Below are 137,746 nucleotides of genomic sequence, written 5' to 3' on the forward strand. Positions count from 1 at the left end.
CTGGGGACCCCTCCTCCAGCACCCCCAGGCTGCTGGGGCAGCTGCCAGGGAAGGTGGGAGCGGAGGTGGCAGGATGAGACCCCGCCGCCCCCAGGGCAGCCGGTGCTGCCCCGGTACCCCCGGCTGGAGCCCACCCGCCTGCGCAGGCTGCGCTCCCCCCTCCCCGATTTCAGCTGGGGAGCGAAGCCCCCCCGGGAGCTGCTGGCACCGCAGCTGTGCCAGCCCCGTCCCGCCGCCCCGGCCGGGCAGCTCTGCCTGCTGGGACACGCCGGCACCTCCGCAGGCTGCCTGTCCCCAGGCGCGGACGCGGGGCTGGCCCCGGGATGGCTCCCATGGGAGACCCCCGGCACACGCACCAGGTGACATCAGGGTGGCTCGGGGGACGACCCCGGGGAGGAAGGCGATGGCAGGGATTTGGGTCCCACGTTTCCTTGTGCCGGTTTCTCCCTGGGCTGCCAGTGTGGAGGCACCGGGACGGTGTCATGGGGTGTGCTGTGCTGGGGGTGTACAGCCAGGTCCCTGGGGACACGGCTGCCACCGAGCCAGTCGAGCCGCCTCCCTGGCAGGGCTCGGGGCAGGCGCTGGGGCTGTTTTGGGGCAGATCCGTGGCACCTTGGCCAGGGTAGACGCTGGGGACGTGCTGAACGCCGAAGCACTGCCACCATGCAGGGGTTCTGTGTGGCATCGCACCCTGGGCACTGTCCCCTCACTGGTGTCCGGTGCCAGCCACCAGCCTGGTGGCTGCGGGAAGTGGGTGCCTGCCATCGGGACCGAGGGGCCGGTCCCGCTCTGGTGGGGTGGAGGGGGGCAGAGGAGAGGAGGGGGCCGCGGCCGGCCCCAAGGCTGCGGGCTGCAATCTCAGCAATGCCCGGCATTTCCCCGGCGTGGCCGCACGTGCCTCTCCTCGGCCTCCAGCACGGCAGGAATGCGGCGTGGGACCCCCTCCAGCGGGGACGGGGACAGGCAGGGCAGGGGGACGCTGCCCACCCACAGCCCCTGCCCGGGTCGGGTGCTCGCGGGCGCCAGGCTCACCAAGGTGATGCTCTTTTCCTTATTCCACCCATATTTTGGCCACCGCGGTGGAGAGCGGCTCGGGGGGCACAAAGCAGGGCTGGGGAAGGGTGATTTGTCCCCCTGGAGCAGCGGGAGCCCCCCCGGCACCGGTGACAAGGGCCGTTTGCTGTCCCCGCTTGCGGGCTCAACACTGGGGAGCCAGGATTGAACCGTGGGGGCTGGTGGCTCCGTGCCCGGGGGACAACAGGGACCTGCCATGTGTGTCTGCAGCCCTCGGTGTCCCCCGAAATGGCAGATGGGGCTGGGAGCCAGGGGTGTCTTGGTTCGGCTCCCGGTGGGAAGTGTCTTTGGAGCCACTGTCCTTTGCCACAGGCACTGAGCAGGGGGGTCGGAGGGGCTGCATCGGTCCCTGGGGGGCTGTGTTGGTCCCTGGGGGGTTGTGTTGGTCCCCAAGGGGCTGTGGCGGTCCCCAGGGTGCTGCGCCAGCGGAGCCTGGGGCTGGATGTGTGTCCCCACTGCACGGGCTCTGCTGGGCGCCGGGGACAGGGAGGGGACGAGGGGCATCTCGGAGCCCCCACTGGCTCCCCCTGCCTTGCAGAGCCCCACGGTGGCTCCTCTCCTGCCTGAGCAGGGGTGACATTTGCCACACCCCCAGGCTGTCCCCCTCCCTGTCCCCGGCATCGCCCGGTGCCCTGCGGAGAGCGAGCGGAGGAAGGAAGGAAGGGGCCGGGAGGAGGGAGAGGAGGAAGCGGGGAGGGTGGGATGCTGCCCGGGGTGATGGAGTAAGAAGTGGGTGGATTAAAAAGAAAAAAAGGGGGAAGAAGAAGAAAAAAAAAAAAAAAAAAAAAGAAAAGAGAGAAAGAAAAAAGGGAAAGTCCGGGCGAAGTGACACCGCAGGCGGCGGGGGGCTGGCTCGGCGCGGTGGGCTGGGCACGCTGATCCCTGCCAGCAGCTGGGGCCCCAGTCCACCAGCACAACTGGGGTGTGCGGCCGCCCGCCCTCCGTCCATCCCTCCATCCGTCTGTCCCACCCTCCCTCCATCGCTCCATCCCACCCTCCCTCCATCCCTCCATCCCAGCGTGGCGCGGGTGGCTGGCGGGGGGCCGGCTGCCGCCCCTCGCGCCGGGGCTGTGTCGCTCGCAGGGGGTGTGAGCAAAGCGAGCGTGCGAGAGCATCGCCGGGCCGGGAGCACCGCACATCGCCCCAGCCATGCGAGACGGCGCAGCTGGCCCCGTGGCCCCCCCGGTAGCCGGCCCCCGCCGCCGAGCTGCCCCACTCCAGGGGCAAAACCAGTGAAGGCGACGGTGAGCCCATGGCTGTGCCGGCCGCTGGCTGAGAGCCCGAAGCCAGACCCGAACCATGGTGGAGGAGAGCATGGGTGGAGGGGAGCGGGGGTCCTGGTGGGTGCTGCGGGGTCCCCCCCGGCCCCCCTCGGCCCCCAGCCCAGTGGCGGTGGTGAGGAAGGGGCTGTGGAGCGTGGAGCAAGCCGGTAAGGGCTGGTGCCTGGAGCGCGCCGTCGGGGTGGACTGCAGCTCGCCCGAGCCCCGCTGCATCTGGCTGAGCAGCCTGCGCCGGTACGCCGCAGCCCCCCCGGAGCACCGCTGGCCCCCAGCCCCCCGGCACGGCCGCGCACCCCACCGCACCGAGAAATGCCGCCGGGTGAGAACCGTGTGCCGGAGAAGCCGGGTGTTGCGCCTTGTTTATGGTGGTGGTGGGGGGGATGCTTTGCAGGGGAGGGCAGGGGATGGGGGGGCTCCCCCAGTGCTGGGGGGCTGGTGGGGCTGGGTAAGGGGCGGCCCGGGGCTGTCACAGCTCCTGGGCAGTGGTGTGTCCCCTTTGTCCCCTCCCGTGCTGGAGGGAGGGCTGGGGTCGGGGCTCCGGGGTCCTGCTGGTGGCCGTGAAGGCAGGGCTGGCAGCTCCCCGGTGCTTTGCTCCCGTGCCCGGCCGGGGGGCCAGATCCTGCCCCCAGGGTGCAGGGAAAACTCTCCTGTGTTCCGCAGGAGTGGGACACTGGTGGGAGCCTCCCGTCCCATCGTGTTCCCCGTGGGGGGAGAGAGGCGGCACGGTGACCCGGGGTACAGGTGACACCTGTGCTGGGGGGCAAGGGACCTCGCAGGGCTGTCTGGGTTGGGGGGGGGGGGGTCTATGCCCAGCCCTGGGCAGCCCCCCATCCTCCCGCAGCCCTTGTGGGACGGGGGGGCTTGGGGGAGCCGGGCTAACGGGCAGGATGCGGGCGGTGGGAGCGCAGCGGAAAACAACCGGGCTGAGGTTAAAATAAAGCCAAAAAAGCTGGGAGGTGACTGGCCCCCCGGGGACGGGGGGGACGACACAGGGGACAAATGGCAAATCAGTTGTTGACCCCGCTGCCACGGGGGGAGCGGGAGCATCTTTGGGGCTGCGAGCCAGTGTGTGGGTGGGGGGGACGGACGGACGACGTCCGAGCCCACAGCCGGGGGTTTTGCAGCCCAAAAAGCGCCACCCAAGCACGATGGGCGAAGAAGGGAAACTGAGGCACGGCGGGCCGGGAGGGTTGGCTTTTGCCCACCCCTCCCTCCCCCTTTTGCAGGGTCTCTCTGCGGCGGGTGATTTCCCCTGTCGTGGCGGGGGGGGGGTGTCAGGCCGCTGTGTCCCCCCGCGGGATGGGAGCATTCCCAAGCGATCCCTCCTCCGCCGTGAGTTATGGAAGCTTGGGATGGAGACGGAAAAAAGACCAGGGGACCGTTGATGCTGTACCGGGTACACCGCAGCTGGGGGACGTGTCCCCGTGTCACGGGCGCGCCGGAGCCGTGGCCACGGCTCCGGCGCGCCCGTGACACGGGGACACGTCCCCCATCCCTGCGGCTGGGCGCTGCCATCGGTGTCTCCAAACCTATCCTATCCTTTTCGGAGGGCTTGTCCGTGCCGGTTAAAATCAGCGGGGCACATTCAGCTGTCAGCTTATAAAAATAATCCGGGCGAGCCGGCGGCCCGACACAATGGAGGGCGCAGATGGGGACAGGCGCCCGAGCGCGCGCCCGGGATGCTCCCGGCCTCGGGGCGAAGGGATGGCGGGGAGGGGGGGGGGGGATGTCCCTGGGGGGAGCGTGGGGTGCCCGTTGCCATCTGGTTTTGGGTCACCGGACGGGGTTTGAGTGGTGGAGGGAGGGTTTGGGGGGAGGGGGGTTGAGTTTTGCCCCCTGTGTGGGGCTGTGGTGGGGTTTTCTGGCTCTCCTGTGCCGGCGTCGGGAGCGTGGCCGCTCTCTTTATGTTTTGGGATATCTGCGGTGTCCGCCGGCACCCGAAACCCTTGGACTGCCCCCACCCCATCTCCCATCTCCCGTCCCCCCCCCCAGGTTTGCTCCGGGGGTGATGGAGCGGGTCCGCGGGTGCTGTGCCAGGGCGATGCTTCGTGGGCTGCAGTGCCGGAGCCGTGCCCTCACCAATGGGGACCATATCCCGAGGGGGACGGGACCCCCCCCAGCCCCCCCCCCAGCCCCACCTGCAGCCGGACCCCATGCGGGACGTGCCGGTAAAGGGGGTGCAGCCCAGCCCCCCCCCTCCCTTCCCCCCCCAACACGAGCTGCCGTCAGATTTTCCCCACCGGCGGCGAAAAGGCCCACTCAGCACAGGCGCAGACAAAGGCTTTTTGTGCCTCGTCCCTTTGTGCGTCCCTCTGCCTCCCCGCTCCCCAGCCATCGCTTCCACCGAGACGGCGCCTGAATTTTAACACCCTCGCCCCGGGACGGGCTGACTCCGGCTGGGGAAGGAGACGGCGCTCGGGCTAGGATCCCGATGGATCCCCTCCTGCCCGGCTGCCTGTCCCTGCCCGCTCCCAGGCTGCCGATTCCTCCGGTTTTAGCGGAGCTCGGTGCTGCCAGGGCGTCGGGCAGGACCCTCTGCCCGCTTTGGCCACGGGGATGCTCCGGCCTCGGCATGGTGGATGCGCAGCCAGATGTGCAGCCAGATGTGCAGCCACGGCGACCGGCAACATCCCTCGCCGGCGCTGCGCTAAACCCTCCCGACCTCAGCCGAGGTGTCGGGACTCCTGCTGTCTCTCCAAGCTCCCTGCCCGGGTGCCAGGCGAGACGCCCGCGGCTACTCCGGGCTCTGCCATGGTCCTGTTTTCCTCCCCCCCAACATCGGCACCATCGGCTGCGGGATGGAGCCACGTCCCTCTTGGCCCCGGTTGCTGCTCCAGGCAGCGTCCCAAGCCAGAGCCCAACGCGGTGCCAGGTCCCTGCCCCATCTCGGGAAGCATCACTCATCCAGCCGCCTCCCGGCTGGCTCTTTCCGGCTTGCCCGAGGTTGTTACCGCGGCGTCATCGGAAGGGGACCTTTTGTCCCCGACTCCCCCATCCGCCCCCATCTCTCCTCCTCCCGCGCTGCCTCCTGGGTCCCATCCAGACCCCCAGGCGCAGCTGATTTCCCCCCTCCTTTTTTTTTTTTTTTTTTTATTAAATTTCCTCTCCGTGCGTCTTTTCCCAACAGGTCCCGCACGAGGAGGCTCAGGGGATGCTGGTGGGGTGGTTTTGGGGGGCTGGAATTTGCTGCTGGGCGTAGGGAGGGGGTTCTGAGGGGCGGAGTGACTTTTCCAGCAGATTTCCACACCCCCCACCCCCAGCACAGGGCTTTGAGGGGGCTGGTGGGGGGGGCTGACCGCCTGCCTGCATCCCCCCTCCTCCCCAGAAGTGACATCTTCCTCCTCGTCCCCTGCAGCCAACGCCGGGCCGGAGAGATGGGGCGTCCCCGAATGCCAACGCGCCCCCGGAGGGGCCCTTCCCCTGGGTGGGCCCGAAGACGGTGGTGCTGCGGAAGAGCTCGCAGGGGGGGTTCGGCTTCACCCTCCGCCACTTCATCGTCTACCCCCCGGAGTCGGCGGTGCATTCCACCACCAAGGTAGGGCTGGGACCTGGAGGCGGGCGGGCGGCGGGGGCACAGGGACCCCCAGAGCTGCTGGAGCGGGGCTCGGAGGTGCCGAGGTTGGATGCGGGATGCTTGTATGTGGGCTGGGGGGGCGGTTCTGGGGAGCCATGGAGTGGACCATCCATGGCCAGCCTTTTTGGGGTGGACGGCCCCGGGATGGAGGAGCCTGTGGAGCTGCGGGGAGACGTGCTCTGAGCGAGGAGCGAGTCGGTCGTGTCCCTGGAGATGTCCCAGAGCCTTTCTGGCGGGGGACGCAGATGTCTGTGGGAACGGAGAGAATCCCTCAGCTCCGAACGGCGGCGCCAGCGTTCCCGGGAACAGCAGGAAAAGGCACTTCAGAGCCCCCGAGGCCAGGGGGAGGCTCGGCACGGCGGGACGTCGCTGGAGCCGAAGTGCCACGCGTGGGCACCATGAAGCCAAGCCTGGGAGCAGGTGCTTTGGAGGATGCTGTTCGATCCCGTCATCACATCCCTCCTCCTCCTCCTCCTCCTCCTCTGACCAGCATCGGCTCGTCCCCTCCAGCACCGGGAAGTGCCAGCAGGTCGTCACCCGGCGAGGGACACGTCCCCGGCCCCACCGGTGCCCGCTGCCTCTAGTGCAGTGGATTTTTGCTCCCAGTTTCCTGGCTGTCAGCGGGAGGCTTCAGGCTGGATCTGCTCTGGGACCTGGTGGCAACAACCGTGTCTTGGCTCAGCTGCAGCCGGACCCTTCCCAGGTGCTGCTTTTTGGGGAGGAACCAACCCCTGGCTTGGCCATCGCCTCCTGCGCCCTCTGAGCCGTCGAGAAGTCCCAATCCCGGCAGCACCTTTTCCCTCTGGGATGGAGGGACCCTGCGAAACCACCAGCAGCTTCCAGCGTGGACCGTGCCCTCTGCTTTCCTGCCGTGCCGGCTCCGGGCCCCCATGGTCTGAAACCCCCCTCTCGCCCCGGTTTCTGCAGCGGCAGCTTCGTGCAGATGAAGGGAGAAGTCTCTGGGAGCCGCGTGGTCCGTCGCAGCCCTTTCCCCGCTCCGGCGTGGGCAGACCTGGATGCTCCCATCGCCTCCAGAGCTTTGCAGCTTCCCACGGCTCCGGCTGCCCCACGGCACCGCTGCCCCAGGGGCCGGCGTCGGCTGCCTCCTCCCCGCAGGCGGGGAACTCGGTGGGAAGTGAGTCACAGGGTGGGGAGAGGCGACTCGCCGGAGTCCCCGCGCGACGTCCTCCGTCACCGCGCTTTTCCCAGGCTCCCGATTCTGCTTCCCCCAATCCTTCCTGCCCACACTTTCCTGCCTGCACCGGGAACACGGACCTGAACCGTCGCCGGCAGCGTGGCTCTGCAAAGGAGCTTCCATAGAATCGTTTATATGGAAAAGACCTTTAAGATCATCAAGTCCAGCCATTACCCAGCGCTGCCAAGGCCACCTCCGACCCATGTCTACAGGGCTCTTAAATCCCTCCAGGGATGGCGATTCCACCACTGCCCTGGGCAGCCTCTTCCAATGCTTGACGACCATTTTCATGAAGAAATCTTTTCCTAATATCCGATCTAAGTCTCTCCTGATGTGACTTGAGGCTGTTTCTTCTTGTCCTACCCAGTACTGGGGGACAATCACTTCCATAGCCCTGCTGGCCACACTATTGCTGACATAGTCCGCCTTGGCCACCTGGGCACACTGCAGGCTCATACGCAGCTGGTTGTCGACCAACACCCCCAGGTCCTTTTCTGCTGGAAAGCTGCTTTCCAGCGACTCTTCCCCCGCCCTGTGGCGTCCATGGGGTTGTTGTGACCCAAGTGCTGGGCCTGGCACTTGGCCTTGTTGAACCTCACACCATTGGCCTCATCCCGTGGATCCAGCCTGTCCAGATCCCTCTGTAGATCCTTCAAGCAGATCAACACTCCCACTCCAAACCATCTGCAGACTTACTGAGGGTGCACTTGATCCCCTCACCCAGATCATCGATAAGATATTAAGCAGAGCTGGCGCCAGCACCGAGCCCTGGGGAGCACCACTGGTGGCCAGCTGCCAACTGGGTTGAACTCCGTTCACCACGTTTCATCCTGGGGATGGCCCGAACCGGCTCCGAACCATCCCGCTCGCTTCCACCTCTCCACCGCCCTCCTGAGACATCCTCCAAGAGCCGGGGACTGGTCCTGCCCCGTGGCGCTGGGCACTGGGGCTGAGCCCCGCCAGGGCGGGCGCACACGGGGCCGCGTGGGAAGGAGCCGGATCAGCGCCGGGAGGCGGAGATGCTCTTGCAAAGGGGCTGGGAATAGCTCCCGGCACCGCGGGGCTGAGCCCGAGCCGGCGCTGCCCGGGCCGGCGGGGCAGGGTGCGGTGCGGCTGTCTCAGCACCCGTGGGTGCCGGCGGGCGGCCAGGTCCGGGGGCTGAGTTTCGGTGGGGTTGACTCAGCGGGGAGGGTGACGGCGGAGCTGCCTTCGCCGCGCCAGGCTTTGGCACCGCCGCGCCCAGCCCTGGCACCGCCGGGCTGCCCCGGGGGCTGGGAAGGGCTCCGGGGTGCCGCAGGGCGAGGAGGGGCAGGGAGAGGGGCGAGTCCGTGCCTCCAGGGGCCCTCGCTGGCCCCACGCTCCTGCCGTGGCACCGCGGCAGCCACTCGGTGCACGGGCAATGGTGCCGGCCGTGCGCCGAGGCCGTGGGACGTGGCTTTTCCTTCCCATCGTGGAGCGATGCCTCCAGCCCCTTCCTCCTCCTCCTCATGGGGAATGTCACTCCGTCATGACAGAGCGTGGTCCCTTCCCAGCACCCCGGAGGGACCTGCCCGCCCTGGGGACATCGGGGCTGTGTCCCGCCCCAGCTCGGGCACCCCCCGGGCAGCGTGGCTCTGCCGGGGGCGTCCCCACGGGAGGATGTGGGGGACGAGGGCAGGAGCCCATGGACACAGTGGGAACGGAGCCGTGTGGCTCCCAGTGCTGTCCCCTGCCCGTGGCCGGGGAGGGGGTGCCAGGACCCCTCCGCCACCCCCCCTGCAGTGCCCGCCGCAGCCCTGGCAGCCTGCCCCATGCTGAATAATTGCAGGGCTAAATATAGCTGCGCTGGTGGCCGGTGCCCCTCCGAGGACGCCTGCGCAAAACCGTCCCCTTCCTGGGGGTCCCTGCCACCGGGACCCGCTGCCCGGGCGCTGCGGTGGCATGGGTGACAGCGGGCACCTCCGTCCCTCCCCTGGGACCCCACTGCGGGGGCTCGGGCTCTCCGCAGCCAGGCTCAGTGGCCCAGGAGAAGGGTGAGGTGCCACCACGGGGCTGGCTGTGCCCCTTCCCGCTCCCCTGCCCCAAAACCGGCCCCTTCCCCGGCATCTGGGCACGGGGGGCTGCGGAGGGACCCCCTCCCTGCCCGCCAGCGGGGCTGCGCGGGCGGCACGGACGGATCCAGTGTCGGAGGGTAATTTTAGCCAGGGGCGGCAGAGGGCAGAGGGACGCGCAGGTCCCGCGAGGGGCTTCGTGGGGCTGGCACCTCTCCGGTCCCCCGCCAGTCCCCCCGCCCCGGCTGCCCTGGCCCGGCCACCAGATAAATGATTTTCTCTTCTTTTGGCAGGAGGAGGAGAACGGGAACCGAGCAGGTGAGCACTGGCGCTGCGCCGCCTTGGGGACCCGTGGGGACTCCCCGCTCAGGGCGATGTCACCACCCGAATTGGTGGGCACAGGGGACACGCGGCTGTCACAGGTCGCAGTGGGTGTTGTGCCTGGGGGACGCTGTCCCCCATCTCCACTGGCTGGCAACGTGGCCCTAAATATCAGCTGGCGGTGAAGCGGCGCGGTCTTCGGTGGCACTTGGTGCAGCAGACGGGCTCGGTGTCCCCAAAGCCCTTGGGAGGTTCACTGGACCTCGCGCCCAGGGGGGGGTCTGTCCCAAAGCTGGAGGGGCTGTGGCATGGCCGGCACCGGCCCCTGCGGCTCGGCTGAGCGTGGGGTGTTTGGGGACAGGGACACGGCCCCGCTCTCCTCCCGGAGGCTGACGGTGACGTGAGCGAATGTGAAGGCGTCAGAACGGATCGGCACGCCGGCAGCGTGACGAGGCGCCGGGGCTGCGGTCCCCGGGGGCTGGGCTGGATGCGGGCGGCAGCGGCCAGACCTGGCACCCGGAGCCCGTTGGCACTGGTGGGGCGGGGGGGGACACTGGCCTCGCTCCAGGAGGTCCCCGGGGGATTCAGCATCCCTTGTTGGCATCATCCCTCTGCCATCCTTCCACCGCCCCCCCCGGCCCACCCGCCCTCCGGTTTCTTGCAGCCCCCGATGGCTTTTGCTCTTGCACAGAGCCACAGACCCCTGGGGAGCAGCCATGGCTGGGGGAGGTGGGTGCCGGGGGGCTCCGCAGGTCCCGCTGTGGGCAGGGCTGGCGCACGTGGGCTTGGGGAGGCGAGGAGGGTGCCACCAGGGACCTTCTTGCCGTGGGATGGGCCAGCCATGCCGACGGCTCCCTGACGCTCTGTCCCTGGGGAGCAGGTCCCCCCCGGAGCCGCCTGGAGCCCATGGACACCATCTTCGTGAAGAACGTGCGGGAGGACGGGCCGGCACACCAGGCTGGGCTGCACACCGGTGAGCGGGGGGGCGCGGGGGGCGGCCGGGCTGGCGGCGTCTCAGAGCCGGAGATGGCTCCGGGCTCCTCACGGGATGCACGTGATGCCCTGACTCCTCTGCCGGGGCCTTTCTTGCTTGTTTTGCTCTTTTTCTTGCGTTCCCTCTTCCCCCCGCGCCCCCCCCCCCCCCAGCACTGCGGGGTCTCTGCTCTCTTGTCCCTGGCCTGGGATGGATGCTCAGAGCAGCATTGGGGTCCCCATGGGTTACCTGGCTTTGGGGTCCCCACGGCTCCCCTTGCCACACAGGATGGGGCTCTACCCATGGCAGAAGCCCTGGCCTTGTTCAAACCCTGCCGTGAGCGACCGTGGGGACAGCCAGGTGCCACCACCCCCCAACTGAGCTGCGGTGACACTGTCTTCTCCCCACGCTCTGCAGGGGACCGTCTGGTCAAGGTGAACGGGGAGAGCATCATCGGGAAAACCTACTCACAGGTCATCGCGCTGATCCAGAACAGGTGAGTCCCCTTCCCGGGGCTGGGAGGAGCGCGGGGACGGGCAGAGCCGGCGAGGTGACATGGAGGGGACACGTCGCAGCAGGCGCTGTCCCCCTGGGTGTCACCAGGGCCGGCAGGAGCGGTGGTGAGTCACTTGGGCGCCCGAAGGCAGCGGTGCTGCAGGGGACCAGGGACAGGCAGTGACGTGCTGTGACCGTCACACGGGGATGGGGACGTTCATCCCCTCATGGGGATGGGATTGGTCTCCCTGGGGGCAGGCGGGGACTGACCCCGGCCACCCTGACCCCTCTGTCCCCTCTCCCCGCAGTGATGATGTGCTGGAGCTCTCCATCATGCCCAAGGACGAGGACATCCTCCAGCTGGTGAGTTTGCCGGGCAGGTGCTGGGGACCGGGATTGGGTTCCCTGGCATGCCTTTCCCGGGATGTGCCGGCATTCCTGCCCCACCAAACCTGAGGGGCTGGTGTGTCCCTGCCCACGCTCCTCCGGTGGGGGTGACCAAGTGGCCCTATCTTGCTGTGGACACATGGGGACGGTTGGGGACAGGGTCCCACCAGCATCCCTGGAGCAGCAGTGGGTGTGGGAGCGGAGGTACCAAGGGATGCAGAGCAGGAAGGATGGGGACGTGACCCCTGTTTTTGGGGGGGGGCATCCTCGGGCATAGCTGGAGGGCGAGTTCCTCTGGGTCTCAGGGTCTGGCGTATCCTTGGAGCACCCCAAGTGGCTCTGCTGTCGGTGAGCTGGGGTCTGGGGACAGCAGTGGCCCAAGCCGATGGGTGTGCGTGGGGCTTTGCCTGGGGCTCCTCCGGTCCCGGCTGCCCCCCGGGCTCTCCCGGCAGCGCTGCCACCAAAGCTGCCATCCCCCACCGCCGGCGTGGCTATTAGATGGCACCGCTGTGTGGCCCCAGCCTGGGGACCTGCTCCCATTGGGATGCGGGGGGGAGTCTTACAGCGCTGGCAAGGGGGGGGATCTCGCGCCTGTGCCTGCCCCGGCCGCTGAGGATCCCCCGGGTGCGGAATCAGAGGCGTCTGTGAAAAGTGAGACGGGAGAGCGGGGCCCGGCCAGCCGTGCCGGGGTATTTTAGGAAGGAGAGGAGGGGAAGGGGGGGCGGTGGGGGGAGCGGAAGGGCTGATGTTGGCGGCAGCATTGCTCAGTGCCCGGGGGGGCCCCGTGGGAAAGCGGGACCGGGGGGGTTGCAGCCAGCATTGCCCAGCTCGCCCCGATGGGGACGTTTGCTCGCAGGTTGTGGGGGGGAGCAGAGACCGTCCCTGCGGTGGGAATGGGGGGGTTGCAGCCCCCCCACCCTGACCCCCCCCCCGTCCCCCCACAGGCGTATTCGCAGGATGCCTACCTGAAGGGCAACGAGCCGTACTCCGGCGGGGCGCAGAGCATCCCCGAGCCCCCTCCCATCTGCTACCCGCGGAAGACCTACCCCTTCCAGTCACGGGGCGCCGAGCCCCCCCCGGGCCAGATGCCGGACACCCGGGCCCCCCGCCCCGCCGCCGCGGGCCCCTCGTCCCCGCTCGGCACGGCCACGCTCGCCAGCACCCGCGGCGAGGCGGGTGGCAGCCCCGCGCACCGCCCCGACGAGCCGCAACCTGGGGGTCCCCCCCCGCGCCCCACCGCACCCCACGGGCACCCCGGCTCCTTCTCCCGCACCGGCTGCCCCAGCAACGTCGCATCCTCTCTGCCCGACCGCTACGGGGTGTCCCCCGCCACCTCCTCCTGCTACGGGGTCCCCAAGCATCTCCCGGAGCACCGGACTCACTGCGGCTTCAAGGAGGGCGTCGGGGGGCTGTCGGGGGCCGCGCGGCCCCCCCGGGAGGCGTCGGGCAGCCAGCGGGCGCCCGGCCGGCAGGAGTGCCAGCAGGCTCTTTCCCGCTGGTTTTGCAGCCAGGAGCCGCGGCGCAGCGCCTCAGAGGAGCGGCGGCACGCCATGCCCCCCCGCTACCGCAGCGTGTCCCAGGACCGGCTGGGAGGGGGCTCGTCGGCGGCCCCCCGGGGCTGGCCGCACAGCGCCTCGCACGACACCCTGGTGCAGCCCCCCCGCGAGAGCTGGGCCCCCCGCGCCCGCTCCGACCACTACCTGGGCAGGTACGGGCGCTCCATGGAGGCACTGGAGCCCAGCGCCCTGCTCTCCCCGCGCCTCGACCGCTCCGCCTGGCCACCCGAGAGGCTCTGCCGGGCCACCGTCACCGCCGCCGGGCAGCCCGTCCCACACAGCTCCTTCGCACCTTCCTCCTCCTCCTCCTCCTCTTCCTCGCGGGAGCCGGCGCCGGTGCAGAAGCACCCGTCGCAGCCCAACCTGCAGAGCGCGGACGATTCAGGTTACATCGGCTACCGGAGCTACAGCCCGTCCTTCCAGCGTCGCACGGGGCTGCTGCATGCCCTCTCCTTCCGTGACCCCGCTTTCGGTGGCCTGCCCACCTTCAGCATCTCACAGCGGCCGGCCGGCCCGCTCCCGGAGAGGGTGGTCACCGCCATCCCACCACCCACCGGTCCCCAGCCGGTCCCTGCCGCACCCCGGGAGCAGCGGCCGGAGAGCAGCCGGGTGCCTGAGCAGCCGGAGGAGCGGAGGGAAGAGGTGGTTTTGCGGCAGAAGCCGCCCACGGGACGCAAGATGCCACCCCCCATGCGGCAGATGAACTTTGTCTTCCCCGAGGGGGTGAAGGAGACGGACATTTGTGACCCCCCGCCGGCCAGCGGCAAAGGGGAGAGGCCGGTGGCCGAGCGGCAAGGCCGGCGCATGGCTCCCTTGGCGGCCCCCGAGGACTCACTGGCGTCCATCCCCTTCATCGGTGAGCTGGGGCAGCGTGTTGGCAGGGGGGTGGCTGCGTCTGGGAGGGGAGGTCTAGGAAGTCCCATGCTGGGGAGGGCACGTTTTGGGGGGACGGGTCATGTGGCACAATGTCAGAGCATCTGAGGGTTCAGAGGAGGCCCGGAGGAGGCCGTGAAGACCATCAGAGGGTTAGAACCTCTGCTGGGAGGACAGGCTGAGAGCTGGGGGGGTTCAGCCTGGGGAAGAGAAGGCTCCGGGGAGACCTTGGAGCCCCTTCCAGTCCCTAAAGGGGCTCCAGGAAAGCTGGGGAGGGACTTTTTACAAAGGCATGTAGTCATAGGATGAGGGGCCGTGGCTTCAAAGTGGAAGAGCGGTGATTTGGTGAGGTATCAGGAAGGAATTTTTCGTTCTGAGGGGGGTGAGCCCCTGGCCCAGGTTGCCCAGAGAAGCTGTGGCTGCCCCATCCCTGGAGGGGTTCAAGGCCAGGTTGGACGGGGCTTGGAGCAACCTGGGCTGGTGGGAGGTGTCCCTGCCCAGGGCAGGGGGTGGCACTGGGTGGCCTTTAAGGTCCCTTCCCACCCAAACCAGTCTGTGATCTGTCCCTGGCCAGCATGGGGGACGGGAAGGGGCTGACCCCACCGTGTCCCACATCCCTCTGGGCGCGCAGTCCCCGAGCAGGGCTGTGGGCGCTGGCGATGGGGTCTGGGCTCCTGCAGCCTCATCCCTCCCTCTCTTGTCCCGCAACCCCCCCGCCCAGCCCCCGGTACATCTTACTGGGCACGGCAGGGCTCACGACTGGAGCCCTGCCCGAACTGGGGACAGGGACGTGTTTGGGATGACCCACTCCCCATCCGGCTCGGGACCTCCCTGCCCGGCCACCTCTGCCCGGGGGGACCCAAATGGGTCTGGGGGGGCTGCCAGCTCAGTCCCGTCCTGTACCACAGAGGGACCCGGGGGCCGGACGGGGAGGGAGGGGATGGGGTGGGCTTGGGGGGCCGTGGCGTTGCTCTGCAGGAGGGTCCGGGTGCACCGGTGGCTCCTGGCTTTGCTGGGGGTGGGAGCGTGTCCCTGGGACGGTGCCCATGGTGAGAGCGGGCACCTGCAAACCCACCACCTACCAGAAGCGCTGCGCGGGGGCGGGGGGGGGGGGCGGGGGGAGTCCCAGCAGGGACTTTCCCACTCCAGTCCTGCCCCGACCCCTCCTGCAACGCTGCCCACCCCTCCCGCAGACGAACCCACCAGCCCCAGCATCGACCTGAAGGCCAAGCACGTCCCCGCCTCCTCCGTGGTCTCCAGCGCCATGAACTCGGCGCCCGCCGTCGCCACCAGCCCCTCCTCGCCCACCTTCGCCTTCGCCCTCAGCCGGCACTACTCCCAAGACTGCAGTAAGTGCTGGGGGGGCTCTGGCTGGGGCCTGGGGGGGGATGAGGGGGAGCCCCCAGCCCTGGAGCTCTGCCCCGTGCCCGCTGGGCTGAGCAGCCCGTGCTTCCTCCCCCTCGCAGGCAGCATCAAGGCCGGCCGCCGCTCGTCCTACCTCCTGGCCATCACCACCGAGCGCTCCAAGTCCTGCGATGATGGTCTGAACGCGTTTCGGGATGAGGGGAAGATCCTAAGGTAGGACTGGACACCAATCCCGCCCGCCCCCCGCACTCCCAGTCCCACCACCGCACGGCTCCCGTCCCCCCCCTGCCATCCCACTCACGGGGGCTGCTCTCCCCCCAGGAGGATGCCCAGCCGGGTCCCCAGCCTCCGCATGCTGAGGAGCTTCTTCACCGACGGGGTGAGTGTTGGGTGACGGCGAGGGCTGGGGGTTCTGGGGGTGCCCCCCGCCTGGGGGTTAGCCCGGGGTTGCTCTGCCTGGCTGGGGCAGCGGTGGAGCAGGGGTTGCATCGCCCCCAACGGTTGCCCTCCGGTCCCCCCGCGCAGTCTCTGGACAGCCTCGGCACGTCCGAAGACGCCCGCTCCAAAAGGCACTCAACCTCCGACCTCTCGGACGTCCCGTTCAGCGCCGTGAGGAAGGAGGGCTGGCTCCACTGCAAGCAGATCCTCACCAAAAAGGGGAAGGTAGGCGGGTGCCCCCCCGAGCCCGGCCGGCCATGCTGGGAGGACGCTCCCCGCCGCGAGCATCCCTGAGGTCCGTGCCCCATCCCTTCTCCCCGCAGAAGGTCGGTGGAGGCATCCGGCAGTGGAAGCGCGTCTTCGCCGTGCTGCGCACCCACTCGCTGTACCTGTGCAAGGACAGGCGGGAGGCGGTGACCTGCGCCCCGGCCCCAGGTGAGGAGGAGCCGCCGATCAGCATCCGAGCGTGCCTGGTGGACATCTCCTACAGCGAGACCAAGAGGAAGCACGTCTTCCGGCTGACGACCGCTGACTTCTGTGAATATCTCTTTCAGGCAGAGGATCGGGAAGACATGCTGGCCTGGATCAAAGTCATCAGGGAGAACAGCAAGGCCGAGGGCGAGGTGAGAGCCACATGGGGCTCCCGGCTGCCTCTGGCTCTCCCGGCACTAACCGCCTCGGCTCTCTCCGGCTCTTTGCCTTGTGCTGCTTCCCCAGGCCACGGCCGGCCCCTGCGTGGCCGGCCGGTGTGGGACTCGCCGGTCCCGTGCCGTGCTCCCAGGAGTGCACGGGGGCTCGCGGGCACCGCGGCGTCCAAGAAGAGCGTGGCAGGGTGCGCGGGTCGCTCGGCGGCATGGCTCTCCGTGCGCTGCCGGGCAGGGTTGGCGCCGGATCCGCCGGATCGGCATTTGGTCGTGCGGCAGGAGAGGAGCGTGCGTGGCTCTGCCGTGGTGTGTTGTGTCTCCTTCGGCGGAGAGAGAGACCTGGCAGGGAGCTGCTGGGCACGGTGCCCGCGCGGCGATGCCGGGGCTGGTGCCGGGTCGGGGCTGAGCCCTGGTCTGTGCGATGGGTCGCTCGGGTCGGAAATGGGGAGAGCTGCTCCCCGGGTGCCGCGGGCTCCGGCGGCGGATCTGCAGGGCTGGATGTGCCGGCGCTGGGCTGGCTGCGTGCCGTCTCCCCGCGGTGCCTCAGTTGGTCGCAGCGATGCTGCCAGGCTTGTGGCGGGCTCCGGCCCTAGAGGGTGTGTTGGGCTCGGAGCGGTCTCTGGTTCTCTGTGGCACAGCCCTGCTCCGCAGGGCGCAGGGGGCTCGGCGGGGCTGGTGGCACTGGCACAGGGAAGGTGCTGCTGGGTCGGAGCGCGCGGAGCCGTCTGGGCACCATCCGGGGCTGCGGTGCCGCCGGGCATGCAGCATCCTGCAGGGATGGGTGCGTGTCTTTGGATGCTGCGTGGTGCAGCGGGTGCGCCTGGCGCGGGCAGACGGAGGTGTGCGTCCTGCCAAGGGACATTGCTGTCCCCGAGCCTCTGCGGCCGGTTCGGACCCCGCGTGCCGCCCCGTGCTGCGGCAAGGAGCGCCGGAGACCGCAGCGGGGCGGCGAGCGCCGGCTGTTTCGGGGCTGCGGGGGCCCGGTCCTGCCATCGCCTGCTCCTGCCTGGCCCCGCGCGGTGCCCGGCAGAGCGTGGACTTGCCTGGGGCCTCCGGCGGACGCGCTGCTCAAGCTCTCCCTTCCCCTCTTCTCTCTGCCTCCCCAGGACCCCGGTTTTGCCAGCCAAGCGCTTATCAACAAGAAGTTAAACGACTACCGGAAAGTGAGGTACGGACCTGGGGGTGATGGGCGCCGAGGCCCCCGAGCGCTTCATTCACTTCAATTTTAAAGTCATGGAGAAAAGTCCAGTGCCGGAGGTGCCGGCTGCCCCCGGCTTCTCTCGGGATGCCGGCAGCGTCCGGTTCAGCCAAACTGGCACCGAGGAAAGGGTGAAAGCGGCTCAGTGCTCCCCAAGGGTCCCCGTTACCGGCTGTGGGGTGCAGCCCCATGGGCAGGGGGTGGGATGCCGGGCAGCCGGGGAGAGATGCCGGCGTTTGCCGGGAGGTTTTGCGCCAGGCCGGTGCCCCTGGCTGTGCCCCCCCTGAGCGCCCCCCCCCACTCTCCCCGCAGCCCCGCGGGCGCCAAGCCCGATTCCTCGCCCAAGGGCTCTCGCAGGCTGGGGATCCGAGCCGAGTTCCTGAAGCAGACGGGAACCAGCGCGCCCCGGTCCCCCAGGCAGGATGCGGCTGTCACGAAAGGTAGGTCCCATCCCTGCGGCGTGGGGCACGGCGAACTGGGGGACTTGGCAAGGAGGGGGGTTCCTTGCCCCAGGAATGCCATCACGCTTGTCCCCATAGGGCAGCAGGGATGCTCTTCCCATGTATCCCAGCTCATTAGCAAGCGATCCTGTGGGTTTTCCTCCGCAGATGAGAGCAGCTCCCAAAAAGCCCCGTGGGGCATCAACCTCATGAAGAAGAACAAGAAATCTGTCCCCCGCGCCTTCGGCGTGAGGCTGGAGGACTGCCAGCCTGCCCCGGACAACAAGGTACGGCCACGCCGGCAGTGCCAGCCCTCAGGGACCCTCCCCGCAGCCCTGTCCCCTCCATCACCCCCTCCCTGTCCCCGCAGAACGTCCCCCTGATCGTCGAAGCTTGCTGCAAGGTGGTGGAGGACCGAGGGCTGGAGTACATGGGCATCTACCGCGTGCCCGGGAACAACGCGGTGGTGTCCAGCCTGCAGGAGCAGCTCAACAAGGGAGCCACCGAGATCAACCTGCAGGATGAGGTGAGGGCTGCATGTCCCTGTCCCCATCCCTGTCCCCATCCTTAGCCCCATCCCTGTCCCCATGCCTCTGGGATGCTCCTGGGGCTCTTGTCCTGGTCCATGTCTCCATCACCATCCCCGTCTCCGTCATCATCCCCGTCTCCGTCATCATCCCCGTCTCTGTCATCATCCCCGTCTCCATCATCATCCCTGTCTCCTTCATCATCCCTGTCTCCATGATCCCCGTCTCCATGGCCGTGACCTTCCCTGGAGTGGCAGGGCCTCCTAGTGGTCGGTGGCAGCAGTGTCGGTGGCAGCTTGGGGACACATTTGTCCCCTTGCATCTCACCACGTCGCTGCAGAGCTTTCCCTGCCAGATGCAGGGTGGGGACAGCCATCCTGCTCTCCTTACGGCCACGGTGGTCCTGGCTGGTGTCGCCCCCGATGTTGGTGGCCTGGGACTCCCTCAGCTTGGGGACTTTCTCGCGCTGGCACCTGGCTTTGCCCGCCGTGGTCCCTCTGAGCAGCCTCTTCTCTCCCCCGCAGCGGTGGCAGGATCTGAACGTCATTAGCAGCCTCTTGAAATCCTTCTTCCGAAAGCTGCCCGAGCCCCTCTTCACTGACGGTGAGTTGCTGCGCCCCGGCCATGCCCTTCCCCCGGGGCCATCAGGGCCCCCATAGTGGCTGCAGATGACCCAGTGCCGATGGCCACATGTCGATGGCTGATACCGTCCTCACCAGGAGCCCCAGAGCCCATCCCACCCGTCCCTGTGTTGGGGACAGGTCCCCAGACCCTGCAACAGACCCCAGGGCGGGGGGCTCTGCAGACCCCCTCCTCGCTGAGTCCCCTGGGCCAGCCCTTGTCCTTGTCCCTCCTTGCCCTTCTGTGCTCCATCCCAGTGGGACCCCACCAGCCCCCAGCCCCCTCCCCAGCATCTCTGGCCGGTGCATCGGGGGGTCCCTGGCCCCGGGGGGGTGCTCTCTCCCCTCCACCTGGCTCTGACCCCCGCCATGTCCCGCTTTCAGATAAGTACAATGACTTTATCGAGGCCAACCGGATAGAGGACGCCAGCGAGAGGATGAGGACGCTGCGGAAGCTGGTAGGGAGATGGGGCAAGGGCTGGGGTGGGGGGCACAGCCCTGGAACCCCCCCACCTCGGGTACTGGTGTGGATGGGAAAGGCCGGGGGTTGAGCAGAGAGGTGACCAGGTGTCTCCTCGCAGATCCGGGACCTGCCAGGTCACTACTATGAGACACTCAAGTTCCTGGTGGGTCACCTGAAGACCATCGCTGACCACTCGGAGAAGAACAAGGTACGTCCACCCACCCCAGGCCGGCTCTCCCGGACCCCCTGCCCCACCTCCAGCCCCCCCAGCTTGGGCTGAACCGCAGCCGGCGGTGGGGTGGGAAGGGGGACGGTGCCTGATGGAGCGGGGAGCGCTGAGGGGTGGCCGTGGGCACTAACCCCAGCTCCGGTTGCAGATGGAGCCCCGAAACCTGGCCCTGGTGTTCGGCCCCACGCTGGTGCGAACGTCTGAGGACAACATGACCGACATGGTGACGCACATGCCCGACCGCTACAAAATCGTGGAGACCCTCATCCAGCACGTAAGTGGCATCGGCGGGCGGGTGGGCATCGGCGTGGTCGGGGCAGGGGGCTGATCCGCACCCCGGGGGACGGTGCTGCCCGGCCGTGCCGAGCTCCCACTGCTTCCCACCCGTCCCTGACCCCTTTCCCATCTCCCCCCGCAGTCGGACTGGTTCTTCAGCGACAAGGAGGACAAGGGCGAGAAGGTGAGTCCCGTCCCCCCGCCAGGGGGGTCTCGCAGTGGGGCAGGGGGGATACAGAGCCCAGGTCGGGAGCCGGGGTGCCATCGGCAGCCGCCTGACCGCCACGTCCGCTCCCCTTGCAGACCCCCGTGGATGAGAAGGAAGCTCAGTCTGTGCCCAACATCGAGTACCTGCTGCCCAACATCGGCAGGACCGCGGCGCCCGGCGATGCCGCAGGTGAGCAGCAGCGCCCACGGCACCCACCCCTCGGTCCTGGCACCGGCGCACCCCTGGGTGCCTCTCCAGCCGCTCCATCCCCCCCTGGCTCACACCACTGCCGACAGCCGGCCCCCCCTTGCCGTGGCCGTGGCAGACCCCTGCGTGTCGCAGCAGGACGTCCTGGCACCCTCCTCACCGGAAAGCGGGGACAACCCCCCTGGGAGTGCCAGCACAGCCCCCTCCCCACCCTCTCCCGTCACCCTCCTCTCTGGTGGCTACTCCTTGTCCCTCTGCAATCCCAGCTGGCCCCGGCAGCCCGCGGGAGCCCTGCCCATGCCCGCTCCCCCACGCCAGCCCACGCTGCCAATCCGGAGACTGGGAGACTTTGATGTTCGACTGATTTCTTACGTTCTTTCCTTGAACTTTTCTGTGCTGTCCTCTTCCTCCTCCTCCTCCTCTTCCTCCTCCAGCGGACCTCCTCGAGAGCTAGAGCGGGTACAGTCTTGCTCCTGGGTGCATTGCTCACGCACTAACTCCTCCGGGTGACCACGAGAGAGCGGGAGCAGGGGGGGGGACAGCGGGAGGGGAGGGGATCCCCAGGGTCCCCTGCGTCAGGAGGGGCTGCCGAGCCCTTGGAGAGCCCCGGATCCTTTAACCCTGGTTTTCCCACGTGGTCGGCTGGTGCCCGCGGTGGCGCTGAGGCTGCCGTCGGTGTCCCCTGGCAGGGATGGGTGCTGGGTGGCCTGGGACCGGCACACCCAGACGCTGGGGTTTAGAAGCACAGAATCAAAAAATCATAAAATCACAAAATCACAGAATGGTTGGGGTTGGAAGGGACCTTATGGGGGGCTGTATGGGGGTCCTGATGCCCCGGGGAGGGTCAGCACCCCCTTTCTGCCTCCCCCTCTCTCGTCGTCAGCAGCTGCTAACCCCCTCCCGGGGCGTGCGGGGTGGGAGAGGGTGGCTGTCGTCTTGTCCTTGTCCCTCACGGCAGCAGGGCCAGGGCTGCCTGTCACCCCTGTGTCCCCACCTGCCCCCTAACCCCCTCCCGGGAGCCGGGGCAGCCCCATGGCCCGTCCCAGACCCCACTCTGAGGCTGGATGTGGTATCGAGCCGGCTCCCCGTGCCCCATCCTGGTGATGTGGCGGTGGCAGCACCGTGCCCAGCCCCGGTCCCCTCTGTGCCCCGTGGCCGTGGGAGGGTTGGGGTCCTGCCGCCGGGGTCCTGGCTGTGTTTCCCGGCTGTGTGTGCCTGTGTGTCCCCCCCTCATCCCCACTCCTCACCTCGGGGCTCTGCAGTGAGTTAGCAGTGCTGGGGACCCTTGTACGCCACTGCAGCCCCCCCCAGCCTCCCCCCACCTCCTGCAGCTGCTGGCACACGAACCCGCTCAGCGCTGGTGGCCCTGCTGGGGGACACCTGGTCCCGTGGCCCTGGCATGTCCCCATCCCGATTTGGGGGAACGGAGCAGCATCCCCCATCTCTCCCCACCGAACCCCCTCCCCAGGATGTGCCCACCCCCCCCCCCGAGGCCTGTCTAACCCCCCCTCTCTGCTCTGGTTTACAGGCTCAACCCGCAGCGGCTCTGCCAAACCCAAGGTAGGAGGGTCCCGGGCTGGGGGCTGGTTGGGGGGGGACATGGCGGTTGGGGCAGGGGGCCTGTCCCCGACCGCGGCACCGCCATCCCTGACCTTGGTGTCACCGTCTCCCCAGGGCACGTGGCCGTCGCGGAAGGCGCCGCCGCACCGGGAGCTCCTCGCCATCCCCTTCGTCTCGGCCGCCGCCCGCAAGAGGAAGAAGAAGAGAGAGGCCGAGGGCGTCGGGAGCAGCACCGACGACGACGCGGAGCGCAGGGACACCCCGGGCCGGGAGCAGGAGGACGAGGGGACCGCGGCCACCCTGCCAGCACCCGGCAAAGCCCCCCGCGGCACCGGCGGCGAGCCGGCGGTCCCCAGCCCAGCCGGGATGGAGCGGGAGAGCTCCCTGGAGCCCGGGGGTGCCGGGTCTGATCCGGCGCCGGATGCCCGCTCCATCGTGTCGGGCTATTCCACCCTGTCCACCATGGACCGCAGCCTGTGCTCCGAGGTGCAGTCAGTGGCCGGGAGCCGCGGGGAGGAGGCAGATGACGAGCGGAGCGAGCTCAGCCACATGGAGACGGACACGGAGAGCCGGGAGGGAGCCCGGCCCCGGATGGGACAGGTGGCCGGAGGGACCGGGGACGAGGACAAGGGGCTGCCCGGCCGTCCCTCCTTCAACTCCCACCGGCTGATCCAGTGCGACACGTTGGCCCGCAGGAAGCTGGGGCGGCCGCGGCCGGCGGGCGAGACCCCGGCGCCTGGCGGGGAGGAGCAGGGCTGGGTGCCCCCCGGGCGCCCCTCGCTGCGGGAGCAGCTCCGGCAGCGCCTGCGAGTCTCTGCCGACGACATGGGGGTCCGCCTGCGCCGAGCCCACTCCCCCGAGACCCGCCGCAAGAAGAGCAGCTGGCGCCGGCACACCGTGGTGGTGCCCGGTGGCCTCAAGGACCTCAACTTCAACGAGTGGAAGGAGCCGCGGGGACTGGAGGTGGCCCCGGGACCCTGCCGTGACAAGGACTCGGGGCTCAGCAGCCTGGAGTCCACCAAAGCCCGGCCAGCGGCCACCGCCGCGGCACAGCCCGGCACTGCCGGAGAGCGGCCAGCCACCAAGAGCCCCCCCAGCAGCCCTGGCCCCCCGGCCCCCCTGCGCTTCCCCCAGTGTCTCTGACCTCCCGAGACGTCCCCCCGCCCCGACTCCAGCCAGTGTTTAATTTAAGGACTCGCCTTCGTTCTTGTATTTAATTGTGCTCTGGACAAGCTGCTGTTATTTAACGAGTCTCCGCGCTGGGACAAAGCCACCTTGTCCCCCCGCCCTGTGCTTTGGGGACCGGCAGGGTCCCGTGTCACAGCCCACCCCCATCCCCAGGTCCCCCGGCCCCCGGGCAGTGCCGGGAGGGTTGGAGGGGACTCCTGGGGACAGTCCCCACCCCGGGCGGTGGTGGCCCTGCTGTCCCCGGCCGCGGCGCTGCGAAGTGCAGGCGCTTCCCTGGGTGCTGCGGCTGCCCTTGACGGACGCCCCCCCACCCTCCCCTACCCCCCGGCGGGGACCCTGGGGACCCTTGGGGACCTTGGTGCCATCGCGCTGACCTGGGTGTGCCGCGGGGTCTGGGCTCTGCGCCGGGGCGGCCTTTGGCGCGAGGGGATGGGACCCCCCCTCCCCGGGATGGGTGTTTGCACGGGAGCGGGTGTGACGAGGCGGGGGGGACACTGCTGTCCCCTGCACTGCCACCAGCCGTGGCCACCATCGGCTCCCGGCACGGCACGGCACGGCATGGCATGGCCCCCTCCCCAGCCCCGCTCCCCTCCGTACCCCCCCGGCCAGAAGCACTTTAGGAAGGGGGTGCGGGGGCTGTCGGGGTGGGGGGACACACGGCTGGGGTGGGGGGGGGCACAGGGACTCCCAGCCTTGGGGCGCTGGCACACATGGGCCATGGGCTCTGGTGGCCACTGCCGGGGCCACGCTGTGGCGGGGGGGATGCGTGTGTGTGTGTGTGTGTGTGTGTGTGTGTGTGTGTGTGTGTGTCAAGTCCCGTCACTGTTTCGCCGTGTCGTTCTCATCCGTTATGCAAATATTCGCTGTAAAGTTGGGTTTGGTTTTTTTTCTTTTCTCCCTCTTTTTTTTTCTTTTTTTGTTTTTTTTGTAAATATTGTCTCTGACTGTGTAACATATTACAAAGGATTTATAAGGATTTTTTTAAGAAGTTTTGCTCGGCGGGAAGGCCGGCCCCCACCCAGGGGACGCGCTGGACCAGTGATGACTTTTTAAACCCTCCTGCATGTGGCCCTCCCCGCCCCCCACCTTCCCCCCCCCCCCCCCCCCGCCCCCCTGGCGTGTTGTACGAGTGGGCCGCCGAGTTGGTATATGCAAAACTGCAAAAAAAAAAACAAAAAACAAAAAACAAAAACCAACCCAACCGGACCCCAAAAAAACCCACCCCGCTTCGGACACTGCCCCCCCCCCCGGCCCCCTCCCCTTCCAGTCCCGGTCTATATATTGGAAATAAACTGGTTATTCGAGGAGGTGGTTTCCTGCTGTTATTGCTTCCCCTGCTTGGAGGGGGGAGAGTGTGTCGTCAATATATGGCCCCCCCCACCCCCCCCAATTCCCTGTGGGCAGGGTCTGGAGCACCATCAGCATCCAGGGAAGGATTATCCCATTTTTCTATGAATCCAGGGGGAAGGAGTTGGGCACCCCCCCGCCCCAGCACCCCCTGCCCCATCCCCAGGGGGATGTGGGACCGGGGATGTCCCACCCCCATCGCAGCAACACGGCAAGAGACCAAACCTGGGGAGGGAAAAAAAGGTGCCAGAGAGGAGGGAAAAAAAAAAAAAAAAAAAAAAAAAAAGTACTTTTATTAAAGCCAGACACTCTGATAGAAAAGAAAAGTAGTAAAGGGAAAAGAAAAATAAAAAGCAACCCTTTCGTCATCGGAGTTTGCGAGTTACAATGGTCACGTTGCGCACAGAACTACCCATGGCATCCACGGCGACACAGGGACAGCGAGGGGCACAGGGCGGCGGCGGCGAGGGGCCAGCCCCCCCCCCCCCCCCCCCAAAACCCCCCCCCGGCCCCCGCCTCCGCCCTGTGCAAGGCCTTTTTTTATTTTTTTTTGTTTTGTTTTTTTCAGTTCTTTTTTTTTTTTTTTTTAATCTTTTAAAACAGTTCACAAGAAAGTTCATGCTGAGAGACACACGACGTTGTAGAAACCCCAAAACAGCCTCTAAAGAGTAATTAGGAATTACTTTTTTTTTTTTTTTACTTTTTTTTTTTTTTTTTGTCCTCTGAAAAGTCGTAGCCTTTTTTAAACAACATCCAGACGAGTAAAGCGGGGTGCGCATGCAGCGGGCGCCTCCGACACATGCACGATGCAGGCAGCGCATTTTTTTTTTTTTATTTTTTTTTTTGGTGATCATTTTTGCAACATTTTTCCTTTTTTTTTTTTTTTTTTTTTCCTTTTTATGCTTTTCCGGTTTAAACCAGACTCTAGTTTTTGTTTTTGTTTTTTTTTTTAATTTTTTTTTTTTTTTTTTTTTTGTCCTCTTGCTTCAGCGAAGGCACCGGGGCTGGTGCTCCCGGAGGGTTTGCATGATGCCATGAAGGGACAGACGCACACGCGCAGACACACGCTCATGGAGGAACCAGCCCGATGGGCAGCACGGGGATGGGGAGGGGGGGCCGGGGGGGGGGAAGAAATGGGTGCAAACCAGCACCGTGCACCCCCTCATCCAGCACCGTGCGCCCCCTTTCCCAGCACCGTGCACCCCATCATCATCCATCACCGTGCACCCCATCACCCTGCTCTGGAGGTGGGGTGTGGGGGGGGGCCCCCACGGCGGCGACACCTGGGAGGGTGCTCCCGGCACCCCCCCGGCAAAGCTGGGGTGCAGCAAAGGGAATGGGGAGCTCTGCCCCCCCCCCAAAAAAAAAAGAGCTTGCTCCCAGTGGGATGGGTGTCATGGAACACCCATGGGTGCTATGGGGATGGGGCTGCACTAACTACAGGCCCCCCCCAACCCCTTTGCACCCACATCTGTGTCCATGGGGGGGGGGGAAGCTGGTGGCACTTGTCCCCCTCACACCCCCCAGGACAGAGAGGTGGCAGCGGGGGCTGCCTGCGGGTCCCCTCCATGGAGGGTGGCACGTCCAGCCCCGGGGGGGTTGTGGAGTGGTCGGGGGGGGGAGCTGGGGGGAGAGGGGGAACAACACCCCCCACCCCCCCCCATCCCGGCCATAAGAAGCTGCGGCTTTGCTACAGTGTTTTCACTTTGGTACCAAGAAAAAAAGAATTTAAAAAAAACCCAATTAAATAAAAAGCATCAAGTGAGTGCTATTGCTGCTGGGGGGGTGGGGGGGGCTGTCACCCGTTGCCGGGGGGGGACCCAGCCCCTTCCACCCCCTGCTTCAGCGAGGGATGGGGCAAGGGAGGTGCTGGACGGGGGCCACCAAGCCGCTGGGGACCGACCATCTCCAAATCACGAGGAGCTCTAGACTAAGCAGGGAAGAAAATCCACCCCCTAATATACCAGACGTGAAGAGATTTATTTCTTTTCTTTTCTTTTCTTTTTTCTTTTAAATATTTATATATATATATTTATATTACGTATATTATATATATATAATATGTAAATATATTTTTTAAAACAATATAAAATGTTAAGACACTTCACTTAAATGTAAAGAGTTGCTTTTTGCAATCCAAAGAAATTGCATCATGATTATTATTTTTTTTTGAAGTTTTTTCTTTTTTTTTTCTTTCTCTTTGTTATTCAAAAAAGGCTCGTTCTTCTGTACAAAAATGATCGATATACAAAAAAAAGACGGGGGGGGGGCGGGGAGGAAAAGAAGAAAAATAATTTAAAAAAAAAAAAACAAAACCCAAACAAACCAAACCAAACCCAAAACCAAACAACCCAAAACCGAAAAAAACCAACCCAAGGACGAACTAGCCAACGAAAGGAGTGATTCGATCGCGCGTTGCGCTGCGCTGGCGGCAGCGGCGGGGACCGGCACACGCGTGTGCGCGCACTCTCACACGCACACGCACACGCACACGCGTGCACCCCCGGCTGCGTGACGGGGGGTGGCCGCGGGCAAGCACCGCCCGGCCACGCACCCCGGGGACCCCCCGGGTCCCCCCCGGCTGGGCAGGGCCGGGGCTGCTCCCCCCGGGGAAGGACCGCGGGGGACACCGCTGCAGCGTGGGGTCCCCAACGGCACCTCCCTGGGAGCGGGGGGCTCCGGGGACCCGCCCCCCCCCTTGCTTGTCCCCAAGGGCGTTTGGCGCTGGGGGAGGGGACAGAGGTCCGGCAGGGTGTCCCTGTGCGGCCGGAGACCCCCGCCCCCCCGAGCATCACAGCATCCCTCTGCCCCGGCCACCACGTAAAGTGCTAGGTTCCGACGCGGGGGCGGCGGGCAGCCCCCCCCGCCGACCCTTTTCCACCTCCCCCTATTTTACATCCTCGGCCTTCGGCCCCCCCGGCCCCCCCTCGGCGCCGCCCCCGGCTCCCTCCTCCCCAGCCCTCGCATCGGTCCCCGACCTCGGAGGGAGCCGGGGCTGGCGGCCGGCGGGGGGCCGGCGGCAGTGACACCCCCTGGGGATGTCCCCGACCCCTGGGCCGGCGAAGGACGCAGCCCGGCCGCCGTGCCAGCCGCCGCCCGCCGCCGGGACCCGGCCCTTGCGCCGAGCGTCCGCTCCTCGGGGGTGGTCGGCGGCACCGGGATGCTCGGCGGCGGGGGGCGAGCGGGAGGGTCGGGGGGCGTCGGGGGCGTCTTCGGCAGCCGCTGTTTCCCACCTTTCCGCGGTGGGACGGGCGCTGCCCATCCAGGCAGCCGCGGGGTCGGGCGCTGCCCGGTGTCCTCCCGGCTCGAAGCTGGTGAAACTGGTGGAGTGAAGCTCTGAGAGCTCTTAAATAAACAGAAAACGGCGGGGGGGTGAGGGGAGAGGGGAGAGGGAGCGGGGAGAAAAACCAAACCAACAGCAACCCAAAGGAACCGAAACGGAAAGGAAAAAGGAAAGGGAAAAGAGAGGGGGAAAAGAGAGATAAAAGAGAGAGAGAGAGAAACAGAAAGTGGCTGGTTGGCCATTGCGGAGCGAGATGGGAGACAGAAGTCGGGCCGTGGCGGAGCAGAGGCGAGACACGAGTCGGGCCGCGGCGGAGCAGAGGCGAGACACGAGGTCGGCCACATTGGAGCAAGACATTGAAAAAATAAATAAGGAAATAAATAAATAATAATAAAAAAAAATACAGGAAGAGAGGGACGGGTGGCGATCCCTCCAGGTGCCTCAAGAAGACAAGTCCCAGGGAGGAGGAGCCCAAGGAAGAGAGAAGCCCGGCCCCGGGAGCAGGAGAGCGGTTGGGCGGAGCTGGCAAGGATGCTCAGAATGAGATGGAGGAGTTCCTTGCCCCAAAGGAAGTCAATACGGGGATGGATGTTCTGCCAGATGCGGGTTTTTCTGAGACCGCGGGGGAAGTCTCACTAGCCTCTTTAGATGGTCTAGCGGCCTAGAAAGAAAAGCAAGATTCAAGGAGGAGGAGGAGGAGGAGAAAGGGGAGGAAAGTCAAACAGTTTCTTTAAAAGAAGACGGAAAGAACGGGAAACGGAAGCGGGGAGAAAAAGAAAATAGGAAAGGAGAAAAAAAAACAACAAAACAACCACAACCAAGAACCAAACGGGAGTTTGTTCAGAAGCAGCATTGAGTTAGGCCTGAGGTCAAGCAGCTGGAAAAGGTCCACCACAAACAGAGCACGAGATGAGCTGGTCCCACGCGTTACTGGACGGGAGGGGGCCGTCCCCGAGAGGAGGAGGAGAGAGACGAGAGAGAGACGGACGGACGGACGGACGGGTACGTGGACGGACAGGCACAGACAGAGGCGGGCGGGCGGAGGGGAGAGGGGAGAAAGGCGGGAGGGGGACAAGAAGGGCAGCGTTAGAGCGGGCGCCTACCGCCGAGAGGTGACAGTGCCCCCCCGCCCCAGGTCCCCGGCGCCCACCGCCCTGCCGTGGTCACCACTGGTGGTGCCATGACCCAACCCTACCGCAGCGAAGGGAGCCGGGGAGGAAGGATGCTCACAAACCCTCCCGGACTGGGGAGAGGGCTCCTCCAGCCCCCGCTCGCCCCCCACCGCAGGGGGGTGGGATGCTGGGTAGGGGGGTGGGCAGGGAGACACGGCCAAATCCTGCACAGGGAGGGCAGCGAGGACAAAAGCGTCATGGAAAACTCCTGGTCTGGCCACTCCAGCGTGGGCACCGGTGGGCGCAAGGCGCTGGGTGACCGACGCTGCCATGGGATGCTCTGAGGGGGGGCGAGGAAGAGCATGGTGACACGGGACAGCCGGGGCTGTCCTGGGGGGTCACCTCCGGGGAAGGGGACTTGGTGGCCTCCCTGGGGTGCCTGGGGCCAGGAGATGCTTCCCGGCCCTGCGGGGCTCCCGGCTCAGCCCCTTTGGCTGGCATTTCTCTGCCCTGGAGAGAGGGGAGAACGAACCCCGCCGGCTCTCCCCGATGCCGCGGGGGGGGTGAAAAGCCACGTGCCGCCACGTATGCTGGGGGGGGGGGGGGGGGGGCTGGCAGGGAGACCCCCATCTCAAGGACAGACCCTTCTCGGGCACCATCAGCACCTGCACGGCTCCAACTCAGCGCTGGAGCAGCCGAGGGGGGCGGGGGGGCGCTGAGCCCTTTTGCCAGAGCCTGGGGGGGGGGACGGGACGAGATGCCCATTTTGCTCATGCGACATTCCTCCAAATTGCACGAAATCCCCCCCCTCAGCGCTGGGTAGCTGGGAAAAACCTTCGGTGCTTTATCCGCCAGGGTTTACGGATCCAACAGAATGAGGAAAATCGGGTTTATTGGGTGGTTTGTTAACGCCGGGCCCAGGGAAAGGGACGGAGACACAGAGCGGGGAGGGGAGGATGGGGGGGGACCCGCTCCTGGTGCTGCTGCCCACCGCGGGGCTGGGGGGTGGGAGGGGAGGGCTGGGAGGAGGGGGAGGAGAGGCAAGGGGGAGGTGGGGGGCAGCGAACTGGCTGTGGCTACCTCGCCTGTGGCCACCTCGCCTGTGGCCACCTCGCCTGTGGCCTCGGGAAGCCAGAGAGCCACCGCCAGCACCGGGGCGTCAGCGAGGACAGAGGGGAGCGAGCCCCGGGAAGGAGCGGTCCCCAGGGATGGGAGAGGGCTGGGTGGTGGGCTGGAGGGGGGGGGACACACACCATCCCATCCCAAAGCGCTCCTCTTCCAGCTGCTGTGGCCCCCCCAACCTCTCCCCACGCTGCCGGGTCCCCCGGTACCATCACGCCCCCCCCCACCCGTGACACCCCCCTCCCGGGATGAGCTGCTTCTGCGGACGCGGTGTCGCGGTGCATGGAGGGTCCAAAAACCTCCCGGGAGGGGCCGGGCAGCCCCAGCCCCGGGGGGAAATGGAGCCCCGCGGAGCCCCCGCGCCAAGCCCGCGGCTCTGCAGGGCCCAGCTCCCTGCCCAAAACGTTCTGCAAGGAGATCTCGGGGTCCCTCAGGGTCCCTCGGGGCCAGGGGACCAAGGCTGGGGCTCAGCCCTGTCCCTCAGGGCAGCGGCGGCACACGGGGCTGGGGGACAAATGACTCCGGCTTCACACCGCGCTCGTAATGAGTTTGCCGCTCTCAGCGCAAAGTCATGTCCCCGTCCCCAGCAGACGGCTATAGAAACAGCCACGGATGGGGGCGAGAGCCCCTCCCGCACCCCACCAGCCGGGTGCCCAGCCCCACCGGGCTCAGCCAAGGCGAAGGGAGACCTCAAGAGAGCCCAGTCCCCGAAAGCAGCACCCACAGGGTCTCCCCTGCCCAGCACCCGCACCCTGGCCCGCTACGAGCCAGCGAGGGGGATGCTGCGGCCAGGACCAGCCTGCGGCTTGGCCCTGGTGCCAGGAGAGCCGGCGGGGCCAGTGCTAGAGATAGAGTACCTGCTGCTGGCCCTGGATCCGCATGTACTCCATCCGCTGCTTTATGTGCTTGCTTTTGTCCGGGCTGCCCTGCTGGCTCTGCTTCAGCCGGGATGCCGGGTTCACCACCTTCATGGCTGGGATGGAAACGCCACCGCTCTGTCGGGACAGAGAATTTGGGGAAAGGGTGTTAAAACCGGCAGGCGAAAGCCCACACCGGCACCGTCGGCAGCTGGGCATCGCCAGCGCTGGGCGTCGGGTGCCTGGAGCTGTGCCGAGCCCCCGTGGCACCACCGTGCCATCCCTGCCCGGACAGCCCACGGTGGCAAACCCAGGCAAGGACGAGGCCACTGGCTCCGTGTGCCAAAGGAGCCCTCACCGGGCAGCGCTTTGGCCAGCTCAGAAACCAGCCAGCACTTACCAACAGCCACCGCTGCAACGCAAACAGGGAGTCGGGGGCAAACACCGGGAGACGGAGGGCAGGGGGGAGCATCCGCGCCGGGACAGGGTGGCACGGCCAAGAGAGAGGAAAAGAGGCGACGGCAGGCAGAAGCAGATTCCAGGTGGAAACGGCGGCAGTGGGAATACAGAGCTTTTTATTAACTAGCTGTGCGCAGATGGAGATACAAAGACTCGCCAGAGCAGCGGTGCGTGTCGGGGGGAAGCGGTACCTGTACACACCGCCCCTGGCACTGCAGGTCCCTAAAGCGCCCACAGGGGAGCCCGGGCAGCGCCACACGCCTGGGGCACCCAGACCCCCACCCTGCCATCACCGCTGCCTCCTGCCTGCCCCGGCCCAGCCTGGCCCAGCTGCTGCTGGCAGCACAACCCGTGCAGCCCCAGGGATGCGTCGCTGCCGCCCGTACTGCGCCGCCGGCGGCAGAGGTTACGGCAGCGGGGCCAGGTCGGTACATCGGCGCATGCACAGCCCTCTGCCCTGCCACCCTCCGTGCTCCCGCGCACGGGACACGGGGACTCCTGGACCCCACAGCACAAGGAAATCGGGTTCCTGCCCGCACCGCTCCTTCCCCAGCATCCTGGGCACAAGCACTGCACCCCAGCCTTGGCCACCCGCTCGCGGCGTCCCTGAAAGCTGCCGCAAGACCTGTCTTCTCCCCCTCCGCTTTCGGCACCGACTGAGCCGGTCCCGGCCACGCAGCCTCTCCTGAGCTGAGCTTTGCTTTCTGCATCCCCACACACGTGCCGGCTACAGCCGTAAACCCATCCCGCAGCTCCCCTCCCGCTCTGCCGGGCTCCGGCGGTGCAGCGGGAGCCAACAACGGGAGAAATTGCAGCTACACCCACTTGATGGCCCATTCACCCAGCGCGAGCACCGCAATGGGGCCGCGGCCACGCTGAGAACCGGGGCTGAGATAATTGCTGCAAATGAAAAAGGAGATTTATTCCCCAGCGCTGACTGTTAATAAAGGAGCAGGCTGACGCGGGAGCGGCTGAGGGCCTTTTCCCCCCTCTTTTCCCAGCTATTCAGCTGCCGCAGATTCCAACAGAAACCAATTTGGATGGCTTCGGGGAGCCCGCGCTGTGATTTAATTAGGAGAAACAGCTGCTGCTTTGCAGCCAGGCTCAAACTGCAGTTCGTTAGCACAGCGCTTCTGCCAAACGGCACGGTGAGGAGCGCCGCTCCCTCGCCCAGCGCACCCAGCCCTCGCCGGCCCCAGGGGACGCTCACCGCCGGCCCCGTGGGATGCTCATCACTGGTCCAGCGACCCACCGAGCAGCGTGCTCAGCCCCAAAAACTGCCAGGGCAGACGATGCTAGCTTAGCCAGGGTCTAATTCGGTGCTAGTGCATGGCAAGGGATGGGCACCAGGCGGCACCGGCACCAGCGAGGGGCAGACGGTGGCATCGCCCGCCTTCACGCTGCCGCCTCCGCTGCCTGCACTCCCCAAACCCGTCCGGAGTGATGGGGAGAAAAAGGAGATTGGTTTTCCACCTTGGCTCTGCCTGGAGGTAGAGTCACAGAGAGGGAGCAGGTAGAGGTGGAGGAAGAGAGACATCAGAGTGAGTCCGGGGCAGAGCACAGCAAGAGGGATAACAGAAAATAAACCTGCGGCGTGTCGAGGGGGAGCTGCGGCTTGGGTAGCAGAGGTGGCTTGGTCTTGCTCGGAGATGGACTCGCGGAAGCGTCGTCTTTGGCCTGACTGAGGTCCAGGGTGGTCCCATCGTCACAGCGACTGTCTCTGAGATCCCCCACGCCTTCCCTGGTCTTCTCGCCGGCATCCTTGGATCCCGCCTGTCCTAGCAGTTCTTTCGGGAATACAAATTCAGCCGAGGGATGGCTGCTGATCTCGCTGATGGTTATTTCCAGCTCGCGGATAGTTTCTTCCAGGCTATCCAGTCTCTGGTACGTGCCTTCGTAAATCTCCTTGCTGCGCAGAGTCATGGAGCGGCACGGGGACAACTGCCCTTCGCTGAGCCCCTCCATCGCCTTCCCCCTGGCCCTGGCGTCCTCGGCACCGCCTTCGCCCCCAGCGGCCGCAGCCACGTCACCCCGGCTCGGCGATGCCACACCATGGCTTGGCTTTGAGAAAGCAGCGACCTGCTCCTGGGGATGCTCGGCCGGGGACTGTCCCCTTCCCCGCGGGGCTGGGTCCCTGCCCGGGAGAGACCTGGGACTCGGTGCTGGGCAGGCTGGGGCTGGCGAGCTGCCCTCCTGCCGCGCTTGTTTGCAAGCCCCGGCGGAGTCTCCAGGAGGGAGCGATGCCTCTTGCACGCTCTGCCTGGCTCCTCCACGGGGGTCCCCGTCACCGCAGAGCCGGGGGACGGCACCGGAGGAGGGGAGCATCGCCTCGCCAGCTCCGGGACCTGCTGGTTCCCCCCGGGGACGAGGAGGCTGTGCAGCCAAGGGACCTCGGTGAGATGTCTTGCCGCTGCCTTCTTGCCTGTCGGCAGCGTTTGGCACAGCGTCCCCTGCTTCTCCCCCCATGGGGCAGCTCCCTTTATGCTTTGAGAAAGACGGGACCTCGCTGGCTGCCGGAGGGAACCTCCAAGTCTCTCCTGCCGCACGGGCACGGCCCCGAGACGGGCTGCTCGGGGGCTGCGGGGCTGAGCCTGGAGGGCACCCAGCTGCGGACGGAGGCTTTTTGGAGCTGCCAGGAGACAGGCGGCCTTTCCTTCCCCCCTCGGGTGTGAGCTCCCCTCCTGCTCCTCCGCAGCCGGCCGGGTGCCCGTGCTCTGAGCAGCCCCTTTCCACCCACGCCTCCGGTTCGGCTTCGGGGGACGGCGGTTCGGACACCCACTCGGTGAGCACAATCTGCGGGAGGGAGAAAGCCCTGCTCCCCGGGGCGGCCAGGGCCAGCGGCTCCTAGGTAGAGAATTCAGACAGATTAAGAGCCGGGGCAGAGCGGTGGGAGGACGCGGGGAGCTGCCGGGGGGCACTACGTGTCCGCACACCCCATTCCTGGTGCCTCCGGGCATCGCAGTGCTGCAGGGAAGTGTTTGGCTGGGAAGGGAGATGCTCGGCTCCCTCCTGCCCAGCCCTGACATCCCGTGGGGACCCACAGCACGGACAGGGATTGCTTTTCTACTGTGCTTACGGCCACCTGGCTCTGGGAGATTTTGGCAATAACTTGCCTGGAGTCTTTAGCAAAAATGAGGGGGTGTTGCTGCACCTCCCGAATGCCTTTGGAAACCCCACTGCCACAGTCCGGCTGGGATTTCTCCCATGCTGGTATCAACTGGCAGGGCACTGGTGCAAGAGCACCCTCAGGGGCTGCTCGGCCCTGCCGGACGCCGCTGCGATGGGGACGAGCCATTGCAAAGCAGCTGCCAAGGGGCACCAGACCTTTAAAAGCCTGAGCAGCAAGAAGTCACCTGGAAAACGCTGCCCTTCCTCCCCCAGCCCTCTGCTCCTGTCCTGGGGGAGCCGTGCAGTGCCCGGGGGGAGCAGAGCCAGCCGTGCCCTCCGCGGATGGGAGGGAAGGTGAGCTGGAGGGATCCCCGGAGCTGCAGCCATGTCTGCCCCGTGCCCAAGCCCTGCCCTGGCGGGGGCTCTGCGTGCAGCCCTCACCGTGGCCTCACGGCAGAGCGGGGCGATGGTGGCTACGCCACGCCGCTGGGTGGCACAGGACGGGCAGCGGGGATGCGTGCCCTGGCTTGGCGTGTCTCACTCGTGCCCCAGCCCTGGGGTTGGGGGTCTCAGTAGCACCGGGGCAGAGAGGGGGGAAACAGGAGTGCTGGGATGGCTACGGAGCTCCGGGTCCGGAGCTGGACCCGTCCGAGCCCTGGGAGAGGGCTCCTTGCCCGCAGGGACAGGAGATGCTGCTCTGGGGCAGCCAGGCTGGATTCAGCCCTGGTGCTGGGTCTCCAGGAGAGGGGAGGGACCCAGCGGGACCCCAGCAAAATACCCAGACCCCCATCAGCGGCTGAGCTGCCCTGGACGAGGCAGAGCTCCCCTCACTCGGTGCTTTCTGCCGAGGGGCTCGGCGGCACCCTCTGTCCTGCTCCTGCCCCTTTGCCCCCCCGCCCCAGGCACCCCCTGCTCCCTCCCATCCCCTCTCCGGGCACCTTCCTTTCCTCCTGCTCCCTCCATCCCAGAGCCCAGGGCAGGAAGGGCCGGGAAAGAGCTGGGCTGTGCCCGCTCAGCAGCCGGGAGGGCTGATGGGGCCAAGCCCGAGCGGGTCCCAGTAGCCACCAACCTCCTGTCCGGCCCTTCGCCCTCCTCCCGCATCATGCACGTGGAGGGGGTGTCCCTGCACAGGGCACATGCATCACCCGCCACGGTCCCCTTCCAGTGACGCCCTCCCCGGCCACCCAGTGAGAGCGGCGAGCCCTCCCCGTGCCCTGCCCGGTGCGGTGCTGGGGGGGCCCCTTCCTTCCTCCCATCCGCCTGCCTGCGGGATCCGGCCCTCCCCGCAGCCGCCGCAGCCCCCCGGGCGGCTGTCGCATGGGTTAGTGCTCAGTCCGGTGCCGTGTCAGTGCCGTACACGCAGCGGCGGTGAGCGAGGCAGTGGAGAGAAGCCATTAGTTTGTTAAATCAGAGAAAGAAGCAGAAGTGAGTTGAAAAGAAGTGGGAAAAGGAGGTGGTTACAGTGCAGCCCGTCAGCAGGAGAAGGGATCGTCGCTCGGAGCGAGCTGTTACCTTCCATCCTTCGGCTGCAACGGAGGCTCCGTTGGGCCACAAGTCTGCGTGCCCAGGGGAGACGGCAGCCGCGAGCGGATCGTAACGGAGCTTGGGAAGGAAAGGGGAGGCAGAGCTTCTCTGAAACACCTGGGGAGTCAAACACGGGGGAGGGGGTTGGAGGAGGGAGGCTTGGGGGTAACGACAACGCAGCCCGTGACCACAGGGATGCTTGCCAGGGCCAGCCAGGACCAGGATTCGGCAACCATCGGCAGAGAGGAAAACATCGGCTGTTCTCATTAGCCATGAGGCATCTCCGTCCCTTTGCTGCCGGCAGCATCGCCGGTGCCCTGCCTGCAGCATCGCCGGTGCCCCTGCCTCCTGGGGGAAAACCAGTGGGAAAAACCATCTACAACCCCCTTGGGCACCTTGACCACAGCAAACGGGGGAGGGCACGGGGGACACACAGCTTGGGGGGGTTCAGAGCCTCAGGACGGCGTCTCGGGTGGGATCTCTGCGGGGTGCCCTGTGCACAAAACCCAACCAACCTCCAGCTGAAGCTGCGCAGCGTTAAAAAACAAATGGGTTTGGCTTAAAGCCCAAGACGGGGTGGAAGCGAGGAAGAGACGGTGAACCAGGCAGGCAGCACCTGGACCCGGCGAGGGGTCCAGCAGGGTACAACTGCTCCACGGTGCCCGTCCCCACGGCATCGCGCTCCTGCTGGGAGACAGGTGAGGAGGGGGAAGCGCAATGCTGTGCCGGTGCTTGGGATGTCATTCCCCAGACCCGGTCCCAAGGCGGTCCCCAGGAGCAGCCACGCGTGAGCGGACAGGGCAGGGTGGGCATCGCCCCCGGTGCGGGTAAGCTGGGGCATCCCGCAGCCCCTCCCGCGCTCACCTCCAGCTCCGCAATGATGCGGTCCTCGTCGTCGTCGTCTTTGATGGCAGAGGCGATGATGGGAGGGGTGGACGCTGGCCTGACCACCTCCGACACCGTCCGTCTCAGCTTCACCTGGGGCTTCTGGGTCTCCAGCTCCTCCGACTCGGCCTTCTGCAAGGGGGGAGTGGGGTGGTGAGGGGTGGGGGGCACTGGGAGCTGGTTTTGCCGATGGTGACCCGCTCAGTGCAGCCCAGCAGCCTCCCCGTGGCCCCTACCTTCATAAAACCGGGCTCCTTCTTGCTGGTGACGATGACTTCGCCGCTGCGGGTTGTGGTCAGCCCGTGGGACGAGGGGAAGCTCCGGCGCGGAGGGGGAGGTGGCGGCGATTTGGAGGGTTTCTCGGTCCGGTACCGCGGCACCGTCAATTCGTCTGGACACAAACGATGCTGTGAGGGCACGAGACTTTCCCTGCCCCTCTACTCCAACACCCGAGGCTCCCCCGCTGCCTCCCCAGGCACAAACCTTCCCCCGGGGGCACCATTGCTCAGCCCAGGGAGACCCACTGGTGACACGCAGGATCAGGCCCCCACCATGCCCGGGATCCGGAGGTGGACCCCTGCCCTCCCCACGCCATACCTGAGCCCCGGCGGCCGTTGGGGTCCCCTTTGCCCCCCGACTTGGGTGCGTGCTGCGGCTTGGAGGGCTTGTGCTCGGGCGTGGAGGCGGCGCTGCCGCTGCCCGTGCCTTGCTTGTGCTTGGCAGCGAACTCCAGGTCGGGGATGGCCTTCATCAGCTCGGCCTGTGTCTCCTCCAGGAGGCGGTTGATGTCCTTGGCACTGTACTGGGTCAGCGCCGCCCGCTTCTCCTCCCAGTCCCGCTCGGCAGCCTGCGGAGGGACGGCAGAGCCCCCTGCAGCCCCCGTCCACGCGGCAGCTTCTCCTGCCCTTGCAGGCAGGACGGGACCCACCGCTGCCCCCCAACCTGCCGCCGAGCCCCGGAGGGGCGGGGGGACCAGCACTGCCCCTTCCCCACGCTGCACCCCCCCCTCGACGTGCTCCCGAGGCTGCCAGCGTCACCCGGAGCTCCCCACCCTCCACACACCCCATCGGCTACAAACCCAGCACGGAGGAGGATAGACCCAGCTCCTGTGCCCGGTTTCAGCTGGGGGACACAGGGATGGACCCTCTAGATGAGCCCCCCCCAGCTGAGGAACCCACCCCCAGGCTCTCACCTCCACGGATACGGCTTTGTCCACGCTCTTCTTGCTGGGGGTCTCCGGGGCCGTCTGGGTCTTGGCAGGGACCATCTCCGGAGCTCGGGAAGGGTTATTGCTCTTGGAGGGGTGGGTCTGGGTTTGGGGGGGGCTGTGCCCAAAGCCCGGCATGCCCAGGGTCTCGGTGACAGCCGGCAGGTGGTGGAGGCTCACTGGGGGGCTGGTGGGCATCTCCAAATCCAGCCCTTTGCTGAAGTCCGTCTCGGGGGCCACCTTCTTGGGGGACTGGCTGAGGTTGCTGGGGGAGGTCCACACGCCCTCGTCCACTTGCCTGCCAGGGACAGAGCGAAGGCGCTGGGTGGCTGCACGGCACAGGGGGGGGTGACTGCGCCCTCCCCACGCCACGCCACAAAAAACCTGCCTTCCTGCAGCTCTGCATTATATGGCTGAAGGTTTACGTTCTCTGATGCACCTTTCCTGAGAGGACAGGCTGAGAGAGCTGGGGGGGTTCAGCCTGGGGAAGAGAAGACTCCGGGGAGACCTTGGAGCCCCTTCCAGGCCCTAAAGGGGCTCCAGGAAAGCTGGGGAGGGACTCTGGAGCAGGGAGGGGAGCCATGGGACGAGGGGCAATGGTTTTAAGCTGAAAGAGGGGAGATTTAGCTGAGATCTCAGGCAGAAATTGTTTGCTGTGAGGGGGGTGAGCCCCTGGCCCAGGTTGCCCAGAGAAGCTGTGGCTGCCCCATCCCTGGAGGGGTTCAAGGCCAGGTTGGACGGGGCTTGGAGCAACCTGGGCTGGTGGGAGGTGTCCCTGCCCAGGGCAGGGGGTGGGACGGGGTGGCCTTTAAGGTCCCTTCCCACCCAAACCATCCTAGGATGTGTAGGAAGGGGTTGGAGTTGATGCCGCAGCCTCCCTTGGAGGAGCACACGAACGAGCTCCTCTACCTGGCTGTCCATTTTCATGAATCTTGGAGGAAACTGGATCCCTCCGAATCCTGCCCCTCTGTCAGATCTGCCTGAAATTGCCCTTTGGATTCAGGAGTCATTAGGGCCGGGGAATGACAGGTAGGCAGATTCAGACACCGCGTGATCACACAAGCTCATTTCCGTAGAAAATCAGGCTAGCAATGAGCCCGAGGCGAGCCCGGAGCCGGAGCAGCGTGGCCGAGCCGTAATCCATCCCCAAAGGACTCGTAATGGGAAGAGGCAGGTGGGCTCAGCCGCGGTGCACGGCCCCGCCTGCCACTACCCTTAGATCTGGAAGATGATTTTTCTCCAGCAGAACGTTTTTTCTGCTCCTCGGGAAAGGGATTTCCGCTCGCGCCGAGGGTTGTCTTTCTATTGGGGTACACGGCCATGCTTTTTTTCAACGATAAGGAAAAGTTAGTTTAGAAAGAGGGGTTCCCACAGGCACACTGAACACTGAGGACATTTTTTAGTTCCTCAGCAGAAAAATGAGGCTTTTTTTCAACAGCCCTTGGGATTTGCATCCGTACAGCGGAGAGGACACCGGCACGCATGCGGAGGGCACCGGGACAACTGAACGGACCATCAGTGTCCTCCAGGGTTCTCACGAGGGGCAGAAGATGTGATTATTTGGGGGAAAACAGGGCGAGCGCTGGAGGGCTGCGGGGCCGGGGCGGCGGCGGGGGGGGGGCTCACCTGCGGATCTGGGCGAGGGTGTCCGTCACCGTCTTGCAGCGCTTGAGCAGACCGTCCAGGCGGTTCGGCTCCTCCTTGAGGAACTTGACGGCTTCCACCTCCACCCGCAGCACCACCCGCATCTTGCTCTGCAGGCTGGGGAACTGGGCTGGGGTGGGTGGGAGAGCGGGGGGGTGGTCACCGGGGGCCCCGCCGTGCCAGGGGACACCATGCCCCCCAAAACCACCACACCCGCGGCAAGGGCACCCCGCCAGACGGAGCGGGGTGAATCCTGGGGAGCTCCTGCTCCCCGTGCCCATCATCCCTCCTCTGTCCACCCGCAGGCACCGGTTGTAGTCCCTCAAGGTGCCCCCCCCTCCACATCCGTGGGCACCAAACACTGCTCTGGAGGTGGGGGCTCGGTACCCAGGACCCTGGGGGCTCGGTGGCAGGGGGTGACGCAGAGCAGGTTGCTCCTGGCTCCCTGGCCAGTGCTCTGCTCGCCATCACGGCTTCTCGGCATCAGCCCGACCCTACGGAAAGGCTGCGGGAAAGCGGAGCTGCTCCCACCTCTGCCCTGTGCCCCCCCCGGCCCTCCCCACGGCTCCCCCCGGCCCCTCTTCTTGCAACCTCAGCGAGTGCTGCCAAATCATCGTTCAGGGAGCCCTGCCACTTCCAATCAGCGTCTCCTCGGGAAAGGCAGGATGGGGGCAGGAGGCTGCAGGAGCAGCAAAATGAAGGGCAGCGTCCACGGGGGTGGGCGAGGGCCATGTCCCCCGGGACAAGGGCTGGCAGCAGCCCCGAGCTGTGGGGGGGGGACTGGGAGGGACTTCGCAGGGCTGTCCTGGGCAGGCAGCAGAGCAAACAGGGGCAGCAGCAGGGGCGGGGGGGTGCAGCCTTCACCCCCGCGGCAGCCCAAAGCCCACGGGACACACGCAGGGCACGAGGGAACCTCCCCTGGGGACGCAGCGGGACACCCCGGCAGCTGCAAACACCCAAAGCCAGAGGCAACGGGCAACCTGGAGCATCCCGCGGGCGCGGATGGAGCAGGGAGGTGCCACCCAGCCCCGGACCCAGCCACCTCCTCACCCTTGAGGTCTGTCAGCGTCTCCCCCAGCTGCTTGAGCACCACCGCCTTCTCCTCCAGCTCCTGCACCGGGATGAGCCGGTGGTTGTGGGCCAAATCCTTCTGGATCTTCTCCACCGACTTCTCCAGGTCACTGTGAGCACAGGGCAGGGGTGTCACTGCTGCTCGGGGATGCCGGTGAGCCCCAGGGGTGGCCAGCCCAAGAGGTCCCCAGGCGGCAGAGGGGAGCTGGGCTGGGGACACCTCCATGCTGGGCGTGCGGTCAAGGATGTGACCCGGCACCGTGCGGAGCTGCCGATTTACACCCATGAGGGACATGGCCCATCGAGGTCAGCGTGCAAGGACCCCCTCCCTCCCCGCTGCCATGCCCGGCCCCGGCTCACTTGAGCTGCTGGGTGATGAGCTCCTCCTCGTTGAGGTACCGCAGCCGCTCCTCCTCCACCAAGCTGCGCTGGCGCTGCAGCGGGTCCTCGTGCTTGCGCATGGTGTCCGTCACCCGCACGCTGATCTCCGTCTCCGTCCGTCGCAGCATCGTCTTCACCGTCTCTTGGTTCTGCAGCTGCGGGGGCGAGGAGGTGGGGGGGGGGGCTTCAGGCTGGGCAAGATTCTCCCCCTCAATGGGGACTGGCGTGGGGACAGCTCTGAACTCCCACACCCAGCCCCACGCAAGGTCACCAGGAGCGGTGACCTAGGGGCACAGCCTAGCTGGAGGTCAGTGACGAGTGGTGGTCCCCAGGGGTCAGTACTGGGCCCAGTCCTGTTCAATATACTCATCGATGACCTGGATGAGGGGATGGAGTGCACCCTCAGCACGTTTGCCGATGACACAAAGCTGGGGGGGGTGGCTGACACAGCAGAAGGTTGTGCCGCCATCCAGAGAGACCTGGCCAGGCTGGAGAGTTGGGTGGGGAGAAACCTTGTGTAATTCAACACAGGCAAGGGCAGGGTGCTGCCACAGGGACGAATAACCCCCCCGCACCAGGCCAGGCTGGGGGTGACCTGCTGGAGAGCAGCTCTGTGGAAAGAGACCTGGGAGTCCTGGGGGACAACGGGATGACCATGAGCCAGCAATGGGCACTTTTGGCCAAGAAGGCCAATGGCATCCTGGGGGGCACCAAGAAGAGCGTGGCCAGCAGGTGGAGGGAGGTCATCCTCCCCCTCTGCTCTGCTCTGGGGAGGCCCCAGCTGGAGCACTGGGGCCAGTGCTGGGCTCCCCGGTTCCAGAGGGACGGGGAACTGCTGGAGAGGGGACAGCAAAGGGCCACCGAGATGCTGAGGGGACTGGAACACCTCTCTGATGGAGAAAGGCTGAGGGATTTGGGTCTTTTCAGGCTGGAAAAAAGACGGCTGAGGGGGGATCTTATCAACGCTTATAAATACTTCAAGGGGGGTGTCAGGAGGATGGGGCCAGGCTCTTCTCAGTGGTGCCCGGGGACAGGACAAGGGGTAACGGGCACAAACTTGCCCCTGGGAAGTTCCATCTCAACAGGAGGAGGAACTTCTTTGCTGTGAGGGTGGCAGAGCCCTGGCACAGGCTGCCCAGAGAGGTGGGGGCGTCTCCGTCTCTGGAGACATTCCGACCCCGCCTGGACGCGTTCCTGTGCCACCTGCTCTGGGTGACGCAGCTCTGGCCAGGGGTTGGAGGGGATGATCTCCAGAGATCCCTGCCAACCCTACGATTCTGTGATTCTGTAAAGGGGGATTTTTCCTGTTCCAGTGCTGGAGCCACCCCAGTAAGAGCTGGGATGGGATGGGGTTTACCCCCCACCCCACCTCTCACCGGGTACCCACCTGCAGCTTCTTGAGCTGCTGCAGCTGGTTGCGGAGGTCGCTGGCGTTCTGCTGCAGGTCGTGGAGGTGCAGCTGCATGTGCAGGCGGGTGATGGCCGTGGGCTGCCCCGCCGGCGTGCTGGTGGCGGAGGGCGGTGGGGGCGCGGGCACTGGTGTCCCCATGCCGCTGCGGCTGGTCGCTGCAGGGTGGGGGGCAAGCAGAGGCTGCTGAGGGCACATCCCCCACGCCGGGGGAGGCTCCAGACCCAGCTCCTCCTCTGCTTTCCCGGGAAAACCTTCTGTTCCCCGCCCTCTGTTCCGTTCTGGGTGGGCTACCCACTACCCCACGTTGGCTCCGAGGAGAGGCCACCCCAAAGCTGTCCCTTAGCAAGGCCAGGGGTCCTGCTGGTTGCCAGCATCTTGGGGGGGCTACAGACCCCCCAGTCCTGCACCCAGCCCCAATCCTGGGACTCCCAGCAGCCGCGGGCGGAGGGGGGGGGTGCTGTGGGGCAAGGGGCTGGCTCTCCAGTCACTTACACGCTGATGGGGGGGTCCCACCGTTGGTGGCTTCAGTCTTCTCGCTGCAATGGAAGAGAGAAATGGAGCGAGCGTGCACCGGGCACCTCCGTCCCCACCGGCTGAGGGGGCCGCAGGGGCACGGCAGGGGCTGGCGTCCCCTGGGGGGGCGGGGGACAGGACTCCTTACCTGGGGGTCTCGGCCTCGGAGCCGCGGAGCAGCGCGCTCTGCACCAGCCCCGTCAGGCTGGCGATCTGCTTCTCCATCGCCTCCATCCGCTCCCTGCCCGGGGGGGTGGAGAGAGGGGCCGGGTGAGGGGCTGGCTCCGGCACCACGGGCACCCTCAGGCTTGTCCTGGCCCCCCCCGAACCCACCCCCCGGGTCCCTGCAAGCCCCAGGAGGGACGCTGGGGAGGCAGCAGCACTGTTGTCACCAGCTATATCCCCTCCCCCGCCATCATTCCCTCTCTCTTCTTGCCTCCAGCTGCCCCCAGTCGCTCCCCTCAGCCCTGCACAATTTGGTGCTTCATCCCGGGCATCTCTGCCGTGGTGATGCTGGGGCAAAGCCGTCCTCCACTCTTCCTCTACCTCCCCAGCTGCACCGAGGGACGACCCCCCGAGCAGCAAAGCTCGTACCTGTGTGTGGGGGGGTTCCCTTCTCACCTTGTTTCCGCGTCCTTGGCCGGTCCAGGGGAACCGAACCCCGAGAGCGGGCGATCGCCGGGGCCGGGAAACAGCTCGGGGGGGCCGGAGGAGCTGGGGTTGCGTGGCTTGTTGACGGGGCTCTCCATGAAGACGGAGGAGCAGGAATCCTTGCGGAAGGACTGACGGACGGGCGAGGAGCGGCTGGGGGGGCCCGAGTAGGGGCTGTGCGGGCTCTGCCCCGGCTGCACGTCCACCATCTTCTGCGGGGAGGAGGGGGGCATGCGGAATCCCAAGCCGGGTCCGTACGTGTCGCTGTAGATGGGCGCGTTGGGCTTGTACAGGCTGTCCTCCAGCTCCGTCTGCAGGGCGGCCGCCGAGTAGGTGCTGAGTGAGCGAACGGACCCCCGCTTGTACAGCCCCCCCGAGTAGCCGAAAGGGTCTCCCATGCCAGCCAGGGACTGGGTGGAGGTGATGCTGAGCCGGCCCTCGTGCACCATGCCGTAGGGATCGGCGTACAGCCCTTCGTTCTTCACCAACACCACGTTCTTCCCGGCCAGGTCTTCGTCCGGCTTCACGTCCCGGCGCTCCAGGATGGCGCTGGGGCTGGGGGAGACGCCCTGGGCGGGCGGCAGGCTGGAGAGGCGCTCGGCGTGATGGACGGGGCTGCCGGCGTAGGAGGGCGGGCGGCCCCCGCTGTAGGACATGCGGGAGCGGGACGGGGAGGAGGACTGGAGCACCGGCGGCGGGGAGCCGGAGGCGAGGTGGGACGCCGGGGACATGTTGTTCAGCCGGCGGGTGGGAGATGACTCCCTGGAGGTGTACACCATCTCCCGCTGCGGAAAGGGGCAAGGCGGGGGGGGGGGTCAGCACGGCGTCCCTGCGGGCTGGCCCCCTGCCCTTGCTGTCCCTGGCTGGGACCCTGCCCCGCTGCCCCCCTCCAAGGACCAAGGTCTGCAGCTCCTGCGTCTTCACCTGGCCTCGGCAAACGGCAGCTCCCGCACCCCCATCCAGGAGCGGGATGATTTATTCTGATGAATCCCCTAATTATCATGTTTATTACCCTGCTGTCAGGCTCCAAACATCCATTCTCTTAAAGAAACACTTAACAGCGCTGGAACCGGGCAAGACGAATCGCGGTCATTACTCCTTCCATAAACACACGCAATTACCAGTCCCTGTCTCCGTCCCTTTCTCTCTTTACTGGTCCCAGCCCCAGGGTGCGCCCACACCGCAGGCTCTCCCCGTGACTCCCCGTCCCCCCTTACCCGCAGGTCGCCGTTGGTGATGTGCGAGGCTGGGAACGAAGCATAAAGCGGCTCTTTCCGGTAGATTTTAATGATGCTTCTGTCCTGGATGTCGCTGAAAGAAGAGGAAGAGCCGTGAGCAGCCCAGACAGGCAGCCGCCGAGCCCCCAGCAATTCCCAGCCACGGGACTGCCCCCGCACCCACCCTTCTGCTTTCATCCCACTAATTTCCTCGCTCGTGATGCTCGTAAAGAAAGGAAAAATCAAGTTGCGGTGGATTCCCGAGCCCCCCAGCCTCACCGGACATCCTCCAGCTCGTAGAAGACGTTGCGCGACTCGTCCTTGATGAGGATGGCGGTGTTGGGAGACTTCAGCATCCCCATGGTGAGCTTCTGGGGGAACATGTGGACAATGAGGGCGTGCAGGGTGTCCATGCTGCTGATCTCGTGGGTGATGTGGACGCGCCTCGTCTCATCCCCGAACTGCAGGAAAAGGACCCCTGGAAGCAGAGGGAGCGGAAAGCGGTGAGGTGCGCCCATACCTCTTCTCCACTCGACGCTGAAGATGTGACGCAGGTTTGCCCCCCTCCTTGGAGGTCCCTGTGTGCGCCCTCAGGGACCTCTGGCCACCCAACCTCACCCTGGAGCAGCGAGGCCGAAGGCAGCACAGCATTCAGTGTCCCCCGCTCCTCCTGGGGTTATTTGGGCAGATACAAACCAACCCCCCCGCACCCGGCACACGCCGGCATCTGCCGGCCGCCGCGGGCCGCGGTGTCTGTTGGTGGCCAGGCAGGTACGTGGCACCCGTCCCGCGGGATGCCGAGCCCCGGGGCTACCTGGCGATCGCAGCTTTGTCTGGCTGGTGGAGCGGGACAAGGGCAAGCTCTGCCGGAACCGATTCATCCTGTTGAACCCCAGGGGCAGCTCCGCTTCCGACATGGTTTCCAGGGATTCGGCTGAGGCGAAGGAGAGTTTGGCTTGATCGGCCAAGCCGGGCTGGGAGCCCTGGGAGTGCCGGGAGCTCCTCGTCTGGAAGGGGAGAGGGGAGAGGTGAGAGGGGAGCTGCGCTGGGTACCCCGGCCCCGTCTGCTCCCCGGGACGCCGGTGTGCTGCTCCCGCTGCTCCTCCAGAGCCTGGGATGGAGCGGTTTGGGTGATGCTTAGCCGCATCCGGGGATGCTCCATCCTGGATCCCCGGCGGGGTGAGCACACCGACGTGGTCCAGACGTGGTGCCATCTCCTCCTCTAAGCACGTACCACCACTTACAGCCCCCTTTGCCTCCTGCAATCCCTCGCTGGCGTTTTCTGCTCCCGGGGCTCGCGGCACTCTGCATTTCCAAGCCTCCCGGTGCCATTCCAGGCACCTTTGAGATCCCTCAGCAGCAACCCGCTCGAAATAAAACCAGCGCGAGCTAGCTGGCGACAGAGCCGGGGCTCGCATGCAGGCGCTGGAATAACCTTAGCAATTACAGGAGGTTACACATCCATTACGCCAATGAACCAGCTCCCGGGAAACATAAATGCCCGGCTTATTCTGGAAGCAAAGCAGCGGCAAGGTTTATGGCTGCCTGAGCCGGGGGAACGTAATGGGTTTGGGTTTATAGCGGTAAAAATTTAATATGCCAGGAGTCCAATTTCACATGGCCGCGCGTGTGTATCCACCGCATGAACGTTCCGGCTACAGACACGGGTTTTCTGCGCAAACATCTCCCAACGCGCCGCGGGGGCCCCGTGCCACAGGTACGCCCCCCCCCCGGCACCCCCCGCCCCGGCAGCGGCGCCAGCGCTGCCTGCCCAGACCCCGAAATACGAGGCTTGATTTTCCAGACACCCGTTCGACGTCGGCAAATCAAACCGGGAGAACAAACGGCTCCTGGGATGCGGAAAAGGCAGCGTGGAAGGGACGACAGCTCTATTTTAACACCAAAAAGAAAAATCAATATGAAATGATAACAGCCATCACCGTCATTTAAATTAGACATTAATTGGAAGATTTAATTAATCCTGCGGGGCGGGGTTTTCTAGGACTTGAAACGTTCTCGCTGTAGCTAATTGCTGGAAAATTGAGTGCTTAGTTGTGGTGCTGTTGTTTTAGCACAAAGCACGCTGGCAGATGCTTGAAGTCTTACATCAAGAGAGGGAAGCGGGGCTGGAGCGAACCTGGGCCGGGGCATCCACCAGCCCCATCCACGGGGGGCCTGGGGGGCCGTGGGAGACCATGGGGGGCTTTCCAGCGGGTAAGGAAGCTGCGGTGAGCGGGAGGCGATGGAGAGGCCTGGTCTCCTCTCCCCCATGTTCACAGCGTGCAGGTCTTTGGGGTGTAGAAGGTGTTTTTTTGGAGCTCCCAGCCCTTGTACAGCCCCAGGAAACCTGGAGGGCTCGTGGTCCCCTGGCTCCCGTCCCAGGAGGGGTTCTTGGGCAAGGGAAAGTGCAGGGAGCCCATGGCCAGGATGCGACCCACGCTGCCAGGGCTGCCCTTGAGCCTGGCTCTGCTCCCCCGGCAGCCCTTTCCCCTCTGCTCCTTCCCCTGCCCTGTCTCCATCCATCCCTCCACCCCTCCATCCCTCCATCCTTCTCTCCATCCATCCCTCCTTCTCTCCATCCATCCCTCCATCCATCCCTCCATCCCTCCTTCTCTCCATCCATCCCTCCATCCCTCTCTCCATCCATCCCTCTCTCCATCTATCCCTCCATCCCTCCATCCATCCCTCTCTCCATCCCTCCCTCCCTCCCTCCCTCCGTCCCTCCCCGCTCCCCTCCCAACTTGCCCCCAACCAGAGCTCACATCTGGGCTGGACATGAAAATCTGTGGAGCTCTCACAGGAGGTGACGAAAGGCCGTTGGCACGCACACACACACACACAAACACACCCCCACACACCCGCCTCCCCAGGATGTGTTTTGTCGGGAGAAGATAATCATAAGAACAAATTGATTGAGCTGAGGCGGGGGGGGAGATCGCTGCCTCCCCCTCCCCGTGGCACGACAGGACGGCGCAGCCCGCGTTGCCATGTAGCATCCTTGTTGCTAAGGGCTGCTGCCGTCTGCGTGCCTCGGCACAACACCCCAGCCACCGTGGTCCCTATAGCCCCACAGCACGACACCCTGATGCACCGCGCTCCCTATAGCACGACACCCCAACACACCATGGGCCCTAGAGTGCAACACCCCAACCACTGCCGTCCCTACAGCCCCCACAGCACAACACCCCAACCACTGTGGTCCCTACAGCCCCCATAGCACAACACCCTGATGCACCGCGCTCCCTATAGCACGACACCCCAACACACCATGGGCCCTAGAGCGCAACACCCTGATGCACTGCAGTCTCTACAGCCCCTAGAGCACAACACCCCAACCACTGCAGTCCCTACAGCCCCTAGAGTGCATCACCCCGATGCACCGCGGTCCCTACAGCCCCATAGCACAACACCCTGATGCACTGCACTCCCTAAAGCACAACACCCCCACACACCATGGGCCCTAGAGCGCAACACCCCAAGCACTGCAGTCCCTACAGCCCCCACAGCACAACACCCCAACCACTGCAGTCCCTACAGCCCCCACAGCACAACACCCCAAGCACTGCAGTCCCTACAGCCCCTAGAGCACAACACCCCAACCACTGCAGTCCCTACAGCCCCTAGAATGCATCACCCCGATGCACCGCGGTCCCCACAGCCCCCACAGCACAACACCCGACACACCGCGTTCCGGTGGGATGGCTGCGGGAGGGGGTGCCCAGGAGAGCTGCCCTGCTCCAGGTGAGCCCGACCCCTCCTGCCTCTGCCCGGGGGTTGCAGCTGACCTCAAGTAATTAAGCTCATCTGCTGGAGCTAATTATGGCATCAGTCAAACAAAAAAAAAAAAAAAAAGAAAAAAAAAAAAAAGGAAAAAATGGTCAAGATGGAAATTAATGGCTTTTTAGCCCGGAAGGGAGTGTTCTGGCCTGCTGCTCAGTGGGATGTGCTCTCCCGGCCCGAGCAGGGACCCAGCGGCCCCGCAAAGCCCTCAATGGCACCGTGGCGAGAGCCACACATGTGTCCCCCCCCGGCACCCCTCACCGCAGGGTCCCTCCGGGGATGCGGGAACCCCCGTGATGGGTGCAGGGCACCCACCGACCCCGGGGCCACCGCGGGATGCTGGCGAGCTGGAAAGGACGGAGCCGGTGGAGTGAGGGGGGGCTCCAAGCGCTATTTTGGGGGGGGGGGGGGGTGTTTCTCTGCCATTTCTTGCCTGTGTCCATTTCAGCCACAGCGGCTCTGCCTGGGGGGGTGCAGCTGCAGGATCCGGGTGCCCACGGATCCGGGTGCCCATGGAGTCCCTGCAGGGGGGAGGACAAGATGCCCGGCGAGGGGGGAGCCCAGCGGCTGCTGCGTCCTTGGCCTCCAGCGGCCCATTAATGAGCCGACTCCGAGGGAATTGTTTTTTATTGCTGCGCCTCGCTAATGACTTCTGCTGCTACACGACGATAACTGACAACCCGGCCCCCACACATCCTGACCCCCGCCTGGCCGGCAGCCCCCCGGGGCAGCTCCGCTCCCCCCCAGCCCCATCACAGCACTCACGGAATAGCTGGGGCCGGAGCACTGTCACCGAGGCCGCGGCACACCCCGAGCGCGTCGGGACCTGACACTTCCGTGCGGCTTCATCCATCGCCGCGGGGTCTAAAACGGGTGCCCAGTTCCCTGCTTCGCTGGAGATGCTTCAGGGCGGGGGGGGTGGAAAATCCTGCCCTGCTGGGTGCCACCCTGGGATGAACAGTGCCTGGACCTGTCTGTGTCACTGTCTGCATCCTCAGGATGGATGTCCCCTGCTGTCACGGGGGAAGATGTCACCCTGCCGAGCGCTGCCCATCCGGAGGAGGGGGGACGTGGGGCTGCGGGGGCTGCCCCGGTCTTGGGGAGACGCATGGGTCCCTCTCCCCGTGCCCGTGCTGGGGTTGCGTGGGCTGAGCTTTCCGTCTGATACAGGATGAAAACAAACGTCAAACCCTCGCCGTCGTCTCCGGAAGGGACCGGCTATCCTCCGTCCGGCCCAGACCGTATCACACGCCGCAGCCGAGGAGGAGACAGCAAAGGCTGCAGCAGCCAAATACAATAACAATCCTCATTTCCTCCTGCTTCAGGAGCACCCTCCATCCCAACGGCCTCACCTTCCCGCATCCCGCGGCCGGACCACGGCCGGGATCGCTGCTGGCGCCCAGGCACCCACCCAGGGCACCGCTCCGCGTCCTGCCGGCTGCAGCCATGCAGGATCCCCCCCGTGCGCAGCTCCCTGCTGGGGCGGCTCTGGGGGTGCAGGATAAATCCCAGACGCTGGCCGAAACCCTCCCTGGACCCCCAGCCTGGGAGCAAAGCCTTTTTGCCCCCTGCTTCTCGGTTACGTCCCCCCCCAGGGGCAGTTTTGCCTGAGCCCAGACCCCCACGCAAAGGGCTCCTGCAGCTTCGCAAGAGCCCGATGTCCCCTGTGGGCACCGAGATCTTTCCCTGCGGCACCTGAAACCCACCCGTGGTGGCAGCCGAGGGACAGAGGGGGGGACACGCCAGCTCTCCCGCTCGCTGTCCCTGCGCCGCGGCGATGCCACGCTGGGAGGTGACCCATTTCTTGCTGAGCCAACGTCGCAGCAGAGGGGCAATAACGGCGCCGGGCTGATTTCTGCCACGGCAGCGTGTGCGGGGAGCCGTCGGGGCAGGGCTGGCTCAGTCCCCCCCAGCTCAGGGCCAGCAGCAGCCTCTCCCCCGAGAGGGAGTGTGGGAAGCCGCGGGGTCGGGGCAGAGAGTGAAGGGACGGGGAAGGAGCGAAGGGACGGGGAAAGAGTGAACGGACAGGGAAGGAGTGAAGGGATGGGGAAGGAGCACAGGGACGGGGAAGGAGCGCAGGGATGGGGAAGGAGCGAAGGGATGGGGAAAGAGTGAACGGACAGGGAAGGAGCGCAGGGACGGGGAAGGAGCGAAGGGATGGGGAAGGAGTGAAGGGACGGGGAAGGAGTGAAGGGATGGGGAAGGAGTGAAGGGACGGGGAAGGAGAGAAGGGATGGGGAAGGAGAGAAGGGATGGGGAAGGAGCGAAGGGATGGGGAAGGAGTGAAGGGATGGGGAAGGAGTGAAGGGACGGGGAAGGAGAGAAGGGATGGGGAAGGAGCACAGGGATGGGGAAGGAGAGAAGGGATGGGGAAGGAGCGCAGGGACGGGGAAGGAGCACAGGGATGGGGAAGGAGAGAAGGGATGGGGAAGGAGCGCAGGGACGGGGAAGGAGCGCAGGGACGGGGAAGGAGAGAAGGGATGGGGAAGGAGCGCAGGGACGGGGAAGGAGCGCAGGGACGGGGAAGGAGCGAAGGGATGGGGAAGGAGCACAGGGACGGGGAGGGATGCAGCTGCCCAAAAGCAAAACAAAAGCCGCCCAAGGCCACGGGGAGCTCCGGCCCCAGCTGGCACCGTGGGGGAGGAAAGGTGTCGAGGAGGAGCTTCTGGGACGCGGGGGACGGGGTGATGGGCACCGAGGCGACGGCCACGGCGGCCTGCCCTGGGGAAGGCACTTGCTGTCGGCCAGGCAGCGGTGTAAAGCCCCCCGGGAGCCCCTGCGCGCTCCGTAGAGCAGAGGAAATCTCGCTGGTGCAGAAGCATCAGCAGAGCTCTGCGCCCTGGGAGCGCCCCGTGGCTGCTGTTGTGGTGCTTCTCCCAGGGAAAACCCCCTTGTAAAGTGCCCGGCTCCCCCCAGGCCCCTCCCGGGGACGGCAGCGGGAACAACCCCCCCGCGCCAGGGGGCCAGGAGCACCCCCAGCTCCTCCAAACCTCCCTGGGAGCCTTATATAAAAGAGGCGGGATGGGGAACGCGGGGAGACTTGGGGGCTGTTGTCTTTTATCACCCCAGAGCTAAAAAAAGACACAATTAAGCGATTCTTTTAGCTCCTAAAACTCCCAACAATCCCTTTACCGTCAGCGCTGAAGCAGCTTCATTACATCTGCCTGGGTAGATAAGGATGCTTCGCTCCCCCTTCTCTCCCCTCCCTCCTTCTCATCCCCATCCCTCCTTCCCTTCCTCCACACCCCTTCTCCGGTATTACCCTCCCCGGCTTTGCAGGCTGAACGCTCCGGGATGGAGGGATGGAGCCGAGGTGCCGGCGGTGTCTGGGGGACCTGGGCGAGGAGCGGGGTGTCCCTCTGGACCCGGCGGTGACGGGCACCCCAGTTCTCCCGCTGGAGAAGGGGCAAGCAGGGGAGCCTCTGGGTCTCGATGGAGAGCCGAGGTGGGCGCAGGGAAGAGGGGGAGAGTTTAGGAGGGACGAGGGGCGGAGAGGAGGGTGGCAGGAGGGGTTTGGAGGGAGCGGAGCTGGGAGAGCCTGGGCAGAGGAGCAGCTCTGGACCTCCCGCAGGGCACTTAAAAGAAGATGAGGAGGGGGGGGAAACCCAAGAAAAAATGCGTGGGGCGAGGATTCTGCCCTGGGATGGAGCAGGGCACTCTGCAGCTGTTCCCCTGCAAAACTCAGAGCCACCGGAGCTGGTCACGCTCGTTAATATTTCCTCTCACTTCCTAACGAGAGCGGCGAGGCTGACCCTGCAAAGGGACCCCCGGTGCCGGAGCGGAGGGTTTGTGCCAGCGGAGCCCCCACCAGCACCTCGCTGCTCCCCGCGGTGGCTCCGCGGGCAGAGTCGCGCTTCGCCTGAGCAGAAATCAGCCATTCCGGGCCCGTTTCTGCCCGACCCCTCTGTACATCACACGCAGCCGCGCTCCGCAACCTGCGCTGCTCGGGGCTGTTTCAGCCACGGCAAGAATATTGTTAGCGATGAGGAGACTGGGCAGTAGAAAGGGGGGGTCCCTGAGCCCCCTCTGCAGCCCGTCCTGGTGGAGGCCACCCCCTCTTCCCCCCAAAAACCAGCCAGGACAGCCCGAATACAGCCCACCAGCACCAATACAGACCTGCACTCGCAGCTGGGATGGGTAAACCCTCGCCGTGCTAATGCCACCGGCAGCGCCGTGCCCCCAGCTCAGCCCGTCCCCAGGACCCTGCCGTCACCGTGCGAGGCAGCCCGGGCCGTGCTGAGCAGCTGCTGGCGGGGCTGGCTCCGGCGGCAGCCCCCAGACCCCCTCAGCTCACGCTCCATCCCACCCCATCGGCAGGGACGATGCACTGGGGCGCGCTGGGGCTGGCCGGGCATCGCCCTCGCCGGGGGTGGACGGAGCCCGGTGTTGGTGCCAGGCAGCTGTGCCACCACCTCGCCACCTCCCGTCTGTTTGCATCCCCGCTGCCGCGCCGCATGAGGGGGATAAAGGCGAGGGACCCCTAAAATCCACCCCAGGCCAGCTTGGGAAACAGCTGGCACGGAGCTGGCAAGCCCAGCCCTGGGCAGAGCAACGCAGCCGGTTATTTACCGAGTACATAAAGCCCCGGCTCCAGCCCCTGGTTGGACACTGAGCTGGATTAATTCCTCTTAATCCCCCTCTCATCGTCTAATCCAGCATCTGACTACGGGTCCCATCTGGCGGTGTGCTGAGCTCTCAGGATGGGCGCTGGGTTCAGCAGCCCCGCGGTCCGGGCTGTGCCAGGGTTGAGGAGACCCCACCGGCCTCCAGCCGCAATGCTGGGAGGAGGGAAGGACATTTCGGCATCGCTGAGCTGCGCTGGGAGTCAGCCCGGGCTCTGCCCTGGGACCAGGGTGAGCCCCCGCACCTTTCGGTGCCATCTCCTGGCACAGCATCCCCCAGAGCCGGGGCTGGGAAGAGCCATGGCAGAGGGTAAGAGGGATGCGGGGTCCCACCTGATGCTTCTTGGACCCTTGCTCGCCACCACTCTCCTCCATCCCTGCCTGACTCCCTATCCATAAAAAAAAAAATAGCAAAAAATAAAAATATCTATAAAAAAATAATGAAAACACCTATTTCTCTCAGCCGTTACCTGCATCCCTGCCCCTGCCTGCGTGCACATCCCCAGGGCTGAAGGGGAGCATCTCTGAAAGCCTGGCCCAGCCCACTGCTCCCAGCCCACACCGTTCCCTGGGTAAATGGATCCCGGAAACAAAGGGATGGGGAAAAAACAGTGGGCGCAGTTCCTTTGCCCACCCCACACCTGGAAAAGCATTTCCATGGTCATTGCAGGTGTAACCCCCATCCCCAAACACCCAGGCTCAGCGTGGCGTCACCGGGAGCTGCGGGACAGAGCCTCCTCCATCCATCCTTTAGAGAGAGGCGTCTGTGCCGGGGCAGCTCGATGGGGAAAACCTCCCCCAGGGGCTGGGGGTGCTCCCGGTGCCTGGAAAAGGGCTGGAAAAGTGGCAGTAGCACCAAGGGGGGGCTGGGGACCCCGGCCCCGCTGGGACCCCAGCTGGGCGAGCGGAGAGGGGAAGCGGGGCCGGAGCATTGGCCGCTGGGCTCCGCGCTGCTGGCGAGGGTCAGCAGCGAATGAGGCCGTTAGCAGAGCTGGGAGAAAAACAACATCTGTCCCTCCCGCAGCTCCGCTTCTGTCAACATTTCCAAGGAAAATTTTAATTGAAATTTGAAACTTTTTTTCTTTTTTTTTTTTTTTTTGAAGCAGCTCTGGGAGCCGTTAAAGAAACAGAGGCAGAGGAGGGAGGGATTTCTAGATACTGCAATTTTCCACATTTCCCGCAGCATTCCCCCTCCCCGTTCCTCTGCCTGCCTGGCCCCATCACAACATCACTGGGGGGGGCTGCAGCCAGGCCAAGCTGGTCCCACCTCTTTGCTTGGGGGTCATTCGGCCCCGGCCTCAGCAAGGTGGTACCTGCACTTCCTTCCCTCCGGGATGCTGGGATGAGATCCCAGCACCTCCGTCCCACCCTGGACCACAGTAATAGTTGGAGGGGGTCCTGGGGGAGGGCGGGAGGGCTGTGCCATTAGTGCCCCGGGGTGTGGGACGGTGGTGCCTTGCAAAATGAACTCCAGTCGGTGTCCGGACACCCCCTCGGAGGCTCCCCAGCCTGCCCAGCTCGCACGGGTGGCAGCGGTGACCCGCCGCGGCGCTGACCCCTCTGCAAACCAACCGATGCCAGCGCGTCACAAACCGCTCCATCCCTCCATTCATTCCTTCCTAACGAACTCCGCTCAGCCTTAATTATTGATGCTCCCAGAGAGTGAGTCAGCGAGGAGCTGCCGGCTGTTCGGTAAGAGGAGCAGAACCCAGGTAACGGGACACTTCCCCAGCAGACGACTCCTCACCTCCAGTCTGGCTGAAATCCCCTCCCAGGGAGCATCTCCGACTGGGATGCAGCATCCCCGACTGGGATGGAGCATCTCCGACCAGGACGCAGCATCTCCAACCACAACGCAGCATCCCCAACCAAGATGCAGCATCCCTGGCCAGGACACAGCACTCCTGACCAGAACGCAGCATCCCCAAATGGGACGCAGCATCCCCGACCAGAACGCCGCATCCCTGACCAGGACACAGCATCCCCGACCACGACGCAGCATCCCCGGCACCTGGGCACCCTCTCGCTGGTCCCCCCCCACGCCAGCCCGGCCATCATCTTTCCAGTTTCAAACCAGTTTCAGACAGGGCAGGGCTGCGGTGCCACCACGCTCCTGCACGTCCCAGCTCGGGCGCTTGCTCCCAGCGAGCAGGGACCGAGCGGATGCTGCTGAACCCCCCCCGCACCCTCGCGCAGCGTCTCACCCCAGCTCCACCAGCCAGGAGAGCCGGACTTCAGCAAAGCCTCCCGGCAGGGAGGGACTTCCAGCAGCCCAGCTCCTGCCCCTCGAGACGGAGGAGCCGGGAGGTGCCCAGCTGGGAAGAAAAAGGGGAAAAACCAGAGGTAACTGGGGCTGCAGCAGCGAAGGTGGAAGAAACAAGAGGCCCAGGGTGCTCTGAGCATCCTACCAAGGGATGTTCGATAAGTCCCCCCATCCGAGGGGGTTGTGGCCTCTCCATCCCCCTCTGCCGGCACCCACCCCTCTCACCCCGCCTGGCTCTCGCCGCCAAATTAAAAGCGTACCGCTCACGGCAGCAATAATTCATCCAACGTCTAATGCTCAACATTTTGTCAGGATTATCCCGATTAACCCAGAATTAATCCTGATCTCAATGTTAACAGGATTAGCGTTAAAATCGGATTAGGTTTTTTTTTTTTTTTAAACCGGACCCCTTGACTAAAGGAAGGGTCTTTCCCCACCAGATGTGCACAGCCTGCTACCGGCAGCCAGATGTGCGCAGGAGCCGGGCAGGAGCTCGCTGCCCTGCGACGGGCCCCACGCAGGGGTGGAACGGGGTACCCCTACAGGAGCATCGCCGTGACACCAGCATCCATCGCTCCTGCCCGGCAAAGCACAGGAGCCACCCAGCCCGCTGAAGGTGACGAGCGGGAGCCTGACACCGGGATGTCGTATTTCCAAGCACAAAACACCCTTTTGCCCTCAAACATGGCCCAGCCGGCTCCACGGGGGACACGGGTGGCTGCTTGCCCCCTTCTCTGCATTTTTTTTCCCCTTCCTGCTGGCACCATCAGCCTCCTGCCTTCGCCTGCCTGATGAATATTTAAAAGCCTGGGTCTTCTGCAGCCTCATGAATATTGACGGCTGCTGGTTGCCCGCTGCGGTGATGGTGGTCCCTCTCCATCCCTTGTCCCTCTCCGGGCATCGGGGTCGGTGGCAGCGTCTGCCCGGCGGAGGGGAGCGGGATGCCCGCACGGGAGAAAGCAGCTCCAAGGGCTGTCCCTGATGCACCGCGCCCTCCGGCCACGCTGAGAGCTCTGCGTTCAGCCCCCAAAACGCCCGTTTTCTTCCCAAAAGCAGGGGTGGAGCGGTCTCGCCGCTAGCAGTGGGGCAGCAGAAGGTGCCGGTGGCCAGGGCAGGGCTGGGACAGGGAGGGGACGCGCGGTGCCCACTCATCCCCACCTCCCGGCGCGGGGTGCGACCTTGGCTCCCGCGGGGAAGGTAATCACCAACCTCCCGGCACCGGCAGCCGGGCTTTTGTTCCTGGCGTTCTTTTCCCAGTGCCTCGACCAGGCATGTCCAGGCTGGCATCCGTGGGGAGAGGAGCATCCCCGCCACGAGACCCCACACAAATGGGCAGGGGGTTGTCCAGAAATCACCCTGATGCGGCACCTCCCCGGAGGCTGAGGCGGCCCCAGGGGATGGATTATGGAGGGGTAAGTGGCAGGAGACGCTTTTTGGGGGTGAGGGTGCCAGTCCTGCCTCCATCCCTGCCACCTCGGCCCCAGCCATCCTCTTCCTCGCCGGGGCCGAGCGGCGGCCGCGGCCGATCCCCGCTCTCTCTGGCGACGCTGCTTTGTGTGACAGCATCTTCCAAAAATAAGCAAATTACCGCATGCCCCGCAGGGAGGCCGGCGGGTGGGGAGCAAAGCCCCGCCTGAGAAAGCGGCAGAAAGGGGGAGACGGGGGGAGAAGGGACAGGCCCTCGCCGGGGGTCGCGGGGCTGCAGCCCCTGCCGGAGGGGAGCCGGCGCAGGCTGCAAACCAGCGGGGACACTCGGGTGAGCAGCACTAGTGACGGGGACTCCACAGTGACAGGTGACAAGGCTCAGCTCTTTGGCATTTGAGGCATGATTTGCTCTAACAGCTGTACAGAGGGAGGCCGGGCTCTGGTGAACATGTGCGGGCGCCTCTTGGGAAAAAAGGCTGGGAGGGGCTGGTTTGAAGCGGAAAAAAAAAAAAAAAACCAGCAAAAAAACAACTGTAGCAGCAACAGCTGTAGGTAAACAGCCCCAAATCCGACACGCCGGCCCCGCCGCCGCCGCAGGTCGTGCCGGTACTCCCAGACAAGTCACCTGGTCCCACCGTGCCTCAGTTTCCCCGTTCCTACACTAAGGACGCGACTCTCATCCCCGCTGCCATAATAAATAGCGACGACACCCAGGATCAGCGCATCGCCCAGCACCGCAGAGCAGCGCCCGGGGCCAGAAAACCAGCAAATTCCCCAAAAGCAGAGCGCAAGGAAGAGCTGCTCTTCCTCCCCGGCTGCCCCAGCACATCCCAGTGCCCTCCTGCCGCGAGCGACAGAACACGAGGCAGTCAGTGGCGGTCCCCGAGGAGCGCGGCGGCCACCGAGGCCGGCGGGGGGGTAGGGGAGGAGGGTGTCGCAGGAGCGGCAGGATTACAGGAGCTAAGCCTGCCTGCTATTTGTTCATCTCCTACGAGTAAATACCCGCTGCCCGCTATAATACCGGCTCAGCAAAGGGCCTGCCGGTGAGATGGAAATAGCTCCCTGCTACGGAGACGCGGCATTCCCAGTAAGCCCAGAGCCCCGGCCGTGCCGGAGGAAGCGGAGGCACAACCCCAAGCCCCCATCCATCAGCAGTTACAGCACAACGCGGGTGACACAGCCCCAGACGCTTGGTTTTAAAGGCAAAAGTGTCCTGTCCGTGTTGTCCCCCCCTCCGCCGGCTTTCTCCCTTCCACATCCCAGTCATTTTTTCCCCACGAGTTTTTGCTTCAGTCCCTTTGATGTTCTTTTAAACTCCCGGCACCACCGGAGCTGGGGCGATGCTCTGCCTTCGGTTCTCCCTGTTCCTCCTCCGGCCCATGAGTGACGGCGAGGGGCCAGCCCACCCCCTGCCTTGGCACCGCGGGAGCCCCCAGCCCCCCCAGTATGGCACCGCAGCTCTCCACGGCACAGCCCCCTCCCCACTGCATCCCTGGGGAGGGATCTGCCCCCCCGGACAGAGCCAGGGATGTGTCCCTGGAGTCCCCAAGCCCTGCAAACCACAGCCCCGGAGAGGCTGACACCCAGATGGGTTTGAGTCACCCCAAAACAGCAGGGATGGGGGCTGTGAGCTGGGATGGGGCTCAGGGGATGGAAAGGCGGGTTGGGTACCGGGCTGCCCCCGCCGAAGGATGCAGGCATCTGCCTGGGGACGCGGGGACCGGCAGCAGCGTGACGATGGCCACGGAGCGACTGGATCGATGGCTCCGTGCGAGCACACGGCCCAAGCCAGCGGGTGGGAAGGGACATCCGTGAGCCGAGCGGGGCTGGCTCAATCCAGAAGCGAGCGTGGAAGCCGCAGGGCTGCGCCGGGGCACGGGGCAGGGGGACGGAGCGGGGCAGAGGCTGCGGCAGCACCCGCGGGCGCAGCCAGGACAAACGGCTGGGGCCGGCGCGGTCTCTTGGACCCCCCTCCCCAATGACGGCACCACCACCGACACACAAGAGCATCAGACAGACAAACACAGCAATGCCGGCCCCCCCCTTCCCCCAAATCCCACGCCCGGAGAGCCCCACATGGCAGCCAGCCCCTGACACTGCCTGTCCCCGGGGAGACGGGGGGGTGCCAGGGCAGGAGGGGGCAGGTCCTGCCCCCAGGACCCCTCAGCAGCAGGACGCCACGTCCCTGGGTGTCCCTGGGAATTTGGCACAGCCCTTCCCACCACCCCATCCCCTCCGCCCCCCATCAGCTGGGGGTCTGGCCACAGGCCCCCCCCCTGTCTTTGGCGGGGGGACGGAGAAGGGCTGGCTCTGCATGGGAGGGGGCACAGACAGGGAACCTGGCGGGTTGTGGAAGTTATATTCTGGGGAGCGAGCAGGGAGGGGCGGAGGGGGGGAACAGCTTTCCCAGCTGAAGGCCAAGCTTACGGAAGACCCCAGGGGACGCAGGTGGCTGCGGTGGCCTCGAGGAAGCCCCCGGCACCTGCTTGCCAGGATCAGCCCCCCCGCAGGGCTCTGCCCGTGACAAGCCATCCCCAGCTGCCGCCGGCTCATGCCCCACTTGGTAGCGGGGTCAGGCAGGCGGGGGCCTCCCTGGGCCGGGAACCGGGGGGTGATTTAACCCGTAACGCCCGGGAAGATGCTCCACTTCCAACGCAAAATCCTCCCAGGCTCGGGTGGGGAAATACGTAGTTATAGAAAACGCAGCCTCTGCAGTTGCAAACCACCCAGCCGCCGCCGAGGGGGACCCCTCTGGGGTGGGTGCCCCCCTAAAGCTTATCCCCGTTTCATTTCTTACTGACAAAAAAAATGGAGAAAAAAAAAAAAAAATTGAAAAAAAAAAACCCTGAGGTTTTTGTGCCTTCCCCCCCACACCCCGCCCCGGCCCAGGAATGTCCCCGAGAGCACGTGGCTGAAACCAGCCGGTGAGAACTCAGACAGCTGAATATCGGGGGAGCCGCCGCTCGCACGCCTTTTACCCCGCGAGTACTTCAAGAATGAAAACTCGGAACAAGTGCACGTTATTATGCGTTTTACGACTCCTCCGCTCCCAGCTGCCCAGAGAGGGAAGTGCCTGTTTTTTCCACGGGAAGAGCGAACCCACCGGGGGGACAACACACCAAGGTCACCCGGCAACACGCCTGACCTTGAAGCGTTGCCACCGCGTCCCCGGGGCGAGGAGGAGGGAGGCCGGGGAGCCGCGGGGACATGCGTACTTCACCCTGCCAGACAATAAGGCGACTGTTTGCGAGGTCCCCCGGCGCTGCCAGGAGACTCCCGTCAGGGTCCCCTTTGCGTCGCCGGGAAGAGGTGGGTTTAGGCACAAAGATCCCGGTGCAACACGGCAAACGCTAGTATTCTCCCCCTTCTGCCGCAGCCTCCCCACCAACAGGCTGGTACCGTGACGCCCGAGCGACAGAGCGGAGGATGGAGACAGGGATGCGATGGGCGACGCGGGACGGGACGGGGCGGCCCCTTCCCCTCCCGCCGGGCTCAGCACCACCAGCCCAGCAAAGAACCGGTCTAGGGGTCCCTCAACACGCCAAACCCACACCAAAACCACGGCGTTTGCGTCGGAAAGCCCTTTCCTCCTCCTCCTCCGCCAGTGCCACCTGCCACAGTCCCCGTCCCCACACCTCCGCGTCTCCTGCCCATCAGCGGGGGATCAGGCCGGGGGCTGGGGAGGGGGAGACGAGGAGTGCCGGGGGGGGGATGCGGTGCTGGGCAAAGGGTCCAGCGCAGAGAAGGGACCGCCACGGCGTGCGACGGGCGGCAGGGCAGGTCCCAGCACTCGGCAGGGCCACCGCCGGCGGGGACGGGCTCTGCTCGGCGGCTTGAGGAGGAGGAGGAGGAGGAGGAGGAGGAGGAGGAGGCTGGAAACTGGAGCAACCTTCCTGTCTCTGCCTGGGAGCAGGCACATGGACGCGGCTCCGCAGGTGGATTTTGGAGCCCATTTCTGTCCTTTTCCCGGAATTAAGGTCTCTGCTGCAATGAAATAACCGTGGGGTGACAGCGGGTGACAAGACACAGACTCATCCGGCTCAGAGAACAGGTTTGTATCTGCACAACAACTCGGCCCAAAAGCGTAACATCCTTCTCACGAGCTTAAACCGCTGCTGAGCTGAGAACGAGCTCCTTTGGCACGGGAATCCGCCCCAAAAAACCCCAGCTCCCGCCCCCCTACACAGACACAGAGATGAGGCGAGGGTGGAAAAGGGCATGCATTTCAAACAGAAGCATGAAAAATCAGAAATACTGACCTTAAAGCTCCAGTAGTTGGGTTGCTAACAAAACATAAAACAACAAAACAAAAGAAAACAAAAAACAAAAAAATACCATTAAGATTCTGCTTTGACTTTTCTTTTCCTTTTGAGAACTGTTGACTTTAAGCTGCGACATTAAACCTGCTCTCGCGTCGGCTTAAAGTCCCCTCCCAACGGGATGCTTGAGTTTCATGCTGCTCGGGGAAGCGGGATGGTGCAAGCGGCAGGGACGGCGATGGGGATGGAATGCAGAGCGGGGTGTGAGGGAAGCCAAGCAGAGCAAAGCGGGGAGCGGGACGGCAGCGCTACCGGGGTCACCAGTATGCCCAACACCATCGCGGCACGTGCCGGTCAGGCTGCTGCCCTGGGGGTCGGTGCTGGAAGATGTAATAATTTTCATTTTTAAAGGGATCTTCCAACCCCCCCCCCCCCTTTGCCCCAGCCACCTCCCTCTGCCGCTTCGTCGCAGCGTTGCCGGCGGTGTCAGGCCGATGTGTTGCAGCGAGTGATGGGAGCTGGCATCGCTCGCAGCCCAGCAAGCCCGAGAGCCGGCCAGCTTCCTTCCCCCAAACCACCCGCCGATAGGCACCAGCGGGAGATCAGAGAGTCACAGACTGGTAGGGGTTGGCAGGGCCCTCTGGAGACCACCCAGTCCCACCCCCGGCCAGAGCAGGGTCACCCAGAGCAGGTGGCACAGGAACGCGGCCAGGCGGGGTTGGAATGTCTCCAGAGACGGAGACTCCCCCACCTCTCTGGGCAGCCTGTGCCAGGGCTCTGCCACCCTCACAGCAAAGAAGTTCCTCCTCCTGTTGAGATGGAACTTCCCAGGGGCAAGTTTGTGCCCGTTACCCCTTGTCCTGTCCCCGGGCACCACTGAGAAGAGCCTGGCCCCATCCTCCTGACACCCCCCTTGAAGTATTTATAAGCGTTGATAAGATCCCCCCTCAGCCGTCTTTTTTCCAGACTGAAGAGCCCCAAATCCCTCAGCCTTTCTCCATCAGAGAGGTGTTCCAGTCCCCTCAGCATCTCGGTGGCCCTTTGCTGTCCCCTCTCCAGCAGTTCCCCGTCCTTCTGGAACCCGGGAGCCCAGCACTGGCCCCAGTGCTCCAGCTGGGGCCTCCCCAGGGCAGGGCAGAGCAGAGGGGGAGGATGACCTCCCTCCACCTGCTGGCCACGCTCTTCTTGGTGCCCCCCAGGATGCCATTGGCCTTCTTGGCCAAAAGTGCCCATTGCTGGCTCATGGTCATCCCGTTGTCCCCCAGGACTCCCAGGTCTCTTTCCACAGAGCTGCTCTCCAGCAGGTCACCCCCAGCCTGGCCTGGTGTGGGGGGGTTGTTCCTCCCCGTGGCACCACAAGTCCCGAGGATGCTTGGAGCTGCGGCTCGCTGCCATGCCCACCCTCGGGCAGCGGAGCTGTGTGGAGCTTTGAGACTCAGGTCCCCTCCCAGGGCAGCAGGGGCCCGGCGAGTCCCCAGAGGAGATTTAGGTGAGATCTGGGGAAGAAATCGCTTGCTGTGAGGGGGGTGAGCCCCTGGCCCAGGGTGCCCAGAGAAGCTGTGGCTGCCCCATCCCTGGAGGGGTTCAAGGCCAGGTTGGACGAGGCTTGGAGCAACCTGGGCTGGTGGGAGGTGTCCCTGCCCAGGGCAGGGGGTGGCACTGGGTGGCCTTTAAGGCTCCTTCCAACCCAAACCAGTCTGTGATTATGATTCTATGACCGAGAGCACCCCAGGCCCCAGCACCCCCAGCACACCGCGCCGCCGGACGGGGACGGGGGAGCTCCCCCCCGCTGCGAGCAAAGCAGAGCAGCTCAGAGCAGGGCACGCGCTTGGCACAGCATCACGAGAGCTTCATCCCCCGCCCGGGGCTGGTCCCCAAACGCCCGGGGCAGCAGCTCCGGCTCCAGCGGTGCCGAGACTGGGCTCGGGCAGGCGGTGTACCCGGCTGGAGGCTACATCTGGTGACAAGCAGCACAATCCACCTTGCTGGAAGGGGAAGAAGCATTTCGATGTCACCGAGACGTGCAGCTGACGAGGGGGGTGGGAGAAACGGGCACAGAGCGGCTTTTGTCCCAACGGTCTTTTTATTGGGATCAAAGTTCTCGGCGGCTCTTTCCTCCCCTTTCCCACCCACCCATCGCCTTGCTTTTTTACAGCATTCATTTCCCCCACCAGAATCACCGTGGCTGCAATCCTCGTTTGTTACTCAGAGGATGATTATTTTTTTATTACTATTATTATTTTAAATAGAAAGCAAGCTCCGGTCCCCGTCAGTCCCTGCAAAGCCCAGAGGCTGCCAAGGAGTCCCCCATTGCAGCGCTCTGGGAGCAGAGAAAGACATTGCAACAACCTTAAACCATCAGGGAGTATTTATCCAAGGACTTTAACAATCCACTCACAGAGTTCCTGTATTAACCCTTCTGCTGACAAGGTACATAGAGGTCTATTATACGTGTATAAACACAAATGCACTTGTTAGACCCATCTTGAGCACCAGCAGGACGCTCTTATTCCAATTCAAGACGCAGTTCACCTTCAAGTTCCACAAGACTTCAGTAGACCCAGATCAAGTTCTGCCTCAACCAGACCAAAACTGGTTTAAAAGTGATTTAAGTCAAACAAGGGCAGTGTTTTCATGCAGATGAGCCTCAAGGCACAAAGGTCTTTTCCAAGGGCACACCGTGACTCAGAAACAGAACCAGAAATAGCAGTCCCGAGCCGTGATTACCAGGCACTATTAGATAACAACCAGCAGGATCCAAGCCTACCCTGGCCACATAAAGCTTTTCCAAAACACCGGGAGCTTCAAAGTGAAAAAACGCCTTTCGCTACTAAACGAAGCCATCCATCCTATCCAGCAATTAACATGCCAGCTGCACCAGCAGCGCTCTGCAGCCTCAGCTCCCGGGGCAAGATGCTGGGGAGAAGATGCTGGGGGGGGCGAGATGCTGGGGGGGACGAGATGCTGGGCAAGACGCTGGGGAGAAGATGCTGGGGGGACAAGACGCTGGGGGCAAGATGCTGGGGGGACAAGATGTGGGGGGGATGAGATGCTGGGGGTGGCGAGATGCTGCAGGGGGGGTAAGATGCTGGGCGGACAAGATGCTGGGGGAAAAAGACGCCGGGAGGGTGAGATGCTGAGCAAGATGCCGGGGAGAAGATGCTGGGGGGGGCGAGATGCTGGGGGGACGAGATGCTGGGCAAGATGCTGGCTGGGCAAGATGCTGGGGAGGAGATGCTGGGGGGACAAGACGCAGGGGGGACAAGACGCAGGGGGGACGAGATGCTGGGGAGGGGGTGAGATGCTGCAGGGCGGGTGAGATGCTGGGCAGACAAGATGCTGGGGGTAGAAGACGCTGGAGGGGGCGAGATGCTGAGCAAGATGCTGTCCAGGCAAGATGCTGGGGAGAAAAGATGCTGGGGGGCGCAAGATGCTGGGGGGGCGAGACGCTGAGCAAGATGCTGTCCAGGCAAGATGCTGGGGACAAGATGCTGGGGGGACGAGATGCTGGGGGGGGGGGGGCGAGATGCTGGGGGGGGGCGAGATGCCGGGGGCAAGGCAAGGCTGGCAGCACCGGTACCTGCCCGGCCACGCACAGGGGCAAGGCCCACGTTGCCGCGTTGCCGCGCCAGAGGCCGAAGCAGGGCCGGCAGCGCGCTCCTCCTCGGGCAACGGCCGCCCATCTCGCTGCCGGGGCGAGGGCCGCGGGATTGCATCAGCTCCCGAAGGGTTTGACGTGCCGCGTCTCGACTCGGAAACGTCTCGAGCGAAGCAGCGCAGGGCAGCAGTGTTGTAACCCTGCTTCTCCTCGGCAGCCCCCACCCTACCCCCCCACAGACCGGGATGCCGCCGCCCTCAATAAATCACAGCCCGTTTCAAATGGACAGGAGTAAATCCTTCACCCCCTTCCCTTGCCAGACTCGCGCCCTCCAGCAACTGGTTCTCCCACCTCACCAGAACACCCAGGCAAGGAAGGGGGACCAGAGACCCCCCCCCAAGCCGGGGAGGGCAGCGCCTGGTCCCTGGAGGGATGGATATTCCGCCTTCACCCCGAGGGATGCTCATCCCCCTCCAGGCCCCTTTGTGCTTGGAATGGCCCCAAGGGGCTTCACAATGGTTTGGATATTTCCGCCAAATACTCCAAGCAGTGCTGGGAAGAGTTGTGGCCAAACCAGTCTGTCCCAGTCCCCCAAGGGCCCCCATCCAGTCTGTGGCAGGAGTTGACGCTCCTGACTTTTTCCTTCTCTGACTTCCCCCCCGCCCTTCATGCTCTTTATTTTGCTGTTGAAGAGTCTCAGTAATTTTCCTCAGACCCTGATATTACTGATCCTATCTCGTGCCAGCCCTTGGTATGTATTTTATTTATTATTTTAGGATGACTGGACAGGCTTATCAAAAAGTCCATAAATTACATCCCCACCGCACACAACCGCTCCACATCAAAGCGACGATGAGCTTGTCTGAACCCCAAGTGCCGTGGGAGGGAATCGGGAATCTTCTGGAAGAGATTTGGGCTGGTTAGCGTGACCCAGAGCATGTCCAGGAGGGCACAGCACTGCGCCCACCCTCTCCCGGCTCTCTGGAGGAGCCCACCTGGGTCCAGCCCCACAAAAGCCCCTCGGCTGGCAGCCCCAGGAATGGTGCGGGACCCCCAAACCGAGCTGGGGGGGCTGGATGGGGGTCGGGGACACGCCGCCTGCCCTGCAGGAGAGGCAGGAGCATCCGGGGCCGACAATCTGGAGCTGCCTGCCAGGGCCAAGCGAGCGACGGACACCCCCACGCAGACCTTCGCGAGGGGGCTCCATCTGTCCTCGCAGGCACTGCTGCCGCCCCGGCGCCGTGCCCAGCCCGTCCTGCCCTGTCCTCGTCCCCCGCCCACCCCGAAGCTCCCAAAGCGAAGAGAACGCGTTCCCCCAGGGAAAAAGGTACCCCGCTCCGGGCGCAGGCTGTGCCCAAGGTGGGGGCAGTGACGGGGGACCAGGGCAGCGCGAGCGGCCAGCGGGTCCCCCAGAGGGACGGAGCAGGGCCAGCGAGCGCCGCGGCAGCCGGCCAGGCTGGCAAGGGTGGATTTGTACAGAGAGAAGGGAAGAGGAGAGGGCCAAGGTAGAATTAACATATCGCTGGCTCTTCAAAAGCATCAAAGGGAGATAATGGTCTGCGAGAGGATTTGAAGCGACAGCCTCGCCACCGCCGATAAAACAGGCAGCTCCGCTTGCAGCAGAGCTGTGCAGAAGGTGGGAAGAATTACAAAGGCTGAGATTATAATTACAATGAAAGTCATGTCCACCATGCCGCAAAATGATGGACTAACTAGGCCGGGGGGGCCCCCCCAGAGCACAGGCGTGTGTGGGAGCGCGCGGGGAAGGACGAAAACGGGGGTCGAGATGCTCCCGTGAGCCCCCGGCCGTGAGGGCACCCAAGCGCACGGGAATGCTGAGGGATGCGCCCGTGCACACACACACACACACACACACACACACTGCAGAGGGGAGGAAAACCAGAGCTGGGGGAACGTGGAGAAGAACGTTTTGTAGTTAAGTTTTTTTAAAAAAATAAAAAAATAATAAAAAAAAAAATAGTCTTTGCGGTCGTCCCAGGAGAAGAGCAGGAGGTAAATGAAATCCAAGTGAGTCACTGCCTTGACCGAGGCAGGCTTCCCCTGGTTAGCAATTACAACACAAATCTGTTAGCGATTAACAAGGCAGGACCGAATGCGTCCCTCGAACATGGACAGCAGCAGCATCCCCAGCACGCTGCGCCGACGGGAGGGACGGAGGCAGTTTCATTGGCTTTTTAATTAACTCATTTTCAGGAGTTCCAGTTTCTGATAGAGTCCCCCTCAGGCACAATGGCTTGACAAACAAAAAAAATCTCCTTGAAAAATAACAGTAAAGTGAATTTAATCTGTTTCTCCTTATTAAAGTTTTCTAATGCTTTTCAGCGCAAGAGAAACTGAATTAAGGTGGAAACAGCGAAGTGACAAGATAGAGGGTGGAACGCAAAGAGCGGCCAGACAGAGCGAGGAGCGACACCGACGCCGTGCGCTGCAGATACCGTCAGCCAAGGGCTCGCGATTCTTGCCGAAGGACCTCTCCAACCTCAGCAGCCCGGCACGCAGAACAAGGCGGGATGCGGGAGTGCTGGCTCCCATCAGACCTGGGCTCCTAAGGGACCTCGGGGGGCCACCCAACCCAGACCCCGCCGTGAACAGGGCACCAAAGCGCGCGCTTTGCCCCTTCTCTTCCAGGCACAGGCACCTTTAGGCAGCGGTTTGGGTTTTACTCCACCTCTTTCTCTTCCAAAGAGGCTCTGATGGCCGTCAAGAGATGCCATCAGAGATGCCATCGCAGGTTGTCACAGCCACCCGATGGCTGGCATCACCGACAGGGCCCTGGCCCGGCTGCAGGGCTCAAAGTTTGCCCGCAGGACCGCACCGTCCCTCCGACCGCCCACGCACCAGCTTCCGAGAGATGTTCCTCAGCTCTCCAACACCAGTTACAGCGTCTCCTAGACAGCCTGGGGGATATTAGAGCACAGATGCCCTTGGACATTGCCGGGTTTGTGTCCCCGACCCTTCCTCAAGCCCCCTCCTTGCCCAACGCCAAGACAAAGCCAGCCAGCAACAACATCTCCCTATAGCAACGCAGCCCGGGTAGCGGCGCTTTAAAAATCTCCCTTCTGTGGCTCCACGTCCAAGGTCAGGGTCCCCTCTCCCGCTACAGGTTCCCTGGGCTCTGGGCTTGGTGCTCAGCACGTCCTCAGCCTGCTCATGATGGGGATGGGGGGGTCTCTGCCCCATCAATGCCCGGCCCCCCAGCACAGGGGCCAAGGGCAACCCGCTGGGAATGGGAGCGGGAGCAGGGGAACGGGAGCCGGGCCAAAGGTTTTGGGGTTTTCCTTGGGGAGGGAAAGCAGGAAAACCAGGCAGAAGTTGGGCAGATCAGATTGCCGAGTTGCTATGGCAACGGCACGGCGTAGGTGGACCAACACAATAGGGACGTGCAAGGTAAACCCGGCAGCGAGCTGGCAGCGAGCGGGCAACCGAGCGGGCAAGCATCCATCCATCCATCCATCCATCCATCCATCCATCCGTCCATCCGTCCATCCTTCCTCTGCCTGCTGCACACTGCTGGGGACCAGGGCCTGACCCCCGGCGGTTTTGGGGTGACCTCTACCCTCCATCAGGTGCCTCCGAACCCAGGGATGCGCATCCCTGCAGGCAAATCCCCGGGAAACCCCACGCCAAGGGCGAGAGCAGGGCTGGATCCTCCACAGGGTCCCCGGGGGGCTACAGCAGCCGCGTCCCCCCGCCTTGCGAGCCCTGCCACCCACCGCAGGGTCCCCGGGGGGGGGGGTCCCAGCACTGCGATGGGCGCTGCCCCCACCCTGCCCGGCGGGGGGGCAGGGGCAGAGGCAGAGGGCACCCGTGGATGCAGCCGCTGATGGAGACCAGCCTGCTCTTGTCACCGCTGCCAGCCCCGCCGGGGCTGCACAAGCCGCGGGGACAGAAGAGCTGCCCTTCTCCCCGCTGCAGCTTTTTGGCATTTTCTCTCCCAACCCCGCTCAGCGCCAGCCCAGCGCCGTGACACGGGGGACTTATCACAAGGACCCCCCCAGGCCACCGGCAGAAGGAGCTGAATTTGGGTTAGGAACAGCAGGAAACTTTCGGCGGGGCAGGGATGGATGGACGCCTTCGCCTGGTCGTGTCCCCGTGTGCCGGAGAGGCAGGGACGCGCACGACCCTTCCCGGCTGGTGGCACCGATGGCAGCGCTGGCACCGTCCCCTGCCCCGCGGCGAGGAACGGGGCAGTGCTGGGAGCCCGAGAACAGTGAGGGGGGAGCACGCCGGGCGCATCCCCCCTGCCGCTGGGATGGAGTCGGATCCAATTCCTGACGGGCATCATCCACTGGGCATCCGGATTATACCAAGGGCTCGGTAATGCCGTCCCCAAGGCTGCCATCGCTGTCACCAACGCGGCCGTATTTATCACCCCCTTCTCAGGCACTTCAGGACCTGCCTCCTCCCCGCTCCGTGCACAGAGGAGAAGCGGGGTGACCCACAGACCCCCGTGTGACTCTCGGGGACCTGATTCCTGGACAAACCCTGGGCCGGGTCTCTTTTAATCAGCCAGGAATCGCTCCCAACGGGGGGAAAAATAAAAGAATCGATAGAGACAGCTCTGGCTGCAGCGGTGGGGACAGGGACACGCACGCTGGCTCATGTCACTCCCGCCAGCCAGGCACGCTCTCCGCCACCATTACAGCAGTTCGCCGCGGTTCACAACACGCTCCGGCTCCGGAGACCGGGATCAGACCCCGGGAAGGACAACGACGGCCCCCGCTTCTCCTTCCCGATGGTGCCCCAGCGGGTCCCGGTTCACCTCGGGCAGCCTTCGCAAGCCACCGTCGCCACCGGTTTCACAAAAGCAGAGTGTCCGGGTACCCCCCCACCTGTGCGGGGGCACCCCCAGCCCAGCCGGGCACCCCCTGAGGGCAGGACGACGCCAACCTCACCCCAAAGCCCCCCCACGGGCACCTCTCCGTGTCCCCAGAGCCGCCGCCTCTCGGGGGGCTGCAGCGAGACGCTGCCGAGCCGCCCCTCCCGCCGTGGGGGTCCCGCTCCCCAAACGGGTTGGTGATGCGCCCCTGAGGGGGTTCCTCCCCGCGCCGGCAGGTTCCCCCCCCCCACCCCGGGAAGGATGCTCGGCCAAGCGAGCTGGAGGCAAGACAAGCCCCCTCATGGCGCAGGGATGCTGCATGCCCAGGCCACCATCTGCCCCTCTCCGGCTGCACCCCCCCCCCCGCAGCCCGAGGAGGGGGGGGACAGGGGGGCAGCGTCCCCTGCAGAGGGACGGGGACACGGGGCTGCCCTGGGAATACGGGGAGCTGCACTGTGGAGCTGGCCAGTGGGCACCGGGGGGGGGTGCAAGGTGAGTGTCCCCCCCCGCCCCGCAGCTGCAGCGCCGAAGGGCAACGCGGGGACAACGGCACCCACGAACAGCCACCCCCTCCCCGCCGCGACCCTGGGAGTGGGGGGAGACCCCAGGAAAAGGGAATGTAGGGGCGGAGGGAGGGAAACGGGGGGGGGCTGGGGGGAAAACGGGGGGGCTGGAGGGAAACGGGGGGGCTGGGGGGAAAACGGGGGGGCTGGAGGGAAACGGGGGGGGCCGAGCCCCGCGGCCAGGGGAAGGGCAGGATCGGGACAGCGGCTGGCGGCGGGGGACAGAGGGGGACCGGGATGCCGGGGTGGGGGACGGGGACGTTTGGGGAGGGGGATGCTGGGATGGTATAGGGGGGGGGACACACACGCGCATCAGGATACCTGGGGAAGGGGCGGTGGGGGGACCGCAACAGGGGTAGAGGAGGGCACGGCGACACCGGACCGGCGACCCCCCCGCCGCGGAGGGACGAGCCCCACCGCCCCCCGCCCGCCCCCCCGGCCCCGGTACCTGCGGCAGGTGAGGCCGGCGCGGGGTGCGCAGCGGCGGCGAGCCCCGCTCGGCTTGGCTGGGCTCGGCGGGGCCCGGGGGGGGGCTCGGGGGGGGGGCGGGCGGGGCCGGGGCCGGTGCGCGCGGCGCGGAGCGGAGCCGCCACCTCCCGCCGCTGCGGCCGCCGCCGGCCCCGCGCGCGCGCCCGCCCCCCCCCTCCACCTTCTGCCCGCCCCCCCCCACCCCCCCCCCCCCCGCCACCAACCGGGGCGCGGTCGCCATGGCAACCCGCGACTCCTCCGGCCGCCGCGCCGCGCGGGGGCGCGCGCTCCCGGCGGGGGCGGGGCCGGGGCGGGGGGGGTGTCGGGGGGGGGAACGGGAGGTACAGGGGTGCGATGGGACGGGAGGGGACGGGGGCAAATGGGGGTGCGGTGGGACAGGGACGTGGGGGGGGGCAACTGGGGGTGCGATGGGGCAGAGGGGAACGGGGGGGGCAGGGGTGCGATGGAGCAGGGACGGGGGGGGAACCGGGGGTGCGGTGGGACGGGGACGTGGGGGGCGGAACTGGGGGTGCGATGGGCCGGGGGGGGACAGGGGGAAATGGGGGTGCAATGGCCAGGGACAGGGCGGGGAACTGGGGGTACGATGGGGCAGGGGGGGACAGGGAGAACTGGGGGTGCGATGGGACAGAGGGGGAAACTGGGGGTGCGACGGGGCAAGGACGTGGTGGGGGGAGCGGGGGGTGCGATGGGCCGGGGGGGGGACAGGGGGAAATGGGGGTGCAGTGGGACAGGGACGTGGGGGGCGGAACTGGGGGTGCGATGGGCCGGGGGGGGACAGGGGGAAATGGGGGTGCAATGGCCAGGGACAGGGCGGGGAACTGGGGGTACGATGGGGCAGGGGGGGACAGGGAGAACTGGGGGTGCGATGGGACAGAGGGGGAAACTGGGGGTGCGACGGGGCAAGGACGTGGTGGGGGGAGCGGGGGGTGCGATGGGCCGGGGGGTGGACAGGGGGAAATGGGGGTGCAGTGGGACAGGGACGTGGGGGGGGGAACTGGGGGTGCGATGGGCCTGGGGGGGGACAGGGGGAACTGGGGATGCAATGGCCAGGGACAGGGGGGGGAACTGGGGGTACGATGGGGCAGGGGGGGACAGGGAGAACTGGGGGTGCGATGGGACAGAGGGGGAAACTGGGGGTGCGACGGGGCAAGGACGTGGTGGGGGGAGCGGGGGGTGCGATGGGGCAGGGGGGTGGGGGGGAGCAAAAGATCAATGAGGCGCTGGGATGCAATGGGGCAAGGGGGGTGCGAGCGGTGCAATGGGGGCGGGGGTGGGTGCTGGGGGGGGGGATTGGGGTGCAATGGGGCAGGGGTGGGTGCTGGGGGACAATGGGGACAGGGGGGGTGGGACGGGCAGCCCAGCCCCTCCAGGCCCAGCAGCTTTGCAGTGTTTGCCCCCCGCCCCGGGTGCACCCTGGTGGGGGCAGAGAAGGTGGGGTGGGTGCATGCACACCCCCCCCCCGCCATGCACACACCCCCCACCCCCCCAAATAAGCTGCTGCTGCAGCACAGGGGGCTGCTGGGCCCCCCCAACCAGCGCCATGGGGAAGGGCCGAGCACTATTCAGAAAAAAATCATGTAAAAAATTGCTCCCAGGTGGGAGAGTGGAACCCACCCCCCCCCCCCTCCCGGCCCCGCACTGCCCGCAGAGCCGGCCGCACGCACCCCCAGCCCCCAATTTCAGCCCCCACGGGGCAGCACCCCCCCGCTGCAGAGTGGGGAAGCAGCCAAGACACACGCACACCCCCCCCTTTATTCGGGGAAACTGAGGCACGAAGCCAGCTGCAGCAAACCAGCACCTCCCCAGCCTGCCTGCTCCCTGCCTGCACTCTGCCTGCTCCCAGCCTCCTCCCTGCCTGCAACCTGCCTGCTCCCTGCCTGCACCCCACCTGCTCCCTGCCTGCAACCTGCCTGCTCCCTGCCTGCTTCTTGCCTGCACTATGCCTGCTCCCAGCCTCCTCCCTGCCTACACCCCTGCCTGCAACCTGCCTGCTCCCTGCCTGCACCCCACCTGCTCCCTGCCTGCACCCTGCCTGCTCCCCACCTGCTTCTTGCCTGCACTCTGCCTGCTCCCAGCCTCCTCCCTGCCTACACCCCTGCCTGCACCCCACCTGCTCCCTGCCTGCACCATGCCTGCTCCTTGCCTCCTCCCTGCCCGCTCCCTGCCCGCTCCCCACCCGCTCCCTGCCTGCAGCCTGCCCATACCCCTGCCTGCTCCCTGCCTGCGGGACGGCTCCTGCCCTACACCCCCCGCGTCGATGCTGGGGTCCCCCCCCGGGGAGGCAGGAGCTTGATGGGCGCCTCCACCCGCGCTGGCCGTGCGTTAGTTATTCCAGCGTCGGATTTACTCCGGGCAGCTGCAAATCTGCTGCCGCCACCGACAAGTTAACGCTCAGCTCCAGCCTTTCCTTTTTTTTTATTTTTTTTATTTTTTTTTTAAATTTTTTTTCCCCACACCCGCGGCAGAACTGGACCGGCTTAAATCCCAGCTTTTATATACTTTTATTTCGACCCGAAAGAGGCATGTTCCTGCTCCGGCTCTGCCGCGGTGTTTAACCCCGCGCTGCAGCTCAGGAGCTGCGAGGCGCTGAGTAGACAGGGCTTAATTGCGGCCCAGCTGGCGCGGCCGCCTTTAACTGGTCACGGGCCGGGGAGGGTTCCTAATCCCTTATTTTCTGGGCTTTATCATTTTTCTGCATAAAAAAACGCACGTTCCCGCTCGGTACGCACCCTCCGAGCCCCCCGCAGAAAAGCCCATCCGAAAGTAAAAATTAGGGAGAAACAGGGGCAAGGGGGTCACCCCCTTTGAACCATTATAGTGTTATTTTTCTAAATATTCCTAACTTTCTAAATGCTTGGTACGGGGCACCGGGGGCATGTCCCCAGCCGAACGGTGTCGGTGCACAGAGAGACGAGAACCGCGGCCGTGCCGTCCCCCTCCTGCCGGATTTACCCCCGCCTTGGGGCAGGATTTACCCCAAAAGCAGCCCCGCGGCGCCGTGCGCCGTCTCCTCCCCGCTCCCAGCCCGCTCGTGATTCCTAACGTTCCCGTTTAACGCGTTCTCCCATCTGGGTTTTAAATTAGCTGGCTGCCACCTCGGACTTCTCCGCGGGTTTGCCGGCAGTCTGTTGGGTGTTGGTACAATTATTTCCTTTTTTGGTTTGTGGTTTTTTTGTTGTTTTTTTTTTTCTTTCCCCCCCTTACTCTGTAATATATACACGCGATTAAAATTAATATCGCGCTCGCTTCCCGATTCCTATGCAGGAGTACAACGGGCGTTTTGCTGCAGGCGTCGCCAGGCTGAAAGGGATGTTGACATTTATGAAATGTTTCTATTCACCTCCGATTTTGTAAACTCTCTCGCATGTAATTCTTTTTTTTTTTAAAAAAAAAAAAAGACAAAAACCAACCAAACAAAAAAAAAAAAAACACCAAATCAAAAAAAACCCCCAAGAAAATAGCGCAGCCTGTGATCCGAACTCCCTGCCAGGCTCCCCTAGAACAGCAAAGCCGGTTTCAAACGTTCCGGGCAAGCCGGGAGTGTTGGATCCCAATGTCATTTAAAGGTTGGCACCCAGGGTTTCCAGCGTTTCTCGTTTCAGTTTCTCCCCGTTATTATTGGCCGCCTGCAGGAAAAAATGACGGGGGGGAAAAAAAAAAAAAGGAAAAAAACAAAGAAAGAGGGGGGAAAAAAATAGGATTTGGGTGGGTTTTTTTTACTTTCCCCACCGGTTGCAAATAGGCGATGGCTGGGCTGGTGGCTGGAGCTGGGGGGGAGCGGAGCCCTGCCCCCCTCTGCCACCGAGCCCCAAAAAGCCGGGCTGGGTTTGACCGATGCCAACAGGTGCCCGAGAACCCCCCCAGTCCCAGCGGGCACCCGCGGCCCCGAGCGAGGGCGCTCAGAAATAAAGATGATAATTCCCGAATCTGAGATCATCTCCCTTTCCCCTCAAAACAAAATCCTCCCAAACATATCAGACCCCGAGTCAAGATGAGCCGGGGTTTTTTTTAGAGCTGCTGCTTAAAAAAAAAAAAAAACAAAAGTCTTTAAATCATTACGATGATAATAATCATAAGGGAAAGATTCCTAGTTATTTACCGAGAAATATCACTCTGCGGCTGGAAATGTCACGGCTGCGTCTCGCGGGCGGCGGCGCCGAGGTGGGCCGTGCAGCGGCGGCGATGGCAAACCCCCACCAACAATTACCCCGTGGCCAGAACCGGGCTCAGCTGGTGCCCGTCACCGTCGCCGCGCGGGATGTGGCAGCATCCAGCCGGGATGGAGAGGGGCCGCGGAGCGGGGACCCCCCTGGTGCTCCCCGAGGGAGGGCGCGAGGCGGGCGGCAGCGCCGGGTCCCGCTGGTTTTCCTCCCAAAGCTGGATTTCTTTCCGCCACGCTGGGTCCGGGAGCCGTCGCCTCCGTCCCTCGGGGAGGCGTGTGGCTGGAGATGATACAGGATTTCTTCCCGGCCGCTTCCTCCAGCTGCTCCGCGCTCAAACCCCCCCCGACCCTGCACTTTCGTATAGAAGTGCTGGTTTGGGTGAGGATTTATTGCTGCCCCCATGGCATCGCTGGGGCATCGCTGGGGCATCGCTGGGGCATCGCTGGTACCCAGAGGAGGAGCGGTCTGGGCTCCCCAGCACCCCGGGGTGCTGCCTGGCCTGCGGGACACCCCTGGGATGGACATTGTCCCCGGGGACCCTCCAGCCCGGGGGCTCTGCTGCTTTCAGCAAGGGCGCCCAAACGTGTCACTGTCACTCACCCGTCCTGCTCCGAGGACCGGCTGGTCCCTGCGGGGGGAGGATTTGAGTCCCCGGGGAAGAGGGGACCCAGGGACATCCCCGCGTGGATGTGGGCACCAAACCCTGGTTGCCGCTCGCCCAACGCATCCCATCCCGCACCGCAGCACGTGCCGAGCCGCGGCCCCCCCAGCTCACCAGCATCCCCGGCACCTTGCCGGGGGGCAGATCTCTGCCCCCGGAGCTGCACAGACCCCCCTGGCTCAGAGACGTCCCCGTCCCCACACCGGTGCCACACAGGTCAGGGCTGGCTGCGGTTTTGCACCCATGTCCTCAACTGGGGGGGGGTGTCCGGAACACAGCGGAGAGAGCACGGGGGGTCGGCAGCCGGGCTGGGATTTAAGCCGGTGCCCGCAGCACCCACCTGCCCAAACGATAACGAACGCTAAATCCACACCCCCAGCGCTGCTGCACAGACACCAGGGGACGGGCTGTGCCGGGGCACCTGGGCTGGCACAGGGACGTGAAATTGGGGTGAAACTTTGCCTGGGCAAACTATTTATTTAGCCCTTTTGTACCACATGAGCTAAGGAGCTCCAGGGCCGGGGGGGCTGCAGGGGCGCGGGGGGCCCGGGGGAGGTTTGCGGGGCCGCGCAGTGCCAGGCACACAGCAGGGTTTGCAGACACCAGCCCGCGAAATTGGGGTTTGCAGCCCAGCCAAAACCCACCGAGACCTGGGCTGGGTGTCACCACCCCCGCGGGGCAAATACAGGTGCCAGCTGTCCCCCACGGCCATCACACCCACCCCCGCCGCGCTTCCTCTGCAGGGAGAAACATCCCTCTCCTCCCCGTGGCTGCCGACAGCCAGCGGGATCGAAGCCACACATATGGCAGGGGAAATCTGCCTGGGACCCCCCCCTGCCCCAGTGCCAGGGAGAGAGGGGGGTGCTCCCCCCCAAGGCTGGGGGATGCTCTTCCTCAGACCTGGGGGGTGCTCCCCCATGGGGGTGGAGGATGCTCTTCCTCAGACCTGGGGGGTGCTCCCCCCTGGGGGTGGAGGATGCTCCCCACCAGGGCTGGGGGATGCTCTTTCTCAGACCTAGAGGATGCTCCCCCCCAGGGTTGCAGCAAGCAGACAACCATTTCCCGCACCATCCAAGCCCCCACTGAGCCTCTTCTCCTGCGGAGATCCCCAAAGCCGAGATGGGGTCCCCATGTCCCCCCCTCCCCACCTTTACCCCGAGAAGACGCCCCTTACCTGGTCCCGCATGCGCTCCTGCTGCCCCCGGAGCGCCAGTGCGTGCTGCGGGTACTTGTTCTTCAGGTGGTCCATGAAGGCGTCCCGCTTGCGCTCCATCTCCGACTTCTGGAGGCCGGTGAGGGCCTCCAGGCTCTGGGCGGCGATGACGGTGTGCCGGCGCTCCGAGGTGTGCACCAGCCCTACGTTGGAGAAGCGCCGGGTGCCGTTGCCCAAGGTTCGGTATTCCCGCGGGTACTCGGCATCGTCCGCCGAGATCATGTGGGTGCTCGTCCTCTCGGGATCTGCACGGGGAAGGGGGAGAGCAGAGCGGGGTCAGGGCCGGCCCGGGGGCAGCCCCACTGCTGTGGGGCAGAGGTGGGGTGCTAAGATTCGGGGACAGGGAGAGGGTTTTAAGCTAGGAGTGACATGAGCCTAACGGGGAGCAGGGTCATCCCTTCAAGGGATACAACCGGCAGGTTGGTGGGTGCAGGGCTTGTCCCCCCGCGGTGGCAGCGGTGTCCCCGCTCCTGGGCATGGGGCAGGAGATGGATGGGGCAGGGGGCAGCGGGGGGCACGGAGGGGCTGGGATGCCATTAGCAGGGGGCAGCGGGGGGCACAGAGGGGCTGGGATGCCACCGAGGCCACCATGTTCAGACCGAAACATGAACCAAACAGCGTTGGGTCACTAAAACAGCACAGACAAGACACAGGAGCCGGGCACCGCTCCGGGGCACAGACAGACGGGGGGACATGGACACACGGACAAACCAAAAAGAAAATGAAATGCCAGGCGGGGGGGAGGTTCGTGTCTGCGCTGTGCTGCTGCCCACGGGGGCGGGCAGGACCCGCCCTTGCCCTGCCGGAGACCCCCGCCGCAGGGGACAGCCCCCCACCCGCGGGTCCCCCACCACTCCCAGCCCGCGGGCACCAAATCTGGCACCGCCGCCGGCACTGTGGGGGTGCTCTGCCCCGGCCCAGCCTCTCCCAGCTCACCCCATCCCGGCTGGGCAGGGGGGGCGGGCAGGGGGTCACGCGTGCAGCGAGGCGAAAGGGACACGTCCCTCTGCTAATAATTCATTAGCCGCACGACGCGATTTTAATTTCCAGGGCAGTTGTGCCGAGGGCGCAGGACGCCAGCCGTAATGAATGCCTGGAAGTCCCTGCGCGCTGCCAGCGCCTGGCACCACCGCGGTGGCTGCAGGACGGGGCCACCCCGCGGCCCCCAGCCCCTGCAGAGCAGCCCCGGGGCACTGGCCCCCAACCCAAAAAGCCACTTTTGAGGGTCTCCAGCCGCCTGAGCCCGTGTCACACAGCCCTGGGCTGGTCCCGGCCACCATCACCGTGCCTGCGCTGAGCCCACGAGCCGTCTTTGCCACCACCAACCATTTTGGCAACCTGCATGTGTGTGTTGCAGGGAGTCACCACGTTAAGGCTTTCCTTTTTCGCTCGCTATTTAACCTTGATCCATTATTCATCTCCCTCCTTGTCCTTTTTTCCCCCCCTCCCTTCCTTCCCAAGCTCCTGTTAAGTAAATCATAGAGGGTTTTTCCTTTTCCCTTAATTATTTATCAGCCCAACGTATTAGCTTTATAACAACTGATTGTGTTATTAATGTAAGGCAGGACTCCAGCGGGTGCTACAGACAGAACTCCTCTGCTCAAGGTCATACAAGGGATTTGCTACGAGCCAGGCGGGGACACGACGCTCTCAGCGGATGCCACGGGGCCATCCTCACCCGCCAAAGCTTCATCCCTCCTTTCCTCCTCCAAAAAACAACCGATCCAGCTCCCTCCGCCCACAGCTCCATCCCCAGGCGTGACCTTGGCCGGGGGACCGTCACCCAGAAGACGGTGGCAGGATGCGACAGAGAGCCGGAGCTCCCGGTCCCTCCCCACCTCGCCATCAGCCGGGTCCGTGTGTCCCTGCACAGGGTGCGGAGCATCTGCCACGCGCCGAATACCCCGGGATGCCCCAGGAAAAGCGGCGCAGGGGACATGTTAGAGGGGCCACCTCTGTCCTTCCGCTGGCAGAGGAGAAGGCAGCGTGGCGCGGGGCTGAGGGCATCGTCCCGGGGTCTCCGGGCACCACGGGCTGAGGAGCCTAACACCGACACCGCTGGGCTGATAAACGCAGATGGAGCGGTTTCTCCTGTACCGCCCTGCTGAGCCCCAGGAGCCGCCTTCCCACCCCCCCCGTCACCCAACAGCCCCCCACAACACGCGCCTCTCCCCGAGGGTTTGCTGCTACCGGGCAGAAAACCCCATCCTGCCCTTGGCTCAAGTGTTCGCGCTACGATGGCAAAGCAGCAGAGACGCGCTGGGGGGCCGCATCCAGCACCCGGCACCCAGCCCAGCCCCAGCATGGGGTCCCTGGACGCATCCTTGGGGCTCCCAGCTCCAGGGTGGAGGAGGGGGGAGTGGGACCCCGAGCATCCCTCCGTGTGTCCCGTTCCCACAAAACCAGCCCCTCTGCAGCGCTGGATCCTGAGTGCCGCCGGGACACTCAGTGTCCCATGGGAACAGCAAAGGCTGGAAAAGCTGGGTGACGGGGCAGCCCAAAAGCCCCTGTCCACAGCAGTGACAGGGCTGGGAGGAAGGAGCTGCAGCTCCTCTCCCTCACCGGGGAGAGCGGCAGCGAGGAGGCCTGAGCAGGAGGAAGGTGCTGGGATGGGGGCTCGGGGGGTGCGAGAGGGGCTGGCTCCCTGCAGCCGCCTCCCCGATGCCTCCCCAGCCCCGGGGTTCAGCAGCCCTGGCTCCTTCCCACCCTCCTCCTCCTCCTCTCGCCGAGCTGTGCATCAGCATGCAGCTCCCCGCTCCCTAATTACATGCTCCGGGAGTGGAACGCGCCAGCTCGCTGTCTCTCTGCCGACTACTAAAAAGGATGAGTTGAAAAGCCCTGCACAATCTGCAGAGGGGTCAGAGCAAAGCCGGAGGCTGTCAGGGGCCCTTCCACCCCCACCCGTGCCGCATCCGCTCCCGCGTCCCTCGCCGGGCTCCAGAGCAAACGGGGAGAGGGGGAGGCAGCCCCAGCACCACAAACCCCATGATCCAGGAGCCCCACCAAGGCGAGGGGAGGAAAAGCCACCGCAGACACGCGTGTACCTGTCCCCACGTCACCCACCTTCTCCAGATCCCAGCCCGGAGCGGGCAGAGACCAGCTGATAAGGGAACAGCCAACGACTGGGGTACGGGGGCTCCCTCAGAAAGGGACCTTAAACCACCCAGGGTGGTTCTTCCCTGGCACTATGCACGGAAAGAGGGTGTTAATCCTTCCCTCCCGGCCTCACCCCAAGGGGGTGATTACATCCCGCCACCCGAAATCCCCCCACCGAGTTGTTTCTCTTCCTCCCATGCGGGGATGCCGCACGGATGCTGGGGCAGTGGTACCCGCACCCGCTGCCAGCAGCGGCAGCAGCAGATCCCTGGTCAGAACTTCCCGGGGCCGCTTCCAAGTAGGTCACTGGGGTGGGAAAGCCGGTGGCTGGAGCCGGCCCAGGGTCCCCATCTCGGCACTGCCCCAGCCCAGCCAAGCAGGTGCCCCTCGGGGACGTGTCCCCCGCAGAGGGACCATGCCATCGCTTACCCGCAGGCGCAGGACGGCTTCCACGGCGGCCGGCAAACTGCTTCGGCGGGACGGGGCAGGCAGCCCCCGCGTCCCCCGGGGCTGAAGGCGGCTCCTTGGCCGGGCGCAGGGCTCCCACCGCAGCCAAAATCCCACGGTAAATCCTGGCAAGCCCCTCTCCGAGCGGCGGGGGGTTAAGGGAGCGCGGGTCTCTTTGCCGATTCATCCATCCATCTGCCTTACCTGCCAGGGGTGTCACCCGCGCCGGGGCCGCAGCCCGGGCTCCTAGCAGGATGCGGCCATCGCCTGCTTCCCGGGGGATCGCCAGAGGCACCGGAGCCCGACTGCGCTTCGGGTGATGCTCTTCAGGAGCGGTGCTCTGCAGGCTGAGCAGCAGCTCTCCACCGGCTCCCAGCTCCCTCGCCGGGAGACGGGGGTGGGAGAAGCCCCCAAAAACCTGCCCCGCGAGAGCCACGCCAGGTCAGAGCGGCTGCAGGGTCGTCTGCACCGTCCCCTCCGATCCCCCCGTCAGCAGCTTGTCGGGGGTTTATCATAAAAGAGGATCTTTCAAACACAGTTTATTACTGCAGTTTCATAAATCTTCATGAGGCAGCAAGGCTCAGCCGGGCCGTGAAAGCGACGGCAGTTAGCGGAGCATGAAAAATCACCCGAGAAAGCAATTGTACAAAAAGGGGCCAGGGGAGGGGAAGGAGCGAGTACATCTGGGGAGAAAGGGCGGCGAAAGAATAGAAGCCCCTCGGAGCGATGCGGCTCCCCCGCGGCCGGCCATTAAAGGCAGCGGGAAGAGCGGGATGCGCTCGCCTTCTCCCGAAGGCTGCGGCTGCCGCGCTGCCCGCGCAGCGCCCGGGGAGGCTGCCCAGCGCCCACGGCCCCGCTCCGCACTAACCCCTTCCCTGCCACGCCGCAGCCAGGCCAGCGGGGTGGCGGGAGCGATGGAACGACGGCTGGGAAGGGCAGGGAATCCTTTTGGCCAGATTTGTGCTTATCGGGGAACCGGACCTCACAGATGGCGAGAAGAAGTCAGTGGCATAACCCTTATGGACATTTTTTATAATTTCGCTGAAAAACCCAAACTCTAAATTATTTTGTTTTCTTAGAGGGGGTCAAGAGGGGTAAAAGCAAAATGCTGCCGTTGAGTCCCTGTCCCTGGCGCAGCCACGCTCTGTTTGTGCCCATTTCAGGATGGGGACACGGTGGTCAAGTGCCCTCCGGGACCCGGCTCCCATCTCACCCCGCAACGGGGCCAGGAAACAGCCAAAAAGCAGCGGGAGCTGCACAGCTGCCCGCGTTCTCCTACCCAAGCCGTGCCCAGGAGCGGGGACAAGGCAGCCAACACACCGGGGGGGACACAAACACCCTTCACCCACCCCACTGCCGCGTGCCGAACGGGTCCAGCCATCGCCGGCGCTTTACGCAGCCAGATCTGCTCGTTTAAATCAAACTAGAGAGAAACGTGTCCCTGTTCTGGGCCGAGCCCATGGCCTGCGGATGCTCCTGTCCTGTGGGGATGCCGGGAGCGGGACAGACCCAGGGTCCATCCCAGCACGTGTGAGTTGAGCGTCTGCGCGCCCTCCCCGCGCCTGGCAGAGCACCGGGCGAGCAAGAGAGGAATGAACGCTGACGGGCAGCTGGGCTGAAGCTTCCCTGCCATCCTCCTCCTCCTCCCGGGCTAGTGGAGACCCGGCGCCGAACCGCCTGGGAAACGCCAGGCGATGCCAAGGTCTCCCACGAAGGACCATTAACATCCGTCCTGGGACAAACCTCTCCCCCCGGGAGGTGGGGGATGCAGCTTTCCCACCTCCTGTCCCCATCCTCAAGGGTCCCTCCCCGCAGCACCAGGCTGCGGCTTACCCCGGGCGCAGCAGCGGGCTCCCCGCCGAGCCTTTCACTCCCAAATTCAAGCGGAACCAGGGAAAATAAAACACCACCCGCCGACCGTTTCATCGGGAACTTCCCAGCCGGGTTAGCGCAGACCCCACGGCCCCACTCCATCGGCGCCGCCACCAGGACGCTGCTTGGCTCTTGCAGGGGCACGGTGCCCGCACGCGGTGACAGTCCGGATGCGACCCTGCAGACCTGGCCTTGCCTGTCCCCAGCCGCTACGTGCCCTGGACGTTGCCTGCACCCCACTAGTGCCAGCCCCGCCGGTGCCAGCGGAGCTGCGCGGGGACGAGGAGCCGCTCTGAATCCGCGCAATGTGCTGGTTGCTGCCCGGTCGGAGCTCGGGGCAGCCCAGCTGGCATCTCTCCGCGACACTGCCCTGACAAGCAGCTCCTTTACTTTCGGAAGCAGCGAAACAACCGGCTAAATTCCCATGTCATTGTCAAAACCCAAACTGAAGGAGAAATCCCATCTGGCCATCCCTGCAAAAAGCAGCAGCTACTTCCCACCTCGCCGGGTGTTATCGCACCCACGCGTGCGCATGGAAACGGGAGACGAGTTCACCTCCTGACTCCCCTGGACGGCAGCGGCAAGTGCGGGGCCAGCAGCTCACTTTGTGCTCAGGGTCAGGACCAGCACCCTCCTGCCCAGAGCCGCGTCCCCACATCCCTCCGACGAGCCCAGGGCACAGGAGCCAGGCTGGTCCCCGAGCTCTCACCCGGGGAAGGGGGACCCGACACCCCGAGGAGCTCCCCCAGCCTTGCCCACCTCAGCCGGCAGCTCCCCTGGGGGCTGATTTCGCAGGCAGGGCTCCCGGCCGCCGCGCTGCCTGTCCCCTGCCCGCTCGCAGCACCAGCATCCCACTGGATAAGCCCCCCTCCTTCCTCTTCCTCCCACTGTCTCCTCGGCTCAGCATCTCCCCGGGATCGGCTGGGAGCCATCCCTACCCTCACCCAAACGCTTCCTCGCAGGAGGGCAGGGACGGGAGGGGACAGCACCGAGGCAGCCGTGTCCCCGCTCTTCCTCGTGCGGTGGCTGCGATGCTGAAGAGCAAGAGCCGGGTGGGGTGGGCTCTGCTGACAAGGCAATGGGGGGGTCTGTAAGGGGATAAGCCCTGTGCGACTGGCGACGGGGCAGGTAAGCGGGAATGTCCCCGTCACTCCGCAGGCAGGACAGCATCCGAGTGAGGGTTTATCCCCACCTGTCCCGTTCCCCCCAGACACCCCGGCGGTGGGAAGTGTCGGTCCCCGCTGCGGCGGGAGGCAGAAAGTAGCTGCCCTCACTCAGGCAAGGGAAAACAAGGCTGGTGGAGGGTGAGACAGCGTGGGAAGGATGGCTCACAGCTGGGAGAGCCGGGGCAAATCCTTCCCCTGCCATCAGCTTCCTCCCCGACCTCTGGCAGGAGGCCGAAGCCAGCGGCATCCTCTGTGCACGGAGAGCATCCCGGCCCGGGGCAGGGCCTTCCCCGCCGGGGACCGGAGGAGAAAGGAGCCCCGCGTGCCCTGGCAAGAGGCCGCATCCTCAGCTGGCGGAGATGGCACAGTGACTGGGGAGATGCCAGCAGCTCGGGGACGCCGGATAAAAATAAAAGGAGAGGAGAGGATGGAAGGGACCAGGCTCTTCACGGCATAAACACAAGCCACATTGTGGTCTCCTCTCCCACCCACGCGGCGGCAACTGGGATGGGATTAGGCCAGGCGGCGCCAGCCAGGACCGAGCCTGGGAATCCCCCTTGGCCCAGGATGGGAGAGGGAAACTGAGGCACGGGTCTGGGGGAGGAAAGGCTCCGACATGAGTCGGGCTGCGGATGGGGATGCTGAGACACGAGGGGGTTGAACCCGGTGTCGGAGCAGGGGGAAAACACCAGGCAGAGCCACGTGCTGCCTTCGTGCCCGGCCCGGTGCCCCGGTTGCATCAGTATTTAGCGTCTCCCGAAAGGACCCGGTGTTTTCCCAGCATCTTGGCAGCACCCGCTGACTCCCACCGCCGCCCTGCCACGGGCGAGCGCAGCGTCTGCCTCCCTGCGGGGCACGCATGGACGCGGGGCAGTGACTCACCCGCAGTCGTGCGGCGAAGCAGAGCCAAGTCTCCCTGCCAAGCCTGATCCCCCCGCCTCCGTGCTCCGCCCGGGGTGGGAGAATCCTTCGGGATGAGCCCAGGATCGCGCCAGGACCTGGGCCCCCAGAGCCCCCCATCACCTGCAAAGCTGCCGTCTCCATCTCCCCTTCTCTTGCAGGCAGGTGAATTCAGGCTGCTCTGAGAACCCCCCCTGCCCCGCGGGTCTCGCTTCCCGACGGAGGATCCCCAGCACCGACCAGTGCCGCGGTTCAGAAGAGCCCCAAAGACGCATCCGCCCCCACCGCGCTCCCTCAAAGCCGGGTCCCGAGCACTCCCGCCTCCAGCTGCTCAAGCAAATTGCTCTGGAAATCAATTCCAATCTATCAGGCGTCAGGAAAGCGATAAACTGCCCCCTCAAGACACCAAATCGATGGTTCCTCTTAGCCCAGCGCAGAGGGAGGAGGTGGAGAGAGGGGCTGCGGGGGAGGGCAGGGAGCACGGGGGGGCGACGGGGGGACTGGGGTCCTGCTGCAAGCGAGAGCTGGGTCCAGCTGGGAAGGAAACAGCCCCAAAACCAGCTATTGATCCGGCAAAGGGTAGAGAAGATGTAGTTTACGTGCTGTGCAGAAGTGCTCTGGGTTGGATCAGTGGGAAAAGCTCGGGAGAGCGGCTGCCAGCCCCCGGGAGCGGGGGGTCTCAGGCTCCAGCCTTCACCGCGTTTGCTCGTTTTGGGGCAGGACCTCATCTGAGCCCGGGGTCAGGGTCTGGATTCTTTCCTTATTCTCATCTTTCCGCAAGCGGAGCAGGAGGGCAGAGGCATGGGGAGGTCACAGAGCCGGCCGGGGGCGAGGGGGGGCCGGCAGAGAGGAGGAGGAGGAGGAGGGTGGGCTGGAGGGGACACACACCAAGATCAAAAAATCAATCCCCCACAGGACCATTTCTTCCTGTAGCGAGACACCGAGGGAAGTCGCTAAACAGAGCAAGGCCACCGCGATCGCATCCAGGACAGGAGAGATGCGGAGGAGCGGCCGGTCCGGCACCGGCGGGGGGGGTGTCTGCGTGGGCAGGACCCTCCAGCCCAGCCCGTGGCCACGGGCAACTGCGAGATGGGAGCCAAGAGCCAGGCACGAGGCCCCTGGGGACAGCCACCAGGGATGCACGCCGGCATCACCGCACCATTGGAAACACGGGCAAGCTTTGGCTTCGGAGAGCTCGCCATGAAGGGCAGGGGCGAAAGGCAACAAGTCGACGGAGAGGACGGCTGAAGGATGAAAGAAAAGCTCTGCCGCGCGGGGGGAGAGCGATGGGGCAGAGCGGGCGACGGCCCTGCCCGCACGCAGCGATGCGCCGCGCCGGCACCGCTCTGCTGCTAAATGCATCGGGTGCAATTTTCCAAGCAAGCGGAATGGAATGGCTTCCCCTCCCTCATCTCCTGCCATGCCATTAGCGCAGCCACGCTCGCCGCTCGCTCGCTCGCCGCCGGGAGGCCGGAGCCGCTTGACGAGGAGCTTCGACTACGCGCCGCACCTCATCAAACGCAAATTCATCTGAAAGAGCACGGCGGGGCCGTGGCGGGGGAACCACCTCCCCAGCATCCCTGCCGGGAGCGGGGCTCGCGAGGGAAGAATTCAAGCCAAAGCCATGGCTTTTCCAGCCCTTGCCCTGCAGCCTGGGATTACGGCCGCCGGCGCTGGCGTCAACAAAGAGCTCGGCTCCATGAGAAAGCTCCCGGAAGGGGGATTTTCCCTGGCTTGGCATGGCGGGGGCCGTGGCCGTGGGGATTTTCCCTGGCTTGGCATGGCGGGGGCCCGCGGCGATGCCGGCTGCGGCAGGGAGAGCCGCGCTCAGCCCGGCACAACACTTGGCCCGTCTCCGCCTTGGCACAGGGGGAACCAACTCTTTCGAAGACTTGGCTCCCGCCGCCATCGCAACGTGCTTGGACGCACAGCCCGGAGCTCAGCGGGGCCGGCCACGGCACCGAGCCCCGCTCCCACAGCCCCCCCCGCCCCGGCAGGAGCTGGGGGGGGCATCACCCTTTTGGGTGACTCCTGCCAGGAGATGGGGTGATGCTACACTCCAGCAGCTCCAGGGGAGAGGCTGGAAGAAGGCGGTTCGGTGTTACAGAAGGGCTCGGGAGCCCAGGAACACTCCCAGCGGGGTGCGGAGAACAGACCCTATTTATAAGCACCAGGTAGCACGTAGGTGGTTGGTCACAGCCCGCTGTGCCAGCCTGGTTAGTCACAGCTAGTTAAAAATCAAAAATGATGGGGGAAAAAAAAAAAAATTGCTCAGATCCACGTCCAAATGCTCTTAGACGCAGGGAAGTGCACTCACGATTTGAAAACGTGGGGTAAGATCCAGCCGGGCTTTGCCGTCAGCCCCACCAGGGACCCTGGCGCAGGGATGCTGCTGGGATGTGTCCCCCCAGCCACCTGCAGGGCATGAGGACACCAAGGTCCCCAGCCCACCGCATCCCCCGATACAGCCCACCGCATCCCCCGATACGTGCCACCTCGGTGGTGCCCCGTGTCCTGCTGCGGGTGGCGCCAGAACAAGGCCACCGCACCGTCCCCGCAGGCAGATGCCATCCCTCCCGTCCCTGCCGGCGCTGGGCAAACCCTGCCGCTGCCCATCCCAAGTCCCGGCGGGGCCCATCGGAGGGAGAACCGCGGCCCCTCCAACGCCACAGCCCTTCCACCAGCGCCAGGCGGAAGCTTTCCCGGCAGCGAGGTTTATTCAAGCAAAAGGAGGGCAGCGGCAGCAGCTGCCTGCAGCCCTGCCTGCCTCCTCCCACCAGCGCCGGGCACCCAGCGCACCCCGTGCCATCGCCACCTGATGGGGCCGGCACCATCCCCGAGGGGCCACCATCGCCCGCTGCCTCCGGAACCCGCGTCCCACTCCGTGCGTCCGTCCCGTCCCCCCTCCCCACCAAAGTCCATACCCACGAGCAACGGAGTCAGCCGGTAGCCCCCGGGCTCGGGGGGTCTCTCCTGCTCCCGCAGCCTCGGCATGGCTCGGGGGGAAGCGCCAAAGGGATGCTTTGCCCAGCGAGGAAGCATGGTGGCACCCAGGCAGCCGAGAGGAACCCGGAGACGGCTCGGAGCACGGCTCCAAAAATCTGTGTGACAAACACATGCATCTTATCGCATATGTTTAAGCCAAATGAAATATGGTTTTACTAATCGCTTGGCATTTAAAGCAACACGCCGTCTCTGTCAAGTTAAATCTAAGGAGACGTATCGAGTTGCATTAGCTGTTTATGTTAATTAAATACAGAAGCGGTTCATTATCAAACATGTATGCAGCGGAAGCGAGCAGCGAGGTGGATTGTTACCGACCTTATTGCGCGGCGCCGACCTCGGGCGCAGCACTCGGTGGGCGCTCAGCCGTTGCGGCGACTGCCGCCTTACATCCAGAGCCCGGTCCTGCGCGCGGGGAAGCGGAGCCGAAGCGACGCCGGATGGATGCGGGAGCTCCCGAGCCGCCGGTCTGCCACCACCCGGCTCCCGTCGCCCGTCGGTCCCCGCTCCTGTCCCCGTGCTAGCGAGGGGCGCACGGCCGGCGGGCGGGCGGCGGGGCTGTCTCCATGGCTGACAGTCGCTGCCCCACTTTCGCTGCCAGCGGCCATCGCATCCTCCCGGCTCCAAGCCAGCACTTTTGCTCACATCCTTTCTTTCCCTACCCCGGCAACTTTCCCCCCCCCCGACACACACACCCGCTTTTATTCCTGCGCTCCGTGCGGACGTCTGTCTCTCTTGCTCTCTTTTCTGGCTCAGGCGTTTCAGAGCTCCCCGTGGGTCTCTGGGTATTTTTTTTTTTTTATTTTTTTTTTTTTTTCCCCTTCCTCTTGAAATGTCACTGTGCCCCCTCAAACACATCACATGGGCTGGGAGCCAGGAGCCGGTGCACAGCCGTGCACAGCCGCCAGCAGATTGCCGCGCTGTCCCCTCCCTGCCCTGCCAACGCAGGGTCCCTCCGGCGGTGTGCTGCGGGCTGCCGGCGCCGCTCGCGGAGCCCTTCTCACACTCCCAACCCGGCCCCGGGCTTCAAGGCTGGGGGGTGGACATCCACAGGGGACCAGGGCTGCTCGGCGCTGGGGACGCAAGAGCCTGTTTGCCTCCCCGGTGCCCCCGAGCTGCCCACCGAGCAAAGGTCTTGTCCTCAGGACACGATGCTGGATGCGGCCCTTGGCTGCGCTGAGGCAGGGTGGGGGGGTCTTGTACGGGTCGGAGTGACCCTTCCCAAACTGCCCAGAACCCCCCTGGTCCCATCAGGGGATGAGTTACCCCAAAGCGGGGAGGAAGAGGCAGTGAGGACCTGAGAGACGCCGGAGGCACAAGCCAGCTCCTCTTGGCCCACCCAAGCTAATGAAGACCATCGCTGTGCCTGCATTTCGGGGGGGTGTTTGCCCGCCTCTTCCCCCAAGGTCCTGGAGGAGATGCCAGCCCAGCCGCAGGCACCCCAAAACTCAGCCCTACCCCAACCCAGTGCAGTCCTGCAGGTCCATCACCCCCCAGCACAGCCCTGACCTCCCCTGCCAGGACCCCCGTCAGCCCAGCTGCCACCGAGCAGCACCCAAATGGTGATGAAATGCAATTAAAAGCAAACCCCAGCAGCCCCCCAGGCAGTGGCAGTGTCAGCAGCACCCCAAAACCGCCCCCCCACACACTGTCGGGGACGCTTGCCCCCTGGCATCCAGTCACAATTAGGGGAGAGCCAAGAGCTGCATTTCTACCCGCTAAAATTATTAAACATCCAGCTGAACGCACGGCGGCCCCAGCATCGCTCTGAGAAACCCGATTTGCCCGGATCTAAAAACCCACCAAAGGGCACTTTGCTGATCAGCTGGATGGAAGCCAATTAAACCGCCTCGCTGGGAGGAAAACAGCTCACCTGCTCGGGAGACGGCTCTCTGCTGCCTGCACCGGGACTGTCTCCCGCCGCCCGTGGCAGAGCAAACCCCAGCCAACAGCTCAGGACGGCGCGTGCTCTGCCCGGCTCCGTACAGCCCCACCTGCCTCGCTCCTGCCCACCTTTCCAGGGTCTCTCCCCTCTTTTCTGGCGCTTTGCAAACTCACCCCTTTTCCCTCCGTCCCCCATTCCTGGTGCTTCTCCCCGACTAGCCTGCCCTGCTCGCTGTGGCATCCTAAAGGTTATCTCATGGACTTCCAACCACTCAAGGCTTGGACGGGGCTGTAGAGCCTGGGAAACCTCACACCGAAGACCCGCAGGTAGGCTTTATCCCCATTGTGCAGGTGGGGAAACCGAGGCATAGATGGAGGGGGCGCGTGGGAGCGGTCCCAGCGCAGAGCCCAGCGCTGGCAGGGCAAGAAGGGAGAGACTGGGGAGCGCTGAGCTCCCGGCTGGAGCCCTTCCAGGCTCTCCAACAGCCGCAGCCGTGAGTCACGGCTGGCACAGGCAGGATGCATTGCACACTCTGCCATGACGACCCCCGAGCAAACCCTGCTCCTCTTTGCGGAGCACTTCTGGAGGGCGCCGAGCGAGGAGGCTGGGCTGGCTCCCACACGCACAGGGGGGGCTTCTTCCCCTCCCTCCCTTAGTCTGGGGCCAAGGGCATCTCTCCCCCCGCACCTCTATTGTCTGTGTTATCTGCAGCCCGCGTGTTATTTGTATTGGCACACCGGCCGTGCTCGCTGTGCCGGGCCAGCGCCGCGGGGAGAAGGCAGGACTTGCTCCAAAGAGCTTTGAGTTAATACGGGCCGTGCAGATGGGAGGTGCGAGGCGAGGAGACGTGACCGAGGGCGAACGGGGGGTCCGTGGCAGGGCTGGGAAGCTCGCCCAGCACCCAGAGCGGCGGGGAGGTGCCCCGTGCTCCCCATCGCAGGGACAGCACGGGGCCGCCAGAGCTGAAGCTGGAGGTCTGGGGGCACGAGGAGCATATAGCGACGGGATGGTGCTACGCTGGAAAAGCAAACACGATTACTGCAGGCAGCAAGGATTAATTGTCCTTCCTGCTGATCCCTGAAACCTGGCTCCCTCCCGCCGTCCTGCTGCAGGGAGGGCCAGAGGATGGGGTGACCTTTTAATTCTGATTGCTCTGCCGATGAGAAGTAAATAAGCATTATTGCAGTTCAAAAGCCGCTCAGAAGGGCCTGCCCGCAGATCTGTCACTGTCGCGCATCCATCGCGCCGATGGTCCCCGCGGCCCTGGGCAGCGGAGCAGCGCCATCCCCCATCTCACAGGCGGGGAGCTGAGCGGCCGCAGGACGGGGACAGGAGCTGAGGGTGGCACCCAGTTTATCCCAGGACCTTCCCACCACCTCCCTCACCGCAAGGACCAGGCACCATCCCAGGTCCCACCAGCGTCGCCAGCGCCTGGCACTGCTGCACCAACACCCCGGGGACGGTCCCCAGGAGGGTCCTGCTGTCACCGTGGGAAGGGGCACCGTCGCCTGCACCCTGAAAGCCCAGCTAGACTTGCTCAGTGACGGAGGCAAACGCCTGGTTTTTAAATCCAAAGGTAGATCTTCCCACTTCGGGGCTTTCCAAGGCTGTGGCCTCTCCGCTGCGCCAACGTGAGCTGGCAGGGCGGTGGCAAGAGCCACTCGTGCAGGCAAAAAGCCCGTTGCTTGGCGCCACCTCGCCCTCGCCAGGGCCGGGATCGGCCGCGTGTCAGCGAGGCAGTGCCCAGCGAGAGGCTGGTAAAAGCAGCTGACACGGCGGGGTGAGACGTCTGCATTTACACCTGCAAACGCCAGACACGGGTTTGCTCTCAGCAGCTTCCCGAGGAGCTGTTTCCAGGCAGCACCGGCACCTCAAGTGCCTGCGAGGGAGAAGGATGCCCGATGCCCTGCTCCGTGTCCCCTCTCTGCTTCTGGTGCCAGCTCCGGGCACGCTCCGATTCCTCCGCACCATCTCCCCTCGCTCCTATTTAATCTGTAAGCTCTTCAGGGACACGATTTGCTTCTCACAATGCCCGCGTACAGCCCCCAGCACAACGAAGCCCCCGCTCTGCCCTGGCGCCGCTCGCGGCGGTTGCGATGCGAACAGTAGGACAGTCATCGGGGGGGGAAAACAGCCGCCTTCCCCCCGCGCCGGGGCAGACAGCACGGCTTTGTGTCAGCTCGCGACAGGGCTCGGCACACGCAGTCTATACAGCCATATTCACGCATGCGGTGCCCGAACGCGCCGCGCACAGTAGGGCTATTGTGCACCGGTCCAACGACAAGATACCGGGCACTGACCGAGCGCTGCGCTCCTGGGGCGGGAGAGGATGCTCAGGAGCCGGCAGCGATGCCGAGCTTTAGCGCTGGAGGAGGAGGAGCGGGGACCTTCCACGTCAAGCAGCCGAGGATGCTCGGAGAGGCAGAGAAGAGATAACCGGGAGCGGAGTGACACTGAAGGTCTTGCAAAAGAAAAGGAAAAAAAAACAAAACCAAACAAAAAACCCCAACCGTGCTGCAGGCAGTTTGATCTGCCCCCAGGGTCAGTGCTCAGCGTCCCCTGCGTGCCCTGTGCCGGGCTGAGGGAGCCAGGTCCAGCCCATGTGGAGGGACCTCCGTTCCCAGCGGCTGGGGAGAACGAGGTGCTGGATTTGAGCTTTTCCCACAGCAGCCAGTCTGTCCGTCCTCGAGAGCGCGGACGCAGACGGACAGACAGCCTTCCCCTGCTCACACACAGGTATTTGGGGCACCAGGCGGCCGGAGGAGCCTCCACTAACGGCACTCACCCCAGCGCAACGCTGAGCCGGGTTGGCGGAAATCTGATGGGAAATCAGCGTCTCATGGGGCAAACGCTTTCCCGTGCTCGAATCCCCCTCCCCACACGGCAATGGCCGGTACCGGGCCAGAAACGGCCACGACAGGACACGAGCTCTGCCTCAAACCCTGTGGCGCCGGGGGCTGGGACTACAGATCTGCTTGGATCAGACCTTGTCCCCGTCCTCGGGGTGTCACAAGCAGGAAAACCCCCCCGCCCGGGCACGATGGAGCACCAGCCTCAGGGCAGCCTAGAGCCGGGTGGACAGAAAGGCCTTTTCCATCCGAGAGGCTGGCGTTCGCACCGAACCGGCAGACGTCGCGTATCTGCTGCTATCACAAACAGGGAGGAAGCCAGATAAGGCAAAAAAAAAAAGAAAAAGAAAAAGAAAAAAGAGAGAGAAAAAAAAATCCATTGGAGACTTTTTGACATCACTCGGCTAAACGCATTTCACAGTTGGAGGGTCAGGGAGCGTAATTTCTTATTAAACTCCACCAACGGATGGTTGATAAGTTCGAGAGTAATAAAAAAGAAAAAAAAAAAAAAGCTCCTTAAACCCCAGTAAGAACCCGGAGGTGTCGAGGCAGCTCCGAAGACGGCTCATCCTCCTCGGGGGGAGCGAAGGGAACAGATCCGCGGGAGAGAAACGGGGGCCACGTGGCCGCTTCGCCTGCCCAGGCTGGCGGCAACATCTGCCGAGGCTGGCATCGCTCGGCAGCGCTGGCAGCACCCGCCGCGGATCCCAGCCGGGACCTGCCAAGCGGTGGCAGGTGGAGCCTAGGGGAGGATTTGGCACCGGCGGGGCTCCCACCGCACGCTCCCCTCCCCGTCCCCGCCAGCCTCCCACGGGCACCGGTGCCACCGCGCGTCGGGGCTGGGCTCCGCTCGCAGCCCAAGCTGTTCCCGCGGCCGCCCCGGCACCCGCTGGGCCAGTCGATGGGGCTGGGACTTCGGTCCCCAGCTGGCGAAGAAGCCAAAACCCGCCTGGGGAAGCGGCAAGCGAGAATTTGTTCCCCGAACGGCACAACCCGAGCTGCCGCAGCAACACCTCCCGGGCCAGGCTGGCGCCCGCAGCACCCGGCTCCCACCCGGCGCCGTGGCACCGCACCAAGTCCTTCTGCGCCCGCCGAGCTCCGGCACCCTCCTCCCTTTGCTCGCTTGCGGAGCACAGATGCAGCAAATCCCGCTCCCCGCGACAGGATTCGGAGCTGAGCCTTGTCCCAGCCCAAGCCGAGGGGGGGGTTACGGGAGATGTGCCCGGTTCTGCATTAAAATAGCCGCCACCCTGAAACACGAAAAGGGAAGGAACACACGGCAGGACCAGCTGCGGCAGCAGTTGATGCGGGTCCAGGTCTTGGTCCAGGTCCCTGGAAGGAGCTTTTAATTTTAGCTCTGCAGAGAGAAAGCGATCCCCTGCGCGGTGAAAGCCTCGCCGAGGGCAGCGCTGGGTCTCGGGGGGCCACACGCTGCCTCCTCCCCGGCGCTTCGGGAGGGGGAGGTTGCCCAAGTGCCATGGATGAGGTTCACGACTCCTAAAAACCTTTTGGCACTGACCAGCCGGGCCGCTGCCAAACCATTCGCCTCGTGTGCTTTGGGGTAAACCTGCAGGGTGGGGTAAATCAGGGTGGGGGCACCAACTCCCGGGAGCTGCACCCATCCGGACCACCTGACGATGCTGGTGCTGCTCACCCACCCGGGGACACAGCCCTCTCCGGGACAGCCGTCACCTGGCTTAAACCCAGAGGAAAGATATAGGATTTTTATGTTTTTTTAACAATTACCTTGCAGGGTAGAGAACCGCCCCCCCCCAAAGCGAGCATCCCTGGCACAGGGGCTCGTCGACCCCAGGGCTGCCCGCACATTTTGGCAGCTCCCGTCTTGTCATCCCATGGCAGCGTCACGTCCCCGACACCCCCGCGCCGGGGGTCCCCCATGACCTGGGGACCGCCGCTCCCCGGTCGATCTCCCTTTAAAGCAGGCCCTGGTTTACTCTGATTTAAATCAAAGCGCTGTTAGCTACAGTGCTATTACCACTGCTGAAAACGGTAACTAAATGGCATTTCCCCACCGCTCCATTTATATTTCTGTGCTCTTTACCCGTTTGTAAACTGCAGGAGGGAACAATTTAAGGCATCTGAGTGAAATGCTTAAATTAACAATTTACAAATAGCTTAATTGAGGTCCTGGTCTCTCTCTTCCTGAGCAGAAGCTGCTAAATGATTCTGAATCATTCCCTTTTATTGGTTCTTGTGCTGTGAATTACAGGCCCTGGACTACGATAAAGGCTTTAATACCTTGGCGCAGGCTGGGGGTACCCGTCACACCGCGCACGGCTGGCGACAGGCGGCCAGAGCCACGGACGGGAGCTGAGAAACCAGAAACGGCGGCGAGAAACGGGCGAGCGACGCGGGAGCCGAGGGCGGTCGATAGAGCTGCCTGGAGCCGAGGGATGCTCCGGGGCGCGCAGCCATCCCGGGAGCTTTCCGTGGCTCCGAAGGAGGGGCCGAGGCCCAGGCAGCCTCCAGCGCCCACCACGGTGGGGAATTGGGGGGTTCGTGGGTGAAACAGCCGGTTGAACGCAACAGCCCCTTCCCCAGCAGCGGCCTCAAGCCCTCCCGCCACCGCCGCAGCCCCTGGGCACAGGGCTGCATCCCGCTCCTCGCCCATCCTTCCCATTGGGATCGGAGCGGCCGCAGGATGATGATGGGGGGGGCGGGTGGATCTGCTCTGCCCGCAGCCTCGCACTTGTTAAATCTCTCGCTGGCAGCCAAGGACACTCACGTCTGCATCAAACTACTCAGCTCCCAGTCTAATTCTGGCACATCAGACAGTAATTATAGGTACATCGCGGGCGCTGACAAGTCTGGAGCTCGTCAGCCTGGTACCTGTCAGCGCAGCGCTGCAGACGCCCCGCGGGGAGCCCAGAGGGGCTGCGTCCTCTCACGGCTCTATTTCGGGGATCACTCTGCACTGCCGGGCCCCCCGGCGCCCCCCGTTACACCGGGGCTCATCCTGCCGCCACCAGCCCCGTCCCGCTACAGGTGCTGTTCGGAAAGGGGGGGTCCGTCCCCCGTGGGCTCCAGACCGGGCTCAGGAGGCTGCTCCCGCATCTGCCGGGTTTGACACCGGGATTTCACCGGCACCGGGTGAGGAACAGGCACCTGCCGCCCGCCCCCCGCAGAGGCTGCCCATGGACCACGCACTCATCCTGGCGACGCCACCCGGCCACGGGTGCCAGACCTTCGCCTGGTGTAAATCACAGCAGCTCCGCTTACTGCGGCCGATCAGCCCCGATTTACACCAGGGGAGGGTATCGGCGCATCTAGTTCCATTGCATATTTTTAATAAAGCAGGCAAGAAACCAGAGGGGAGAACGTCCCCGGCTGCTGGCGAGCCCGAGCTGTGGCCACGAGGCAACGATGGGCAAGAGCTGACAAAGCTCCAGCCCAGGAGCAGCCCACGGTTGGGAAGCTCAAACAGCGCCAGCGAGGAAGACGAGGAGGAGGAGGCAGGCTGGCTCTTTGCTGATTTTAAAAGGGAGGGGAGGAAGATGTGCATGGGGGGTGAAGCAATAATGTTAATTAAAAGGTAAGTGACTGCACTGAAAATTGTCTTGAAGCACGGAGATATTAAAAAGCCGTTGACTCTGTGAATTATTCCTCCCCGGGCTGCCTGACAGGGAGAAGTATTTCGGCGGCAGGTTCAGCATCCTGACCTGGGGAGCCCCAGCAAGGGAAGAGGCAGGTGGGAACCGCTGGGAAAAGGATGGGGACTGTCCCTTCCCCTGTCCCACGGGGACACTGTGACATCCAGCACCCCCTGCCCTCCGGTCTGTTGGAGCCAGCACCATCCCTGCCTGTAGCTGCCCCCCCTTCACCTGGGCACGAGCCGAGCATCCCCAGTGCCCGGGATGCACAGACCTTCCCCGGATGGTCCCTCACTTCTCCCCGCTCCATCCCGGGGCTCGGCTCCATCTAACGAGTCCCCGTCGCATCCTGTTGGCTTGCAGCGAGACTCAGGAAACAAAAGCCAACCTCCGCCCTGGTGAGACACCCCGAAAACCTCCCTGGCTGCCTCCAGGGTTATCCCGAGCCACATCGCTGCCAGAACCCGAGGTGGGATGAAAGAGCGGTGCTGATTTCCGTCGGTGAGCCGTGAGGTCTGTCAGCCTAAGCAGGTGCCGGCAACCTTTCCAAAGGGGTCAAAACCACCTTTTTTCCACGGGAGACAAGCTCATTAACCGGCATCGTTACACAGCTGCGGGATGACCTTATAACTGTCTATATGTTCACCTCCGCAAGGATGCGGCTTCTGAGAGCGGGGGCTCTTTAATCTTGTTCAGACAAAGGCAGAACAAGATCTGATAGCTGGAAGCTGAGGCGTCAGAAACGCAGACAAGAGAGAAGGGAAATGAGCTGAACAGGGCCGGGAGAGCCTGCGCCGAGCGGGGTGGCTTCTCCGTCATCTCCCACCTCTGAGACATGAACACCCACTCGGCCAGAAGTTACGGTCTTGATGCAGGAGTTACCGCCGAGACTTTCTTTGGCTTCTGTCCCACAGCTGGGGTCAAACTGGGTGATCAAGAAGGGTCTTTTCTGGTCTTAAGAGACCCCACAAACACAACAAATCCCACAAATCGTAGAATGGTTTGGGTGGGAAGGGGCCTTAAAGCCCACCCAGTGCCACCCCCTGCCCTGGGCAGGGACACCTCCCACCAGCCCAGGTTGCTCCAAGCCCCGTCCAACCTGGCCTTGAACCCCTCCAGGGATGGGGCAGCCACAGCTTCTCTGGGCAACCTGGGCCAGGGGCTCACCACCCTCACAGCAAAGAATTTCTGCCTGAGATCTCAGCTAAATCTCCCCTCTTCCAGTTTAAAGCCATTCCCCCTCGTCCTATCACTACATTCCCTCCTAAAGAGTCCCTCCCCGTCTCCCCTGTAGGCACTGGAAGGCTGCTCTAAGATCTCCCACCCACTCCTTCAGCCCCTGCCCTCAGCCTTCCCTGGGCTGGGTTTAACACCCCCAAGCTCTGCCCGAAGGATTGGGGTTGTCATTGGGATTCAGGAACCTGAATCCCGACGAAGCACCGCCGCCACGCTGTTTCCCCCCCGACACCAGTACGTTGAGGTTCAGCACCAGCAGGACCCGCGGGACCCTCCCCACAAACACCAGTGACGAAGCCACCGGGGCTGGCGGTGCCTCCAGCCCGTGGAGCCAGCTCCCACGAGGAACTGCAGGAGCCACGGCCACCAGCGCAGCACCGAGCCCCCCGTCCCTCACGGCCCCAAGGAAGCAGCCCTGCAATCTGCTCTCCAGCTGAGGGGCAAGCGCACGTGCTGTTTGGAGCCAGGAACTTAATTGCATGTGTAATTCCGGGACGGCAAACGAGCTAGAACAGCGTTCGGCGCCCGGGGCAGGTCCCCATCTGGGTGGATGGCCCGGCCATGGGCTGCTGTCTTCATCCCGCTTCCCCACTCCCATTTCGGGATAACGTGTTCATTACAACTCAACAAGGCGTTCGCAGGAAACGCAATTAAATTACAGCCCGCTGTTCCGGCGCCTTGGTTTTACACCGAGAAGGCTCTCGTGTCGGGAGGCCTGGTACACCCCACGGATTACAAGCTTGATTTCCTCCCCCTCCAGGCTGTCCTCCCCGGCTGGGACTCCAGCTGACAGCCCACCCTTCCGACAGACGTGCCGGTGCAGCTCCCCTTACCTTCAAGGCAGCACCAGCACAGAAAAACCTACCCGCTCCAGGGCAAGTGGCCACCAAAGCCCCAGATAAATAAGCCCAAAGCAGAAGGCAAGGGGATGCTGCGGGCTGGTGTCCCTCCAGGGATGCCGCGTTGATGCCTGCGGCTCTCAGCCCTGGGGAATGGCTACGGGGTGGGCTCTCGGAGAGCTTGGAGGTGGGAGGAAAAGTGCTTTTTTCTGAAGGCAGGTGGTTTCCTGATCGCCCGGACCAGGACTTGGCTGGTGCTGCTGCTGCTGCTGCTGCTGCTCGTGGGGTGATTTCGGCTGGGAGCTGGTGCCCTGACTGACAGGGCGCCGGGGCGCTTCCCAGCCACCCCCAAAAAGAAAGGCTGAAATCTTCGCTGAGATACTGGAACCATCTCTGGCAACGTGAACACCCAGCCCATTAGAGGCCGACAGATGCCACAGAAATAAAATCTATTATTATGACAGACCCAGCAGGGGTTGCTACTGAACAGATTCCACCACATTTCCCCTCTCACAGCTTTTCTCAACCGGCCACGCTTCCACAGCCGGCTCCGAGACAAGGCACCTGCCTCTCCACCTAAACCCGGAGAGGCAGCGAATCCCTCTCACGTCCTTTGAAAGCTTTCCCCTCCCGTTCCCAGCAAGGAAAACCCCAAACCTTACAACCTCCAGCGTCTGGTGGAGAAAGAGCTGGTCCCTCCAGGAGCAACAGCAATGGCTCCAGCTGCAGCCACCATCCCCGGCTTCAAAAACCCTCCCTCCCCTGCAGAGAGGGTGGGAGCTGGTGCCTTAATCATGGGTGCAAAGCAGAAAGCAGGCAGCACCCTCCTATAAGCACCCGGAAAAACGAGCTACAGGTGCTGCCCTCACCCACCACAGCTCCTGCCCCCGGGAGAGGGTCGGGGAAGGAGCGAACATCAAACATGAAACAAGGATGAGGATGGGGAGGAGCACGCTGCTGGCCCCCGGTACTGACCTGGAGACTTTAAACAAAGGGAACAGAGTCCTGGCTTCTTCCCTCTTGCAATTCGATCGAGCCCTGGTTAGGGACAGGAAAGGAGGAGATTCATGAATGAACGCGATCCAGGCGGGAAAGTTCGCCGGGGATGGAGGGGGAATAAACAAATAAATCAGAGCAAGCAAACACATAATCAATCCGAAATGAAAAGAGCAGCAGCAAAAAGCATCTGGGAATGAAACACAGCGTGGAGGGCGACGGGGAGCCAGGCTGTGCCCTGCCACGGGGGCACGAGGGGGGCAGCCCCCTTCGGCCCCACACCCACGGTGCCGGACACGGCATCCCCTGTGCACGGGGGGTTTGCTCCCAGGTGTAAGGAGACAAACATCCACTCATGGGCTGCGAACGGACCCCAAAACCCCCCGCTCTGCCGTGGCTGCGGGGTCTCGCCGAGGGGCCCCTTCCCCGCTCAGCCTCCAGCCCAAGCGCCGGACGCTTGTCGGGAAGAGGAGTGGAAGAGCGAGGGAGAATCGGGATCAATGGGCTTCTTGTGCGTTTTTCTCTGGAAATTACTGGGATTGAACCTTTCTGCCATACGTGAAGCTGCACAACCTCGTCGTGCCCCGAGGGGTGCAGCAGCACAGCCCCTCCTGGGGACCCCCCAGCTCCCCCCCAACACCGGCTCCAAAATCCCAGTGCCGAAAAACACCTTCCCAGCCCCAGCTCTGCAGGGCCCAAACCTGTCTGTGGGTACAGGCTGGGGTCTGAGTGAGCACGATGCCAAGAATTGAGATGGGTGAGTACGGGGAGGGGGGAGGCGCCGGGCAGGGCTCCCCCCACTCTTTGCCCCACGGGTCCGGACCCCCCGAGCATCCTGCCCGCAGGCGGCTGAGCCCGGGCAAAACAGCCCAGAGCTGCTTTGAGCCTTTCTTTTTAGGGACATGGGGTGGTTTTATCCTCCCCCTCGCAAGGCCCTGTGCCCAGAGGAGTGGGGTGACAAGGGCAGGGGCTGGCAGGGGACAGCCGAGCTGGCGCGACCTCGGCGCCCACAAGGACGTCTTTCTTTGCGTGGCGCCGGGAGGCGGCTCATCCATCACGCCCACGGCCGCGGGACATCCATCCCCTCGCCCCAAGCTCAGCTCTGCTCCCCATGTCCCCACACGGGCGTCAATCCTTCCATCGCTGCCCTCTGGGTTCAGCCGCGGGGCGAGACCCGGCAGCTCGGGGGGGGCTGCAGGGTCCCCCTTGCCCAGCGAGGAGGAGGAGGGTGGCAGGGTGACAAATGCCGTTCCTAACCCCTGTGTGGCCGCAAGCCCAATAAACAGCACTGATGGACTCGGCAACCCTGCGAACGCCGCTGGAGCTCTGCTGTGCCGTGCTTGGGGTGCTCCCAGGGGCTCGGCCAAGTCCCGTCCTCCCTGGGTTTTTTGGGGGGGGTTTCGCCCCCAGACCCGAGCCGGGGGATTTTGGTTGCGATGCGCAGCTCCCCCCTCGCCTCCAGGACCACACGCATCCCCGCGGATCAGGGTGCGGATTCAAAGGCCCGTGGTTCGGGAATGGATTTCACGCCCAGAGTGAGTAAATAATCTTAAAGACATAATGGGAGAGAAACAAGAAGCACGAAATAAAAGTGGAAAATCCTTCCTAAATGCGCTTTATTCATTTGTTTTGATAATTGCAGTTCAGGTTTAATTATTTATGCCATGCTTTGTAATATGCCAGGAAACACTCCGGAGCAAATTTCCTGCTGTTGGTGGCTGCGGTACCCGGCAGCCCCCAGCGAGGACAGGGACCCCGGGACCCCCGCCAGCCCCGCCATCCCGCCTGGACACGGGCAGCGCAGCCTGGAGGCAGGAGAGGACCTGCCTAACCTGGCACGAGGGACGATGCTCCCAAAGGTAGATCTTACCTACAAGAACGTCCTTCCTCTCCCCAGCTTGCAACGAGAGCTGGGTGACAAAATACAGCTTTCCTAGTGGAACGCAGAACAAGGAGGGGGAGAAACGTGGCTCCTCTTACGCGTTTTCCAAGCAGAAAGACCGAGCTCTCCAACCTCATCCTCAGGGTTTTCTTGGTGTTGGGGGGAGGAAGGGGCTGGGGGTGTTCCCAGCGGGCAGCGGTGCCCAGCATCCCCAGCCGAGACCCCGGCAGCAGGACCCGGCTCCCGGGTTCGGTCCCTGCTTCACCCTACGCCACCTTGGGCCAAGGACCTGCCCTGGGAGCACCTTGGCTTCCCCACGTGTGGAAGGGAGATAACAGACATGCTGTTACGCGGAGCTGTGACTGACGGCTGAGAAGAGCTAATTATTATCTGTGGAGCACCACAACCTCCCCGCAGTTATTTTGGCGGAGATACCGAGTCGCCGGGCAATCGGCTCAAGGGGACAGAGACCCCCCCTGCGGCGCCCAGACCGAAGCCAACCCACGTGTGCCGGTTCCCCACGGCTCGGGGGACCCTTCTTTGCTTTTGCACCCCCGTGCAAGGCTCGAGGGACCAGCACAGGTCCCTTTCTGAGAGCTCTAGTGGCCGCCTGGCCCTGAGGGACCTCACACACGGAGAAGATGCTGCTTCACACCCGGGCAGCTCATACGGGGGTATCAAACCGGAGGCAGGGATGGAGCCGGGAGCCGCGGCGGAGCAGCCCAGCCAAGCCCTGGCCGTGCCACAGGCTGTCCCCCAGGGCAGGAGCTTTTTTCCATTGCTTTCCGCAGGGGAAGAAGGGGAGGAGGGCAGGGAGAAGGGTGGGGAAGGCGCCATCGCAGTGTCCTTGACTGTCCTTTAGAGGCTTTGCTTTTCACGCAGTGCAGCGGATGAGGAAGGACTGAAAAATCCCAAACTGCTCTCGTCTTTGATTCCCCCCACCACAGAGAGAGTTGAAAGGAAGCAGCGAAGGCGAGAGAAAGGAGGGGGCGTGCGGGAAGGGAGGAGGGAGAAATGGAGCGGGTGTGGGGGGAGAGGAGATGCTGCTGGTCCCCTTCGCCCTGCCGAGCCCTGGAAATCAGGTCCCCTTCCAGGGGACAAGGGCTCCCCGGGAGCCTCCATGTGCCACGGAGGGGAGGCGAGGGCAGAGGATGCTCCGAACAGCCGCGCACCGATGTCTCTTCCCCAAAGCACACCCACACCTCGGCACCACCAAAAAATCCCAAGGGAACACCGTGACGGAGCTGGCTGGCTACCCCCAGTGCTCCCAGAAGCGGCTGGAGGAGGAAGGAAAGGCGGCCGGCCGCCCCGCACGCCCCCAGCCAGGGATGCTCCACACGCGGCAAGCGCAGCCTTCGGCCTCACCATCATCCCCTGCAGCCCAGCGGGCGGAGGGCGATGCCCCGGGCTGGCACAGGGAGGTGGGCTGGCAGGGCTGGAAACACGCAACTACTCTGTGTTTGGTCTGGGCAATGTGTTTTTAATGAGCCATATAATGTTTTTCAAATTATGCTGGAATCATTAATCCTCCCGAAACGAGACAGACTCCGCAGCCCGCAGGCAGCGCCGGGGCCGCCTGTTGCACGGCCGAGCAGGCAGGCGCTGCCGCCGCTCCGCTGCTCGCTGGCGGCAGCGGGGCCATCGAGATGTGACCCCCTGCCATAGCCCTGGCCCCCGCTTCCATGACTGACCCAGCTGGCCGGGCCCCCCCTGCCGCGGGCGCTCGGCTGCAGCACACGCGCGTGGCACGGTGGGCAGGAGGAGGACCACAGCCCTGCATCTCCTCCCCACGCTCCTCGGTGGTGCCCACTCATCCGAGCTGGATCCAGCCAGCACCGGGCTCGTTGTCCTCCTCATCCCCCCACGCACCCACCACCCCTCGCAGACCTGGGCTGATGGGCGCTGGAGGTCCCTCCCTACCGGAGATGCTCCACAGGGGCAAAAGAAGAAATAAGGAAGACATTTTTTACGCTGAGGGTGGTGAGACCCTCCCCCAGGTTGCCCAGGGAGGTGGGAGATGCCCCATCCCTGGAAACATCCCAGGCCGGGTTGGACGGGGCTCTGAGCGACCTGGTCTGGTTGGAGATGTCCCTGCTGATGGCAGGGGGTGGGACTCGATGGCCTTTAAAGGTCCCTTCCTTTAAAGGTCTCTTCCTTTCTAAAAATTACCTGGGAAGCAAAAATGATCAGAAACAGCCCCGCGGCACCTGGGAGGAGGTGGTGCCACCCAAATCCACCCTGCCCTCCTCTCTCCTGAAAGCATCACGGTCTCCCGGTGGTCGGGAGCTGCCAGGATCCGGCGCTGCCCTTCCAGCCCTCCCGAAGGCAGAGCAGCTCGGGACGGTCTCATCCGCGTGATGCGGGAAGAGGAGCAAACACGGGCTCTTTGGGCATCCCCCCGGCTGGGGCCAGCAGGTCACTGCAAAGGGGCTGCTGAAGCCAGAAAAAGGCACATGCTGGCCAAAGCGGGGCAAGAGGTGGCCACAGTGGGCTCGGCCGATGCCTCGGCAGGGGCAGACGCCCACGTCTCCGGCCCTGCCCGCCTCCCCGCGCGCTTTCCCAGCAATCCAACTCTAATTGCGGGAGGGAGGGGCTGTATTTTTCCATGCATGAAGATCCAAAGTGACACTTTTTCCCTTCTCTTTTCGGAGCGCGAGCTGGTTCATTAACATAAAACCACCGAGCCAAATAAAAACCCCGAGTGCCGTGACAGCATCCCTCCCAATAACACGGGCGAGGAGAGTTTATTCATCTCCAGCTCTGCCCTTGCCAAGCGCCATGGCAGCCGCAGGAGGAAAGTCAACCGGCAGGTGGTTGTTTCACACCCTATTCCCGAGCCGTTCAGCTCGGCCCCGCCGCCTCCGAGCCGCTGACAGATGGAGGAGATTTCGAGCCCCGCAGCCGGCAGCGAGCGAGGGGATGCTCGGGGAAGCGCAACGCGACTCAGACCCCTGGGCGAGGCTGCCGGAGGGGTGCCCAAGCCCAGATGTTGGGCAGCTGGAGCAGGGGGGGTCTCCCTAAGGCAGCCTTGTCTCCAGGTACCCCAAAAATATCGGGATCCTGGTGCACCGAGGCGCTCCCAGGCAGAGCAGGAGATGGGCAAGGCAGCGCCGTGAGGCTGACTACAGGCTTGCGAGACGCGTGTGCTTCATGCACACCGGTTCTGGAGGAATTTGGCTTCTGAAACATGCCAGCGCTTTAGAAACACATGTGGCCCGAGGCGCCGTGCCTGGTATCCAGCCGGAGATCCGTGTCAGAGCAAGAGATCGAATCCATGGCACCCTGGCTGCCCCCCGGCCAGGTCCCTGCACAGCCCTTTCCTCCATGCACGGCGCTGGATTCACATCTCCGTTTTCATCCCTTTCCCCTCCCTCCTGCCCCCTGGGGCTTACAAAGGACCAGGGGATCCTGCACTGGGAAATGCATCCCCCCCAAATCCCATCCCAGCTCTTCATCCCTCCCCCCGGCTCCCACAGCGAGCCGCCGGCTCCCTTCCAGCTCAGCCGGGTACAGGATCCGAGTCTCTGTCGTGCCACGCTTGGTCCCATTTCAGCTTAAAATATCCCATTGCAAAGAAAACCACAAAAAAACCCCCAGCCCAGACCAGATGCCACAACCACTTTTCAAAACCATCTCTCTGGGAGTCAAGGTACTGGGCTGGGAGTTACAGCACCCCTTCCCCACCTCGGGTGTCCCTGCCTCCCACCGGTAATTAAGCCAATTAATGAGAGCCACCGCCCATAAGGTTTCGATGCCCGTAATCCTGGGGTGCTCACAAGGAAAACACCAGGTATTTTGGGAAAGGGGAGAGCAGGGGAAATGGGAGCAGGTCAGGAGCCAAACACTTGCCCGTCGTCACGGCTGCAGCGAGGTGGGTAAGGTCTCATGGGGCTGGGGGCTGACCCACGGCGCTCTGTGGGGCTGGGGGCTGACCCACAGCGCTCTGTGGGGCCGCAGCCCCGCAGGGAGAGCTGTAGCTCAGGGAAAGGCAGGAGGATGCCCGGGCTGGCTGCAGGAGGGGAGCCATAAATCCCAGCAGCTCCTAAATCTGGGCAGCTCCTGAAAAACGGAGGCTTTTAACGGGCTGTAATTGAAATATATGAACCTGAGGTGGAGGAGAGCCCCCGCCGGCAGCCGGAGCGGCCGCTGGCAGGAGCGGAGGGCAGGGAAGCGCCAGGGCGAGCGGTGCCAGGAGCCACAGCCCCGGGAGCCCTCGCCTCCGTCCACCGGCCTTTCCCAGATGTCCCTTTCCAAGGTGCGAGCACTGGGACAGGACGGGGTGACCCGAGCAAGGGGCTACGCGGGTGGGACTGGAAGAGAAGCTGCTCTTTGACTCCCCTTTCCCAGTTATGCTGGAATACCGGTTCCCAGTTTGGGGCTGGGGTGCAGATGCTGCATTTCCCAGCCTGGAGCCACGAGCTGCGCTGGGAGCCCAAATGCATCATCTTCCTTCGCTCCCCTCCCTTCGCAATCAGAATATTTCAGCATCAGGGTTGGGGGGGAGAAAAAAAACAAACAAACCATAAGTGTTTGTCATGCCCCCCCCTTCCTCTTCCTCCCGCCCCCACCCAGCCCTCTCCATCAGTCCTTCTGTTGGAGATGAATTTAAAAAAAAAAAAAAAAAAAAAATCTTCATTTGCATTTATTCTGAAAGTGGAAACCACGCAGGGGGAGGGAAAAAAATAAAAACAGCTGACAGCAAAGTTTTATTATCCCCATTGGGCGGCGAGGAGCAAATCAGTAATTTTTTAACAAGCATTTAAGCTCCTTTGCCGAGTGCCTCTCTGAGCCCGGGTGCACCTGCAGCCTGGCACAGCCAGGAGGGGGGCTGATGAGGACCGTTGATGGGGAGCAAGCGCAGCTGACGGGGAACAGCACACGCTCTCCCAGCTCGAGCTGAAGAACCTTGCGGTGATGAGCTGGGACCTCTGTCCCCACGTGCCGCTGCTGGAGAGGGAGCCTGGCCGGTGGGTAAGAACCACCGGCACGGACCCCCGCTGGGCTCCGGCCCTCCCCAAGGGACGCTGACGGGATTGCTCGCTGCTTTTTGGAGCCAGGGATTCCGCAAAGCTTGGCCAGGCCAAGCAGCCTCCGCGCTCCACCCTGGAGTCCTCGCACCAGGCGTCACTCCCCTCACCCACCTACAGGTGTTTTAATAATAAATAATAATAATAATAATAAAGAGTTCCAAATAATAATACTAAAAGTTCCAAAACTTGACCACAGCTGCTGGGAAAGAGCCACCTGAGCTGGTTGGCTGGAAGAACTTCTTTCTGGTGGTGGATCCACTGGCGATGGAAGAACTTCACAGCCCCGGAGCTGGCACAGAAGGGAGTCTCCGTCCTTCTACCTCCCCACCAACTCCCATCCAGCCCCTTCCCCAGCGCAGCCCCCCAAGCTCTGTGGGGGCCGGCCCCCATCACGCTGCGTTGCTGGGGGTCCGGCGCCTCCAAGCCAAGAGCTGCGGGGCTGGAGCAAGGGGCAATTTGTGCTTCACTGGCAGCAAGCTGGGGATGCTACCCCAGCACTGGGGGCAGAGCAAAATGCTGGAAAAGGGACTCCCCCCGCCCTCAATACAGGGGCGGCAGCACAGCACCCTTCCTCCTCCCCACTCGCGCACCGCAGCTCCCCAGTGCCAGGCTCAAACCCCGCTCCGCTGCACCCCCAAACCTCTCCAAAACACCCCTCCAGCCTCCCTCTTCCCCCCCCGACGTGCTTGGAAATAAAATATTAACAGCCAGAGCCTCAAGGGACCCGTCTGTGCACACAGCACCCTGGGGACACCCACACCCCTTCGCCTCCTCTTCCGACCCCGAGAGGGACCGCAGCCACCCTGTCCCCCTCCCCAGCGTGGGGACGCTCCCCGCAGCCCCGGGCTGTGCTCCGCGCCGTGGGACACGGCTCACACGTGTCTGTGCGTGCCCGGCGTGTCCCCGGGGCGCAGAGGCAGCCATCGCGCACCCCGGCTGGGATCGATGCGTGGCAACGAGGAGAATCAATTTCTATAATTAAACCCTGCACCAGCAGGCTGTGTCCCTCCCACCCCGCTCCCCCCGGCAGTGGCGGCCGTGGGGGGTTCCAGCCGTCCGTGGGCACCCACCTGGCTCCCTGCAGCAGCGAAGGGCACCCAGGGCCCCCCTGCTCCCACGGGAAGGCTTCGGCAGGGGGAATTTCTTGGCGGAAAAGGCAGCGGAGGCAGCTCGGGTGGGTGTTTCCCACCAGGCTGGGCCTGATGCTGCCAGCACCAGGGAAGGGCAGGAGGGACAGGGGACGAGGACGATGAGGGGGGGGGCGGACAGAGGTGTTGTCCCCACCAGGAGGTGTCCAGCCAGGATGGAGCAGGTTCATACCCCGGGCTCACCCCCCCAAAACACAGCCTTCATCCACCTTTCCCTAAAGGGAAACACCAGGTTCTGGGGGAGCTGCGCAGCTTTCCTGCGTGGGGAGCCAGGGCTGAGGATGGAGCTCACCCTAACATCCCCCCCCACCACCGCCACCGCCACCAGTGCTAACCCCACCACCTCCCAGGTCAGTGCAATCGCCACACCAGTTCTCAGCATCGTCGCCCCCCTGACCAGAGCCAGGCTGGCCCCCCCCCATTCCAGCCCACCTCCCTGGGACGGGGACGAGCATCTCCTGGACCGTGAGCAGGACGTTCCAGACCAAACAAATGGGGTGAGCATCCCTCCCCCCCCACTGCCCTGCCACGGCCCATCCTGCTGGGAGGGGAGGGATGGCTCCTGACAAAGACTAAAGCCCCCTTTGCACAGACGCCAGCCCTTGGGGAGCCCTGCCAGGGCCTGTGGCCCCCCACTCGCTCCCCCCCACCCTCCTGGCCCCCTCGGGGGGGAATCGCAGCCCACCAGCAGCTCCCTGGGGGGGGACTGGGCGCCTGTCAGAAGGAGCACGGAGCCATTTCCACAGGCGTGTGAGCGCTGGCAGCTTCGGGGGCAGTCTGGTGGGAAATAATTAGCACATCGGAAATGTATTCCTCATTAAAATGAGGGAAGAGCCACCACTGGGGCTGGAGCGACCGTGTAGCTTCAGGCGGATTCTGAAGCTACCGGTGGGGGACACTGCCCTGAACCCCGGGCTGGGTTTGCCGCGGGGAGGGGGGGATCCTGCCCAGCAGCCCCTGTGCGGGCAGCGGTGTGAGAGCCATGGGGCAACCAGATGGACTGAAAAGCATCTGCGCCCCCAGGATCCGGGCGCTGGCAGACCTTGAGCGAGTTTGGGGTCCCTGGGACTGACCCAGCTGTGGGGAAGGGCCGAATTCCCTGCTGACGTCGGGGCAGGGGACACCCACCCCCTGCCTGGTCCAGCTGAGCAGAGGGACCCTTTCCATCTCCATCCTTGAGCGAGAGCTGGCTGGATGCGACCCCCTCCCACCCCCTGAGACACCTGCCAAGGGGCTCGGCTCCCAAGGGCCCCGTGGCCGATGCCGGCTGCATTCCCAGGGCCAAACACAGACAAAACCAACTTCCCGGAGAGTTGGGCGCTGCCCTCGCCCCCCACCCCCACCCCCGGCAGCAGCGGGCGGACGCGGGGGGCCGAAGCGTCGCCACTCCCCAGCCTGTCTCACCACGGCGAAAAAATGGAGAGAACAAAGAGGGGAGAGGCTGCGGGGCGAAGGCTGGGCGCTCCCCGCGGCGCGGGCGGACAAAGGGACACCCACCCAACCCCCCCCCGCCACGGGCAGCACAGGCCTGACACGCGTCCCTGTCACCCAGCGGGGCTGGCACGGGGCAGGGCAGCGTTGGTGGCCACAGCACACCCACACACCCACCCCTGCATGCACACACGGCGGGGGGGAGCAGACCCCATGGTGGTTCTCCTTTACCCCCACCCCGAAGAGAGGGGGGAGCAGCCGGGCAGGGCAGGAGGAGGGCAGGCAGCCTTTGGAGTTATTTTAAGTTTCCCTCCCCACCGCCTCCCCCCCCACGCCCGAGCCCAGCCCGGGATGCGCCAGATTTTTCCTCCTCCTTGCGAGGATGCTGAAAATATCCCAGCAGGGGCGACCCGCAGCCCCGCGGCTCGTCCTGCCCTTTGTGTCTCAGCAGCGGCTGGTGCGGGGTTGGGGGGGGAAGGGGAGAGGTGGGAGAGCAGCCCGCAGCATCCCTCCTCCTCACCCATCGCTCTCCCCGGGCTCGCAGGGAAAGGAAATCCAGAGCCCGGCAGCATCCAGCCCGGCTCGGTCAGCAAAACATCGTGTTTAATGCACAACGCTGCAACAACGGGGCTGAAACAGCCGTCGGCACAATAACGGATTTCTTCGAGCGTCCCCCGTGAGCCCCCGCCCCCAAACACCCCATCGCTCCGGCTCCCCACGCCGGTGTTTCTAGGACAGATGCTCTCCAGCTACTTTATCCCTTTGGAGCGAGGCAGCCCCGACAACAAACAACCCCGAGAAGCAGCATCACCGCCAGCACCCGCTCAGCATCCCCCAGCCCCTCCGTCCCCTGTGCTGGGGCTGGGGGGGGAGGGTGACCGCATCCCAGGTGCGGGCACCCGAGCCCCGCACACACCCCTCCGGAGCATCACAACCCCACGCACACCCCGCCTGGGTGTCAGTTCACAACCAACAAACTCCGGCGCCGGGAGCAGCGATTTTCAACCCCCCTCAAACCCCGTTTCCCCCCAGCCCAGCCCCGGGCATCAGCGACACTGCCCCGGCGATGTGGAGGGAGGAGGCAAAAAAACCACACAAATAAAAAAAATACCTGCTACTTAAGAATGGATGCACATAGTGAGAGTGACATGCCTTGAGAGGGTGTATTCCCCATTTCTGCTCTGCTCCGCTCGCTTTCTTTTCTTTCCTTTCCTTCCTCTGGGCGCGGGGCTCAGGCCCAGCCACGCGTGGGAGACGGAGGCAGGAGTGCGAGCGAGCGGGCGCGCGGGCGCGAGCGCGCGCCGGGGTGTGTGCGCGGGGGAGCGCGCAGCTCGGCGAGGTACAAAGGAACAAATGGGAAAAACACATTAGCTCATGATAGATTAATGTGCGGGGAGACGGCTCCCCCTCTCCGCTTCCCTCTTAAAGGCCCCTCCGTTGCGTTCGGCGATAGGCGGCTAGCCCAAACGCCAGGAGCAATCCGGGTGGCACCCAGTTGCCACACCGTGTGCCATTGCCCGCTGACAGCGGGAGAGGCAGCCGGCACCGTGGGGGAGGCACAGGAGAGGCAGGGCCGGGGGATGCTCAGGGGGAGCGCTCACAAGGCATTATGTACCCGGAAAGGGGACAGCAAAATGGCATTTGCGCATCTCTCGGGAGTGGGGCGGGGTGGGCAGCATCCTGCCACGGTCCTGCACGGGCAGCGCTATGGCTTCTGCTAAAGGCGGGTTGGGGAAAAGGAAGGGAAAAAAAAAAAAAGGGGTGGTGGAAACGCCGCCAGCAGAGCCGCGACCGTACCTGGCCCCGCGGGACCAGCCGCCAACCCAGCCCAGCATCTGGCAGCTGCCAATTCCCCGCACGAGTAACCAGCAGAGCCCCCCCTGCAGCAGAGCACCCATGGCATCGGGGCACCCGCGCCGAGGCTCGGTCCCCGACAGCGGTGCTCACCACGCTGGGGACCCAGCCGCGGGCTCCGAGCCCTCGTGGGCCGGGGTGACGGCAGCCCCCACAGCGCAGAGGGGACACGAGGGTGCCCCGCTAGCACCTCACCCCGTTGGCACCTCCTTGCCAAGAGAAAGGAGCCTAAAGTCCACCAGGGAGAAAGGGGAGGGACAGGGCAGGAAAAAATAAATAAGCGGCCGCTTTGGTTTGCACAAATTCCCGGGACCAGCGCGGAGGGTTCGCAGGTTTTCTCCCCTTCTCTCCGCACCGGTGCTGTTCCCATCCCCATGGGACAGGGCTGCGGAGCCGACCAGCACCTCCCCAGCGAGGGGAAGGGGGGGTGGAGGAGATGGCAGCTGACCCCAGCCCCCCGCAGCGCTGCATTAGCTGGAGAGCCGCTGCCCAGCGGCACGGGGGACCGCAACAACGCCGACTCCATTAGAGAACATCCGTGGGGCGAAAGCCTTTTCCAGCGCCAGCGAAGTGCATCGTGATGGGGCTGACGTGCTCCTGACAGCGGGACGCCCCAGCACGCACAGCCTGGGAGGGGGGGGGCGGTGTCCGGGCATCCCGGGGCCGGCACGGGGACAGGGCCCGCTGCAACACGCCGCCTGTCCCTGCTCGGTGGTGTACCCCAGCGGGCTCGTCCCATGCTCCCAGGCAGCCCCATCGCCCCACGATGCAGCCCCATCGCCCCCTTGCCCCCCTGCAACCGCATCTTGCTGCGGTGGGCGAGGGGGAGAAGGGAGCTCTGGCTGCTGGGGGGTGGGGGACAACACAGGATAGAGGGAGAAAAAAAAAGATTAATGAAAACTGTGACTGGAAAGAGTTGCTGTTAGACCTGGGAGCACTTCAGAGGTGTAATAAGAGGTGAAGTGTTTGTGACACGGAGTGAAATCCTCCGGTCTGTGTCTCGCTGGTGGGCGGATCAGAGGAGCTAAAGTTCCCCCCGGCAATTAAAAGTCTCTCGTTTCATACCAAATCCTAATCTGCCGCGCTCTAAGAGGCGCCACCAGGAGAGTCTGAACCTCCCGGCGCCGGAGGGGAGCGCGGAGGCCCCACGGGGCCACCCCACACCCAGGCACCTCCCGAGCCCAGGGGGATTAACCCACGTGGGACAGATCCTGCCCTCCCCACGGGCTCCAGGGTTTCCCACGGCAGATCCCACATCGCTGCCTGGTGTGAACCCGGGGGGAGATTTAATTTCTATAGAGCATCAGGGGGGAACTCCAAGGAGAGGGGTGTAAACCGCTCCCTCCCCCGGTGGGAGCCAAGGAGCCACCGACAGCAGGTTAGAGACATTTTGGGGTACCTGGGATGGAGGTAATAAACCTGAGCAGCCGGGAAGGGCCAAGACAACCTGACACAGAGCCAGCGATGCTGTGACAGCTCCCCCACGCCACCGGCGAAGCCCCACACGTTCGGCAGTGGCAAAAGCAAAGCCAGCCGTGGCAACGGGGCCGCAGCGCGGGGTGACGGCGGCCGACAGCTCCCCGACTCCGCAGCTTGCGGAGAGGCTGGGGTTTTGATCACGGCAGATCCAAGGGAGGCGGTGAAATGTCTCTAAATGAGCTGAAACGCGGTCTAATCGGCACATCTATTTTCTAACAAGTTACATATTCCCTTCAGAGCTCCAGTCATTTCAAAAACACATTAAGGAGAAATATTTGAAAGCTAAAATGTATTAAACAAGCGCTTCATCCTCATCAGCGGAGAGGTTACAGACCTTTGCTGGTCTCCTTCCAATAACCTTGCATGCAAGATACCACGAGGCGAATCTCCTGTTTTCAGAAACCCATTAAAAGCACGTGCACCAGAGGCTGGCCCTGGGGACAAAGCTGGGGTGACATTCCCGCCCCCCCCCCCGGCACCTTCGCAGGGGCCGGCGGGGCAGGACGGGGTGGCCGTGGCCCCCGGGGGGTCCCCTCCGGCGGCCAACACCGCGGGCAGGGGACACGAGCCAGCCCCCACCCGAAATCACGGGAGCGACCTGAAAACATCCAAGGTTTCTTGGAAGAAAGCCGGCAGGAGCGCCAGGCTATTTATTGCTGTTTTCCAAGGCTTTGCGAAAGGGGAAAGGAGAGGGAAGGTCCCGCGGCCACGAGAGAGAGGAATTTAATTTGAAAAGGAAAGCAGATATCGCGCACAACCACGCGGCGTCGGGCGCTGGCGCTTCCGCAAGAGAGCCAAGGTCTCCCCTCCCTGCGAGAGCCGTGGGGGTGGCATCCCGCGGGGGCCTGGCGCACCCCAAAACACCCCCAACACCAACCCCGCAGCAGAGACCGGCAGCCCTTTTCCTTCCCGATAAGAGGGAAAAGGGGGAAAAGAGGATCCTAAACCTTCTCCCCACCTCATCAGCTGCAGCCTCTCAACAGCCTGGTCACCGTTTCACCCTCCCCACGGCCACCACTTCACCCTCCCACTCCCAACCCTGCAGAAAAGGGGCTCGAGGTCCCTTTGCCGCTGGGCTGGACGGGAGGAACACGAAAGCTGAGCCTGGGCTCTCAATTATTTATCATACGTTTCTTTTTTGGTCTGACATGTCCTAAGAAGTCCTTCGAAGCACCCGCCAAGGGATGAGATTTAGATGTTCCTTGTCTTTAATTAGCCCTCCCCATGAACAAAGCCATCCTCATCCCCTCTCCTCCGCCGGGCAGCCCAGGGCAGCTCCCACCTCTTGCTCCAGCACACGAGAAAGGTTTTGGGGAGCCAAAAGTGCCCCTGACAGAGGGGTGGGGGTCAGCGCCACAGCCTCCCCCTCTCGCAGGCCAGGTCAGAGCACCCCTGAGGGCCCAGTGCCCCAAAAGTTGAATACCATGGTGCCAGAATGGGATGCTCTTATTGAGCCCTACAATGTCCTTCCTCTTGGTCTCACCGAACTCCCCCAGAAACGAGCTCCCAATCTACCCAGCCCCCAAAAAGGGGTTTCCTCTTACCGGTCTGACTCTGCCGCCCTCGTCACCGAGGAGTCACGTCCCCCCGTTAACAGGGCACTTGGCACCAGGCAATGCCAAACCTGCCCCCTGCATGGTCCCAACAAAAAAAAATTTTAAAAAAAAATTTAAAAAAAAAAAAAAAAAAAAAAAAAAAGCCCCAGCTTGTGTCTGTGCCCCATCCTTAAAAACCCCCCAGCCCCACCCAAGGGGAGGAACCGAGCAGGTGAAGAGGCTGTAAATGGGAGCGTGGATACGAGCATCATCTGGGCACCCTCAGCCCTTGCCAGCCCTGGGGAGGGGCTGCTCTGAGGTTTGTCCCCCGTCCCCCCCTGCCACTGACAGTGGCTCTTGCTGCTCTGTGCGTGGCAGCTCAGGCCAAAAACCCCCAGCTGTAAGCGGGAGCGTGTCCAGGCTCTGTACGGACACCTTTGGCCGGTCCATCCCGTGTGCCGCCCCTGCTGACCCATCCCAAAAGCAGGACTGAGATGGATTGGAGAGGGCTCGGGCTCGGCCCTGCCCTCCGGCACCGTCCCCCTCCCCGCCTCGCCTCTGAAGCAAAGCCTGAGCATCTGAAGCACCAGAGCCTGCCTTGCTCATATTTTTAATCTCGCTTCGCACGGAGCCATCCCACACACATCTGTCCCCCTCGGCACAGGCTCGCGCTCACCCGCGTGCCCAGCCCCTCGCCCACGCTGGCCACGCAACCCCACGCTTCCATTTATAACGCACCCAGTCACGCACAAGCCCTCGCGCCTTCATCCCGCCACACGCAGGCTTGGGGACGTGCCTTTTCCGTTCCCCCCCTCCAGACACACTCCATCGTCTTCCCAGATCCGCCTGGAAAGCTTAAGGAAGCCTTTACTTTCCCTTCAAGCACCATTTCCAGCCCCTCTCCTCCTAAAAGAACCCCTCTCCGGAGGTTTCCCACTCCTGGGCAGCCCCGTTATGGGCGGAGAAGAGCAGACCCGCACCTATAATGCTACAGCCTCTAAATAAGGGCCGTATTATTCCTCTCCTGAATGTAAAGCCAGGAAAAACAAGGCAGGGGAAGGGGCTTTGCCAGGTCCCTGCGATGCCGGAGCGAGCCCAAGGTCCCTGCTCTGCCCCAGCTGCCTCAGCCCATGGAAATCTCCCGCCGGGAGTTCAGGGAAGAGGCTGGAGCACTCCAGAAACGGGTTGGACAAGGAAGAAAAGATATCTAGAAGAAGGGAAACACTGCAGAACCTGAATAAATTCTAAATTTCCCGACCTGCCCCACACAGGGATAAAACCGGGAGGAGCTGGCTGCCCGATTCCACAGCGATCGGCGAGGGCTTAGTAACAGCTAAATAATACATGTATTGGCAGATGTTTATCAGCAAAGCCACCGCCAGCAAATAGATGTTATTGTCTCAGAGAGGGACCCTTTGCTGCCCCTGTGTCCCTTCCCATCTGGAGCGTGCGAGGGAGCCGAGAGTCCCTCTCGGAGCCCGTCCGTGCCTGATTTCCACCGGGAACCAGTCTGCAAAGCTCACGTGTGCTCAGAAGCTCTGGAGACCGAGCGATCCTCGTCCCCCAGCCCTCCCGCCGGCGCAGAAACCCAGGTGCGCAGATGGGGACCACCACCCCATCCTCCACGGAGGCGGGTGGTGGAAGGAGGTGACGACCTTCAGCCACAGCGGCTTGAAGGGAACGGTGCTGAAACTGCAGAAATTCAAATATTGGAAGAGAAAAGGCGCCTTGGTCGGGGACTTGGGATCCTCAGCTCGTTTCTAAGGAAAGGGAAAAAATTTTAGCCCTAATGTGGAAACCCAGATGCCAAGGTCTGAGCCAGATCTTCGCCCTCCCACGGTGACGCTGGGGAGGAGGTTCACCCGCAGCGGCGCAGGGCTGTCGTTACACAGCTGTACCTACCCCTGCACATCTGGATTGCGTGTCTGAATCCCCAGGGACTGACCCAGGCACAGCGACCGGGCGCGTATCGCGTCTCTGGGCGGCGGAGGGGATGCTGCTCTCACGTGCCGCGGGATGCCGGCTGGCAGAAGCCACGCCGGCGCGAGGCTCCGGCAGCAGCTCCCTGTTGCTGCCATTATCCGCTGCTTTTCTCTGGGCATCGGGAAGAGGAAAAGTCTCCATGGCAACAGAGGACAGATGTGACCACCACTCCTAATCGCGCTGCGCAGCCGGCACGTTTCGGGGCTGAAGGAGGCACCCATGGACCAGACACGCTGCAAACCATCTGCAAGGAGACCTGCCTTCTGCCACCCGCGCAACGGGGGGGATGACCTATAATTGCCCAAATTTTACAGCAGGGAACCTGGGCAAGGTCACAGGGGGGGAATGGGGGCTGAAGCCCGACTTCTAATCCCCGGCCCCGTCCCTCCAGCTCGGCCAGGGGCACTGGGGCTGCCCCTCTCGGGGTTTGACAGGCTGCGAGGAGGAGGGTGGGATGTGCTGTGAATGACGCCCAATTTTCGCAGGTTGCGGCCAGCTTCCCGGGCTAGCGTGAAGGAGGAGGCGCTGTCTCTCATCAGCCGGTAGCCAGGTTTCTCTCCGCAAGTGCTGTGTGGGCAAGGAATTGTTGATGCATAATGTATGGACATCCGAGCAGGGGAGGGGGGGTGGAGGGAACGGGGAAAGGAAAGGGGAGGAAAAGAGGTTGAGAGAGTCAGGTCTCCCTCCCTCTTCACCCCAGATTTGGCATCTTTCTCTGCTACGCGGGGACCCTTTGCTCCCTAGAGCCTCCCCAGACTCCCTGCCCTCCTCGGCATTGTTCCGTGGGACCCTCGGCCACGCTGTCCCAGGAGTCTAAATGGGGACAGAGCCCCCGCAGTGCTGCTCCTCGGGGGCTCAGCGGTTGTCAGCTGGTGGCACGTCAGCCCCTGGCCACGGGACAGACCTACGGAGGGGACAGGAGCCGTCCGAGCCTCCCCCTTCCCCATAGAGCCACCCCAGCAGCCACCCCTCACTGGGGAAGACAAGCCAGACGCTTTACAAGGTTTGATTTCTTCCTGCAGCTTTAAGAGGATTTTCTCGTTAGAAGGAACAGCTTTGTCGGTTGCGGAGACGACCGATATTTCCAGTAACCAGGCAAGAAATCCTGCAGTGACCCCCAGCCGTGGTGGCCGGGGGGGAGGAGAGGCTGGGGGCTCCCCGCGCTCGGCTGGCTCCATCCATCCTTTCCTTTTCGGCTCAGGGCACCAGCAGCCCTGCCTCTGGCAGAGCCAGCTCAGGGGGCAACAGCGGGCTCGTCCGTCCAACAGAGAGAGAAAAAACCCCAAAGCCCCCGTACCAAGCTGGCCACAGCCTTAAGATGACGCTGGGGATGTTGCAGTAGCCAAGAGGCCGGTGAGGGCTGGAAAACCTGCCCGGGGCACGGTGTGGGACTTCCCCGTGCCTGGGTCCTGCTGGCAGAGCCGCGCACGAGCCTTGTCCTAACGAGGACTGCGAGTCCACATTAGCGTGGGCGATGGAAGTGACTTCAGTTCACCAGTACGTTACCAGTCAGCGGGGTTTAGTGAAGGTTGTGGGAAACGGGAGCCATCAGGGAAGCCCGGAGAAGGCTCCCTCCTGCTGCAGGGGTTTCTCCAAAGCCTTGGGGCAGCTCAGGAGAAAACCAAGGGGTTTGCTGGGGGGTTCAGCGACGGGACAAGAGAGATGAGTTATCACGGGCTGATCACAGGCAGCCGCTGACAGTTAAAAGGGAAGGAGACGTGCTGGGGCAAGCGGGGAGAGGTCGCAGCGAGCCGAAAGCAGCAGCTGATTTATTATTTCTTTTGTGCTGGGAGGAGGAAGGGCGGCAGAGAGGAGCAGAGAGAAGAGCAACGCAGCAAAAGCGTCGGGCCCGAAGAGCCACCTCTGCAGCCGCATCCAGCGTGGGCGGGCGCGGGGCAACGCGGCGTTCGGCAGGGCCGAGGGCAGCCCCGCGCCGCTGGGGAGCCAGGTGGAGGAGATCCCAGTGCCGAGCTTGAGAGGGGGCCGGGAAAAGTGGAGTTTGGGCAATATTCTGTGCCAAAAAAAAAAAAAAAAAAAAAAAAGATAAAAAAATAAATTAAAAAAAAAAAGGGGGGGGCGCCGCTGTGAAGATTTGGACAATGTGGAAGGGGAAAGGCAAGGAGAGAGCTGAGTCACGGCTAACACCTCGCTCGCGGGTAAATGCCACAGCCTGAGCGGAGCAGCGCTGTCTGCGGCAAGCAGAAAAGAAAAGGAGAAGAGCAGGGCAGAGGACTCAGAGGCAGGGATTAAAGATTATTTACCACGGCTGGGCTTGAGCCGATGGCGAGACAGCCACCAGGAGACAGCACGGAGGCAATCCTGAGTCATTAGCGGAGATGGAGCCAGCGCTCCCAGACCCTGGCTGCTCCTCCCAGTGCCCCGAAGTAAAAGCGTGCGATGGAGAAAGGATCGCGTCAGAGGCGGCAACAACTTGGATTTCTCCAGGTCCTCGCTCTCCTGAAGCAGGATTTTCTCTGCTTCAAGCCCGAGGGTCCCCGGGCTGCCCATGACGGCACCAGCTCGGTGGCGAGGAGGTGGCTGCCCGGGGTGGGAGGATGCGGGGAGAGCCTGTGAATCACGCGCTGCGCAGGGCGGCCACGCCGGGAGAGCTCGGAAGGTGGAAATGTCTAAAAAGAGGGAGTTTGGAGGCTATTTCTGTAGCAGGAGGAACCAGGAATCTGGGTCAGGAGGGAGAGGAGACACGTCAGTGGCTTGCTGGATGGGAAAGGCGTGTTTCTCCAAACTTGGGGGACGGGGTCCCCAAAACCAGCAGCTCAGCCGTGCCCCGTGGCAGAGCTCAGGGTCCCAGGGGTGTCCCCAGGCGGGTGTCAGGGACGCGGTGCCATTTCCAGCGTCACCCAGCAACGGCAGAGCACAAACGGAGGCGTCAAGGAGGTTACAGGGATCTGCCTTTTGCATCCGTGGGTTAACGGAGACGGGTCGATTCTGCCCAAAGCCACGCAGCCGGTCGATAGCGAAGCATGCCTGGAGTCCATTTGCCCCCGGCGCCGCGCTGTGCTCGCCCCGGGAGCGCGAGGGGACGGGCAGCGCTCTGGGAGGACGCGCTCCATGGTGATCGATAAGCGACAGGAGCAGCGCATGAGGTTTTCTTCTTGCTTCCCACTGAGTCACCGATCTCCACTTGGCAATTCAAATACTGTTGATTAGCTCTCCTGCCATACAAAAAGAAGGGGGTTTTTTGGCAAAGACTTCTAGAAAACTTGGGTTCGGCCCAGTACAAATGAGGAAAACTTTTGAAAAGTCAAAAATGCACAGGATGGGGTGGGGGGGAAATCTATTCCTGAAAAGCTAGAGCAGGCTGGCTGCATCTCTCCTCTTCCTTGTGAAGGCGGCAGCATCTTCCCATGCTCGGGGTGCTTTCTTCATTTGATTTACACAGTGCAATACCCTCCTTCCCAGCTTCCTTGCCCCGGCCTCTCACCTTTGGTTGGAGAGAAACTCCCTTGAATTCGTAAGAGGACGGAGAGGGGGGCAAAGCCACCTGGATGGTGAACCCAGTTCTAAGAGGAATTTGCAAGGAGCTGGTGAGCCCTGAGGAAACCAGCTCCGATAGAGGTTTTCCTCCCTTGTTTTCCTGAAATGCAGCAGCAGCTGCCAGCAGACTGTACCTTTAAATCAGAGACAGGCTGATCCCCAGGATAGCAGCTGGAAAGGGCATATCCATAGCTCCAACAGGGATAAGAGCCTCTGCAGTCCCTGGGAATTAGCAGACAGGGGCTGACAGAGTGGAGCCTGGAGCCTGCCCGGCTGCAGGTATTGCAGAGGCTGGGAAGGGGATGCTCAGCCCCAGGGGCTGGGGGTGGGAAGCAGAATAGGAGTCAAACGCGTGATGCAGCGGGAGCTGCAGAGGACGGGCGAGCTCAGCTCACCCAGCACCAGGACCGATGTGACAGGGCTCGGCCTTAGCTTGGACCATGACCAGGAGGGCGCAACCTGGGTGGAGGGAAGGGCTCGCTCCTCCCGGAGCTCAGCGCCTTGCGCTGGGAGCGCCGGCTGCAGAGGCACAGAAAAAACCAAAACACACCCCAAAAAAAGCGTGGGAACACCAGAGCAGGAGCGCAGACACTCGCATGCTCCCGACCCTGCCCGCCTCTGAGCCCCAAAGGACTTCGGGAGATGATGCTGTTTAGGATAGAAACGCCAATCGCATTTCCCTTCAGTCTGATCTTATCAGGGCTGGGCTTGCCAGCCGGAGCTCATTAAATCCTTGATGCAGTCACTGCTTAAATGAAAAGTTTGTTTCCTGCAACACTAAAGCCAAGGATGGAGGCAGCCTGTGCTTTCTTGCATCTGGTGAGAACATCTGCCGCGGCCGACTGGCAGCGGCCCTGCCTGCCCCACAGTCCATAGGAGACCCCCCGTCCCGGGGTCTGCCCAGCCTTAGCGGCCCCAAGAGGCAGAAAACCCCCACGAGGGGTCACAGGCAGGAGCCGGCTGCGACCCCCGGGGTGGGGGGTGCTGCCTGTCTTCAGCATTGAGCCCTGCCCGGGGTTACAAGGTGCCCGACGAGCAGCGGGTCCGTGGCAGCAGCTCAGGGCACGGCCTCTTTTGTCGCTATACTCGCGCGGCACGAGGCATTGCAAACAACCTGTCTCGTGGGATGGCAGCCCGGACGCCGCACAAAGTTCCCTTGAAGGCGGTAGGCCGTGCTTGTATGGCCGGGCACTCGCTTCGGAGCGGAAAAGAAACTTTACTTTGACTTCCAGCTCCCAGGGGCCGGCAGAGGGTGGCCAGGAGAGGCGGCTCTCCCCGCTTCGCCTGCCCCTGGCCACTGGGCAAAGCCACCAGTGAGCCGCTGGCGGCTGATCCTTGCCCATCTTTGCCGATGAGCAAAGGAAAACAAGACATAAAAAGAGGAGGTGGGGGGACCAGCAAAGCCCCCAGTGTTCCTGGCACACCGGTCCCGCCTGAAGGCTCGTGGCTCTGCCGAGGAGCCCGCAGTGGCCGCGTGGCGCAGGGAAACCCCTCAGCCACGCTCCCAGGCGGCGCCTGGCCCAGTTTCCATGACCCACAAGCAACGGGAGGGAATCACCCAGGCTGCTGCAACGACTGCTTTATCAGGAGATCTTTACCGCAGGACAGGAATATTAAAGTGCCATTTGCCGTTTGAAATCCAGGGATGCTCTAGTGCAGCAATACACTTTCTCTCCTCTGGTTTCCTCCAGCTAATCCCACCTGCTCCTCGCGTGGCTTCTGCTTTAAGGAGACTTCAAAAGGCATCACAGCTTTAAAATGTTGGGGAAACCTCCCTAATCTACCTTCCACATCACTAAGTCCTCACAGTTCTAAGAAGCCCTCACAGGCATTAACCCAACAGCCAGAGTCTATCCCCGTGGCACGGGCAACAGCGAGATACTTTAAAGCTAAGGAGAGAGGATGATCATGCAGTTAAAGCGCTGACAGCAAACCCGATAGCCGGGGATCTAGTCCCATCTGCCATATGCTTCCTCCGGGACTCTTCATCTCTATTTTTGGGCCATCCATACTTGCCTGCCTCTAAGGGAAGGTGGGTGGCGGGGAGGCTATCACAAGCTGTTGTGCTTTGCGGGACTTTTTTTAGCGTTCTTACGAAAGCCGGGGACCGATTTGCAGAGTAAATTGGATAGTCTCGTCATCCCGAGACGTGTCCATTGAGTACGGTCTGCGAGAGCTCTGGTGGCCACAGCCCGCTCTGCTTGGGAGCAGCAGAAGGTGATGGGGACGAGGGCTGAGGAGCATCGTGGACCTCCAGGGCTGGACACCAAGGGGTTCTGCAAACCGGAGGGGAAGGAAGGAGAAACCAGGACCTGCCGGATCCCCCCACCAGTTGGGCAGGTTTTGTCTGGCTCCAGTCACAGTGCCCGACACCAGGACCTGGGAAGTTGTCCCTAAAAAGCTCGGAGCAAGAAGGAGATGAAAGAAAACAAAAAAAAAAAAAATATGTGCTTACGTGCTCCCACCCCCAATTCTACCTGTCTAGAAACCAGCTCGCCAATAAGCCCGTTCAATACCACTTGAGTTCAGAAGATGTAGCAAATAAATCATATTCCCAGGGTGGGAGAGTCCACAGCCGGAGCCCGGCCGTGCGGTGGATGCGGGGATGCACGGCGGGCACAGGGGAGGCAGCGTGGGCAGCCTGTCCCACCGCAGGAGCTTCGCACAGCCGGGGTCGGGGTTTTGGGCAACGACCTCACCCCCACAGGCACCTCCTCCGTCCCCGTGCAGGGCTGGAGGCTGTCACTAGCCAAGGAGAAGGGAAGGAGCCATCCCCGTCCTTGTTGCCGTGCCCAGGTGCCTTCCCTCTCACAAACATCACCAGGCGGAGAAGAAAGTGGGATGCGAAGAGCTCCCGAGGGAGCGCGGGCAGCTGGAGACGGCAGGAGAGGAGGGAGGAGGCAGGGGGAAGAATCCCGAGATGCCTCGCTACCGAGTTCACGCTGAGTGGAATCGCTGGCAATTTTGCAAGAGAAAAAAACAATTTGTGTGAATCTTGGGAGGGGGGAAAAAAAAAAACAAACAAACAAACAAAAAGAGCCTGTCAGCAGGGTTGGCGTCAGGAGGGGAGAAGCGGTGCCGGGGGCATGGTGCATTGAGCGAGGGGTCCCGTAAGGGTGACCCACAGGCAGGAGAGGGGGGTCGGGTGGGGGGGGCCAAGCCTGCGCGAGCCCAGCGTGGTCCTGGGCAGCACCCTCCAGCTCCACAACCCCCCCACGTCTCCTTGTCCGTCCGTCCCGGGCGCGAGGCAGCTCCACGCTGCCCCGAAGGTGCTAACGGCTGCCGCAAGCGAGGCCGGATCCAGAGGTAATCGCAGCCCTCGTTACAGCCGAGCAGCCTGCCAAGAAATTTTTCAGGCTCAATGGAAGGAAAAAAATTAAGCTTATTCGCCATATAGAGCGGCTACAGGTGACAGAAGTTACTGCCTAAGCCTTTGGCTGGCAAAGCCCGAGGATTTCCCCCCGGAGCCAAAGAAGTCGTGAACAAGGGGCAAGGCTGGATCAACGCCGTGCCCCCAGCCCGGCCGGCATCGCGCCGAGGGGTGTTAACGATCGCGCAGCCAAGGGCTGCAAAGCAGCGGAGGGATGGTGTTTATTGAGCCCAGAACTCGCCAGAATGACAGATTTAGGGTATTCTGCACAGAAACCAGACCTGTTTGACGGTTGCTCCTGTTGCCCTGGAGACACGACGGGCCTCGGCTTTATTTATGCTTTTTCAATGACCAAGACAGCACTGGGATGATATGGCTCATTGATTTCCCTAATGAAAATCTTGGTGAACCATAATGTCGGACCACAAAATAGTGGTGGATCACACGAGCCAAAGAGGAGCCGCTATGAACGGCGATTGCAGCGGGATGGATTGAAACCAGGATGTGTGCGGAGCCAGGGAAACATCTGTGCAACCCACGTGAATGAGCCGGTGTTCATCGCCGCCGGTGCCAGGACTCCTGGCATCTCCTAAGCCATGGTGCCTTCCTAAGGGATTTTTTTTCCCATTAATGGACCAAACCGCAGAGGAACCAGGAGCTTCCATCCCTCCACCTGTTGCTTTGATAAAATGCCTGAAGTACAGGGTACAAAGATCCCAAATCCCAGCAAACCAAGCCCATCGCCGCAGGGATGCAGGGAGAAGGGGTGGGGATGCCAACCCTCTTAAACGTCAATAATTACTATGCCTGAAAAATACACACTTTATACATATATTTAAGAAACCTGGAAGAATAGAGGGGTGGGGGTGGAAAAAACTCCAAATTTCGTCTCCCAAATTACCAGCAAACTGCCTCCTGCAAAGCTGACAGCCAGAAACAAAACAGTCATTACACTCCAACCCGCTGACGGGAGGGAAGAGATCTGTCAGGCGGGTTTGCGATTAAATATCAAACGTGCAAATCGGAGCTGCAGCCTAACGAAGAGCGGCCCAAGGGACCGGCACTGGGATGGAGGGCAGTGGGAGCAGGGTGGCGCGAGGGAAGCCACAGCCCAGCCACAGGCAGCTGAGGGACGGGACGGGATGGGATGGGATGGGATGGGATGGGATGGGATGGGATGGGATGGGATGGGATGGGATGGGATGGGAAAACTGGGCAGAAAGGAGCTCAGAAGACGGAGGAAAACAGGCAGCTGGGGTGGGGAGCTGCTGGGAATGCAGAAATCCTGGATAAAGCAGGTGGGGAACAAGGCAGCTGGTTTTTCTTGGGTTTTCCGAGGCTGAGCGCTCAGCCACGACGCCAGGCGAAACGCACGCCTGGCTGGGCAGGACCCGCTCCCGGGTGCGGAATGGGGAGGCATCCTGGGACGCCCCCAGGTCTGGCAGCAGGAAAGATGTTTATCCATCCCTGGCCAGCATCGGATGCGCCAAGGGCTCCATCCCAGGGGACAGGAGGGACGAGGGTGGCAAACCCTGCTCTCCTCACCGCGTTACCCGCCGCCAGCAGCCACCGCAAATCCCACCAGCGCGGCACACCCAGGCGAGGACACCCCGGCTCCACCAGCCCAAGGGACGGGCCTCTGCCAGCGACTCCTGAGCCTGGTCACAGGCAGATGTGGCACATCTGTTCGCAGCAGAGACCAGCCCTACCTTCGGCAGCTCCGCAGTTTCCAGAGCTATTGCCCGAAGGCACCACCACCACCACCTCCCCAAGCCCCCCCAGGTGACCCTGTGGGAAGCCTACGCCGGTTACAGCGACGGTCACGGCTTCCAGAAAACAAAAAAACACCAAAACCGACATCCAAACTCTGCTTGCGAGAAGCCTCACCCTGGCTTGGAGCGGATGCTGTTGCGGCTTCCCCCATTGAAGCTGTGTGAGCGAACCCCATCCCACGGCCCCGGCACCCACGGGAGGTGGGGAGGCAGCGGGGGGGCCGGTGACACTGGGTTTTGTTTAGTCTGAGCGAGAGGAGACCGAGGAAGACGTGATGAAAGTCCTCAAAGACATAAAGGGCAGCAGCAGAGGACAGGAATAATCTGTTCTTTGTGTCTGCTGCGGAAAGGACAAGAAATAATGGGCTTAAACTGCAGCAAGGGAGATTTTGACTGGATGGTAAGAAAAACTTTCTAATAATAAGGACTATTAGAGCCCCGCGACAGACAGCCCAGGGAGGAAGCCGTATCTCCATCACTGGAGGCTTTTAAGAACAAGGCAGACAAATATCTGTCAGAAATTATATAGGAATAGTTGATCCTGCCTTGGGGCAGGGGATAAATTAAATTACCTTTTAAGGTCCCCTCCAGCTCTCCCCTTCCGTGATTCCTTGTTAAGCACGTCACCAAAGGCTGTATGCCTTTAAGGAGGAAGCATCTCCCTAAGAAAACAAGCCCATCTGTCATGGGAGAAGTGCTGTCATTAGCAAAGCTAAGGAGGCGGGTGGGCAGAGCTGCAGAGGTGAAGACCCACCGACCCAGGCGCAGAGACAGGGTTGATTTGCTCAACGCGTGACCGCTCGCCCCCCGTGCGATGGGGCACCCATGCCCTGCAAAAGCGTCTTCGGGGGGGAACCCTCAGTGAAGGCAAGACCCTTGGGCAGCAGAGCGCAGAGGCAAAGGAGCCGTCCCGGGGGGAAGGACTCATAGATTGCCAAAGTATTTTGGACAAGGTGGTGGGGAAAAAAAAACAGTATAACGCAAGATTATTTGTTTTTGCATGGCCACTTTTTTGGGAGCGTTTGGTTCCCACCGGCTTGAGCAATGCCAAGGCTGAGCTGTGCCCCAGCGTGCCAGCGGCATCCGGAGCTGCCGAGGAGCTCTGTCTGTCCCGGGAGAGGCGCCCACACCTGGGAAGAGGCTGCTGGAAACTCGCAGGACCGATTTGCAGTTTAGAGCATCAAATCGTGCTAACGGTGACAGGATTTCCCTTCCTTTCCAAAGACGAGCTACTTCGTCGTGCCGGCTGTTTAGCAGGAACCGAACAAGCGAGCCAGACCCGTCTCCCACCTCCTCTAACCTTTATTCCCCACCGAGCCGCTCGTCAGCCGTTGGCTGAGCGGGTGCGTAACTCCATCCGGGAGCGTTATCTCATGCGGGGCCGAGGGAAGGGCTATGACCCTCCCCGGGGGGACACGCTCCCCACGCCAGGGTGGCAGGGGATGGATCTGCCCGGGGTCCGGGTTGGCTGTTTGTTTGGGCTTTTCGGAGTGGTTTATGGCCAGGCTGCAGACAGCGGGGCTGCAGTCAGCCCCTCTCGCCCGGCCGGCGGGGGGGGACCGTGCTGACGCGCTCGGTGCCTTGCCGATGCCGTCATACAATAAATCTGCAGCGTTCTCTGGGGACAGCTGTCCAGACACGGGAGAGGTTGGGCACAGCTTCCTGGGAGACCTGCTGAGGAGCCTGGAGCCTGAGGAGACACCCAGGGAGCCTGGGAGGGAAGGGGGACGGCGACTTACCTGCAGCCCAGCAGCAAGTCCCTGGTAGGGTTCGCAAGAGACCACCAACTCGGGGACCTCTCTTGTCCCAGGCTGGCACACAGCCCCCCCCCGGGTCCGAGATGGCAGACAAATCCCAGCACTTAGCAGTAACCTCCGTTCTGGCCACACTCCTGTGTGTCCCTGCCCTTACAAAAGGGGCCGTGTTTTATCCGAGCATCTCCAGCCTCTATAAGGAGACACTGATGCCCCAGACCAGGTGGGATTCCAGATCCAGGGCAAAAGACAAACCTACCCAGGACCTTTCTTGGTCTCACCAGCTTCTGCCTATTCCAGAAGCCTGCAGGATTGGGGATACACGCGTACTGACACACAGGTGTTGCGGCAGGGAGCGGCACGTGCACACCAAGCACGCTCGAGTTCTTCCACCGAGCGGCATGTGGACCCTTCGGCACCCGCACACGCTCCCGGGTTGTGGGGCTGCTGCTGCTTCGGCCCCCGCTGCCTCCGGAGGGTGATGCTGTGCATGAGAATCAGGTGCGGGCAGGGCCATGGGGAAAGGCAGGTACCCGGTCGCTATAGAAACCGGCTGCAGGAGGACGGAGAGGAGGAAGATGGGGTGTCGATCCCCACCACGCTGCTTCCTCGAGCAGCAGCAGCTCCCCTTGGCCCCCAGCCGACAGCCCCCACCAGCCGTGCTGGTTTTGGACCCCACCGCTTGCCAAAACCGGCAATGCCTGCCCAGGGATGGGGACAAGGCACAAGGGATGTGCAGACTTTGCTGCTCCCCAGTGAGTTATTCAGCCTCTCCGAGCCCTGGGGCTTCGCCTCTGTAGCAAAGAAAATTGGCCTTTCCCTGCCAGGTCCCTCTGAGTACAGATCCATTGGCAGCTGCTGGAGATGGATAGATGGCGGGGGGTGGCAGCACTCCCAGGATGAGCCTTGCCTGCCTTTGGGCGGTGAGCAGTGTTAGAGGAGTCCACGACACCCCGGCCCCAGCCTTTTCCTCCCCAGTTACACCTTGGGATACGGCCAGGAGGACATGAAACGCCCAGCCCCGGCTGGGGTCCGGAGCAGAGAAAGGGAACGCGACAGGCACAGCCCCTGCTCATCCAGAAACCTTGACGTGTTCCACAAACCCTCCCGAGCAAAGCCGGGAGCAGGACGATGGTGTTAGCACTGTCTTCAGGGAGGGAAGGGGGCGAGGGGTGGGCAAGGGCAGCTGACGGGCCAGGCGGCGTGTGGTACCCGACTCCCAGCCTCCTGCCCCCTGCCCGCCCAGCCTCGCGTATTGCAGCCCTACAGATGCGATCAAATCACCATGACCTACAAATTAGCTCCTGGACCCACTTTATGCTAAATGGCGTAGGAATACAACAGACCCTGGCAAGACTTCAAATTAAGACTGCCAATTAATGCTCCTCTTGGGGCTAATTAAATATTACTTTCCATAGCACTCTTCCCCTCCCCTAAATACTTTGCCAACTACTTCCAGACCCAGCGCGACGCAGCTGCCGGGGGCAGATGGCAGCAGCCGCAGCGTGGGGGGGACCCTCCCTGGTACCCAGGCAGGGACCTCTGCGTCCCCGCACCCTCTCAAGCTCTAACACGCGCTGAAGTGATTTGATTTTGGAGTGATCAGTGGGTAAATTGGCCTTGCAGAGATTTCAATCAATGGTTCCCTGAAGTCAAGGGCTCGCAATTCCTCCTACTTTGACGGAAATGCCTTTAAGGATGTGAATTATACGAGCAGAGGGATGACGGGGAGTGATGGGTGGCGGGTTCTCACCTGGCCGGATCAGCGGGTGACAACAGGTCCCCGCGCTACAGGCTGCTGTGACAAGGCAGCAACGCCTGCAGCTTTAACCCTGCCACGAGCCACATGTCCAGCAAGAGCTTTGTCCTCTCCCCAGAGTCTCTCTGCCCCAGTTTCGGGGTCTCTGGAAGGCCAAGGGTGCACACACGCCGTGCAGCCAGAGGAGACCTCGGGGGAACTCGCCCCACAGCAGCGTCAGCGATTCCCTGTCACACCGGCCTCCCGTCAGGGAGGACAAGACTCGGGAAATCAGAGAAAGACAAAGCCCAGTGAGAACACGGCTGTCCAAACCGCCTTCCTGCTCGCTCCCGGCGAGACGCCAAACGCTGCTGGCGACTCCCAAAACCAGGGAGTTTCAGCCCCAGCAGCAGGAGAGCGAGCTGCCGGGAGCCGTGGGATCGCAGGAGGGTCAATGGCCACGAATGCCTCAAAAAACTTTGCATATAAAATGCAAGCTGGCAGAGGAATGGCAGCCTCTCCGAGGACGCACAGCTAGCTGAAAAATCATGAAAGTTGGGTTTGCTGAAGACAGGAGAAGCGCGCGTGTCTGCAGACAGCCGAGGACCATCCATGCTCTGGTCCCAGAGTTACGCCTCTGGGCAGAGGCACCCACCGTCGCCCAAAACGGGGGAGCTCCAGGGAAGCAGCAACATCCCCAGCCAAACACGCTCAACACACACCTGCGCCTGCGGAAAGCCCGAAACCGTGGAGAGAGAACTTCGGGGGCTTGTTGTTTTTTTGGTTTTTTTTAAAGCACATTTTGATCTCCAAAGCTGCGACAGTGCTGGAGAGCAGAGCTGCTGCAAGGAGGCAGAGCCAGAAGCGGGGTGTGGGGGTGCTTCCCCGAGCTCCTGCGTTCCCCAAATTCTGCTCTGGAAACCAAAGAGCTCCCACGACCTCCAGGCGGGCAGGAGACGGGCATGGGCAGAGGGCAGCGTGTGGAAGAAGCCTCCTTGCCCGCAGCCCTGCCGGCAAATAGAGGGCACAGTCCCCGGAGCTGGCAGCCGGGGCTGCTGCTGGCCAGGGCTCCATCACCGAGAGCAATATCAAAAGGGGGGGGAAGAAAAAACCACAAACAGGGCGGGGGGAAAAAAAAAGAAGAAAGAATGAGAGATGAGAAAACATCTCGGCTGGTACAGCCGGCCCCGAGCCCCAGGAGAGCATCAGCTACTGGGCTTCTCCTCCCGTTTCCATAGCAACACAATTTGGTGCTCTTTAGAAGAGCTCGCTCCCCCCTCTCCCCCTAGTTAATTTTATTTCGTGTTTTGAAATAAAAGTGGTTGATATGGCTTTTGTCTCAGGAGCCTCCTGTGGGGGGGAGAAAAGGGAGAATATCAACAGATCTGGAGGGGCTGCAGAGGGGAAAGGGGGACCTGGACCCCCCCACACCCCCAAATCAGCCATCCTGGAGCAGCAGCTTTGCTGGGTGCTCCTGAGCTAAGGCACTTCGGGGTGCTGGCCGTGAATCGCAGGGTGGGTGATGGGCTGGAGATGGGTGCCAGCCCCATCACTCACTCCCCAACCTTGGGAAGCACCCCAGGACCTCAGTTCCCCTCCCGCGAGCCAGATGCCACCACCCTCCTTTTGCCCCCCCTCGTCCCTCCAGGCAGGGCAGACCCACCTGCGGCCGCACAGATGCAGTGCCGACCCCCAGCCCCCCCCCCGAGCCCCAGCACGGCACGCCGAGCCCAGCCACCATACAATTGTGTCAATCCTCCAGCTGCGACCCTGAACCCTCCCGCTCCAAAAACCCTCCCTTTCCCAGACACCCCACCGGGATGGCAGCAGGGAAAGGGCTGGGAGACACAGGGGTGGCACAAACCATCCCTTTCACCTTTACAACAGTATTTCCTACACCAGGAACAGGCGTCGGAGCTGCCTTTCCCCAACGCTCGTCCACAGGATCGGGACCTGCCGACATCCATCCGCACCGAGCCACGGCCGCTCGGACTCGGAGCAGGGAAGCAGAGGCAGCCCAAGGCTGCCGCTCGGCTCCTCCTGAGCATTCGGGCTAATGAAGGCGGCTGCATCTGTTCGTTGCTAACAGTAGGGCTGTTTGGGAATGTTTTGATTAAATATTTTTCAATCGAAAATTCCAACTGGTTGAGATTGAACTCGTTTGCCTGAAATAATGGGTGTGGAGAAGTTTCCCAGTTAAAGGAAAAGGACTGCGGAGAAACGCATCGGAATTTTTACTTCCTTTAAACTATAACACCTTCTATTTCACAATTTAATTTATAGGGAAAGAATGTTAAGCGAGATCAAGTCAAGGTTTTGAAGCGGTAGGAAGAAAAACGCTTCAGTAACCAGATAGCTCTGTGGATTTTCCCCTGGGTTTTAAAAAAAAAAAATAAAAAAAATACTTTTCATCCCAACAGAGAATGGGAAAACACTTTAAAACCTCAGTCCTTGTAGGAAAAAAGCTGCCCACCTCCAGAAAACCTGTTGGTGACGACCAGCCAGGGCAGGTCCCAGCCAGACCCCAACCTTGGGGCTGATCTCAGCCATGGAGCGGGATCCGGGAGCAGCTTCCCAGCTTCCCACCCCACCTCCGGGACGGGGAACGGAGCGTCCCCGACCTCCTGCTCCGCCGCCGTGGCCCTCGCTGCCAGGGGCCGCAGCCACCGCCTCCCCTGGGACCAAAACTTCCCTCATCTCCAGCTCCGTGAGCCCACGCGTTGCCCCCTGTGAGAAAGCAGGATCCTGCCCAGCCCACCTCGTTGCAACACCGACGCCTCTCAGCCAACGCACGAAGGAGAAAGTGAGCAAAAAAACCCCGATTTCTGGGCAAACCCCCCCACACACACCTGTGCGGGCAGGGCCGTGCCGTGCGGCCGCTGGGCTCCGCCTGCGCTCGCCGGGCAGATATTGCCACCCTGTGGGCAGGGCTCGCAAGCACCAGCTGCAGCAGCTCGGGGAAAATCCTGAAAACCCTTCATTAGGTTCCTCCCGTGCTAAAAAATTGCCCCCCCCCCCCCGGCAAGAGCCCCCCGCTCTCCCCGCCGCGGGAGGGAATCGCTGGGTGAGAGCAAGGCTGGCACTGTGGGGCGAAGCGGGAGCGTCGTCACCCCACGGTTTGGGCGCCCCAAGGGTTGGGGGATGCTCCGAAGGCAGCTGTGGAGGGTGGCCAAGGAAATGGGCCCGTTACCCCCGTTACCAGCCGGATTAATTGCGCTGCGCGGGGTCCTCAGCTCCCCTGGGAAACGGCCCATGGGCGGGGAGGGCAGCGGCCAGGCTGAAAGCAAAGGGGACGCAGGGCGAAGCAGAAAATAAAGACGTGCTCAAGGTCACGCAGAAGGGATGGGGGGGCGGCTCTGCCTGCTGCCTCCCCCCTCCAAGAGACCCCAGGGACACCGCTGTCACCTCCGCTTGCTGGAGCCGGTGTTTCACCTGCACCCATGGGGACCCCACCACTGCATGTGCTTGGGAGAGGGGTGAGACACAACGGGGAACGCTTTTGCATTCAATAACAGGCCTGCTGAAAGCACCCTGTGGGTCTGGGCGCTCGCAGTGCGCTGGTAGGTAGCCCCCAGGGAACGGGCTGGGTGTATTTGGGCCAGAAACCCGGCAAAACGAGGAGCAAAAGTCAACCCGGGCATCAGGGAGCTCACACTCAGACCCCGTCACCTCTAAGGTGGCCACATGGGGTGGACCCATCCGGGAAGGAGAGGTGCTGGGGGACCCCTCTTCCCTCTCCCAGGGAGATGTTGACAGCTGAGAAACATGGAAAATTGTGAGGGTTGGTCGTTGTACGGCCACGGGCTGCCCCGGAGAGCGCCGGCCGTGGTCCCTCGCGGCTTTAAAGCCTGTGGGCAAGTATAAATAGCCGTCACATGAAAAAGCTGCTGCTACACGAGCAGCCGGATTAAGCGGAGTTAGGGGAGATAAATACATATCTCTGTAGATACAAACCTGTGCGTACGTGTGCGTGTGCTCAGCTACACAGTCCCCACTAAAGCCCCCAGGCTGCACGTGGCACTGGGAAGGGACTGCGTGCTCCGACCCCGTCCTCCTTGGCCGTTGCCAGAAAGCGCTCGGGGGATACGGCGGCAGGACTGGGGCTTTGGGGGATTGGGAAATCGTAATAATGGCTTATTTATTTGTTTTTATAGCTTTTTCACTTAATAGCTTGTTTGCTTTATTTTTACACAGGACAGCGCTGAAATGCGACTGGGGTGGGAGCAGGGCACGGAGCGGCCCCTGGGGAGAGGCAGATGCAGAGGAGGAAAAGGCACGGAGCGGGATGGAAAGGGAAGGGGGAGCCGGGGGGAAGGAAAAGGGGGAGCCGGGGGCCTCCTGGATAAGGTGCAGAAGCACTTTGGGGCTCCTCCATCAGGGCAGAAGTTGCCCCTGAAGCGAATGGCCACGAAACCTGTCCCTGCCAGCGATCTGGGCAACTGGGTATGGCCAAAAGCCACCGGGAGGGTGGCACAAAACCAGCCCCAGGGTGACATTGGGGTGTCGGTGTCCTCAGACCCAGCCGTGCAGCCCCGGCGAAGAGCCGCACCCCGCTCAAAAAAACAAAACCCAAACCGAAGTGTTTTATAAGCACCGGTTTTATATTGGTTTAGTTATTTCGACTCCAACTTTTCCAGCAGCGCCGCGGAGGCGATGCAAACACCGGTGTGGACACGCAGAGGCAGAAACCAAAGCGCCGCGGTTTATTCCGCTTCCCCGGGGCCGAAAGTTTCTCGGTAGGAGAAACCTGGGGGTGGCCTCCCGGTCCCGAGAGGTTCCTCCCCCGCGCGGGGGCTCCCACTCGCACGCGGGGCTGTGGAAAAGGGGAATGTGGAGAACGAGCAGCCCTGGCCATGGCTGCGACCGCGGCTGCCGTCGGGCTTTGCTCCCTGGTCCCATGGGCTGGGTTGAGCCTGTCACCGGGTGTCCCCACCGCCGGCTGCGTGTCACCCAGCCCCAGCACCCCTCGCACGAGCCCCCCATCACCTTTGCCTTGGAATAATTGCTCCAACACGGCAAACTCCGGCAGCGAGGCGGGGAAGAGGAGCGAAACAACTCTCCAACCGCCTCCGGCACCTCGTGGGCAACCGGGTTTGCAACCGAAAGTGGTAAAGGGGGAGGCTACAAGGTGGGGGGCTGTTGCGAGCTGCCCACCCCCCCCAGCTCACAGCCCAGCCCGGCAAAGCACAGCGGGGCTGCTGCCAAACGGCCGGAGGGATCGGTACAAAACGTGGGTGCAGAGACGCCAAAGAGCTTATTGGAGCCCAGGAGAAGCCCAGCCTCGCAAGGACAACTCCGCGCTAATGCTTTCGCAATAAATTCAACGGCAGCTTCTTTCTAGCAGGCTTTTGGTAGGCGTTTGACCCAACTCCAGTCAATCTAACATCGTTACGCTGCAGTTAATGTCACTTTGAAAGTGCTTTTATAGCTGAAACACTGCTGTACTTAATGTAAACACCGAGGTTATGAGGATTCTTGCATTGACACGGGGAGGTTGTACTGATTAGCTTAAATCACTGTCATGTGGTATTAGTTAAAAGGATGTAAAAAGCAGCGTCTGAGGCCTTGTCTGCGCTGCAGAGCGGGGCTCGTCGGGGAGGGAGGGAGCGACAGGGCTCCTGCCACCGCTGCGCCCTCGGGGACCCGGGGGTAGGTGCACGTAGAGCGATAAACTGGGGGGGGTTTGCAGGGGGACAGGGACCGTTGCGTGACGACACTGATAAAGAACACACAGAGAGCAGCGCCGGGACCCCAACGCTCCCGTATGGTGACCCCGGGAGCTCCGGCACAGCAATGACCCCCCCCACGGCGATGACACCCCACGGGTGATGCCGGCAGGTCCTGCGGCACATCCCGGTGGGATCCTCGTCCTGCAGAGCATCCCAGACAGATTCCTCATCTTGCAGCGCATCCCGGTGGGATCCTCGTCCTGCAGCACACGGGTCTCCCCAGCCACCCCACGGCGGAGGACAGGGATGTGGCATCTCTCCAGGCATGCCCAAGGTCGCCAAGAAAAGCCATCGCACAATGCGGCCCCCGCAGGACTGCGGCCACCCCCAGCGAGACCAGTGGCCTCTCCCTCCACCCAGGGAGCGTTTTACATCGAAGGAAAAGTCCTCCAGCACGAGCAGGGTCTTTGGACCCCTCGGCTGGGCTCTGGCAGGCGACGGATGATAGGAAATGGGCCTTTGGCGAAGGTTTCTGGTTGATGGGGATGAAGCCGGGATGGGAGCGGCTGCAGGAACGGTCTCCTGTAGGAAATCGAGTCGTCGGAGCGACGTGCCCGGGCTCTGACGGGGGGTGGCTGCTCTTTGCTGGCGGGTCCATGGGTGGCAGAGCAGGGTGGGAGCGCTGGAAACCCTCCCTTCCGTAGAAAACAAACCACCAAATTGCATCCCCGCCCTCACTGCAAACATGGTCTCACCCCTCCGCCTGCCGGCCCCCCAGCACGTCCCCCCCATGTCCCCTCCTGGCCAGGGCATCGCCCCGGCCCCCACCTTCACCACGTCCACTGGGAAAACGCAGCCACGTCCTTCCACGGCTGGGGTGGGGGATTTTTTTTTCTTATTTTTTTTTTTTTTCCTAAGAACATTTATAAAGATCTCATTGTTGAAAGGAAAAATGGGATCTCCTTTCCTTTTACCTTCCAGGGCAGCCCTAACCCCTCTCCCCTCGTACAAAAACACACAGGAAAGGGGTTTCTTTTCTGCTTGATTAGATTCAAAGGGATCTTTGTCTGGGGGTAGGTAGAGAAAAGCCCTCCCCCACCTCCCTTTTGACCCTCAAGACTCTGTCTGGTTTTGTTTTAAACCAAGAGAGACAGAGCTACACCCTTGGGATGTTATAAATATATATACCGGGAGGACGGGGGGGTGGCGTCATTCGATTTTCCCGGACGGCAGCTCCAATCCATCCGACCCCGCGTTTCTCCCCCCATCTCTGCAGCGCACGCCGGGGGTTTGCCTCCAGATGCACATAGGGGGGTTCCCAGGAGCAGCACCCCCCCCCACGCTCCTTCCTCCCTCTAAAAGCCTCTCCCCCAGTTGCCATGTTAGTGCATTATTCCTAAAGGCTCCTCCAGAAGAAAAGCCATCGGCAGGGTGGGACCAGCACCCCCCTGCTCGGGGTGGGGGGCACGGGGAAGGTCCTGCTGCCCAGGGGAGCGGCTCCCCCCAGGGCCCCGGTACCCCTCACCCAGCCTGAAAGAGATCAGGGGTGTCTGCGATAATACATATGGTATTAAATCACACGTACGCACACGTGGATGTACGTGCTCCGTGCGCGCGGCTGAGCACACGTGTGCACACAAACGCCCATAAACCAGAGAACGCAGCTGCACACATTATTACCTACAAGAAGTTTGTAAAGCCGAAAACACACCGTGGACCCCCCAGTATATTAATTTTTTTTTTTCCTGTCTAGATTTTTCTCACATTTCCAAAGAAAAAAGGAAAAAAAAAAAAAATCTATTTTGAAAACCACGTACCTCTCCTTATCTCTACTGGCAATTAATTTCAAGGAGGGGGTGTTCAATTTTGACAAGGACTCTAAACATGTTAATATTTGAAGAGGGGAAGAAGTATGACATTAATTATTCAGGTATTAGTAGGCATGCTGACAGCATAGCCCAAACGATTTTCTGTCACAAACTGCTATTAACAGATATTTTTTTTCTCCTCCACAGAAGTATTTTACAAAGACTCGGTACCAGCGCTTCTCCTGGAAGAGTACGTGCTGAAATTATCATTATAACTGTCGGAGCGGTAAGGATTAATAACGAAAATAGTGGGAACCAGAGCGCACAACAGCCCCCGTAACCGCGGGACTAAAACCCAAACGTACAATAGTGCAAAATCGCGGTGGTGCACCGAAACCGCCCCTCTGGGGTCCCGACCGACGCCCCAGGGGCCCACATCCCATCCTGCACCCCCATGTGCTCGCACCCCAACCTGCACCCCGGGCTCCTGCCCCCCCCCGGGACCCTCATCCCGACCTGCACCCTACCCCAGCCGTTCACCCCAACCTGCACCCCGGGCTCCTGCTCCCCCCGGACCCTCATCCCGTGTGCTCACACCCCAGCCACGCACCCTGGGGGGTCACATCCAGCCGTGCCCCCCACCCCCGCACCCCACCTTGCCCCACATCCCGCACCCCCGGCGGGACCGGCAGGGGAGGACGTTGCTGGGCAGCCCATTACCAACCGAAAGGGGCTTCTCCCCCGGCCCCCCCGGGCGGCCCAGCTGGGGGGAGCACAGCTGGGGGGAGCACAGCTGGTCCCGGCCCGGGTTCACAGAGTTCAGGCTGCCGAGATTTTCGGGCGAGATAGGGAAAGCTGACACCCGGGGAGCGCCCCCCCCGGCCCCGGCCGGGCCACCAGCCGGCCCCGCAGCCCCGCCACCTCGTTAGGGACCCCCACGGAGTGGGGCCGGGGAGGGGGGGGGGGGCGGCCAGGTGACACCCCCCTTCCAGCCGGCCCAGGGTCGCGTCCCGCCCGGCCCCGCTCCCCCGAGGTGCCGCTCCCCGGGCGGGGCTGAGCCGGGCAGGGGGGCTGCAGCCAGGGCTCCTCCATCGCCGCCTCCTTCCCCAGCTCCCCCCGCGCCGTTTCCTCGTCTCAGTCCTTAAAAAAAAAGGAAATAAGGAAGGAAATGGGATGTCGTGACATCGTCCTGCCCCCTCGCCCCGTCGCTGTCCCCACCCGGATCCTGCCCCCTCCCAGGACGGGTGATGGGTGCCCACCAGCCACCCTGAGGTGACACACCATGTCCCTGGGTGGATTTGGGGGTGCAAGAAGCTTTCATGTATGAGTATTTCCCCTGGGGCACCTTTCAGGGAAGGGCATCCCACCTGGATAAATGCAGAGAAAAGTGGGAATTAGCCGGTGGGGGGGGGAATACAAGTATGCAAGTAAGGAATGGGAGTTATTTGCAGGGTGGAAGGGAGTCTCCAGTTCACCAAGAGCCGCTGGTCCTGCAGGCACCCAGAGGGACACGGAGCGGGGCAGAAGCAGCCCCATCACATGCCCATGTCCCCAAAACCTCCCCATTCCCCCCAGGCCCTCCTGCCCTGTTGGAGGTTATTCACTTCCATATTTATGTATTTCTGCTGTTGGGAACCATCGGGGAGTACCTGAGCACTGGCCCAACAGGGAGAACGGCAGCAGAAGAGACAAATCCCCGGCACCCACAACTCAAAATAACCCTATTTCCCAGAAAACCACCTTGGCTCAGGGGGTTCCAGCCAGAAGCAGCTGGTGGAGGGCTGGGGAGGGGAGATGGCAGCACCCCAGATCCCTGGCCTCGCTGGGACCTGCCACCTCCCCACATTCCCAACAGCTTTCAGGGGACTAGCTGGTCCCACGCACACTTCATCCGAGTTTCTTGCTTCCAAAATCCAAACTTAAGTAGCTTTGGAGTCATCTTTCTCCCTTGTTACCGATGCTTCTTTTTGCGCTGCACTGGGAAAAGTAACTCCAGCATCCGCAAATGAGAAGCTAAGAATATATAAAGTTAGTTATAAATCTAACAGCAGCATTTCTGATATTTCCCCCCCCAAAAAAAAGAAAAAAAAAAGTCACCTCTGATGAGAAGTCAAAGAGCAGTTCAAAAATAATCCTCAACTTGGGCCTTTACTGCGAGCCAAGGAAGGTTTTTCATGGTGTTGGAAACCACAGAGAGCAAAACGTGGGCCTCATGCTCCGGAGAGAGGGTTGATTCCAGAGCACATCCCGATGGGTCGCTGCTTTTTTTGGGACGAGCCGCTCGCATGCAGGATCCCAAGTCTGCTCTGCAATGTCTTTGGTTATTTTGGGGGGGGTTTAACCGCTGTAACGAATGGCTGATTACAAGCAGTCGCCTGGGCGGTTGCTGGTATTTCCAGCTGATTAAAAGGCCGGATGAGCCCAGTGTGTAAAACTGTAGGAAAAAATGGAATTTCAGGTAAATAGCCAAAGCGCACAGGGCCCCAAAGCACAGAGGGGCCTGATCCTCCTGGGGAAAGGGAGTGGATCCAGTGGGGAGGCCGACGGGCAACTGGGGTGAAATGGGGCTAAAATGGGTCAGATGGCTAACACCGCCCCGAGCCCCACACACACATTCCGGGATCCCCAAACCCCTCCTGGGGGAGCGGCTCCCCATGAGGGGGACACCCCCGGGGGTCACCCCAGCGCTTTGGGGACCCCCTGCCACCCCCTTTTCCCCACAAACGCAGCCTGGGTCCGGGCAGGGTGGCGAAAGCCGCGCCGAAACCAGGATTTCGTGGCACTTTTCCACCCCCACGGTCCCATCCAGGGGCGAGCACCGGAGCCGCGCACCGGCCCCGGCGGCGGGGGCGGGGGGTGGCTGCCTCAGCCCCCATTTTCTGACAAAGGCCAGGAGAAATCCTCCGCCAGTTTTGGGGAGGGGGGGGAAGGATGAGCACAGTTTCCCATATGGCCTCATTTAGGGTAATTTCTTTCAATTGCTAAAAGCATAAACTCCACCTTTGGAGCCCGTAGATTTATACGGAACAGCTGAAGGATCCTCCAAAGCGCTTTATGGGCTGGCCGGGAGGGCCGGCTCCCACCTTCCAGAAAGGGTGGCCGATAATTT

The 137,746-nt window shown here is 63.4% G+C and overlaps 2 protein-coding genes across 13 annotated transcripts; one reads left to right on the forward strand and one right to left on the reverse strand.

The window, feature by feature from the left end:
* Positions 1-1,592: 1,592 nt before the first annotated feature.
* ARHGAP23 (Rho GTPase activating protein 23) lies at positions 1,593-24,426 on the forward strand. Of its 3 annotated transcripts, XM_074561925.1 has the most exons (24): positions 1,593-2,673; positions 5,710-5,889; positions 9,447-9,471; positions 10,355-10,447; positions 10,865-10,943; positions 11,251-11,305; positions 12,274-13,741; positions 14,952-15,107; positions 15,225-15,336; positions 15,445-15,502; positions 15,649-15,786; positions 15,885-16,184; positions 17,312-17,373; positions 17,716-17,843; positions 18,012-18,130; positions 18,214-18,369; positions 18,895-18,973; positions 19,375-19,448; positions 19,572-19,661; positions 19,831-19,956; positions 20,101-20,142; positions 20,262-20,355; positions 21,902-21,933; positions 22,048-24,426. In XM_074561925.1, the coding sequence occupies exons 1-24, from the start codon at positions 2,374-2,376 to the stop codon at positions 23,074-23,076; spliced, it is 4,995 nt and encodes a 1,664-aa protein (XP_074418026.1). In that variant the 5' UTR covers positions 1,593-2,373; the 3' UTR covers positions 23,077-24,426. The 3 variants fall into 3 exon arrangements, with proteins under 3 accessions (XP_074418026.1, XP_074418027.1, XP_074418028.1); XM_074561926.1 differs by lacking the exons at positions 1,593-2,673; positions 5,710-5,889 and adding an exon at positions 8,604-9,135; XM_074561927.1 differs by lacking the exons at positions 1,593-2,673; positions 5,710-5,889 and adding an exon at positions 9,174-9,293.
* A 301-nt stretch (positions 24,427-24,727) lies between these two features.
* On the reverse strand, positions 24,728-109,598 carry SRCIN1 (SRC kinase signaling inhibitor 1). Of its 10 annotated transcripts, none has more exons than XM_074561919.1 (22): positions 109,292-109,598; positions 98,669-98,731; positions 76,751-77,034; positions 61,263-61,286; positions 45,728-45,920; positions 45,193-45,391; positions 44,914-45,007; positions 43,667-44,481; positions 43,194-43,286; positions 43,025-43,068; positions 42,509-42,687; positions 41,101-41,276; positions 40,720-40,850; positions 39,652-39,799; positions 38,011-38,323; positions 37,416-37,665; positions 37,055-37,209; positions 36,798-36,950; positions 35,922-36,050; positions 32,889-34,145; positions 30,843-30,980; positions 24,728-28,412 (listed from the first exon to the last, which is right to left on the reverse strand). In XM_074561919.1, the coding sequence occupies exons 3-22, from the start codon at positions 77,009-77,011 to the stop codon at positions 28,287-28,289; spliced, it is 4,878 nt and encodes a 1,625-aa protein (XP_074418020.1). In that variant the 5' UTR covers positions 77,012-77,034; positions 98,669-98,731; positions 109,292-109,598; the 3' UTR covers positions 24,728-28,286. The 10 variants fall into 10 exon arrangements, with proteins under 10 accessions (XP_074418020.1, XP_074418017.1, XP_074418019.1 ...); XM_074561916.1 differs by lacking the exons at positions 98,669-98,731; positions 109,292-109,598 and adding exons at positions 87,195-87,371; positions 87,592-91,711; XM_074561918.1 differs by lacking the exon at positions 98,669-98,731 and having other exon boundaries at positions 109,333-109,598.
* Between the last annotated feature and the right edge of the window lie 28,148 nt (positions 109,599-137,746).

Source organism: Larus michahellis, chromosome 18, assembly GCF_964199755.1.
Source record: "Larus michahellis chromosome 18, bLarMic1.1, whole genome shotgun sequence".
Lineage (NCBI taxonomy): Eukaryota > Metazoa > Chordata > Aves > Charadriiformes > Laridae > Larus > Larus michahellis.

Excerpts from the sequence above, each read along its gene's own strand:
- ARHGAP23 (XM_074561925.1), top strand. The coding sequence starts at position 2,374 with ATGGTGGAGGAGAGCATGGGTGGAGGGGAGCGGGGGTCCTGGTGGGTG. Across the intron at positions 10,448-10,864 it reads CCAGGCTGGGCTGCACACCG|GGGACCGTCTGGTCAAGGTG; the intron begins GTGAGCGGGGGG and ends CACGCTCTGCAG. Across the intron at positions 13,742-14,951 it reads GGCGTCCATCCCCTTCATCG|ACGAACCCACCAGCCCCAGC; the intron begins GTGAGCTGGGGC and ends CCCCTCCCGCAG.
- SRCIN1 (XM_074561914.1), bottom strand. The coding sequence starts at position 80,519 with ATGAATCGGCAAAGAGACCCGCGCTCCCTTAACCCCCCGCCGCTCGGA. Across the intron at positions 34,146-35,921 it reads TTGCAGCCGAAGGATGGAAG|GAGCCGCTGGCCCTGGCCGC; the intron begins GTAACAGCTCGC and ends TTCTCTACCTAG. Across the intron at positions 30,981-32,888 it reads TCCCCCTCGACACGCCGCAG|AGCGGTGGCGTTTCCATCCC; the intron begins GTTTATTTTCTG and ends CTGTCCCGACAG.